A 144,179-nucleotide genomic window follows, 5' to 3' on the forward strand; every position below is an offset into this window, starting at 1 on the left:
TCCTTGGAGACACCTGGAACTGGTGTGATGCTGGTTCTATGACATCATTCGTTCTAAATGTAAATGCAGGTATTGGCACAACATAGTAAATTGATGTAAAGTTATGGATCCATTTATGATTTTCACTCAGTTTGAAAGAGTTCCTGTCGTGTGGTTAAACTTTGTCTTACGGAGGGTTAACTGGGGTTCTGGCTACTAGTTAGGCTTGGTCATTCAGTCATCTGGTTCATGAAATAGGAAGCTAAGAGATCTGTGTTTTAGTTTTACTGTTTGTTTTTGTTCCATAGAATAAGAAACGTTTCATTAATATTAGTAATAGAGTAGCTGTTTCTCTAAGCAGTGTGTGTCAGTTTGCACTGCAGGTGTGCCAGGTAGAGACCATTTAAGAACCCAAAAATATGCTGTCATTTACTGCCGTGGCTAATTTCTGTTAACCTTGTCTCTCACTCACTTTGATGAGCAAAATGTTCATACATAAAGCATACATTTCTGATTGGTCAGAAGAAGCTTCTTAACATATAAGGTATAAAGAAAGTCAGAAAGTTAGGCACTTAGGTCAGCCTTAGGCAGTTAACCAAGACCATAATCCGATAAGAAGCTATTCCCTTTCATGTTGCTAAATCACATGTAGGATACATGAGTTACACCTCCACTTAAGAGACCTTGGCCAGCCAGGAGTGTAGAAAACCGTAAAACAGTTCTTGAGGACCTAATTGTTAACTCTTAACAGGCAAAGGTTCCTTCAGTCCTATGAGAAATATTTTAGAATTGAACTAAAGTGTGTTTCCGATACAGGAGCATATGTCTGTCAGGGCCTGTTGGAGAGGCCCTGCGTGAGAACCCCTGGCTGCAGTTCCACATCCCCCTGAAAGTAAATAGAGCCATAAGCACGGAGCTAAGGACACTGCTCCAGGACATGCTGGCTGTCGATCCTGACCAGCGACCAGAAGCCATCCAGCTGAAGAAGCAAGTCAGGCAAGCCATGGCATGAGAGAAAACATCTTTGTAGTGACTGATAGCAAGATGTCCGTGACCAAGGGCAATTCGTCTGAGTAAAGTCTGATTTCATTCTTATGTCCCGAAAGGCCACTGCCTTTGTGCTGTAGATTTCTGATTTAGACGGGCATTTCTATGGACAACTTTGACTTTTCTGTGGGTCCAATGAAAATAAGTTTTTTAACTTATTCTTTGTTACAGTTTTCGAAAGTTTAAAGACATTCACTGAGTTGACGATAAAGGAAAAGTTTCATCTTTCACCTCTTGGAAGGTAGGCCGGTCAGAGGTACAATATATGTCTTCATGTCTTCATCCTCCATGTTTGTAACTACAGGTTTCACAGTGTTGAGCTAAGACACAAAAACACCTACAAATGGCAGTTCCAAATGTATCAAATGTATAAACCTGGGCTGAAAAAGTGTGTACAGTATATACTCTGTGTAGGTCTGATAAAAGTATTCGAGTCAAAGTGTCATATGGATACAAATTCTCATGATTTTGTATTGTGTGTTTTTTCTCTGTTCTGCTTTATTGAAAGAAATCAGATGCTCTTCCTGAAACTTACCTTAGCTGATTCTTCAGCTAAACCAGACAGACTTCTGAAATTCTCAAATATTATCAAATCTTGTTGGTGCAGAGGTGGTGGAGCCCATTACCAACAGACTCACAGCTGAAATTGCTGTGAAAAGGGCTTCTACCAAATATTAACATGTGGGTGAAAATGTATACAATTGTAATATTTCCTTTTTTCCCATTGAAAGTATAACATATGTGGTGTGAGAAAGAGGTCCTCATTTAATTGCATGAAACTCTGGCACTGGCGCAACAAACTGAACAAAGTTCAAGGGGGTATACGCTTTCTGTAGACACTTTATTTCCTCTTTTTCCATAGTCTAAGAAATGATTTGGGAAACCTGTGGGACACTGGAGGTCATTATACATGAGCCTCTTTCTGCACCTTTTAAGCCATTGAAACCTAGTTGCCTTGTTACAAGGTCTAATATTACAGTAGGTGTGGTTTCCGTCTCCTAATTTCTGAGAATGATCAAATTGGGGAATAAGTTGTAGGGAATACCACTCTTGCACTTCTAAGAAAAGACTATCTCAAATGAAACTCGCTATAGAAAGACATCTTGTTGAAAAATTCTTTATTTTTTGTAATTTCTAAAGAAAAAACATTCATCAAGTCCTTCACAAATGTTTTGTTTGTGACTTTCTCTGTTGTTCCCTTTCACACTCAACTGAACTATGTGTTATGTCTTGTAAACGTAATCAAACATTTCACTTAGGTGTGTGGGTTAACACAAACCCATGTTGTATTAAACATTCAGTTTTTCATTCCCGTTTTTTCTAACAATTGCATCCATGCTAGGACTACAGTAAACAACACTTTTTACTAAAGTAAATGAAATTGTTCATTAAACAAGACACATTGTTTTAAATGTATGCAATACGACGACACTAAAAACAACACTGAAACTTTTCATTGAAATACTGGACGAGATTGTGCATATTCAATGGATTTCTCCTGGTGCTTTTTTTCATCAGTCTTTTCATATTCTTGTTCTCTACTCAGGTGTCTCCTGTTCCTTTGGTGATGTCTGCTGTACACACATGGCATCATACACTTGAGCAAAGTGTGATACCACCGTTTGTTCTTCTCCTAAAATAAAGATGAATATTGACAAAAGTCAGAAGCACTCTTTTCTTTGACAGACGAACAAACAATGCAAGAATAACCATACTCTCTGTTCCTTACTCATTTCTACCTACCTGTTTGACCACTTTGTCTGCTTCAGTCAGGACAGGGTGCTGGGGCTGACTCTGAGCAATCTGAGAAGAGCTCTCTGTGATCTTCTCCCCTACAGTGGCTACATTGTACTCTGTTTGAAATCCAGGTATCGCCTCCGGTAAGTTCCTCGGTCCTTTTTGGGACTTGAAAGGGTAGAATCATTTTGTGACTACATTTCATTGTCATGCACTGATATGTTCTGGTTTGTGTTCGATTACTGCAGGCGTTCAAGTACTTTCTTTTTGTTCTAGATTGGCAGTGTTTTGAGATGGTAGGAACTTGTCATATTCTCAACTTATTTTCTCTATGAGACTCTGAATGCTCTGTAAACATACTATTTTAGCAATTCTTAGAAATCTGAAAGCAGTGTTACCTGTATCATTTTTTGTCTTGGTAGTAGTATTGCAGCTCCAACATCAGCACTTAAATAATGGTTTGTGATGTTACTTGTCCTTGGAGTTAGTATACTCCTGAGAAGTCAAGAGAAATCTTACGTAAGCATTAATTATGTTTCACTTTTGAAAGCAAAGTACGTGTCAAGTACTTTGAAGGCATTTGTTGATACTTTTAAGCACTTTCGTTGATTATTATTATCCTTCAATTAGTTATTACAAGTCCAACATTCTTACATGATCTCACTCCATATTCAGAATGTGGGAATACAGTTGTTTTAAGGAAATGCCACTGAATAGATAGGAGCTGCACTCTACAAAGATGAATTTGCTAATTAATCAGTCAGGGACACAGCTTATACTTCAGTAGTCTTAGATCATGAAATGATGATTATTGTACTTTATAACTAGCAAAATCCCCATATCCTGTTCATTGCCCCTTTTTCAGTCATGTGGATTGACTTATGCCTGAGGTGGTTAATTCTCACCTTGACATCTCATAGAACAACTGAATCTCTACCAAGGGTGAATGTGTCCTTCCTCTTAATGTCTAAAAGAAAAGGTTAAAATTCATTGAAGCAAAATGCAACAACCCAAAATGTTGGGGAGGTCGTTTCCACAGTTATTTCATATGACAGTGCTTGGAGTGAAACTACATGACCATGGTGAAGAAGTAAAAACACTTTACCTTGTTCCTCCTGACTGATGTCCTTATGCGTGTTTTGCACAGTTGAGCGTTTTGTGTCTTGTCGTCTGTGTAGGCAACAGCCCTCTTCCCTGGGATAGAACTAGATGATATTTAGACACGTTAATTTGACTTCTCCATTGCTCACATTGATGTGGATATGATTATAATGCTCTGTTTTGTGGGCTTCCCAAGAAAACAATAAATCCCTTACTACTTGTTCGAAATGCAGTAGCACAGATCCTAACAAATACAAGAAAGAGAATATCATTCCTGTTTTGAAAAAACTTCACTGGTCACCTGTATTATCTAGGATAAATTTGAAAGTTCTTTTACTTGTTTTTAAAGCTTTAAGCGACCTAGCACGTCTGTACCTTACTGAATGTCTGTCTTCATATGTTCCTATACGTGACCTGAGATCTGCACATACTGGCCTACTGCAAATACCACATGTGAAATGCAGAAAGAGTGGAGAGGCTGCTTTTTGTTTTTATGCTTCTAAATTATGAAACTCACTTCCACTTTTTATTAGGCAGTCAAGCTCGGTACATTGTTTTAAAAAACATTTGAAAATGTTGCTTTTAGTTAAAGTGGTTCTTTGTTCTTTCTATTTATGTTTCTTGTTTTAGTTCTCTTTAATTGTTCTTATTTTATTACGACTTTCCTAATTTGTATTTATTTAATTGACATGTATGTTGCTTTACTGTATTGCTGTATTTTCCTTTACAACTGAAAGTATATCTCTCAATTTTAATATTTTATTTTTACGCTTGCTTTTTAAAGCACCAAAGCACTATTTGTATGAAAGGTGCTCTATAAATAAAGTTTATTATTATTATTTTTAATATTATTATTATACTTTGTTACATTTTTGGTTAGGACAAAGATTCTAGTAGAGGTGGCCTCTTTTACCCTGTTCCAAAAAATTGGAAAACTACCTTCAGAATGCACTGACAATGACCATCTACTGTCTCCTCTAACTGTGTATTGTCATCATGCATTTCTTGTGTGTTATTTATTGTAGTTGGTTCTGTCATTCTGTAAAGAAGCCACCTTTCAAGGCACTATATAAAATAATGTTTGTTATTATTATTTACATTTTTCATCGTAAAATCTGGCGAAGAGTCTTAAGAGAATATCAAAGAACACGTTGCTCTTACCTTTCCATTCCAAGAAATGCCCTCAGCTCGGATTGCAGAGATTGACCTCTCTGTCTCAAATTCTGAGAAACATAGACTCGATTGAAAAATGACCATTTCCTAAGATTCACATAACATCACCAGTCAACATTTGCCACTTGACATCAATAGAAACCATAGAGTACATGACATTTCCAATCAGTTTTCTTTCAAGGTACAATAGCAATCGCCTTGCCAGAAGAGTTATACTGCGGTAGATAAATATTACAAATGTCAGATACACGCAGAGTTGTTTGGATTACTATGAAAAGATTGGCAAATATATTTATGTTCATTATATTTCTTGGAGTGACAGAGCTAAAGAGAAAACAATACTTACCTTTATCTCTGCAGACAGGATCGCAAGGGATTCCCTTATACTGGGTTCCTATGTAACAAATAATACATTATTCAAAAAACATGATATTTCTCTGTCCATTGGCAGCATGATTGTTTAGCATTACAGTTTTAGTTAGCTTTAATTTTGGAAACCCCAAGTAAACATAGTTTGTGCCTTTCTCCGAACTTTTTGGCATTTCAATTCAGTTGTTTGTAAGCTTATTTTACAGTTGCTAGGTTGATGAAGTTCCTGAACTGTGCAGTATTTCTTTTGGGTTTGGTGCGAATCATATTCTAGCGGTTGGGGGAAAAAAGCACAGGTGCCATCCCACCATTAAACCCTGAAACTTACCTTAGCCGATTCTTCAACTAAACCAGACATGTTAACTAAGTGTTACAGTATGTTTCAAAGTGTGTATTTTAGCAAACACAACTGAAGTTCTGTTGTCTCCTTGGAGACACCTGGAACTGGTGTGATGCTGGTTCTATGACATCATTCGTTCTAAATGTAAATGCAGGTATTGGCACAACATAGTAAATTGATGTAAAGTTATGGATCCATTTATGATTTTCACTCAGTTTGAAAGAGTTCCTGTCGTGTGGTTAAACTTTGTGTTACGGAGGGTTAACTGGGGTTCTGGCTACTAGTTAGGCTTGGTCATTCAGTCATCTGGTTCATGAAATAGGAAGCTAAGAGATCTGTGTTTTAGTTTTACTGTTTGTTTTTGTTCCATAGAATAAGAAACGTTTCATTAATATTAGTAATAGAGTAGCTGTTTCTCTAAGCAGTGTGTGTCAGTTTGCACTGCAGGTGTGCCAGGTAGAGACCATTTAAGAACCCAAAAATATGCTGTCATTTACTGCCGTGGCTAATTTCTGTTAACCTTGTCTCTCACTCACTTTGATGAGCAAAATGTTCATACATAAAGCATACATTTCTGATTGGTCAGAAGAAGCTTCTTAACATATAAGGTATAAAGAAAGTCAGAAAGTTAGGCACTTAGGTCAGCCTTAGGCAGTTAACCAAGACCATAATCCGATAAGAAGCTATTCCCTTTCATGTTGCTAAATCACATGTAGGATACATGAGTTACACCTCCACTTAAGAGACCTTGGCCAGCCAGGAGTGTAGAAAACCGTAAAACAGTTCTTGAGGACCTAATTGTTAACTCTTAACAGGCAAAGGTTCCTTCAGTCCTATGAGAAATATTTTAGAATTGAACTAAAGTGTGTTTCCGATACAGGAGCATATGTCTGTCAGGGCCTGTTGGAGAGGCCCTGCGTGAGAACCCCTGGCTGCAGTTCCACATCCCCCTGAAAGTAAATAGAGCCATAAGCACGGAGCTAAGGACACTGCTCCAGGACATGCTGGCTGTCGATCCTGACCAGCGACCAGAAGCCATCCAGCTGAAGAAGCAAGTCAGGCAAGCCATGGCATGAGAGAAAACATCTTTGTAGTGACTGATAGCAAGATGTCCGTGACCAAGGGCAATTCGTCTGAGTAAAGTCTGATTTCATTCTTATGTCCCGAAAGGCCACTGCCTTTGTGCTGTAGATTTCTGATTTAGACGGGCATTTCTATGGACAACTTTGACTTTTCTGTGGGTCCAATGAAAATAAGTTTTTTAACTTATTCTTTGTTACAGTTTTCGAAAGTTTAAAGACATTCACTGAGTTGACGATAAAGGAAAAGTTTCATCTTTCACCTCTTGGAAGGTAGGCCGGTCAGAGGTACAATATATGTCTTCATGTCTTCATCCTCCATGTTTGTAACTACAGGTTTCACAGTGTTGAGCTAAGACACAAAAACACCTACAAATGGCAGTTCCAAATGTATCAAATGTATAAACCTGGGCTGAAAAAGTGTGTACAGTATATACTCTGTGTAGGTCTGATAAAAGTATTCGAGTCAAAGTGTCATATGGATACAAATTCTCATGATTTTGTATTGTGTGTTTTTTCTCTGTTCTGCTTTATTGAAAGAAATCAGATGCTCTTCCTGAAACTTACCTTAGCTGATTCTTCAGCTAAACCAGACAGACTTCTGAAATTCTCAAATATTATCAAATCTTGTTGGTGCAGAGGTGGTGGAGCCCATTACCAACAGACTCACAGCTGAAATTGCTGTGAAAAGGGCTTCTACCAAATATTAACATGTGGGTGAAAATGTATACAATTGTAATATTTCCTTTTTTCCCATTGAAAGTATAACATATGTGGTGTGAGAAAGAGGTCCTCATTTAATTGCATGAAACTCTGGCACTGGCGCAACAAACTGAACAAAGTTCAAGGGGGTATACGCTTTCTGTAGACACTTTATTTCCTCTTTTTCCATAGTCTAAGAAATGATTTGGGAAACCTGTGGGACACTGGAGGTCATTATACATGAGCCTCTTTCTGCACCTTTTAAGCCATTGAAACCTAGTTGCCTTGTTACAAGGTCTAATATTACAGTAGGTGTGGTTTCCGTCTCCTAATTTCTGAGAATGATCAAATTGGGGAATAAGTTGTAGGGAATACCACTCTTGCACTTCTAAGAAAAGACTATCTCAAATGAAACTCGCTATAGAAAGACATCTTGTTGAAAAATTCTTTATTTTTTGTCATTTCTAAAGAAAAAACATTCATCAAGTCCTTCACAAATGTTTTGTTTGTGACTTTCTCTGTTGTTCCCTTTCACACTCAACTGAACTATGTGTTATGTCTTGTAAACGTAATCAAACATTTCACTTAGGTGTGTGGGTTAACACAAACCCATGTTGTATTAAACATTCAGTTTTTCATTCCCGTTTTTTCTAACAATTGCATCCATGCTAGGACTACAGTAAACAACACTTTTTACTAAAGTAAATGAAATTGTTCATTAAACAAGACACATTGTTTTAAATGTATGCAATACGACGACACTAAAAACAACACTGAAACTTTTCATTGAAATACTGGACGAGATTGTGCATATTCAATGGATTTCTCCTGGTGCTTTTTTTCATCAGTCTTTTCATATTCTTGTTCTCTACTCAGGTGTCTCCTGTTCCTTTGGTGATGTCTGCTGTACACACATGGCATCATACACTTGAGCAAAGTGTGATACCACCGTTTGTTCTTCTCCTAAAATAAAGATGAATATTGACAAAAGTCAGAAGCACTCTTTTCTTTGACAGACGAACAAACAATGCAAGAATAACCATACTCTCTGTTCCTTACTCATTTCTACCTACCTGTTTGACCACTTTGTCTGCTTCAGTCAGGACAGGGTGCTGGGGCTGACTCTGAGCAATCTGAGAAGAGCTCTCTGTGATCTTCTCCCCTACAGTGGCTACATTGTACTCTGTTTGAAATCCAGGTATCGCCTCCGGTAAGTTCCTCGGTCCTTTTTGGGACTTGAAAGGGTAGAATCATTTTGTGACTACATTTCATTGTCATGCACTGATATGTTCTGGTTTGTGTTCGATTACTGCAGGCGTTCAAGTACTTTCTTTTTGTTCTAGATTGGCAGTGTTTTGAGATGGTAGGAACTTGTCATATTCTCAACTTATTTTCTCTATGAGACTCTGAATGCTCTGTAAACATACTATTTTAGCAATTCTTAGAAATCTGAAAGCAGTGTTACCTGTATCATTTTTTGTCTTGGTAGTAGTATTGCAGCTCCAACATCAGCACTTAAATAATGGTTTGTGATGTTACTTGTCCTTGGAGTTAGTATACTCCTGAGAAGTCAAGAGAAATCTTACGTAAGCATTAATTATGTTTCACTTTTGAAAGCAAAGTACGTGTCAAGTACTTTGAAGGCATTTGTTGATACTTTTAAGCACTTTCGTTGATTATTATTATCCTTCAATTAGTTATTACAAGTCCAACATTCTTACATGATCTCACTCCATATTCAGAATGTGGGAATACAGTTGTTTTAAGGAAATGCCACTGAATAGATAGGAGCTGCACTCTACAAAGATGAATTTGCTAATTAATCAGTCAGGGACACAGCTTATACTTCAGTAGTCTTAGATCATGAAATGATGATTATTGTACTTTATAACTAGCAAAATCCCCATATCCTGTTCATTGCCCCTTTTTCAGTCATGTGGATTGACTTATGCCTGAGGTGGTTAATTCTCACCTTGACATCTCATAGAACAACTGAATCTCTACCAAGGGTGAATGTGTCCTTCCTCTTAATGTCTAAAAGAAAAGGTTAAAATTCATTGAAGCAAAATGCAACAACCCAAAATGTTGGGGAGGTCGTTTCCACAGTTATTTCATATGACAGTGCTTGGAGTGAAACTACATGACCATGGTGAAGAAGTAAAAACACTTTACCTTGTTCCTCCTGACTGATGTCCTTATGCGTGTTTTGCACAGTTGAGCGTTTTGTGTCTTGTCGTCTGTGTAGGCAACAGCCCTCTTCCCTGGGATAGAACTAGATGATATTTAGACACGTTAATTTGACTTCTCCATTGCTCACATTGATGTGGATATGATTATAATGCTCTGTTTTGTGGGCTTCCCAAGAAAACAATAAATCCCTTACTACTTGTTCGAAATGCAGTAGCACAGATCCTAACAAATACAAGAAAGAGAATATCATTCCTGTTTTGAAAAAACTTCACTGGTCACCTGTATTATCTAGGATAAATTTGAAAGTTCTTTTACTTGTTTTTAAAGCTTTAAGCGACCTAGCACGTCTGTACCTTACTGAATGTCTGTCTTCATATGTTCCTATACGTGACCTGAGATCTGCACATACTGGCCTACTGCAAATACCACATGTGAAATGCAGAAAGAGTGGAGAGGCTGCTTTTTGTTTTTATGCTTCTAAATTATGAAACTCACTTCCACTTTTTATTAGGCAGTCAAGCTCGGTACATTGTTTTAAAAAACATTTGAAAATGTTGCTTTTAGTTAAAGTGGTTCTTTGTTCTTTCTATTTATGTTTCTTGTTTTAGTTCTCTTTAATTGTTCTTATTTTATTACGACTTTCCTAATTTGTATTTATTTAATTGACATGTATGTTGCTTTACTGTATTGCTGTATTTTCCTTTACAACTGAAAGTATATCTCTCAATTTTAATATTTTATTTTTACGCTTGCTTTTTAAAGCACCAAAGCACTATTTGTATGAAAGGTGCTCTATAAATAAAGTTTATTATTATTATTTTTAATATTATTATTATACTTTGTTACATTTTTGGTTAGGACAAAGATTCTAGTAGAGGTGGCCTCTTTTACCCTGTTCCAAAAAATTGGAAAACTACCTTCAGAATGCACTGACAATGACCATCTACTGTCTCCTCTAACTGTGTATTGTCATCATGCATTTCTTGTGTGTTATTTATTGTAGTTGGTTCTGTCATTCTGTAAAGAAGCCACCTTTCAAGGCACTATATAAAATAATGTTTGTTATTATTATTTACATTTTTCATCGTAAAATCTGGCGAAGAGTCTTAAGAGAATATCAAAGAACACGTTGCTCTTACCTTTCCATTCCAAGAAATGCCCTCAGCTCGGATTGCAGAGATTGACCTCTCTGTCTCAAATTCTGAGAAACATAGACTCGATTGAAAAATGACCATTTCCTAAGATTCACATAACATCACCAGTCAACATTTGCCACTTGACATCAATAGAAACCATAGAGTACATGACATTTCCAATCAGTTTTCTTTCAAGGTACAATAGCAATCGCCTTGCCAGAAGAGTTATACTGCGGTAGATAAATATTACAAATGTCAGATACACGCAGAGTTGTTTGGATTACTATGAAAAGATTGGCAAATATATTTATGTTCATTATATTTCTTGGAGTGACAGAGCTAAAGAGAAAACAATACTTACCTTTATCTCTGCAGACAGGATCGCAAGGGATTCCCTTATACTGGGTTCCTATGTAACAAATAATACATTATTCAAAAAACATGATATTTCTCTGTCCATTGGCAGCATGATTGTTTAGCATTACAGTTTTAGTTAGCTTTAATTTTGGAAACCCCAAGTAAACATAGTTTGTGCCTTTCTCCGAACTTTTTGGCATTTCAATTCAGTTGTTTGTAAGCTTATTTTACAGTTGCTAGGTTGATGAAGTTCCTGAACTGTGCAGTATTTCTTTTGGGTTTGGTGCGAATCATATTCTAGCGGTTGGGGGAAAAAAGCACAGGTGCCATCCCACCATTAAACCCTGAAACTTACCTTAGCCGATTCTTCAACTAAACCAGACATGTTAACTAAGTGTTACAGTATGTTTCAAAGTGTGTATTTTAGCAAACACAACTGAAGTTCTGTTGTCTCCTTGGAGACACCTGGAACTGGTGTGATGCTGGTTCTATGACATCATTCGTTCTAAATGTAAATGCAGGTATTGGCACAACATAGTAAATTGATGTAAAGTTATGGATCCATTTATGATTTTCACTCAGTTTGAAAGAGTTCCTGTCGTGTGGTTAAACTTTGTCTTACGGAGGGTTAACTGGGGTTCTGGCTACTAGTTAGGCTTGGTCATTCAGTCATCTGGTTCATGAAATAGGAAGCTAAGAGATCTGTGTTTTAGTTTTACTGTTTGTTTTTGTTCCATAGAATAAGAAACGTTTCATTAATATTAGTAATAGAGTAGCTGTTTCTCTAAGCAGTGTGTGTCAGTTTGCACTGCAGGTGTGCCAGGTAGAGACCATTTAAGAACCCAAAAATATGCTGTCATTTACTGCCGTGGCTAATTTCTGTTAACCTTGTCTCTCACTCACTTTGATGAGCAAAATGTTCATACATAAAGCATACATTTCTGATTGGTCAGAAGAAGCTTCTTAACATATAAGGTATAAAGAAAGTCAGAAAGTTAGGCACTTAGGTCAGCCTTAGGCAGTTAACCAAGACCATAATCCGATAAGAAGCTATTCCCTTTCATGTTGCTAAATCACATGTAGGATACATGAGTTACACCTCCACTTAAGAGACCTTGGCCAGCCAGGAGTGTAGAAAACCGTAAAACAGTTCTTGAGGACCTAATTGTTAACTCTTAACAGGCAAAGGTTCCTTCAGTCCTATGAGAAATATTTTAGAATTGAACTAAAGTGTGTTTCCGATACAGGAGCATATGTCTGTCAGGGCCTGTTGGAGAGGCCCTGCGTGAGAACCCCTGGCTGCAGTTCCACATCCCCCTGAAAGTAAATAGAGCCATAAGCACGGAGCTAAGGACACTGCTCCAGGACATGCTGGCTGTCGATCCTGACCAGCGACCAGAAGCCATCCAGCTGAAGAAGCAAGTCAGGCAAGCCATGGCATGAGAGAAAACATCTTTGTAGTGACTGATAGCAAGATGTCCGTGACCAAGGGCAATTCGTCTGAGTAAAGTCTGATTTCATTCTTATGTCCCGAAAGGCCACTGCCTTTGTGCTGTAGATTTCTGATTTAGACGGGCATTTCTATGGACAACTTTGACTTTTCTGTGGGTCCAATGAAAATAAGTTTTTTAACTTATTCTTTGTTACAGTTTTCGAAAGTTTAAAGACATTCACTGAGTTGACGATAAAGGAAAAGTTTCATCTTTCACCTCTTGGAAGGTAGGCCGGTCAGAGGTACAATATATGTCTTCATGTCTTCATCCTCCATGTTTGTAACTACAGGTTTCACAGTGTTGAGCTAAGACACAAAAACACCTACAAATGGCAGTTCCAAATGTATCAAATGTATAAACCTGGGCTGAAAAAGTGTGTACAGTATATACTCTGTGTAGGTCTGATAAAAGTATTCGAGTCAAAGTGTCATATGGATACAAATTCTCATGATTTTGTATTGTGTGTTTTTTCTCTGTTCTGCTTTATTGAAAGAAATCAGATGCTCTTCCTGAAACTTACCTTAGCTGATTCTTCAGCTAAACCAGACAGACTTCTGAAATTCTCAAATATTATCAAATCTTGTTGGTGCAGAGGTGGTGGAGCCCATTACCAACAGACTCACAGCTGAAATTGCTGTGAAAAGGGCTTCTACCAAATATTAACATGTGGGTGAAAATGTATACAATTGTAATATTTCCTTTTTTCCCATTGAAAGTATAACATATGTGGTGTGAGAAAGAGGTCCTCATTTAATTGCATGAAACTCTGGCACTGGCGCAACAAACTGAACAAAGTTCAAGGGGGTATACGCTTTCTGTAGACACTTTATTTCCTCTTTTTCCATAGTCTAAGAAATGATTTGGGAAACCTGTGGGACACTGGAGGTCATTATACATGAGCCTCTTTCTGCACCTTTTAAGCCATTGAAACCTAGTTGCCTTGTTACAAGGTCTAATATTACAGTAGGTGTGGTTTCCGTCTCCTAATTTCTGAGAATGATCAAATTGGGGAATAAGTTGTAGGGAATACCACTCTTGCACTTCTAAGAAAAGACTATCTCAAATGAAACTCGCTATAGAAAGACATCTTGTTGAAAAATTCTTTATTTTTTGTCATTTCTAAAGAAAAAACATTCATCAAGTCCTTCACAAATGTTTTGTTTGTGACTTTCTCTGTTGTTCCCTTTCACACTCAACTGAACTATGTGTTATGTCTTGTAAACGTAATCAAACATTTCACTTAGGTGTGTGGGTTAACACAAACCCATGTTGTATTAAACATTCAGTTTTTCATTCCCGTTTTTTCTAACAATTGCATCCATGCTAGGACTACAGTAAACAACACTTTTTACTAAAGTAAATGAAATTGTTCATTAAACAAGACACATTGTTTTAAATGTATGCAATACGACGACACTAAAAACAACACTGAAACTTTTCATTGAAATACTGGACGAGATTGTGCATATTCAATGGATTTCTCCTGGTGCTTTTTTTCATCAGTCTTTTCATATTCTTGTTCTCTACTCAGGTGTCTCCTGTTCCTTTGGTGATGTCTGCTGTACACACATGGCATCATACACTTGAGCAAAGTGTGATACCACCGTTTGTTCTTCTCCTAAAATAAAGATGAATATTGACAAAAGTCAGAAGCACTCTTTTCTTTGACAGACGAACAAACAATGCAAGAATAACCATACTCTCTGTTCCTTACTCATTTCTACCTACCTGTTTGACCACTTTGTCTGCTTCAGTCAGGACAGGGTGCTGGGGCTGACTCTGAGCAATCTGAGAAGAGCTCTCTGTGATCTTCTCCCCTACAGTGGCTACATTGTACTCTGTTTGAAATCCAGGTATCGCCTCCGGTAAGTTCCTCGGTCCTTTTTGGGACTTGAAAGGGTAGAATCATTTTGTGACTACATTTCATTGTCATGCACCGATATGTTCTGGTTTGTGTTCGATTACTGCAGGCGTTCAAGTACTTTCTTTTTGTTCTAGATTGGCAGTGTTTTGAGATGGTAGGAACTTGTCATATTCTCAACTTATTTTCTCTATGAGACTCTGAATGCTCTGTAAACATACTATTTTAGCAATTCTTAGAAATCTGAAAGCAGTGTTACCTGTATCATTTTTTGTCTTGGTAGTAGTATTGCAGCTCCAACATCAGCACTTAAATAATGGTTTGTGATGTTACTTGTCCTTGGAGTTAGTATACTCCTGAGAAGTCAAGAGAAATCTTACGTAAGCATTAATTATGTTTCACTTTTGAAAGCAAAGTACGTGTCAAGTACTTTGAAGGCATTTGTTGATACTTTTAAGCACTTTCGTTGATTATTATTATCCTTCAATTAGTTATTACAAGTCCAACATTCTTACATGATCTCACTCCATATTCAGAATGTGGGAATACAGTTGTTTTAAGGAAATGCCACTGAATAGATAGGAGCTGCACTCTACAAAGATGAATTTGCTAATTAATCAGTCAGGGACACAGCTTATACTTCAGTAGTCTTAGATCATGAAATGATGATTATTGTACTTTATAACTAGCAAAATCCCCATATCCTGTTCATTGCCCCTTTTTCAGTCATGTGGATTGACTTATGCCTGAGGTGGTTAATTCTCACCTTGACATCTCATAGAACAACTGAATCTCTACCAAGGGTGAATGTGTCCTTCCTCTTAATGTCTAAAAGAAAAGGTTAAAATTCATTGAAGCAAAATGCAACAACCCAAAATGTTGGGGAGGTCGTTTCCACAGTTATTTCATATGACAGTGCTTGGAGTGAAACTACATGACCATGGTGAAGAAGTAAAAACACTTTACCTTGTTCCTCCTGACTGATGTCCTTATGCGTGTTTTGCACAGTTGAGCGTTTTGTGTCTTGTCGTCTGTGTAGGCAACAGCCCTCTTCCCTGGGATAGAACTAGATGATATTTAGACACGTTAATTTGACTTCTCCATTGCTCACATTGATGTGGATATGATTATAATGCTCTGTTTTGTGGGCTTCCCAAGAAAACAATAAATCCCTTACTACTTGTTCGAAATGCAGTAGCACAGATCCTAACAAATACAAGAAAGAGAATATCATTCCTGTTTTGAAAAAACTTCACTGGTCACCTGTATTATCTAGGATAAATTTGAAAGTTCTTTTACTTGTTTTTAAAGCTTTAAGCGACCTAGCACGTCTGTACCTTACTGAATGTCTGTCTTCATATGTTCCTATACGTGACCTGAGATCTGCACATACTGGCCTACTGCAAATACCACATGTGAAATGCAGAAAGAGTGGAGAGGCTGCTTTTTGTTTTTATGCTTCTAAATTATGAAACTCACTTCCACTTTTTATTAGGCAGTCAAGCTCGGTACATTGTTTTAAAAAACATTTGAAAATGTTGCTTTTAGTTAAAGTGGTTCTTTGTTCTTTCTATTTATGTTTCTTGTTTTAGTTCTCTTTAATTGTTCTTATTTTATTACGACTTTCCTAATTTGTATTTATTTAATTGACATGTATGTTGCTTTACTGTATTGCTGTATTTTCCTTTACAACTGAAAGTATATCTCTCAATTTTAATATTTTATTTTTACGCTTGCTTTTTAAAGCACCAAAGCACTATTTGTATGAAAGGTGCTCTATAAATAAAGTTTATTATTATTATTTTTAATATTATTATTATACTTTGTTACATTTTTGGTTAGGACAAAGATTCTAGTAGAGGTGGCCTCTTTTACCCTGTTCCAAAAAATTGGAAAACTACCTTCAGAATGCACTGACAATGACCATCTACTGTCTCCTCTAACTGTGTATTGTCATCATGCATTTCTTGTGTGTTATTTATTGTAGTTGGTTCTGTCATTCTGTAAAGAAGCCACCTTTCAAGGCACTATATAAAATAATGTTTGTTATTATTATTTACATTTTTCATCGTAAAATCTGGCGAAGAGTCTTAAGAGAATATCAAAGAACACGTTGCTCTTACCTTTCCATTCCAAGAAATGCCCTCAGCTCGGATTGCAGAGATTGACCTCTCTGTCTCAAATTCTGAGAAACATAGACTCGATTGAAAAATGACCATTTCCTAAGATTCACATAACATCACCAGTCAACATTTGCCACTTGACATCAATAGAAACCATAGAGTACATGACATTTCCAATCAGTTTTCTTTCAAGGTACAATAGCAATCGCCTTGCCAGAAGAGTTATACTGCGGTAGATAAATATTACAAATGTCAGATACACGCAGAGTTGTTTGGATTACTATGAAAAGATTGGCAAATATATTTATGTTCATTATATTTCTTGGAGTGACAGAGCTAAAGAGAAAAAAATACTTACCTTTATCTCTGCAGACAGGATCGCAAGGGATTCCCTTATACTGGGTTCCTATATAACAAATAATACATTATTCAAAAAACATGATATTTCTCTGTCCATTGGCAGCATGATTGTTTAGCATTACAGTTTTAGTTAGCTTTAATTTTGGAAACCCCAAGTAAACATAGTTTGTGCCTTTCTCCGAACTTTTTGGCATTTCAATTCAGTTGTTTGTAAGCTTATTTTACAGTTGCTAGGTTGATGAAGTTCCTGAACTGTGCAGTATTTCTTTTGGGTTTGGTGCGAATCATATTCTAGCGGTTGGGGGAAAAAAGCACAGGTGCCATCCCACCATTAAACCCTGAAACTTACCTTAGCCGATTCTTCAACTAAACCAGACATGTTAACTAAGTGTTACAGTATGTTTCAAAGTGTGTATTTTAGCAAACACAACTGAAGTTCTGTTGTCTCCTTGGAGACACCTGGAACTGGTGTGATGCTGGTTCTATGACATCATTCGTTCTAAATGTAAATGCAGGTATTGGCACAACATAGTAAATTGATGTAAAGTTATGGATCCATTTATGATTTTCACTCAGTTTGAAAGAGTTCCTGTCGTGTGGTTAAACTTTGTCTTACGGAGGGTTAACTGGGGTTCTGGCTACTAGTTAGGCTTGGTCATTCAGTCATCTGGTTCATGAAATAGGAAGCTAAGAGATCTGTGTTTTAGTTTTACTGTTTGTTTTTGTTCCATAGAATAAGAAACGTTTCATTAATATTAGTAATAGAGTAGCTGTTTCTCTAAGCAGTGTGTGTCAGTTTGCACTGCAGGTGTGCCAGGTAGAGACCATTTAAGAACCCAAAAATATGCTGTCATTTACTGCCGTGGCTAATTTCTGTTAACCTTGTCTCTCACTCACTTTGATGAGCAAAATGTTCATACATAAAGCATACATTTCTGATTGGTCAGAAGAAGCTTCTTAACATATAAGGTATAAAGAAAGTCAGAAAGTTAGGCACTTAGGTCAGCCTTAGGCAGTTAACCAAGACCATAATCTGATAAGAAGCTATTCCCTTTCATGTTGCTAAATCACATGTAGGATACATGAGTTACACCTCCACTTAAGAGACCTTGGCCAGCCAGGAGTGTAGAAAACCGTAAAACAGTTCTTGAGGACCTAATTGTTAACTCTTAACAGGCAAAGGTTCCTTCAGTCCTATGAGAAATATTTTAGAATTGAACTAAAGTGTGTTTCCGATACAGGAGCATATGTCTGTCAGGGCCTGTTGGAGAGGCCCTGCGTGAGAACCCCTGGCTGCAGTTCCACATCCCCCTGAAAGTAAATAGAGCCATAAGCACGGAGCTAAGGACACTGCTCCAGGACATGCTGGCTGTCGATCCTGACCAGCGACCAGAAGCCATCCAGCTGAAGAAGCAAGTCAGGCAAGCCATGGCATGAGAGAAAACATCTTTGTAGTGACTGATAGCAAGATGTCCGTGACCAAGGGCAATTCGTCTGAGTAAAGTCTGATTTCATTCTTATGTCCCGAAAGGCCACTGCCTTTGTGCTGTAGATTTCTGATTTAGACGGGCATTTCTATGGACAACTTTGACTTTTCTGTGGGTCCAATGAAAATAAGTTTTTTAACTTATTCTTTGTTACAGTTTTCGAAAGTTTAAAGACATTCACTGAGTTGACGATAAAGGAAAAGTTTCATCTTTCACCTCTTGGAAGGTAGGCCGGTCAGAGGTACAATATATGTCTTCATGTCTTCATCCTCCATGTTTGTAACTACAGGTTTCACAGTGTTGAGCTAAGACACAAAAACACCTACAAATGGCAGTTCCAAATGTATCAAATGTATAAACCTGGGCTGAAAAAGTGTGTACAGTATATACTCTGTGTAGGTCTGATAAAAGTATTCGAGTCAAAGTGTCATATTGATACAAATTCTCATGATTTTGTATTGTGTGTTTTTTCTCTTTTCTGCTTTATTGAAAGAAATCAGATGCTCTTCCTGAAACTTACCTTAGCTGATTCTTCAGCTAAACCAGACAGACTTCTGAAATTCTCAAATATTATCAAATCTTGTTGGTGCAGAGGTGGTGGAGCCCATTACCAACAGACTCACAGCTGAAATTGCTGTGAAAAGGGCTTCTACCAAATATTAACATGTGGGTGAAAATGTATACAATTGTAATATTTCCTTTTTTCCCATTGAAAGTATAACATATGTGGTGTGAGAAAGAGGTCCTCATTTAATTGCATGAAACTCTGGCACTAGCGCAACAAACTGAACAAAGTTCAAGGGGGTATACGCTTTCTGTAGACACTTTATTTCCTCTTTTTCCATAGTCTAAGAAATGATTTGGGAAACCTGTGGGACACTGGAGGTCATTATACATGAGCCTCTTTCTGCACCTTTTAAGCCATTGAAACCTAGTTGCCTTGTTACAAGGTCTAATATTACAGTAGGTGTGGTTTCCGTCTCCTAATTTCTGAGAATGATCAAATTGGGGAATAAGTTGTAGGGAATACCACTCTTGCACTTCTAAGAAAAGACTATCTCAAATGAAACTCGCTATAGAAAGACATCTTGTTGAAAAATTCTTTATTTTTTGTAATTTCTAAAGAAAAAACATTCATCAAGTCCTTCACAAATGTTTTGTTTGTGACTTTCTCTGTTGTTCCCTTTCACACTCAACTGAACTATGTGTTATGTCTTGTAAACGTAATCAAACATTTCACTTAGGTGTGTGGGTTAACACAAACCCATGTTGTATTAAACATTCAGTTTTTCATTCCCGTTTTTTCTAACAATTGCATCCATGCTAGGACTACAGTAAACAACACTTTTTACTAAAGTAAATGAAATTGTTCATTAAACAAGACACATTGTTTTAAATGTATGCAATACGACGACACTAAAAACAACACTGAAACTTTTCATTGAAATACTGGACGAGATTGTGCATATTCAATGGATTTCTCCTGGTGCTTTTTTTCATCAGTCTTTTCATATTCTTGTTCTCTACTCAGGTGTCTCCTGTTCCTTTGGTGATGTCTGCTGTACACACATGGCATCATACACTTGAGCAAAGTGTGATACCACCGTTTGTTCTTCTCCTAAAATAAAGATGAATATTGACAAAAGTCAGAAGCACTCTTTTCTTTGACAGACGAACAAACAATGCAAGAATAACCATACTCTCTGTTCCTTACTCATTTCTACCTACCTGTTTGACCACTTTGTCTGCTTCAGTCAGGACAGGGTGCTGGGGCTGACTCTGAGCAATCTGAGAAGAGCTCTCTGTGATCTTCTCCCCTACAGTGGCTACATTGTACTCTGTTTGAAATCCAGGTATCGCCTCCGGTAAGTTCCTCGGTCCTTTTTGGGACTTGAAAGGGTAGAATCATTTTGTGACTACATTTCATTGTCATGCACTGATATGTTCTGGTTTGTGTTCGATTACTGCAGGCGTTCAAGTACTTTCTTTTTGTTCTAGATTGGCAGTGTTTTGAGATGGTAGGAACTTGTCATATTCTCAACTTATTTTCTCTATGAGACTCTGAATGCTCTGTAAACATACTATTTTAGCAATTCTTAGAAATCTGAAAGCAGTGTTACCTGTATCATTTTTTGTCTTGGTAGTAGTATTGCAGCTCCAACATCAGCACTTAAATAATGGTTTGTGATGTTACTTGTCCTTGGAGTTAGTATACTCCTGAGAAGTCAAGAGAAATCTTACGTAAGCATTAATTATGTTTCACTTTTGAAAGCAAAGTACGTGTCAAGTACTTTGAAGGCATTTGTTGATACTTTTAAGCACTTTCGTTGATTATTATTATCCTTCAATTAGTTATTACAAGTCCAACATTCTTACATGATCTCACTCCATATTCAGAATGTGGGAATACAGTTGTTTTAAGGAAATGCCACTGAATAGATAGGAGCTGCACTCTACAAAGATGAATTTGCTAATTAATCAGTCAGGGACACAGCTTATACTTCAGTAGTCTTAGATCATGAAATGATGATTATTGTACTTTATAACTAGCAAAATCCCCATATCCTGTTCATTGCCCCTTTTTCAGTCATGTGGATTGACTTATGCCTGAGGTGGTTAATTCTCACCTTGACATCTCATAGAACAACTGAATCTCTACCAAGGGTGAATGTGTCCTTCCTCTTAATGTCTAAAAGAAAAGGTTAAAATTCATTGAAGCAAAATGCAACAACCCAAAATGTTGGGGAGGTCGTTTCCACAGTTATTTCATATGACAGTGCTTGGAGTGAAACTACATGACCATGGTGAAGAAGTAAAAACACTTTACCTTGTTCCTCCTGACTGATGTCCTTATGCGTGTTTTGCACAGTTGAGCGTTTTGTGTCTTGTCGTCTGTGTAGGCAACAGCCCTCTTCCCTGGGATAGAACTAGATGATATTTAGACACGTTAATTTGACTTCTCCATTGCTCACATTGATGTGGATATGATTATAATGCTCTGTTTTGTGGGCTTCCCAAGAAAACAATAAATCCCTTACTACTTGTTCGAAATGCAGTAGCACAGATCCTAACAAATACAAGAAAGAGAATATCATTCCTGTTTTGAAAAAACTTCACTGGTCACCTGTATTATCTAGGATAAATTTGAAAGTTCTTTTACTTGTTTTTAAAGCTTTAAGCGACCTAGCACGTCTGTACCTTACTGAATGTCTGTCTTCATATGTTCCTATACGTGACCTGAGATCTGCACATACTGGCCTACTGCAAATACCACATGTGAAATGCAGAAAGAGTGGAGAGGCTGCTTTTTGTTTTTATGCTTCCAAATTATGAAACTCACTTCCACTTTTTATTAGGCAGTCAAGCTTGGTACATTGTTTTAAAAAACATTTGAAAATGTTGCTTTTAGTTAAAGTGGTTCTTTGTTCTTTCTATTTCTGTTTCTTGTTTTAGTTCTCTTTAATTGTTCTTATTTTATTACGACTTTCCTAATTTGTATTTATTTAATTGACATGTATGTTGCTTTACTGTATTGCTGTATTTTCCTTTACAACTGAAAGTATATCTCTCAATTTTAATATTTTATTTTTACGCTTGCTTTTTAAAGCACCAAAGCACTATTTGTATGAAAGGTGCTCTATAAATAAAGTTTATTATTATTATTTTTAATATTATTATTATACTTTGTTACATTTTTGGTTAGGACAAAGATTCTAGTAGAGGTGGCCTCTTTTACCCTGTTCCAAAAAATTGGAAAACTACCTTCAGAATGCACTGACAATGACCATCTACTGTCTCCTCTAACTGTGTATTGTCATCATGCATTTCTTGTGTGTTATTTATTGTAGTTGGTTCTGTCATTCTGTAAAGAAGCCACCTTTCAAGGCACTATATAAAATAATGTTTGTTATTATTATTTACATTTTTCATCGTAAAATCTGGCGAAGAGTCTTAAGAGAATATCAAAGAACACGTTGCTCTTACCTTTCCATTCCAAGAAATGCCCTCAGCTCGGATTGCAGAGATTGACCTCTCTGTCTCAAATTCTGAGAAACATAGACTCGATTGAAAAATGACCATTTCCTAAGATTCACATAACATCACCAGTCAACATTTGCCACTTGACATCAATAGAAACCATAGAGTACATGACATTTCCAATCAGTTTTCTTTCAAGGTACAATAGCAATCGCCTTGCCAGAAGAGTTATACTGCGGTAGATAAATATTACAAATGTCAGATACACGCAGAGTTGTTTGGATTACTATGAAAAGATTGGCAAATATATTTATGTTCATTATATTTCTTGGAGTGACAGAGCTAAAGAGAAAAAAATACTTACCTTTATCTCTGCAGACAGGATCGCAAGGGATTCCCTTATACTGGGTTCCTATATAACAAATAATACATTATTCAAAAAACATGATATTTCTCTGTCCATTGGCAGCATGATTGTTTAGCATTACAGTTTTAGTTAGCTTTAATTTTGGAAACCCCAAGTAAACATAGTTTGTGCCTTTCTCCGAACTTTTTGGCATTTCAATTCAGTTGTTTGTAAGCTTATTTTACAGTTGCTAGGTTGATGAAGTTCCTGAACTGTGCAGTATTTCTTTTGGGTTTGGTGCGAATCATATTCTAGCGGTTGGGGGAAAAAAGCACAGGTGCCATCCCACCATTAAACCCTGAAACTTACCTTAGCCGATTCTTCAACTAAACCAGACATGTTAACTAAGTGTTACAGTATGTTTCAAAGTGTGTATTTTAGCAAACACAACTGAAGTTCTGTTGTCTCCTTGGAGACACCTGGAACTGGTGTGATGCTGGTTCTATGACATCATTCGTTCTAAATGTAAATGCAGGTATTGGCACAACATAGTAAATTGATGTAAAGTTATGGATCCATTTATGATTTTCACTCAGTTTGAAAGAGTTCCTGTCGTGTGGTTAAACTTTGTCTTACGGAGGGTTAACTGGGGTTCTGGCTACTAGTTAGGCTTGGTCATTCAGTCATCTGGTTCATGAAATAGGAAGCTAAGAGATCTGTGTTTTAGTTTTACTGTTTGTTTTTGTTCCATAGAATAAGAAACGTTTCATTAATATTAGTAATAGAGTAGCTGTTTCTCTAAGCAGTGTGTGTCAGTTTGCACTGCAGGTGTGCCAGGTAGAGACCATTTAAGAACCCAAAAATATGCTGTCATTTACTGCCGTGGCTAATTTCTGTTAACCTTGTCTCTCACTCACTTTGATGAGCAAAATGTTCATACATAAAGCATACATTTCTGATTGGTCAGAAGAAGCTTCTTAACATATAAGGTATAAAGAAAGTCAGAAAGTTAGGCACTTAGGTCAGCCTTAGGCAGTTAACCAAGACCATAATCTGATAAGAAGCTATTCCCTTTCATGTTGCTAAATCACATGTAGGATACATGAGTTACACCTCCACTTAAGAGACCTTGGCCAGCCAGGAGTGTAGAAAACCGTAAAACAGTTCTTGAGGACCTAATTGTTAACTCTTAACAGGCAAAGGTTCCTTCAGTCCTATGAGAAATATTTTAGAATTGAACTAAAGTGTGTTTCCGATACAGGAGCATATGTCTGTCAGGGCCTGTTGGAGAGGCCCTGCGTGAGAACCCCTGGCTGCAGTTCCACATCCCCCTGAAAGTAAATAGAGCCATAAGCACGGAGCTAAGGACACTGCTCCAGGACATGCTGGCTGTCGATCCTGACCAGCGACCAGAAGCCATCCAGCTGAAGAAGCAAGTCAGGCAAGCCATGGCATGAGAGAAAACATCTTTGTAGTGACTGATAGCAAGATGTCCGTGACCAAGGGCAATTCGTCTGAGTAAAGTCTGATTTCATTCTTATGTCCCGAAAGGCCACTGCCTTTGTGCTGTAGATTTCTGATTTAGACGGGCATTTCTATGGACAACTTTGACTTTTCTGTGGGTCCAATGAAAATAAGTTTTTTAACTTATTCTTTGTTACAGTTTTCGAAAGTTTAAAGACATTCACTGAGTTGACGATAAAGGAAAAGTTTCATCTTTCACCTCTTGGAAGGTAGGCCGGTCAGAGGTACAATATATGTCTTCATGTCTTCATCCTCCATGTTTGTAACTACAGGTTTCACAGTGTTGAGCTAAGACACAAAAACACCTACAAATGGCAGTTCCAAATGTATCAAATGTATAAACCTGGGCTGAAAAAGTGTGTACAGTATATACTCTGTGTAGGTCTGATAAAAGTATTCGAGTCAAAGTGTCATATGGATACAAATTCTCATGATTTTGTATTGTGTGTTTTTTCTCTGTTCTGCTTTATTGAAAGAAATCAGATGCTCTTCCTGAAACTTACCTTAGCTGATTCTTCAGCTAAACCAGACAGACTTCTGAAATTCTCAAATATTATCAAATCTTGTTGGTGCAGAGGTGGTGGAGCCCATTACCAACAGACTCACAGCTGAAATTGCTGTGAAAAGGGCTTCTACCAAATATTAACATGTGGGTGAAAATGTATACAATTGTAATATTTCCTTTTTTCCCATTGAAAGTATAACATATGTGGTGTGAGAAAGAGGTCCTCATTTAATTGCATGAAACTCTGGCACTAGCGCAACAAACTGAACAAAGTTCAAGGGGGTATACGCTTTCTGTAGACACTTTATTTCCTCTTTTTCCATAGTCTAAGAAATGATTTGGGAAACCTGTGGGACACTGGAGGTCATTATACATGAGCCTCTTTCTGCACCTTTTAAGCCATTGAAACCTAGTTGCCTTGTTACAAGGTCTAATATTACAGTAGGTGTGGTTTCCGTCTCCTAATTTCTGAGAATGATCAAATTGGGGAATAAGTTGTAGGGAATACCACTCTTGCACTTCTAAGAAAAGACTATCTCAAATGAAACTCGCTATAGAAAGACATCTTGTTGAAAAATTCTTTATTTTTTGTAATTTCTAAAGAAAAAACATTCATCAAGTCCTTCACAAATGTTTTGTTTGTGACTTTCTCTGTTGTTCCCTTTCACACTCAACTGAACTATGTGTTATGTCTTGTAAACGTAATCAAACATTTCACTTAGGTGTGTGGGTTAACACAAACCCATGTTGTATTAAACATTCAGTTTTTCATTCCCGTTTTTTCTAACAATTGCATCCATGCTAGGACTACAGTAAACAACACTTTTTACTAAAGTAAATGAAATTGTTCATTAAACAAGACACATTGTTTTAAATGTATGCAATACGACGACACTAAAAACAACACTGAAACTTTTCATTGAAATACTGGACGAGATTGTGCATATTCAATGGATTTCTCCTGGTGCTTTTTTTCATCAGTCTTTTCATATTCTTGTTCTCTACTCAGGTGTCTCCTGTTCCTTTGGTGATGTCTGCTGTACACACATGGCATCATACACTTGAGCAAAGTGTGATACCACCGTTTGTTCTTCTCCTAAAATAAAGATGAATATTGACAAAAGTCAGAAGCACTCTTTTCTTTGACAGACGAACAAACAATGCAAGAATAACCATACTCTCTGTTCCTTACTCATTTCTACCTACCTGTTTGACCACTTTGTCTGCTTCAGTCAGGACAGGGTGCTGGGGCTGACTCTGAGCAATCTGAGAAGAGCTCTCTGTGATCTTCTCCCCTACAGTGGCTACATTGTACTCTGTTTGAAATCCAGGTATCGCCTCCGGTAAGTTCCTCGGTCCTTTTTGGGACTTGAAAGGGTAGAATCATTTTGTGACTACATTTCATTGTCATGCACTGATATGTTCTGGTTTGTGTTCGATTACTGCAGGCGTTCAAGTACTTTCTTTTTGTTCTAGATTGGCAGTGTTTTGAGATGGTAGGAACTTGTCATATTCTCAACTTATTTTGTCTATGAGACTCTGAATGCTCTGTAAACATACTATTTTAGCAATTCTTAGAAATCTGAAAGCAGTGTTACCTGTATCATTTTTTGTCTTGGTAGTAGTATTGCAGCTCCAACATCAGCACTTAAATAATGGTTTGTGATGTTACTTGTCCTTGGAGTTAGTATACTCCTGAGAAGTCAAGAGAAATCTTACGTAAGCATTAATTATGTTTCACTTTTGAAAGCAAAGTACGTGTCAAGTACTTTGAAGGCATTTGTTGATACTTTTAAGCACTTTCGTTGATTATTATTATCCTTCAATTAGTTATTACAAGTCCAACATTCTTACATGATCTCACTCCATATTCAGAATGTGGGAATACAGTTGTTTTAAGGAAATGCCACTGAATAGATAGGAGCTGCACTCTACAAAGATGAATTTGCTAATTAATCAGTCAGGGACACAGCTTATACTTCAGTAGTCTTAGATCATGAAATGATGATTATTGTACTTTATAACTAGCAAAATCCCCATATCCTGTTCATTGCCCCTTTTTCAGTCATGTGGATTGACTTATGCCTGAGGTGGTTAATTCTCACCTTGACATCTCATAGAACAACTGAATCTCTACCAAGGGTGAATGTGTCCTTCCTCTTAATGTCTAAAAGAAAAGGTTAAAATTCATTGAAGCAAAATGCAACAACCCAAAATGTTGGGGAGGTCGTTTCCACAGTTATTTCATATGACAGTGCTTGGAGTGAAACTACATGACCATGGTGAAGAAGTAAAAACACTTTACCTTGTTCCTCCTGACTGATGTCCTTATGCGTGTTTTGCACAGTTGAGCGTTTTGTGTCTTGTCGTCTGTGTAGGGAACAGCCCTCTTCCCTGGGATAGAACTAGATGATATTTAGACACGTTAATTTGACTTCTCCATTGCTCACATTGATGTGGATATGATTATAATGCTCTGTTTTGTGGGCTTCCCAAGAAAACAATAAATCCCTTACTACTTGTTCGAAATGCAGTAGCACAGATCCTAACAAATACAAGAAAGAGAATATCATTCCTGTTTTGAAAAAACTTCACTGGTCACCTGTATTATCTAGGATAAATTTGAAAGTTCTTTTACTTGTTTTTAAAGCTTTAAGCGACCTAGCACGTCTGTACCTTACTGAATGTCTGTCTTCATATGTTCCTATACGTGACCTGAGATCTGCACATACTGGCCTACTGCAAATACCACATGTGAAATGCAGAAAGAGTGGAGAGGCTGCTTTTTGTTTTTATGCTTCTAAATTATGAAACTCACTTCCACTTTTTATTAGGCAGTCAAGCTCGGTACATTGTTTTAAAAAACATTTGAAAATGTTGCTTTTAGTTAAAGTGGTTCTTTGTTCTTTCTATTTATGTTTCTTGTTTTAGTTCTCTTTAATTGTTCTTATTTTATTACGACTTTCCTAATTTGTATTTATTTAATTGACATGTATGTTGCTTTACTGTATTGCTGTATTTTCCTTTACAACTGAAAGTATATCTCTCAATTTTAATATTTTATTTTTACGCTTGCTTTTTAAAGCACCAAAGCACTATTTGTATGAAAGGTGCTCTATAAATAAAGTTTATTATTATTATTTTTAATATTATTATTATACTTTGTTACATTTTTGGTTAGGACAAAGATTCTAGTAGAGGTGGCCTCTTTTACCCTGTTCCAAAAAATTGGAAAACTACCTTCAGAATGCACTGACAATGACCATCTACTGTCTCCTCTAACTGTGTATTGTCATCATGCATTTCTTGTGTGTTATTTATTGTAGTTGGTTCTGTCATTCTGTAAAGAAGCCACCTTTCAAGGCACTATATAAAATAATGTTTGTTATTATTATTTACATTTTTCATTGTAAAATCTGGCGAAGAGTCTTAAGAGAATATCAAAGAACACGTTGCTCTTACCTTTCCATTCCAAGAAATGCCCTCAGCTCGGATTGCAGAGATTGACCTCTCTGTCTCAAATTCTGAGAAACATAGACTCGATTGAAAAATGACCATTTCCTAAGATTCACATAACATCACCAGTCAACATTTGCCACTTGACATCAATAGAAACCATAGAGTACATGACATTTCCAATCAGTTTTCTTTCAAGGTACAATAGCAATCGCCTTGCCAGAAGAGTTATACTGCGGTAGATAAATATTACAAATGTCAGATACACGCAGAGTTGTTTGGATTACTATGAAAAGATTGGCAAATATATTTATGTTCATTATATTTCTTGGAGTGACAGAGCTAAAGAGAAAAAAATACTTACCTTTATCTCTGCAGACAGGATCGCAAGGGATTCCCTTATACTGGGTTCCTATATAACAAATAATACATTATTCAAAAAACATGATATATCTCTGTCCATTGGCAGCATGATTGTTTATCATTACAGTTTTAGTTAGCTTTAATTTTGGAAACCCCAAGTAAACATAGTTTGTGCCTTTCTCCGAACTTTTTGGCATTTCAATTCAGTTGTTTGTAAGCTTATTTTACAGTTGCTAGGTTGATGAAGTTCCTGAACTGTGCAGTATTTCTTTTGGGTTTGGTGCGAATCATATTCTAGCGGTTGGGGGAAAAAAGCACAGGTGCCATCCCACCATTAAACCCTGAAACTTACCTTAGCCGATTCTTCAACTAAACCAGACATGTTAACTAAGTGTTACAGTATGTTTCAAAGTGTGTATTTTAGCAAACACAACTGAAGTTCTGTTGTCTCCTTGGAGACACCTGGAACTGGTGTGATGCTGGTTCTATGACATCATTCGTTCTAAATGTAAATGCAGGTATTGGCACAACATAGTAAATTGATGTAAAGTTATGGATCCATTTATGATTTTCACTCAGTTTGAAAGAGTTCCTGTCGTGTGGTTAAACTTTGTCTTACGGAGGGTTAACTGGGGTTCTGGCTACTAGTTAGGCTTGGTCATTCAGTCATCTGGTTCATGAAATAGGAAGCTAAGAGATCTGTGTTTTAGTTTTACTGTTTGTTTTTGTTCCATAGAATAAGAAACGTTTCATTAATATTAGTAATAGAGTAGCTGTTTCTCTAAGCAGTGTGTGTCAGTTTGCACTGCAGGTGTGCCAGGTAGAGACCATTTAAGAACCCAAAAATATGCTGTCATTTACTGCCGTGGCTAATTTCTGTTAACCTTGTCTCTCACTCACTTTGATGAGCAAAATGTTCATACATAAAGCATACATTTCTGATTGGTCAGAAGAAGCTTCTTAACATATAAGGTATAAAGAAAGTCAGAAAGTTAGGCACTTAGGTCAGCCTTAGGCAGTTAACCAAGACCATAATCTGATAAGAAGCTATTCCCTTTCATGTTGCTAAATCACATGTAGGATACATGAGTTACACCTCCACTTAAGAGACCTTGGCCAGCCAGGAGTGTAGAAAACCGTAAAACAGTTCTTGAGGACCTAATTGTTAACTCTTAACAGGCAAAGGTTCCTTCAGTCCTATGAGAAATATTTTAGAATTGAACTAAAGTGTGTTTCCGATACAGGAGCATATGTCTGTCAGGGCCTGTTGGAGAGGCCCTGCGTGAGAACCCCTGGCTGCAGTTCCACATCCCCCTGAAAGTAAATAGAGCCATAAGCACGGAGCTAAGGACACTGCTCCAGGACATGCTGGCTGTCGATCCTGACCAGCGACCAGAAGCCATCCAGCTGAAGAAGCAAGTCAGGCAAGCCATGGCATGAGAGAAAACATCTTTGTAGTGACTGATAGCAAGATGTCCGTGACCAAGGGCAATTCGTCTGAGTAAAGTCTGATTTCATTCTTATGTCCCGAAAGGCCACTGCCTTTGTGCTGTAGATTTCTGATTTAGACGGGCATTTCTATGGACAACTTTGACTTTTCTGTGGGTCCAATGAAAATAAGTTTTTTAACTTATTCTTTGTTACAGTTTTCGAAAGTTTAAAGACATTCACTGAGTTGACGATAAAGGAAAAGTTTCATCTTTCACCTCTTGGAAGGTAGGCCGGTCAGAGGTACAATATATGTCTTCATGTCTTCATCCTCCATGTTTGTAACTACAGGTTTCACAGTGTTGAGCTAAGACACAAAAACACCTACAAATGGCAGTTCCAAATGTATCAAATGTATAAACCTGGGCTGAAAAAGTGTGTACAGTATATACTCTGTGTAGGTCTGATAAAAGTATTCGAGTCAAAGTGTCATATTGATACAAATTCTCATGATTTTGTATTGTGTGTTTTTTCTCTTTTCTGCTTTATTGAAAGAAATCAGATGCTCTTCCTGAAACTTACCTTAGCTGATTCTTCAGCTAAACCAGACAGACTTCTGAAATTCTCAAATATTATCAAATCTTGTTGGTGCAGAGGTGGTGGAGCCCATTACCAACAGACTCACAGCTGAAATTGCTGTGAAAAGGGCTTCTACCAAATATTAACATGTGGGTGAAAATGTATACAATTGTAATATTTCCTTTTTTCCCATTGAAAGTATAACATATGTGGTGTGAGAAAGAGGTCCTCATTTAATTGCATGAAACTCTGGCACTAGCGCAACAAACTGAACAAAGTTCAAGGGGGTATACGCTTTCTGTAGACACTTTATTTCCTCTTTTTCCATAGTCTAAGAAATGATTTGGGAAACCTGTGGGACACTGGAGGTCATTATACATGAGCCTCTTTCTGCACCTTTTAAGCCATTGAAACCTAGTTGCCTTGTTACAAGGTCTAATATTACAGTAGGTGTGGTTTCCGTCTCCTAATTTCTGAGAATGATCAAATTGGGGAATAAGTTGTAGGGAATACCACTCTTGCACTTCTAAGAAAAGACTATCTCAAATGAAACTCGCTATAGAAAGACATCTTGTTGAAAAATTCTTTATTTTTTGTAATTTCTAAAGAAAAAACATTCATCAAGTCCTTCACAAATGTTTTGTTTGTGACTTTCTCTGTTGTTCCCTTTCACACTCAACTGAACTATGTGTTATGTCTTGTAAACGTAATCAAACATTTCACTTAGGTGTGTGGGTTAACACAAACCCATGTTGTATTAAACATTCAGTTTTTCATTCCCGTTTTTTCTAACAATTGCATCCATGCTAGGACTACAGTAAACAACACTTTTTACTAAAGTAAATGAAATTGTTCATTAAACAAGACACATTGTTTTAAATGTATGCAATACGACGACACTAAAAACAACACTGAAACTTTTCATTGAAATACTGGACGAGATTGTGCATATTCAATGGATTTCTCCTGGTGCTTTTTTTCATCAGTCTTTTCATATTCTTGTTCTCTACTCAGGTGTCTCCTGTTCCTTTGGTGATGTCTGCTGTACACACATGGCATCATACACTTGAGCAAAGTGTGATACCACCGTTTGTTCTTCTCCTAAAATAAAGATGAATATTGACAAAAGTCAGAAGCACTCTTTTCTTTGACAGACGAACAAACAATGCAAGAATAACCATACTCTCTGTTCCTTACTCATTTCTACCTACCTGTTTGACCACTTTGTCTGCTTCAGTCAGGACAGGGTGCTGGGGCTGACTCTGAGCAATCTGAGAAGAGCTCTCTGTGATCTTCTCCCCTACAGTGGCTACATTGTACTCTGTTTGAAATCCAGGTATCGCCTCCGGTAAGTTCCTCGGTCCTTTTTGGGACTTGAAAGGGTAGAATCATTTTGTGACTACATTTCATTGTCATGCACTGATATGTTCTGGTTTGTGTTCGATTACTGCAGGCGTTCAAGTACTTTCTTTTTGTTCTAGATTGGCAGTGTTTTGAGATGGTAGGAACTTGTCATATTCTCAACTTATTTTCTCTATGAGACTCTGAATGCTCTGTAAACATACTATTTTAGCAATTCTTAGAAATCTGAAAGCAGTGTTACCTGTATCATTTTTTGTCTTGGTAGTAGTATTGCAGCTCCAACATCAGCACTTAAATAATGGTTTGTGATGTTACTTGTCCTTGGAGTTAGTATACTCCTGAGAAGTCAAGAGAAATCTTACGTAAGCATTAATTATGTTTCACTTTTGAAAGCAAAGTACGTGTCAAGTACTTTGAAGGCATTTGTTGATACTTTTAAGCACTTTCGTTGATTATTATTATCCTTCAATTAGTTATTACAAGTCCAACATTCTTACATGATCTCACTCCATATTCAGAATGTGGGAATACAGTTGTTTTAAGGAAATGCCACTGAATAGATAGGAGCTGCACTCTACAAAGATGAATTTGCTAATTAATCAGTCAGGGACACAGCTTATACTTCAGTAGTCTTAGATCATGAAATGATGATTATTGTACTTTATAACTAGCAAAATCCCCATATCCTGTTCATTGCCCCTTTTTCAGTCATGTGGATTGACTTATGCCTGAGGTGGTTAATTCTCACCTTGACATCTCATAGAACAACTGAATCTCTACCAAGGGTGAATGTGTCCTTCCTCTTAATGTCTAAAAGAAAAGGTTAAAATTCATTGAAGCAAAATGCAACAACCCAAAATGTTGGGGAGGTCGTTTCCACAGTTATTTCATATGACAGTGCTTGGAGTGAAACTACATGACCATGGTGAAGAAGTAAAAACACTTTACCTTGTTCCTCCTGACTGATGTCCTTATGCGTGTTTTGCACAGTTGAGCGTTTTGTGTCTTGTCGTCTGTGTAGGCAACAGCCCTCTTCCCTGGGATAGAACTAGATGATATTTAGACACGTTAATTTGACTTCTCCATTGCTCACATTGATGTGGATATGATTATAATGCTCTGTTTTGTGGGCTTCCCAAGAAAACAATAAATCCCTTACTACTTGTTCGAAATGCAGTAGCACAGATCCTAACAAATACAAGAAAGAGAATATCATTCCTGTTTTGAAAAAACTTCACTGGTCACCTGTATTATCTAGGATAAATTTGAAAGTTCTTTTACTTGTTTTTAAAGCTTTAAGCGACCTAGCACGTCTGTACCTTACTGAATGTCTGTCTTCATATGTTCCTATACGTGACCTGAGATCTGCACATACTGGCCTACTGCAAATACCACATGTGAAATGCAGAAAGAGTGGAGAGGCTGCTTTTTGTTTTTATGCTTCTAAATTATGAAACTCACTTCCACTTTTTATTAGGCAGTCAAGCTCGGTACATTGTTTTAAAAAACATTTGAAAATGTTGCTTTTAGTTAAAGTGGTTCTTTGTTCTTTCTATTTCTGTTTCTTGTTTTAGTTCTCTTTAATTGTTCTTATTTTATTACGACTTTCCTAATTTGTATTTATTTAATTGACATGTATGTTGCTTTACTGTATTGCTGTATTTTCCTTTACAACTGAAAGTATATCTCTCAATTTTAATATTTTATTTTTACGCTTGCTTTTTAAAGCACCAAAGCACTATTTGTATGAAAGGTGCTCTATAAATAAAGTTTATTATTATTATTTTTAATATTATTATTATACTTTGTTACATTTTTGGTTAGGACAAAGATTCTAGTAGAGGTGGCCTCTTTTACCCTGTTCCAAAAAATTGGAAAACTACCTTCAGAATGCACTGACAATGACCATCTACTGTCTCCTCTAACTGTGTATTGTCATCATGCATTTCTTGTGTGTTATTTATTGTAGTTGGTTCTGTCATTCTGTAAAGAAGCCACCTTTCAAGGCACTATATAAAATAATGTTTGTTATTATTATTTACATTTTTCATCGTAAAATCTGGCGAAGAGTCTTAAGAGAATATCAAAGAACACGTTGCTCTTACCTTTCCATTCCAAGAAATGCCCTCAGCTCGGATTGCAGAGATTGACCTCTCTGTCTCAAATTCTGAGAAACATAGACTCGATTGAAAAATGACCATTTCCTAAGATTCACATAACATCACCAGTCAACATTTGCCACTTGACATCAATAGAAACCATAGAGTACATGACATTTCCAATCAGTTTTCTTTCAAGGTACAATAGCAATCGCCTTGCCAGAAGAGTTATACTGCGGTAGATAAATATTACAAATGTCAGATACACGCAGAGTTGTTTGGATTACTATGAAAAGATTGGCAAATATATTTATGTTCATTATATTTCTTGGAGTGACAGAGCTAAAGAGAAAAAAATACTTACCTTTATCTCTGCAGACAGGATCGCAAGGGATTCCCTTATACTGGGTTCCTATATAACAAATAATACATTATTCAAAAAACATGATATTTCTCTGTCCATTGGCAGCATGATTGTTTAGCATTACAGTTTTAGTTAGCTTTAATTTTGGAAACCCCAAGTAAACATAGTTTGTGCCTTTCTCCGAACTTTTTGGCATTTCAATTCAGTTGTTTGTAAGCTTATTTTACAGTTGCTAGGTTGATGAAGTTCCTGAACTGTGCAGTATTTCTTTTGGGTTTGGTGCGAATCATATTCTAGCGGTTGGGGGAAAAAAGCACAGGTGCCATCCCACCATTAAACCCTGAAACTTACCTTAGCCGATTCTTCAACTAAACCAGACATGTTAACTAAGTGTTACAGTATGTTTCAAAGTGTGTATTTTAGCAAACACAACTGAAGTTCTGTTGTCTCCTTGGAGACACCTGGAACTGGTGTGATGCTGGTTCTATGACATCATTCGTTCTAAATGTAAATGCAGGTATTGGCACAACATAGTAAATTGATGTAAAGTTATGGATCCATTTATGATTTTCACTCAGTTTGAAAGAGTTCCTGTCGTGTGGTTAAACTTTGTCTTACGGAGGGTTAACTGGGGTTCTGGCTACTAGTTAGGCTTGGTCATTCAGTCATCTGGTTCATGAAATAGGAAGCTAAGAGATCTGTGTTTTAGTTTTACTGTTTGTTTTTGTTCCATAGAATAAGAAACGTTTCATTAATATTAGTAATAGAGTAGCTGTTTCTCTAAGCAGTGTGTGTCAGTTTGCACTGCAGGTGTGCCAGGTAGAGACCATTTAAGAACCCAAAAATATGCTGTCATTTACTGCCGTGGCTAATTTCTGTTAACCTTGTCTCTCACTCACTTTGATGAGCAAAATGTTCATACATAAAGCATACATTTCTGATTGGTCAGAAGAAGCTTCTTAACATATAAGGTATAAAGAAAGTCAGAAAGTTAGGCACTTAGGTCAGCCTTAGGCAGTTAACCAAGACCATAATCTGATAAGAAGCTATTCCCTTTCATGTTGCTAAATCACATGTAGGATACATGAGTTACACCTCCACTTAAGAGACCTTGGCCAGCCAGGAGTGTAGAAAACCGTAAAACAGTTCTTGAGGACCTAATTGTTAACTCTTAACAGGCAAAGGTTCCTTCAGTCCTATGAGAAATATTTTAGAATTGAACTAAAGTGTGTTTCCGATACAGGAGCATATGTCTGTCAGGGCCTGTTGGAGAGGCCCTGCGTGAGAACCCCTGGCTGCAGTTCCACATCCCCCTGAAAGTAAATAGAGCCATAAGCACGGAGCTAAGGACACTGCTCCAGGACATGCTGGCTGTCGATCCTGACCAGCGACCAGAAGCCATCCAGCTGAAGAAGCAAGTCAGGCAAGCCATGGCATGAGAGAAAACATCTTTGTAGTGACTGATAGCAAGATGTCCGTGACCAAGGGCAATTCGTCTGAGTAAAGTCTGATTTCATTCTTATGTCCCGAAAGGCCACTGCCTTTGTGCTGTAGATTTCTGATTTAGACGGGCATTTCTATGGACAACTTTGACTTTTCTGTGGGTCCAATGAAAATAAGTTTTTTAACTTATTCTTTGTTACAGTTTTCGAAAGTTTAAAGACATTCACTGAGTTGACGATAAAGGAAAAGTTTCATCTTTCACCTCTTGGAAGGTAGGCCGGTCAGAGGTACAATATATGTCTTCATGTCTTCATCCTCCATGTTTGTAACTACAGGTTTCACAGTGTTGAGCTAAGACACAAAAACACCTACAAATGGCAGTTCCAAATGTATCAAATGTATAAACCTGGGCTGAAAAAGTGTGTACAGTATATACTCTGTGTAGGTCTGATAAAAGTATTCGAGTCAAAGTGTCATATGGATACAAATTCTCATGATTTTGTATTGTGTGTTTTTTCTCTGTTCTGCTTTATTGAAAGAAATCAGATGCTCTTCCTGAAACTTACCTTAGCTGATTCTTCAGCTAAACCAGACAGACTTCTGAAATTCTCAAATATTATCAAATCTTGTTGGTGCAGAGGTGGTGGAGCCCATTACCAACAGACTCACAGCTGAAATTGCTGTGAAAAGGGCTTCTACCAAATATTAACATGTGGGTGAAAATGTATACAATTGTAATATTTCCTTTTTTCCCATTGAAAGTATAACATATGTGGTGTGAGAAAGAGGTCCTCATTTAATTGCATGAAACTCTGGCACTAGCGCAACAAACTGAACAAAGTTCAAGGGGGTATACGCTTTCTGTAGACACTTTATTTCCTCTTTTTCCATAGTCTAAGAAATGATTTGGGAAACCTGTGGGACACTGGAGGTCATTATACATGAGCCTCTTTCTGCACCTTTTAAGCCATTGAAACCTAGTTGCCTTGTTACAAGGTCTAATATTACAGTAGGTGTGGTTTCCGTCTCCTAATTTCTGAGAATGATCAAATTGGGGAATAAGTTGTAGGGAATACCACTCTTGCACTTCTAAGAAAAGACTATCTCAAATGAAACTCGCTATAGAAAGACATCTTGTTGAAAAATTCTTTATTTTTTGTAATTTCTAAAGAAAAAACATTCATCAAGTCCTTCACAAATGTTTTGTTTGTGACTTTCTCTGTTGTTCCCTTTCACACTCAACTGAACTATGTGTTATGTCTTGTAAACGTAATCAAACATTTCACTTAGGTGTGTGGGTTAACACAAACCCATGTTGTATTAAACATTCAGTTTTTCATTCCCGTTTTTTCTAACAATTGCATCCATGCTAGGACTACAGTAAACAACACTTTTTACTAAAGTAAATGAAATTGTTCATTAAACAAGACACATTGTTTTAAATGTATGCAATACGACGACACTAAAAACAACACTGAAACTTTTCATTGAAATACTGGACGAGATTGTGCATATTCAATGGATTTCTCCTGGTGCTTTTTTTCATCAGTCTTTTCATATTCTTGTTCTCTACTCAGGTGTCTCCTGTTCCTTTGGTGATGTCTGCTGTACACACATGGCATCATACACTTGAGCAAAGTGTGATACCACCGTTTGTTCTTCTCCTAAAATAAAGTTGAATATTGACAAAAGTCAGAAGCACTCTTTTCTTTGACAGACGAACAAACAATGCAAGAATAACCATACTCTCTGTTCCTTACTCATTTCTACCTACCTGTTTGACCACTTTGTCTGCTTCAGTCAGGACAGGGTGCTGGGGCTGACTCTGAGCAATCTGAGAAGAGCTCTCTGTGATCTTCTCCCCTACAGTGGCTACATTGTACTCTGTTTGAAATCCAGGTATCGCCTCCGGTAAGTTCCTCGGTCCTTTTTGGGACTTGAAAGGGTAGAATCATTTTGTGACTACATTTCATTGTCATGCACTGATATGTTCTGGTTTGTGTTCGATTACTGCAGGCGTTCAAGTACTTTCTTTTTGTTCTAGATTGGCAGTGTTTTGAGATGGTAGGAACTTGTCATATTCTCAACTTATTTTGTCTATGAGACTCTGAATGCTCTGTAAACATACTATTTTAGCAATTCTTAGAAATCTGAAAGCAGTGTTACCTGTATCATTTTTTGTCTTGGTAGTAGTATTGCAGCTCCAACATCAGCACTTAAATAATGGTTTGTGATGTTACTTGTCCTTGGAGTTAGTATACTCCTGAGAAGTCAAGAGAAATCTTACGTAAGCATTAATTATGTTTCACTTTTGAAAGCAAAGTACGTGTCAAGTACTTTGAAGGCATTTGTTGATACTTTTAAGCACTTTCGTTGATTATTATTATCCTTCAATTAGTTATTACAAGTCCAACATTCTTACATGATCTCACTCCATATTCAGAATGTGGGAATACAGTTGTTTTAAGGAAATGCCACTGAATAGATAGGAGCTGCACTCTACAAAGATGAATTTGCTAATTAATCAGTCAGGGACACAGCTTATACTTCAGTAGTCTTAGATCATGAAATGATGATTATTGTACTTTATAACTAGCAAAATCCCCATATCCTGTTCATTGCCCCTTTTTCAGTCATGTGGATTGACTTATGCCTGAGGTGGTTAATTCTCACCTTGACATCTCATAGAACAACTGAATCTCTACCAAGGGTGAATGTGTCCTTCCTCTTAATGTCTAAAAGAAAAGGTTAAAATTCATTGAAGCAAAATGCAACAACCCAAAATGTTGGGGAGGTCGTTTCCACAGTTATTTCATATGACAGTGCTTGGAGTGAAACTACATGACCATGGTGAAGAAGTAAAAACACTTTACCTTGTTCCTCCTGACTGATGTCCTTATGCGTGTTTTGCACAGTTGAGCGTTTTGTGTCTTGTCGTCTGTGTAGGGAACAGCCCTCTTCCCTGGGATAGAACTAGATGATATTTAGACACGTTAATTTGACTTCTCCATTGCTCACATTGATGTGGATATGATTATAATGCTCTGTTTTGTGGGCTTCCCAAGAAAACAATAAATCCCTTACTACTTGTTCGAAATGCAGTAGCACAGATCCTAACAAATACAAGAAAGAGAATATCATTCCTGTTTTGAAAAAACTTCACTGGTCACCTGTATTATCTAGGATAAATTTGAAAGTTCTTTTACTTGTTTTTAAAGCTTTAAGCGACCTAGCACGTCTGTACCTTACTGAATGTCTGTCTTCATATGTTCCTATACGTGACCTGAGATCTGCACATACTGGCCTACTGCAAATACCACATGTGAAATGCAGAAAGAGTGGAGAGGCTGCTTTTTGTTTTTATGCTTCTAAATTATGAAACTCACTTCCACTTTTTATTAGGCAGTCAAGCTCGGTACATTGTTTTAAAAAACATTTGAAAATGTTGCTTTTAGTTAAAGTGGTTCTTTGTTCTTTCTATTTCTGTTTCTTGTTTTAGTTCTCTTTAATTGTTCTTATTTTATTACGACTTTCCTAATTTGTATTTATTTAATTGACATGTATGTTGCTTTACTGTATTGCTGTATTTTCCTTTACAACTGAAAGTATATCTCTCAATTTTAATATTTTATTTTTACGCTTGCTTTTTAAAGCACCAAAGCACTATTTGTATGAAAGGTGCTCTATAAATAAAGTTTATTATTATTATTTTTAATATTATTATTATACTTTGTTACATTTTTGGTTAGGACAAAGATTCTAGTAGAGGTGGCCTCTTTTACCCTGTTCCAAAAAATTGGAAAACTACCTTCAGAATGCACTGACAATGACCATCTACTGTCTCCTCTAACTGTGTATTGTCATCATGCATTTCTTGTGTGTTATTTATTGTAGTTGGTTCTGTCATTCTGTAAAGAAGCCACCTTTCAAGGCACTATATAAAATAATGTTTGTTATTATTATTTACATTTTTCATTGTAAAATCTGGCGAAGAGTCTTAAGAGAATATCAAAGAACACGTTGCTCTTACCTTTCCATTCCAAGAAATGCCCTCAGCTCGGATTGCAGAGATTGACCTCTCTGTCTCAAATTCTGAGAAACATAGACTCGATTGAAAAATGACCATTTCCTAAGATTCACATAACATCACCAGTCAACATTTGCCACTTGACATCAATAGAAACCATAGAGTACATGACATTTCCAATCAGTTTTCTTTCAAGGTACAATAGCAATCGCCTTGCCAGAAGAGTTATACTGCGGTAGATAAATATTACAAATGTCAGATACACGCAGAGTTGTTTGGATTACTATGAAAAGATTGGCAAATATATTTATGTTCATTATATTTCTTGGAGTGACAGAGCTAAAGAGAAAAAAATACTTACCTTTATCTCTGCAGACAGGATCGCAAGGGATTCCCTTATACTGGGTTCCTATATAACAAATAATACATTATTCAAAAAACATGATATATCTCTGTCCATTGGCAGCATGATTGTTTATCATTACAGTTTTAGTTAGCTTTAATTTTGGAAACCCCAAGTAAACATAGTTTGTGCCTTTCTCCGAACTTTTTGGCATTTCAATTCAGTTGTTTGTAAGCTTATTTTACAGTTGCTAGGTTGATGAAGTTCCTGAACTGTGCAGTATTTCTTTTGGGTTTGGTGCGAATCATATTCTAGCGGTTGGGGGAAAAAAGCACAGGTGCCATCCCACCATTAAACCCTGAAACTTACCTTAGCCGATTCTTCAACTAAACCAGACATGTTAACTAAGTGTTACAGTATGTTTCAAAGTGTGTATTTTAGCAAACACAACTGAAGTTCTGTTGTCTCCTTGGAGACACCTGGAACTGGTGTGATGCTGGTTCTATGACATCATTCGTTCTAAATGTAAATGCAGGTATTGGCACAACATAGTAAATTGATGTAAAGTTATGGATCCATTTATGATTTTCACTCAGTTTGAAAGAGTTCCTGTCGTGTGGTTAAACTTTGTCTTACGGAGGGTTAACTGGGGTTCTGGCTACTAGTTAGGCTTGGTCATTCAGTCATCTGGTTCATGAAATAGGAAGCTAAGAGATCTGTGTTTTAGTTTTACTGTTTGTTTTTGTTCCATAGAATAAGAAACGTTTCATTAATATTAGTAATAGAGTAGCTGTTTCTCTAAGCAGTGTGTGTCAGTTTGCACTGCAGGTGTGCCAGGTAGAGACCATTTAAGAACCCAAAAATATGCTGTCATTTACTGCCGTGGCTAATTTCTGTTAACCTTGTCTCTCACTCACTTTGATGAGCAAAATGTTCATACATAAAGCATACATTTCTGATTGGTCAGAAGAAGCTTCTTAACATATAAGGTATAAAGAAAGTCAGAAAGTTAGGCACTTAGGTCAGCCTTAGGCAGTTAACCAAGACCATAATCCGATAAGAAGCTATTCCCTTTCATGTTGCTAAATCACATGTAGGATACATGAGTTACACCTCCACTTAAGAGACCTTGGCCAGCCAGGAGTGTAGAAAACCGTAAAACAGTTCTTGAGGACCTAATTGTTAACTCTTAACAGGCAAAGGTTCCTTCAGTCCTATGAGAAATATTTTAGAATTGAACTAAAGTGTGTTTCCGATACAGGAGCATATATCTGTCAGGGCCTGTTGGAGAGGCCCTGCGTGAGAACCCCTGGCTGCAGTTCCACATCCCCCTGAAAGTAAATAGAGCCATAAGCACGGAGCTAAGGACACTGCTCCAGGACATGCTGGCTGTCGATCCTGACCAGCGACCAGAAGCCATCCAGCTGAAGAAGCAAGTCAGGCAAGCCATGGCACGAGAGAAAACATCTTTGTAGTGACTGATAGCAAGATGTCCTTGACCAAGGGCAATTCGTCTGAGTAAAGTCTGATTTCATTCTTATGTCCCGAAAGGCCACTGCCTTTGTGCTGTAGATTTCTGATTTAGACGGGCATTTCTATGGACAACTTTGACTTTTCTGTGGGTCCAATGAAAATAAGTTTTTTAACTTATTCTTTGTTACAGTTTTCGAAAGTTTAAAGACATTCACTGAGTTGACGATAAAGGAAAAGTTTCATCTTTCACCTCTTGGAAGGTAGGCCGGTCAGAGGTACAATATATGTCTTCATGTCTTCATCCTCCATGTTTGTAACTACAGGTTTCACAGTGTTGAGCTAAGACACAAAAACACCTACAAATGGCAGTTCCAAATGTATCAAATGTATAAACCTGGGCTGAAAAAGTGTGTACAGTATATACTCTGTGTAGGTCTGATAAAAGTATTTGAGTCAAAGTGTCATATGGATACAAATTCTCATGATTTTGTATTGTGTGTTTTTTCTCTGTTCTGCTTTATTGAAAGAAATCAGATGCTCTTCCTGAAACTTACCTTAGCTGATTCTTCAGCTAAACCAGACAGACTTCTGAAATTCTCAAATATTATCAAATCTTGTTGGTGCAGAGGTGGTGGAGCCCATTACCAACAGACTCACAGCTGAAATTGCTGTGAAAAGGGCTTCTACCAAATATTAACATGTGGGTGAAAATGTATACAATTGTAATATTTCCTTTTTTCCCATTGAAAGTATAACATATGTGGTGTGAGAAAGAGGTCCTCATTTAATTGCATGAAACTCTGGCACTGGCGCAACAAACTGAACAAAGTTCAAGGGGGTATACGCTTTCTGTAGACACTTTATTTCCTCTTTTTCCATAGTCTAAGAAATGATTTGGGAAACCTGTGGGACACTGGAGGTCATTATCCATGAGCCTCTTTCTGCACCTTTTAAGCCATTGAAACCTAGTTGCCTTGTTACAAGGTCTAATATTACAGTAGGTGTGGTTTCCGTCTCCTAATTTCTGAGAATGATCAAATTGGGGAATAAGTTGTAGGGAATACCACTCTTGCACTTCTAAGAAAAGACTATCTCAAATGAAACTCGCTATAGAAAGACATCTTGTTGAAAAATTCTTTATTTTTTGTAATTTCTAAAGAAAAAACATTCATCAAGTCCTTCACAAATGTTTTGTTTGTGACTTTCTCTGTTGTTCCCTTTCACACTCAACTGAACTATGTGTTATGTCTTGTAAACGTAATCAAACATTTCACTTAGGTGTGTGGGTTAACACAAACCCATGTTGTATTAAACATTCAGTTTTTCATTCCCGTTTTTTCTAACAATTGCATCCATGCTAGGACTACAGTAAACAACACTTTTTACTAAAGTAAATGAAATTGTTCATTAAACAAGACACATTGTTTTAAATGTATGCAATACGACGACACTAAAAACAACACTGAAACTTTTCATTGAAATACTGGACGAGATTGTGCATATTCAATGGATTTCTCCTGGTGCTTTTTTTCATCAGTCTTTTCATATTCTTGTTCTCTACTCAGGTGTCTCCTGTTCCTTTGGTGATGTCTGCTGTACACACATGGCATCATACACTTGAGCAAAGTGTGATACCACCGTTTGTTCTTCTCCTAAAATAAAGATGAATATTGACAAAAGTCAGAAGCACTCTTTTCTTTGACAGACGAACAAACAATGCAAGAATAACCATACTCTCTGTTCCTTACTCATTTCTACCTACCTGTTTGACCACTTTGTCTGCTTCAGTCAGGACAGGGTGCTGGGGCTGACTCTGAGCAATCTGAGAAGAGCTCTCTGTGATCTTCTCCCCTACAGTGGCTACATTGTACTCTGTTTGAAATCCAGGTATCGCCTCCGGTAAGTTCCTCGGTCCTTTTTGGGACTTGAAAGGGTAGAATCATTTTGTGACTACATTTCATTGTCATGCACTGATATGTTCTGGTTTGTGTTCGATTACTGCAGGCGTTCAAGTACTTTCTTTTTGTTCTAGATTGGCAGTGTTTGAGATGGTAGGAACTTGTCATATTCTCAACTTATTTTGTCTATGAGACTCTGAATGCTCTGTAAACATACTATTTTAGCAATTCTTAGAAATCTGAAAGCAGTGTTACCTGTATCATTTTTTGTCTTGGTAGTAGTATTGCAGCTCCAACATCAGCACTTAAATAATGGTTTGTGATGTTACTTGTCCTTGGAGTTAGTATACTCCTGAGAAGTCAAGAGAAATCTTACGTAAGCATTAATTATGTTTCACTTTTGAAAGCAAAGTACGTGTCAAGTACTTTGAAGGCATTTGTTGATACTTTTAAGCACTTTCGTTGATTATTATTATCCTTCAATTAGTTATTACAAGTCCAACATTCTTACATGATCTCACTCCATATTCAGAATGTGGGAACACAGTTGTTTTAAGGAAATGCCACTGAATAGATAGGAGCTGCACTCTACAAAGATGAATTTGCTAATTAATCAGTCAGGGACACAGCTTATACTTCAGTAGTCTTAGATCATGTAATGATGATTATTGTACTTTATAACTAGCAAAATCCCCATATCCTGTTCATTGCCCCTTTTTCAGTCATGTGGATTGACTTATGCCTGAGGTGGTTAATTCTCACCTTGACATCTCATAGAACAACTGAATCTCTACCAAGGGTGAATGTGTCCTTCCTCTTAATGTCTAAAAGAAAAGGTTAAAATTCATTGAAGCAAAATGCAACAACCCAAAATGTTGGGGAGGTCGTTTCCACAGTTATTTCATATGACAGTGCTTGGAGTGAAACTACATGACCATGGTGAAGAAGTAAAAACACTTTACCTTTTTCCTCCTGACTGATGTCCTTATGCGTGTTTTGCACAGTTGAGCGTTTTGTGTCTTGTCGTCTGTGTAGGCAACAGCCCTCTTCCCTGGGATAGAACTAGATGATATTTAGACACGTTAATTTGACTTCTCCATTGCTCACATTGATGTGGATATGATTATAATGCTCTGTTTTGTGGGCTTCCCAAGAAAACAATAAATCCCTTACTACTTGTTCGAAATGCAGTAGCACAGATCCTAACAAATACAAGAAAGAGAATATCATTCCTGTTTTGAAAAAACTTCACTGGTCACCTGTATTATCTAGGATAAATTTGAAAGTTCTTTTACTTGTTTTTAAAGCTTTAAGCGACCTAGCACGTCTGTACCTTACTGAATGTCTGTCTTCATATGTTCCTATACGTGACCTGAGATCTGCACATACTGGCCTACTGCAAATACCACATGTGAAATGCAGAAAGAGTGGAGAGGCTGCTTTTTGTTTTTATGCTTCTAAATTATGAAACTCACTTCCACTTTTTATTAGGCAGTCAAGCTCGGTACATTGTTTTAAAAAACATTTGAAAATGTTGCTTTTAGTTAAAGTGGTTCTTTGTTCTTTCTATTTATGTTTCTTGTTTTAGTTCTCTTTAATTGTTCTTATTTTATTACGACTTTCCTAATTTGTATTTATTTAATTGACATGTATGTTGCTTTACTGTATTGCTGTATTTTCCTTTACAACTGAAAGTATATCTCTCAATTTTAATATTTTATTTTTACGCTTGCTTTTTAAAGCACCAAAGCACTATTTGTATTAAAGGTGCTCTGTAAATAAAGTTTATTATTATTATTTTTAATATTATTATTATACTTTGTTACATTTTTGGTTAGGACATAGATTCTAGTAGAGGTGGCCTCTTTTACCCTGTTCCAAAAAATTGGAAAACTACCTTCAGAATGCACTGACAATGACCATCTACTGTCTCCTCTAACTGTGTATTGTCATCATGCATATCTTGTGTGTTATTTATTGTAGTTGGTTCTGTCATTCTGTAAAGAAGCCACCTTTCAAGGCACTATATAAAATAATGTTTGTTATTATTATTTACATTTTTCATCGTAAAATCTGGCGAAGAGTCTTAAGAGAATATCAAAGAACACGTTGCTCTTACCTTTCCATTCCAAGAAATGCCCTCAGCTCGGATTGCAGAGATTGACCTCTCTGTCTCAAATTCTGAGAAACATAGACTCGATTGAAAAATGACCATTTCCTAAGATTCACATAACATCACCAGTCAACATTTGCCACTTGACATCAATAGAAACCATAGAGTACATGACATTTCCAATCAGTTTTCTTTCAAGGTACAATAGCAATCGCCTTGCCAGAAGAGTTATACTGCGGTAGATAAATATTACAAATGTCAGATACACGCAGAGTTGTTTGGATTACTATGAAAAGATTGGCAAATATATTTATGTTCATTATATTTCTTGGAGTGACAGAGCTAAAGAGAAAAAAATACTTACCTTTATCTCTGCAGACAGGATCGCAAGGGATTCCCTTATACTGGGTTCCTATATAACAAATAATACATTATTCAAAAAACATGATATTTCTCTGTCCATTGGCAGCATGATTGTTTAGCATTACAGTTTTAGTTAGCTTTAATTTTGGAAACCCCAAGTAAACATAGTTTGTGCCTTTCTCCGAACTTTTTGGCATTTCAATTCAGTTGTTTGTAAGCTTATTTTACAGTTGCTAGGTTGATGAAGTTCCTGAACTGTGCAGTATTTCTTTTGGGTTTGGTGCGAATCATATTCTAGCGGTTGGGGGAAAAAAGCACAGGTGCCATCCCACCATTAAACCCTGAAACTTACCTTAGCCGATTCTTCAACTAAACCAGACATGTTAACTAAGTGTTACAGTATGTTTCAAAGTGTGTATTTTAGCAAACACAACTGAAGTTCTGTTGTCTCCTTGGAGACACCTGGAACTGGTGTGATGCTGGTTCTATGACATCATTCGTTCTAAATGTAAATGCAGGTATTGGCACAACATAGTAAATTGATGTAAAGTTATGGATCCATTTATGATTTTCACTCAGTTTGAAAGAGTTCCTGTCGTGTGGTTAAACTTTGTGTTACGGAGGGTTAACTGGGGTTCTGGCTACTAGTTAGGCTTGGTCATTCAGTCATCTGGTTCATGAAATAGGAAGCTAAGAGATCTGTGTTTTAGTTTTACTGTTTGTTTTTGTTCCATAGAATAAGAAACGTTTCATTAATATTAGTAATAGAGTAGCTGTTTCTCTAAGCAGTGTGTGTCAGTTTGCACTGCAGGTGTGCCAGGTAGAGACCATTTAAGAACCCAAAAATATGCTGTCATTTACTGCCGTGGCTAATTTCTGTTAACCTTGTCTCTCACTCACTTTGATGAGCAAAATGTTCATACATAAAGCATACATTTCTGATTGGTCAGAAGAAGCTTCTTAACATATAAGGTATAAAGAAAGTCAGAAAGTTAGGCACTTAGGTCAGCCTTAGGCAGTTAACCAAGACCATAATCCGATAAGAAGCTATTCCCTTTCATGTTGCTAAATCACATGTAGGATACATGAGTTACACCTCCACTTAAGAGACCTTGGCCAGCCAGGAGTGTAGAAAACCGTAAAACAGTTCTTGAGGACCTAATTGTTAACTCTTAACAGGCAAAGGTTCCTTCAGTCCTATGAGAAATATTTTAGAATTGAACTAAAGTGTGTTTCCGATACAGGAGCATATATCTGTCAGGGCCTGTTGGAGAGGCCCTGCGTGAGAACCCCTGGCTGCAGTTCCACATCCCCCTGAAAGTAAATAGAGCCATAAGCACGGAGCTAAGGACACTGCTCCAGGACATGCTGGCTGTCGATCCTGACCAGCGACCAGAAGCCATCCAGCTGAAGAAGCAAGTCAGGCAAGCCATGGCACGAGAGAAAACATCTTTGTAGTGACTGATAGCAAGATGTCCTTGACCAAGGGCAATTCGTCTGAGTAAAGTCTGATTTCATTCTTATGTCCCGAAAGGCCACTGCCTTTGTGCTGTAGATTTCTGATTTAGACGGGCATTTCTATGGACAACTTTGACTTTTCTGTGGGTCCAATGAAAATAAGTTTTTTAACTTATTCTTTGTTACAGTTTTCGAAAGTTTAAAGACATTCACTGAGTTGACGATAAAGGAAAAGTTTCATCTTTCACCTCTTGGAAGGTAGGCCGGTCAGAGGTACAATATATGTCTTCATGTCTTCATCCTCCATGTTTGTAACTACAGGTTTCACAGTGTTGAGCTAAGACACAAAAACACCTACAAATGGCAGTTCCAAATGTATCAAATGTATAAACCTGGCTGAAAAAGTGTGTACAGTATATACTCTGTGTAGGTCTGATAAAAGTATTTGAGTCAAAGTGTCATATGGATACAAATTCTCATGATTTTGTATTGTGTGTTTTTTCTCTGTTCTGCTTTATTGAAAGAAATCAGATGCTCTTCCTGAAACTTACCTTAGCTGATTCTTCAGCTAAACCAGACAGACTTCTGAAATTCTCAAATATTATCAAATCTTGTTGGTGCAGAGGTGGTGGAGCCCATTACCAACAGACTCACAGCTGAAATTGCTGTGAAAAGGGCTTCTACCAAATATTAACATGTGGGTGAAAATGTATACAATTGTAATATTTCCTTTTTTCCCATTGAAAGTATAACATATGTGGTGTGAGAAAGAGGTCCTCATTTAATTGCATGAAACTCTGGCACTGGCGCAACAAACTGAACAAAGTTCAAGGGGGTATACGCTTTCTGTAGACACTTTATTTCCTCTTTTTCCATAGTCTAAGAAATGATTTGGGAAACCTGTGGGACACTGGAGGTCATTATCCATGAGCCTCTTTCTGCACCTTTTAAGCCATTGAAACCTAGTTGCCTTGTTACAAGGTCTAATATTACAGTAGGTGTGGTTTCCGTCTCCTAATTTCTGAGAATGATCAAATTGGGGAATAAGTTGTAGGGAATACCACTCTTGCACTTCTAAGAAAAGACTATCTCAAATGAAACTCGCTATAGAAAGACATCTTGTTGAAAAATTCTTTATTTTTTGTAATTTCTAAAGAAAAAACATTCATCAAGTCCTTCACAAATGTTTTGTTTGTGACTTTCTCTGTTGTTCCCTTTCACACTCAACTGAACTATGTGTTATGTCTTGTAAACGTAATCAAACATTTCACTTAGGTGTGTGGGTTAACACAAACCCATGTTGTATTAAACATTCAGTTTTTCATTCCCGTTTTTTCTAACAATTGCATCCATGCTAGGACTACAGTAAACAACACTTTTTACTAAAGTAAATGAAATTGTTCATTAAACAAGACACATTGTTTTAAATGTATGCAATACGACGACACTAAAAACAACACTGAAACTTTTCATTGAAATACTGGACGAGATTGTGCATATTCAATGGATTTCTCCTGGTGCTTTTTTTCATCAGTCTTTTCATATTCTTGTTCTCTACTCAGGTGCCTCCTGTTCCTTTTGTGATGTCTGCTGTACACACATGGCATCATACACTTGAGCAAAGTGTGATACCACCGTTTGTTCTTCTCCTAAAATAAAGATGAATATTGACAAAAGTCAGAAGCACTCTTTTCTTTGACAGACGAACAAACAATGCAAGAATAACCATACTCTCTGTTCCTTACTCATTTCTACCTACCTGTTTGACCACTTTGTCTGCTTCAGTCAGGACAGGGTGCTGGGGCTGACTCTGAGCAATCTGAGAAGAGCTCTCTGTGATCTTCTCCCCTACAGTGGCTACATTGTACTCTGTTTGAAATCCAGGTATCGCCTCCGGTAAGTTCCTCGGTCCTTTTTGGGACTTGAAAGGGTAGAATCATTTTGTGACTACATTTCATTGTCATGCACTGATATGTTCTGGTTTGTGTTCGATTACTGCAGGCGTTCAAGTACTTTCTTTTTGTTCTAGATTGGCAGTGTTTGAGATGGTAGGAACTTGTCATATTCTCAACTTATTTTGTCTATGAGACTCTGAATGCTCTGTAAACATACTATTTTAGCAATTCTTAGAAATCTGAAAGCAGTGTTACCTGTATCATTTTTTGTCTTGGTAGTAGTATTGCAGCTCCAACATCAGCACTTAAATAATGGTTTGTGATGTTACTTGTCCTTGGAGTTAGTATACTCCTGAGAAGTCAAGAGAAATCTTACGTAAGCATTAATTATGTTTCACTTTTGAAAGCAAAGTACGTGTCAAGTACTTTGAAGGCATTTGTTGATACTTTTAAGCACTTTCGTTGATTATTATTATCCTTCAATTAGTTATTACAAGTCCAACATTCTTACATGATCTCACTCCATATTCAGAATGTGGGAACACAGTTGTTTTAAGGAAATGCCACTGAATAGATAGGAGCTGCACTCTACAAAGATGAATTTGCTAATTAATCAGTCAGGGACACAGCTTATACTTCAGTAGTCTTAGATCATGTAATGATGATTATTGTACTTTATAACTAGCAAAATCCCCATATCCTGTTCATTGCCCCTTTTTCAGTCATGTGGATTGACTTATGCCTGAGGTGGTTAATTCTCACCTTGACATCTCATAGAACAACTGAATCTCTACCAAGGGTGAATGTGTCCTTCCTCTTAATGTCTAAAAGAAAAGGTTAAAATTCATTGAAGCAAAATGCAACAACCCAAAATGTTGGGGAGGTCGTTTCCACAGTTATTTCATATGACAGTGCTTGGAGTGAAACTACATGACCATGGTGAAGAAGTAAAAACACTTTACCTTTTTCCTCCTGACTGATGTCCTTATGCGTGTTTTGCACAGTTGAGCGTTTTGTGTCTTGTCGTCTGTGTAGGCAACAGCCCTCTTCCCTGGGATAGAACTAGATGATATTTAGACACGTTAATTTGACTTCTCCATTGCTCACATTGATGTGGATATGATTATAATGCTCTGTTTTGTGGGCTTCCCAAGAAAACAATAAATCCCTTACTACTTGTTCGAAATGCAGTAGCACAGATCCTAACAAATACAAGAAAGAGAATATCATTCCTGTTTTGAAAAAACTTCACTGGTCACCTGTATTATCTAGGATAAATTTGAAAGTTCTTTTACTTGTTTTTAAAGCTTTAAGCGACCTAGCACGTCTGTACCTTACTGAATGTCTGTCTTCATATGTTCCTATACGTGACCTGAGATCTGCACATACTGGCCTACTGCAAATACCACATGTGAAATGCAGAAAGAGTGGAGAGGCTGCTTTTTGTTTTTATGCTTCTAAATTATGAAACTCACTTCCACTTTTTATTAGGCAGTCAAGCTCGGTACATTGTTTTAAAAAACATTTGAAAATGTTGCTTTTAGTTAAAGTGGTTCTTTGTTCTTTCTATTTATGTTTCTTGTTTTAGTTCTCTTTAATTGTTCTTATTTTATTACGACTTTCCTAATTTGTATTTATTTAATTGACATGTATGTTGCTTTACTGTATTGCTGTATTTTCCTTTACAACTGAAAGTATATCTCTCAATTTTAATATTTTATTTTTACGCTTGCTTTTTAAAGCACCAAAGCACTATTTGTATTAAAGGTGCTCTGTAAATAAAGTTTATTATTATTATTTTTAATATTATTATTATACTTTGTTACATTTTTGGTTAGGACATAGATTCTAGTAGAGGTGGCCTCTTTTACCCTGTTCCAAAAAATTGGAAAACTACCTTCAGAATGCACTGACAATGACCATCTACTGTCTCCTCTAACTGTGTATTGTCATCATGCATATCTTGTGTGTTATTTATTGTAGTTGGTTCTGTCATTCTGTAAAGAAGCCACCTTTCAAGGCACTATATAAAATAATGTTTGTTATTATTATTTACATTTTTCATCGTAAAATCTGGCGAAGAGTCTTAAGAGAATATCAAAGAACACGTTGCTCTTACCTTTCCATTCCAAGAAATGCCCTCAGCTCGGATTGCAGAGATTGACCTCTCTGTCTCAAATTCTGAGAAACATAGACTCGATTGAAAAATGACCATTTCCTAAGATTCACATAACATCACCAGTCAACATTTGCCACTTGACATCAATAGAAACCATAGAGTATATGACATTTCCAATCAGTTTTCTTTCAAGGTACAATAGCAATCGCCTTGCCAGAAGAGTTATACTGCGGTAGATAAATATTACAAATGTCAGATACACGCAGAGTTGTTTGGATTACTATGAAAAGATTGGCAAATATATTTATGTTCATTATATTTCTTGGAGTGACAGAGCTAAAGAGAAAAAAATACTTACCTTTATCTCTGCAGACAGGATCGCAAGGGATTCCCTTATACTGGGTTCCTATATAACAAATAATACATTATTCAAAAAACATGATATTTCTCTGTCCATTGGCAGCATGATTGTTTATCATTGCAGTTTTAGTTAGCTTTAATTTTGTAAACCCCAAGTAAACATAGTTTGTGCCTTTCTCTGAACTTTTTGGCATTTCAATTCAGTTGTTTGTAAGCTTATTTTACAGTTGCTAGGTTGATGAAGTTCCTGAACTGTGCAGTATTTCTTTTGGGTTTGGTGCGAATCATATTCTAGCGGTTGGGGGAAAAAAGCACAGGTGCCATCCCACCATTAAACCCTGAAACTTACCTTAGCCGATTCTTCAACTAAACCAGACATGTTAACTAAGTGTTACAGTATGTTTCAAAGTGTGTATTTTAGCAAACACAACTGAAGTTCTGTTGTCTCCTTGGAGACACCTGGAACTGGTGTGATGCTGGTTCTATGACATCATTCGTTCTAAATGTAAATGCAGGTAGTGGCACAACATAGTAAATTGATGTAAAGTTATGGATCCATTTATGATTTTCACTCAGTTTGAAAGAGTTCCTGTCGTGTGGTTAAACTTTGTGTTACGGAGGGTTAACTGGGGTTCTGGCTACTAGTTAGGCTTGGTCATTCAGTCATCTGGTTCATGAAATAGGAAGCTAAGAGATCTGTGTTTTAGTTTTACTGTTTGTTTTTGTTCCATAGAATAAGAAACGTTTCATTAATATTAGTAATAGAGTAGCTGTTTCTCTAAGCAGTGTGTGTCAGTTTGCACTGCAGGTGTGCCAGGTAGAGACCATTTAAGAACCCAAAAATATGCTGTCATTTACTGCCGTGGCTAATTTCTTTTAACCTTGTCTCTCACTCACTTTGATGAGCAAAATGTTCATACATAAAGCATACATTTCTGATTGGTCAGAAGAAGCTTCTTAACATATAAGGTATAAAGAAAGTCAGAAAGTTAGGCACTTAGGTCAGCCTTAGGCAGTTAACCAAGACCATAATCCGATAAGAAGCTATTCCCTTTCATGTTGCTAAATCACATGTAGGATACATGAGTTACACCTCCACTTAAGAGACCTTAAAGAGACCTTGGCCAGCCAGGAGTGTAGAAAACCATAAAACAGTTCTTGAGGACCTAATTGTTAACTCTTAACAGGCAAAGGTTCCTTCAGTCCTATGAGAAATATTTTAGAATTGAACTAAAGTGTGTTTCCGATACAGGAGCATATGTCTGTCAGGGCCTGTTGGAGAGGCCCTGCATGAGATCCCCTGGCTGCAGTTCCACATCCCCCTGAAAGTAAATAGAGCCATAAGCACAGAGCTAAGGACACTGCTCCAGGACATGCTGGCTGTCGATCCTGACCAGCGACCAGAAGCCATCCAGCTGAAGAAGCAAGTCAGGCAAGCCATGGCACGAGAGAAAACATCTTTGTAGTGACTGATAGCAAGATGTCCGTGACCAAGGGCAATTCGTCTGAGTAAAGTCTGATTTCATTCTTATGTCCCGAAAGGCCACTGCCTTTGTGCTGTAGATTTCTGATTTAGACAGGCATTTCTATGGACAACTTTGACTTTTCTGTGGGTCCAATGAAAATAAGTTTTTTAACTTATTCTTTGTTACAGTTTTCGAAAGTTTAAAGACATTCACTGAGTTGACGATAAAGGAAAAGTTTCATCTTTCACCTCTTCGAAGGTAGGCCGGTCAGAGGTACAATATATTTCTTCATGTCTTCATCCTCCATGTTTGTAACTGCAGGTTTCACAGTGTTGAGCTAAGACACAAAAACACCTACAAATGGCAGTTCCAAATGTATCAAATGTATAAACCTGGGCTGAAAAAGTGTGTACAGTATATACTCTGTGTAGGTCTGATAAAAGTATTCGAGTCAAAGTGTCATATGGATACAAATTCTCATGATTTTGTATTGTGTGTTTTTTCTCTGTTCTGCTTTATTGAAAGAAATCAGATGCTCTTCCTGAAACTTACCTTAGCTGATTCTTCAGCTAAACCAGACAGACTTCTGAAATTCTCAAATATTATCAAATCTTGTTGGTGCAGAGGTGGTGGAGCCCATTACCAACAGACTCACAGCTGAAATTGCTGTGAAAAGGGCTTCTACCAAATATTAACATGTGGGTGAAAATGTATACAATTGTAATATTTCCTTTTTTCCCATTGAAAGTATAACATATGTGGTGTGAGAAAGAGGTCCTCATTTAATTGCATGAAACTCTGGCACTGGCGCAACAAACTGAACAAAGTTCAAGGGGGTATACGCTTTCTGTAGACACTTTATTTCCTCTTTTTCCATAGTCTAAGAAATGATTTGGGAAACCTGTGGGACACTGGAGGTCATTATCCATGAGCCTCTTTCTGCACCTTTTAAGCCATTGAAACCTAGTTGCCTTGTTACAAGGTCTAATATTACAGTAGGTGTGGTTTCCGTCTCCTAATTTCTGAGAATGATCAAATTGGGGAATAAGTTGTAGGGAATACCACTCTTGCACTTCTAAGAAAAGACTATCTCAAATGAAACTCGCTATAGAAAGACATCTTGTTGAAAAATTCTTTATTTTTTGTAATTTCTAAAGAAAAAACATTCATCAAGTCCTTCACAAATGTTTTGTTTGTGACTTTCTCTGTTGTTCCCTTTCACACTCAACTGAACTATGTGTTATGTCTTGTAAACGTAATCAAACATTTCACTTAGGTGTGTGGGTTAACACAAACCCATGTTGTATTAAACATTCAGTTTTTCATTCCCGTTTTTTCTAACAATTGCATCCATGCTAGGACTACAGTAAACAACACTTTTTACTAAAGTAAATGAAATTGTTCATTAAACAAGACACATTGTTTTAAATGTATGCAATACGACGACACTAAAAACAACACTGAAACTTTTCATTGAAATACTGGACGAGATTGTGCATATTCAATGGATTTCTCCTGGTGCTTTTTTTCATCAGTCTTTTCATATTCTTGTTCTCTACTCAGGTGTCTCCTGTTCCTTTGGTGATGTCTGCTGTACACACATGGCATCATACACTTGAGCAAAGTGTGATACCACCGTTTGTTCTTCTCCTAAAATAAAGATGAATATTGACAAAAGTCAGAAGCACTCTTTTCTTTGACAGACGAACAAACAATGCAAGAATAACCATACTCTCTGTTCCTTACTCATTTCTACCTACCTGTTTGACCACTTTGTCTGCTTCAGTCAGGACAGGGTGCTGGGGCTGACTCTGAGCAATCTGAGAAGAGCTCTCTGTGATCTTCTCCCCTACAGTGGCTACATTGTACTCTGTTTGAAATCCAGGTATCGCCTCCGGTAAGTTCCTCGGTCCTTTTTGGGACTTGAAAGGGTAGAATCATTTTGTGACTACATTTCATTGTCATGCACTGATATGTTCTGGTTTGTGTTCGATTACTGCAGGCGTTCAAGTACTTTCTTTTTGTTCTAGATTGGCAGTGTTTGAGATGGTAGGAACTTGTCATATTCTCAACTTATTTTGTCTATGAGACTCTGAATGCTCTGTAAACATACTATTTTAGCAATTCTTAGAAATCTGAAAGCAGTGTTACCTGTATCATTTTTTGTCTTGGTAGTAGTATTGCAGCTCCAACATCAGCACTTAAATAATGGTTTGTGATGTTACTTGTCCTTGGAGTTAGTATACTCCTGAGAAGTCAAGAGAAATCTTACGTAAGCATTAATTATGTTTCACTTTTGAAAGCAAAGTACGTGTCAAGTACTTTGAAGGCATTTGTTGATACTTTTAAGCACTTTCGTTGATTATTATTATCCTTCAATTAGTTATTACAAGTCCAACATTCTTACATGATCTCACTCCATATTCAGAATGTGGGAATACAGTTGTTTTAAGGAAATGCCACTGAATAGATAGGAGCTGCACTCTACAAAGATGAATTTGCTAATTAATCAGTCAGGGACACAGCTTATACTTCAGTAGTCTTAGATCATGAAATGATGATTATTGTACTTTATAACTAGCAAAATCCCCATATCCTGTTCATTGCCCCTTTTTCAGTCATGTGGATTGACTTATGCCTAAGGTGGTTAATTCTCACCTTGACATCTCATAGAACAACTGAATCTCTTCCAAGGGTGAATGTGTCCTTCCTCTTAATGTCTAAAAGAAAAGGTTAAAATTCATTGAAGCAAAATGCAACAACCCAAAATGTTGGGGAGGTCGTTTCCACAGTTATTTCATATGACAGTGCTTGGAGTGAAACTACATGACCATGGTGAAGAAGTAAAAACACTTTACCTTGTTCCTCCTGACTGATGTCCTTATGCGTGTTTTGCACAGTTGAGCGTTTTGTGTCTTGTCGTCTGTGTAGGCAACAGCCCTCTTCCCTGGGATAGAACTAGATGATATTTAGACACGTTAATTTGCCTTCTCCATTGCTCACATTGATGTGGATATGATTATAATGCTCTGTTTTGTGGGCTTCCCAAGAAAACAATAAATCCCTTACTACTTGTTCGAAATGCAGTAGCACAGATCCTAACAAATACAAGAAAGAGAATATCATTCCTGTTTTGAAAAAACTTCACTGGTCACCTGTATTATCTAGGATAAATTTGAAAGTTCTTTTACTTGTTTTTAAAGCTTTAAGCGACCTAGCACGTCTGTACCTTACTGAATGTCTGTCTTCATATGTTCCTATACGTGACCTGAGATCTGCACATACTGGCCTACTGCAAATACCACATGTGAAATGCAGAAAGAGTGGAGAGGCTGCTTTTTGTTTTTATGCTTCTAAATTATGAAACTCACTTCCACTTTTTATTAGGCAGTCAAGCTCGGTACATTGTTTTAAAAAACATTTGAAAATGTTGCTTTTAGTTAAAGTGGTTCTTTGTTCTTTCTATTTATGTTTCTTGTTTTAGTTCTCTTTAATTGTTCTTATTTTATTACGACTTTCCTAATTTGTATTTATTTAATTGACATGTATGTTGCTTTACTGTATTGCTGTATTTTCCTTTACAACTGAAAGTATATCTCTCAATTTTAATATTTTATTTTTACGCTTGCTTTTTAAAGCACCAAAGCACTATTTGTATTAAAGGTGCTCTGTAAATAAAGTTTATTATTATTATTTTTAATATTATTATTATACTTTGTTACATTTTTGGTTAGGACATAGATTCTAGTAGAGGTGGCCTCTTTTACCCTGTTCCAAAAAATTGGAAAACTACCTTCAGAATGCACTGACAATGACCATCTACTGTCTCCTCTAACTGTGTATTGTCATCATGCATATCTTGTGTGTTATTTATTGTAGTTGGTTCTGTCATTCTGTAAAGAAGCCACCTTTCAAGGCACTATATAAAATAATGTTTGTTATTATTATTTACATTTTTCATCGTTAAATCTGGCGAAGAGTCTTAAGAGAATATCAAAGAACACGTTGCTCTTACCTTTCCATTCCAAGAAATGCCCTCAGCTCGGATTGCAGAGATTGACCTCTCTGTCTCAAATTCTGAGAAACATAGACTCGATTGAAAAATGACCATTTCCTAAGATTCACATAACATCACCAGTCAACATTTGCCACTTGACATCAATAGAAACCATAGAGTATATGACATTTCCAATCAGTTTTCTTTCAAGGTACAATAGCAATCGCCTTGCCAGAAGAGTTATACTGCGGTAGATAAATATTACAAATGTCAGATACACGCAGAGTTGTTTGGATTACTATGAAAAGATTGGCAAATATATTTATGTTCATTATATTTCTTGGAGTGACAGAGCTAAAGAGAAAAAAAATACTTACCTTTATCTCTGCAGACAGGATCGCAAGGGATTCCCTTATACTGGGTTCCTATATAACAAATAATACATTATTCAAAAAACATGATATTTCTCTGTCCATTGGCAGCATGATTGTTTATCATTACAGTTTTAGTTAGCTTTAATTTTGTAAACCCCAAGTAAACATAGTTTGTGCCTTTCTCTGAACTTTTTGGCATTTCAATTCAGTTGTTTGTAAGCTTATTTTACAGTTGCTAGGTTGATGAAGTTCCTGAACTGTGCAGTATTTCTTTTGGGTTTGGTGCGAATCATATTCTAGCGGTTGGGGGAAAAAAGCACAGGTGCCATCCCACCATTAAACCCTGAAACTTACCTTAGCCGATTCTTCAACTAAACCAGACATGTTAACTAAGTGTTACAGTATGTTTCAAAGTGTGTATTTTATCAAACACAACTGAAGTTCTGTTGTCTCCTTGGAGACACCTGGAACTGGTGTGATGCTGGTTCTATGACATCATTCGTTCTAAATATAAATGCAGGTATTGGCACAACATAGTAAATTGATGTAAAGTTATGGATCCATTTATGATTTTCACTCAGTTTGAAAGAGTTCCTGTCGTGTGGTTAAACTTTGTGTTACGGAGGGTTAACTGGGGTTCTGGCTACTAGTTAGGCTTGGTCATTCAGTCATCTGGTTCATGAAATAGGAAGCTAAGAGATCTGTGTTTTAGTTTTACTGTTTGTTTTTGTTCCATAGAATAAGAAACGTTTCATTAATATTAGTAATAGAGTAGCTGTTTCTCTAAGCAGTGTGTGTCAGTTTGCACTGCAGGTGTGCCAGGTAGAGACCATTTAAGAACCCAAAAATATGCTGTCATTTACTGCCGTGGCTAATTTCTTTTAACCTTGTCTCTCACTCACTTTGATGAGCAAAATGTTCATACATAAAGCATACATTTCTGATTGGTCAGAAGAAGCTTCTTAACATATAAGGTATAAAGAAAGTCAGAAAGTTAGGCACTTAGGTCAGCCTTAGGCAGTTAACCAAGACCATAATCCGATAAGAAGCTATTCCCTTTCATGTTGCTAAATCACATGTAGGATACATGAGTTACACCTCCACTTAAGAGACCTTAAAGAGACCTTGGCCAGCCAGGAGTGTAGAAAACCGTAAAACAGTTCTTGAGGACCTAATTGTTAACTCTTAACAGGCAAAGGTTCCTTCAGTCCTATGAGAAATATTTTAGAATTGAACTAAAGTGTGTTTCCGATACAGGAGCATATGTCTGTCAGGGCCTGTTGGAGAGGCCCTACGTGAGAACCCCTGGCTGCAGTTCCACATCCCCCTGAAAGTAAATAGAGCCATAAGCACGGAGCTAAGGACACTGCTCCAGGACATGCTGGCTGTCGATCCTGACCAGCGACCAGAAGCCATCCAGCTGAAGAAGCAAGTCAGGCAAGCCATGGCACGAGAGAAAACATCTTTGTAGTGACTGATAGCAAGATGTCCGTGACCAAGGGCAATTCGTCTGAGTAAAGTCTGATTTCATTCTTATGTCCCGAAAGGCCACTGCCTTTGTGCTGTAGATTTCTGATTTAGACGGGCATTTCTATGGACAACTTTGACTTTTCTGTGGGTCCAATGAAAATAAGTTTTTTAACTTATTCTTTGTTACAGTTTTCGAAAGTTTAAAGACATTCACTGAGTTGACGATAAAGGAAAAGTTTCATCTTTCACCTCTTGGAAGGTAGGCCGGTCAGAGGTACAATATATGTCTTCATGTCTTCATCCTCCATGTTTGTAACTACAGGTTTCACAGTGTTGAGCTAAGACACAAAAACACCTACAAATGGCAGTTCCAAATGTATCAAATGTATAAACCTGGGCTGAAAAAGTGTGTACAGTATATACTCTGTGTAGGTCTGATAAAAGTATTTGAGTCAAAGTGTCATATGGATACAAATTCTCATGATTTTGTATTGTGTGTTTTTTCTCTGTTCTGCTTTATTGAAAGAAATCAGATGCTCTTCCTGAAACTTACCTTAGCTGATTCTTCAGCTAAACCAGACAGACTTCTGAAATTCTCAAATATTATCAAATCTTGTTGGTGCAGAGGTGGTGGAGCCCATTACCAACAGACTCACAGCTGAAATTGCTGTGAAAAGGGCTTCTACCAAATATTAACATGTGGGTGAAAATGTATACAATTGTAATATTTCCTTTTTTCCCATTGAAAGTATAACATATGTGGTGTGAGAAAGAGGTCCTCATTTAATTGCATGAAACTCTGGCACTGGCGCAACAAACTGAACAAAGTTCAAGGGGGTATACGCTTTCTGTAGACACTTTATTTCCTCTTTTTCCATAGTCTAAGAAATGATTTGGGAAACCTGTGGGACACTGGAGGTCATTATCCATGAGCCTCTTTCTGCACCTTTTAAGCCATTGAAACCTAGTTGCCTTGTTACAAGGTCTAATATTACAGTAGGTGTGGTTTCCGTCTCCTAATTTCTGAGAATGATCAAATTGGGGAATAAGTTGTAGGGAATACCACTCTTGCACTTCTAAGAAAAGACTATCTCAAATGAAACTCGCTATAGAAAGACATCTTGTTGAAAAATTCTTTATTTTTTGTAATTTCTAAAGAAAAAACATTCATCAAGTCCTTCACAAATGTTTTGTTTGTGACTTTCTCTGTTGTTCCCTTTCACACTCAACTGAACTATGTGTTATGTCTTGTAAACGTAATCAAACATTTCACTTAGGTGTGTGGGTTAACACAAACCCATGTTGTATTAAACATTCAGTTTTTCATTCCCGTTTTTTCTAACAATTGCATCCATGCTAGGACTACAGTAAACAACACTTTTTACTAAAGTAAATGAAATTGTTCATTAAACAAGACACATTGTTTTAAATGTATGCAATACGACGACACTAAAAACAACACTGAAACTTTTCATTGAAATACTGGACGAGATTGTGCATATTCAATGGATTTCTCCTGGTGCTTTTTTTCATCAGTCTTTTCATATTCTTGTTCTCTACTCAGGTGTCTCCTGTTCCTTTGGTGATGTCTGCTGTACACACATGGCATCATACACTTGAGCAAAGTGTGATACCACCGTTTGTTCTTCTCCTAAAATAAAGATGAACATTGACAAAAGTCAGAAGCACTCTTTTCTTTGACAGACGAACAAACAATGCAAGAATAACCATACTCTCTGTTCCTTACTCATTTCTACCTACCTGTTTGACCACTTTGTCTGCTTCAGTCAGGACAGGGTGCTGCGGCTGACTCTGAGCAATCTGAGAAGAGCTCTCTGTGATCTTCTCCCCTACAGTGGCTACATTGTACTCTGTTTGAAATCCAGGTATCGCCTCCGGTAAGTTCCTCGGTCCTTTTTGGGACTTGAAAGGGTAGAATCATTTTGTGACTACATTTCATTGTCATGCACTGATATGTTCTGGTTTGTGTTCGATTACTGCAGGCGTTCAAGTACTTTCTTTTTGTTCTAGATTGGCAGTGTTTGAGATGGTAGGAACTTGTCATATTCTCAACTTATTTTCTCTATGAGACTCTGAATGCTCTGTAAACATACTATTTTAGCAATTCTTAGAAATCTGAAAGCAGTGTTACCTGTATCATTTTTTGTCTTGGTAGTAGTATTGCAGCTCCAACATCAGCACTTAAATAATGGTTTGTGATGTTACTTGTCCTTGGAGTTAGTATACTCCTGAGAAGTCAAGGGAAATCTTACGTAAGCATTAATTATGTTTCACTTTTGAAAGCAAAGTACGTGTCAAGTACTTTGAAGGCATTTGTTGATACTTTTAAGCACTTTCGTTGATTATTATTATCCTTCAATTAGTTATTACAAGTCCAACATTCTTACATGATCTCACTCCATATTCAGAATGTGGGAATACAGTTGTTTTAAGGAAATGCCACTGAATAGATAGTAGCTGCACTCTACAAAGATGAATTTGCTAATTAATCAGTCAGGGACACAGCTTATACTTCAGTAGTCTTAGATCATGTAATGATGATTATTGTACTTTATAACTAGCAAAATCCCCATATCCTGTTCATTGCCCCTTTTTCAGTCATGTGGATTGACTTATGCCTGAGGTGGTTAATTCTCACCTTGACATCTCATAGAACAACTGAATCTCTACCAAGGGTGAATGTGTCCTTCCTCTTAATGTCTAAAAGAAAAGGTTAAAATTCATTGAAGCAAAATGCAACAACCCAAAATGTTGGGGAGGTCGTTTCCACAGTTATTTCATATGACAGTGCTTGGAGTGAAACTACATGACCATGGTGAAGAAGTAAAAACACTTTACCTTGTTCCTCCTGACTGATGTCCTTATGCGTGTTTTGCACAGTTGAGCGTTTTGTGTCTTGTCGTCTGTGTAGGCAACAGCCCTCTTCCCTGGGATAGAACTAGATGATATTTAGACACGTTAATTTGACTTCTCCATTGCTCACATTGATGTGGATATGATTATAATGCTCTGTTTTGTGGGCTTCCCAAGAAAACAATAAATCCCTTACTACTTGTTCGAAATGCAGTAGCACAGATCCTAACAAATACAAGAAAGAGAATATCATTCCTGTTTTGAAAAAACTTCACTGGTCACCTGTATTATCTAGGATAAATTTGAAAGTTCTTATACTTGTTTTTAAAGCTTTAAGCGACCTAGCACGTCTGTACCTTACTGAATGTCTGTCTTCATATGTTCCTATACGTGACCTCAGATCTGCACATACTGGCCTACTGCAAATACCACATGTGAAATGCAGAAAGAGTGGAGAGGCTGCTGTAGGGAAAACCGGCTCAGGGACGCCAAATATGTAATCATAGTGGCTCTCTGAAGGCACCAGTTCTGTAGGGTTTGGGCATTTACTGAGACAATTATTAATTGTAGCAGTAAATCACAAAGTTGATTCTTTTGATGGCTTTAGAATCCAACCATGCGACATAACTCAAACAACGCACACACACAGGTACTAATACACGAGGATACATTTATTAATACATAGAATATGCATATAAACCTAACAGATCTTATCGAGAGGGCTATCAGAATACAAAAGGTATATTCGGTCAGTTACAAAGTGTTACACATATCAAGAGGACATACGTTCAGTATATCATTCATTAAGACCGTTTCGTAAATGATCTTGGTTATAACTTCTACATTAGATACTCAAAACAAGTACATAACTCTTAGGAATTAAATTGATTTCAACTGGTTGGGATAACAATTGAATTCTCGAGCTGTAATGCATTGAAGTTGAATACTCATCCAATCTCTGGGGATTCAGATCTCCTGTGGGCACAAAGAAACAGCTGCAGGCTGTTGCTGTCCAATCCGCGCTCTCTGGCTCCGTGCCAGGTTGTGCCGTGCTGCTTGCGGCGGTGCGCTGCTGATGCTCACTGTTGGCTTTAACTAGCAAAGTTTGTGCACAGGAGAAAAGATGACTGTGGGTCCCAGCAAGTCAGGAAGAGGACCGGTTCGTTCCTGATGAAGAGCTAGTTCTGAATAGTGATTCAGCTGTCCACAGTTCCGACCTGTTCACGAGGCCTGCTGCTGGTTACTCTCTGGCAACCTCCACTCTAGACTCTTAGAACAAAGGAAAGTTCTGGCACTCGGACACACTGGCCGTTTCGTGGTTGTCCAGGCTGAGTCTCAGGATGGTCAGGAGGCGCGCTGCGAGAATGTCCTGCCCTTGGGAGCCTTCTGCTCCTGGGCCGTCCTGCCCTGGAATTCTCCTTTGAATTCCCTTTAGAACAGTCCACAGAATCCTCTCCAGAATCTTACTGAATCTTACTGAATCTGAATCTTGTTGAATCTGAATCTCCCTTTCTTGTTGAATCTGAATCTGAATCTGAATCTTGCAGGCTCTCTGTGTTGCCTGTTTTTACCTGGAGGAACTTCAGCTCATTGATTGGCTGAAAGTTCCATGGGCATCAGAGTCCCATGTGGGTTACTCGGCCCTACCAGTCCCTGATTGGTTGATCAAGGTGAGATATGAGTCACTTAGTCCTGACACTTAGTAATGCAGTCCAGATGTCCAACTGGCACTCCCTAGACAGATAGGCGCCAATAGATGACCATTGATCATGATAGCCAGGCTTAGCTAAGTGCATCCCCCTTTGGGAGCTGTCCTTATCAAAAGAAAACATCTTGCATGAATGGTTTCTCTGTGGCTGCACCACAGAGATGAACAGAGAAATGGGGCCTCATTTGGGAAGGCTCAGAACACTTAATTCTTTCTTATTAATACGCCTCGCCGCTACACTGCTTTTTGTTTTTATGCTTCTAAATTATGAAACTCACTACCACTTTTTATTAGGCAGTCAAGCTTGGTACATTGTTTTAAAAAACATTTGAAATTGTTGCTTTTAGTTAAAGTGGTTCTTTGTTCTTTCTATTTCTGTTTCTTTTTTTAGTTCTCTTTAATTGTTCTTATTTTATTTCGACTTTCCTAATTTTTATTTATTTAATTGACATGTATGTTGCTTTACTGTATTGCTGCATTTTCCTTTACAACTGAAAGTATATCTCTCAATTTTAATATTTTATTTTTACGCTTGGTTTGTAAAGCACCAAAGCACTATTTGTATGAAAGGTGCTTTATAAATAAAGTTTATTATTATTATTTTTAATATTATTATTATACTTTGTTACATTTTTGGTTAGGACAAAGATTCTAGTAGAGGTGGCCTCTTTTACCCCGTTCCAAAAAATTGGAAAACTACCTTCAGAATACACTGACAATGACCATCTACTGTCTCCTCTAACTGTGTATTGTCATCATGCATATCTTGTGTATTATTTATTGTTGTTGGTTTTGTCATTCTGTAAAGAAGCCACCTTTCAAGGCACTATATAAAATAATGTTTGTTTTTATTATTTACATTTTTCATTGTTAAATCTGGCGAAGAGTCTTAAGAGAATATCAAAGAAAACGTTGCTCTTACCTTTCCATTCCAAGAAATGCCCTCAGCTCGGATTGCAGAGATTTACCTCTCTGTCTCAAATTCTGAGAAACATAGACCAGGGCAATACTTTGAGTTTACAAATTGTTTACATGACATTTCCAATCAGTTTTCTTTCAAGGTACAATAGCAATCGCCTTGCCAGAAGAGTTATACTGCGGTAGATAAATATTACAAATGTCAGATACACGCAGAGTTGTTTGGATTACTATGAAAAGATTGGCAAATATATTTATGTTCATTATATTTCTTGGAGTGACAGAGCTAAAGAGAAAAAAATACTTACCTTTATCTCTGCAGACAGGATCGCAAGGGATTCCCTTATACTGGGTTCCTATATAACAAATAATACATTATTCAAAAAACATGATATTTCTCTGTCCATTGGCAGCATGATTGTTTATCATTACAGTTTTAGTTAGCTTTAATTTTGTAAACCCCAAGTAAACATAGTTTGTGCCTTTCTCTGAACTTTTTGGCATTTCAATTCAGTTGTTTGTAAGCTTATTTTACAGTTGCTAGGTTGATGAAGTTCCTGAACTGTGCAGTATTTCTTTTGGGTTTGGTGCGAATCATATTCTAGCGGTTGGGGGAAAAAAACACAGGTGCCATCCCACCATTAAACCCTGAAACTTACCTTAGCCGATTCTTCAACTAAACCAGACATGTTAACTAAGTGTTACAGTATGTTTCAAAGTGTGTATTTTAGCAAACACAACTGAAGTTCTGTTGTCTCCTTGGACACTCCCTGAGTTGTTTGGATTACTATGAAAAGATTGGCAAAATATATTTATGTTCATTATATTTCTTGGAGTGATATATACACTTAGCACAGTTCATCCTGCTACCAACATTGAATAAAAAAAATCTTATGATTTCTATATTTATGTCTTTATTTAGTGGTTTCATTAGTGACAAAGGCTAAACTTTCTTGGAAAAATGTATTTTATGTGTTGCGGAAAAAACTGACTTGCTTTAACAAAGTATGTTTACAAATCCTTTCACCTGGCAATCTACCTGAATGCCCAACTATCTGAGAAGCCCTCCATGAAACCATGGTTGCTATTAATTCATTTAGGGCTCATTGACAGAATTGCTGTTTTTTATGCATGCTAATTTTCTGATTCCTCACTCTGTTTCATGTTTATAGATAAGACTTTATTGATCGCGAAGGGAAATTGATGTACATGATGAACATGTTTGCATGTTCTTTTGTAACATACACCTTTTTGTGATTTTTTTGTATATCTAAGCAAGTGTTCCTGCATCCCTCTTCTGCACTATAGGCATGGCTTTTTTTCGGTGTGCTCCATTTCTAAAACTTTTTGCTCATGTGCATTTTTGTATTTTTTTACACCTCTAGCACTTTAACGTCCTGAATTTTCATTTGCCTTAATTTGTAGAATGAATTTGACTTTTAGCCTTAAAAATCTTAAGTTTTCACTATCACTAATTTGACCGTATGAAATGCATAATATAAACCTATAAACATATACGTGAGCAGTATTTACGTACTGTAGTATCGGTGCTAAGACATACCTCTCAAAAACTATCAATCAAGTTAAAAATATCTCAAGACCGATTCTGGTCATAATGAAACCATGTTTCGTGTATGTTTTCTTTAAAGTACCGAGACCAGCCATATACTGTATGTTTATGTTCCAAAATTAATATCGTTTATGGCCTTCACACGCGTTGCAGTATGCTCCTATTCTTTTTATGCTCATGCACTAAGATTTCCCTTCAGTTGTAAAATTCCATATAGAAATTCAATACTTAAACGGGCACAGTTAAGACATTAAATATACATATACATACTGTATACAGTACAGTTTGCATACGGTAATATGTTTATGTTCCTAAATCAATCTCTTTTATGAGCATGTGAAAGGCATGGTGAATCGATTCTCAAAAATTACTGTAGTTTGCTTGACTGGAAAAAAATGCGTCTTTTACAAAGACGGTCAATGAAAAAAAGAATGTGGACCAGGGCAATACTTTGAGTTTACACTTACAGCTTGTCCAAGGTCATTCATTATTAATACTATTAGTAATATCTTCGTTAAAGACTTTGATGGCGACAGCTCAAACATGAGAGGTTGAGCTTTATTAGCTCCACCTTGCGGAAATTCCGGATACTATTATTTTGCTTGTCGTATTATAGGAGAATTTACGGTAACTCGCGGTATTTACCGGTAACTCGCGGTATTTAACGGTAGCTTGCGGTAGATTGCGTACAGCGTACCGGAAAATAATGCGGTATCGCCTGCACATTTTGAATGGCTGCATCTGTATTAATTTGTTTGGTGCGAGTAAGGTTTTTTTCCCCCAACAACTTTCCAGAGGAGCTATAAATATTTTAAATAAATACACACAGTATTGCTCATAAGGTCTGCTATTTGATGTCCAGTTATTTAGATGCAAACATCTTATTTTATCTCAGCTTTTCAGCTGAGATACACAGATCATACATAAACAATGCAGTAAAAAAATGTCTCATCAAGTATTTAATCATTAGGTATAACAGTTTCCTTTTAGGCCTCTGAAAACACCACCTTCTACCTTGTGAATACCAGTACCTCCTAATTGTCTTAAGGCTTTATTTAAAAAATTAAAAAAAAAACTGATGTGCTGAAACAGTACAATTAAACACGCTCTGCAGAAAAGGGGATGGTTGTTAGGTCAGCTTCAGTTTTACACGTACAGTACACATTTGATTTCATTTAAATTATGAGGTACCCTGTATCTGCAGGACTCAAGAGGCTCTCAGTCATGTCACTTTGCAGTTGATTTCTTCTAGAGGTTCCCAGATTCTTATTGTAAATAAAAGGAACAGCATACAGTGGGACGTTTTCAAAAACGGGGAACAAATTTCAACATCCGACTGCACCGAGCACACAAATATTGGTTCTAGGCTCCTGAATCACCTTTGGTCCCTGGATCATTGCTTTTAACCATTTACACAAGGTTTTAACTGTAAAGCACTTTCACAGCTCAACATAAATGGACCTTCTGGGGCACAGGCTTTAAAGGAGCTTTTTAAAAAAAACAGACTTTGCCTTTCCTGTTATAAGCTATTCTTTTAGCATATGACAAGCATGCCTTTATTATGGCGATATCCTCCTAAACATTGGAGAAATAACTTTGTTAGGATCTGAGCTACTGCATTTCGAACAAGTAGTAAGGGATTTATTGTTTTCTTGGGAAGCCCACAAAACGGAGCATTACAATCATATCCACATCAATGTGAGCGATGGAGAAGTCAAATAACGTGTCTAAATATCATCTAGTTCTATCCCAGGGAAGAGGGCTGTTGCCTTCACAGACGACAAGACAAGATGACTTAGACATTAAGAGGAAGGACACATTCACCCTTGGTAGAGATTCAGTTGTTCTATGAGATGTCAAGGTGAGAATTAACCACTTCAGGCATAATTCAATTCACATGACTGAAAAAGGCGCAATGAACAGGATATGGGGATTTTTCTAGTTATAAACTACAATAATCATCATTAAATGATCTAAGACTACTGAAGTATAAGCTGTGTCCCTGACTGATTAATTAGCAAATTCATCTTTGTAGAGTGCAGCTACTATCTATTCAGTGGCATTTCCTTAAAACAACTGTATTCCCACATTCTGAATATGGAGTGAGATAATGTAGAGAATGTTGGACTTGTAATAACTAATTGAAGGATAATAATAATCAACGAAAGTGCTTAAAAGTATCAACAAATGCCTTCAAAGTACTTGACACGTACTTTGCTTTCAAAAGTGAAACATAATTAATGCTTACGTAAGATTTCTCTTGACTTCTCAGGAGTATACTCCAAGGACAAGTAACATCACAAACCATTATTTAAGTGCTGATGTTGGAGCTGCAATACTATTACCAAGACAAAAAATGATACAGGTAACACTGCTTTCAGATTTCTAAGAATTGCTAAAATAGTATATTTACAGAGCATTCAGAGTCTCATAGAGAAAATAAGTTGAGAAAACGACAAGTTCCTACCATCTCAAACACTGCCAATCTAGAACAAAAAGAAAGCACTTGAACGCCTGCAGTAATCGAACACAAACCAGAACATATCAGTGCATGACAATGAAATGTAGTCACAAAATGATTCTACCCTTTCAAGTCCCAAAAAGGACTGAGGAACTTACCGGAGGCGAAACCTGGATTTCAAACAGAGTACAGTAGCCACTGTAGGAGAGAAGATCACAGCGAGCTCTTCTCAGATTGCTCAGAGTCAGCCCCAGCACCCTGTCCTGACTGAAGCAGACAAAGTGGTCAAACAGGTAGGTAGAAATGAGTAAGGAACAGAGAGTATGGTTATTCTTGCATTGTTTTGTTCGTCTGTCAAAGAAAAGAGTGCTTCTGACTTTTGTCAATGTTCATCTTTAATTTAGGAGAAGAACAAACGGTGGTATCACACTTTGCTCAAGTGTATGATACCATGTGTGTACAGTAGACATCACCAAAGGAACAGGAGACACCTGAGTAGAGAACAAGAATATGAAAAGACTGATGAAAGAAAGCACCAGGAGAAATCCATTGAATATGCACAATCTCGTACAGTATTTCAATGAAAAGTTTCAGTGTTGTTTTTAGTGTCATCGTATTGCATACATTTAAAACAATGTGTCTTGTTTAATGAACAATTTAATTTACTTTAGTAAAACGTGTTGTTTACTGTAGTCCTAGCATGGATGCAATTGTTAGAAAAAACGGGAATGAAAAACTGAATGTTTCATACAATATGGGTTTGTGTTAACCCACACACCTAAGTGAAATGTTTGATTACGTTTACAAGACATAACACATAGTTCAGTTGAGTGTGAAAGGGAACAACAGAGAAAGTCACAAACAAAACATTTGTGAAGGACTTGATGAATGTTTTTTCTTTAGAAATTACAAAAAATAAAGAATTTTTCAACAAGATGTCTTTCTATAGCGAGTTTCATTTGAGATAGTCTTTTCTTAGAAGTGCAAGAGTGGTATTCCCTACACCTTATTCCCCAATTTGATCATTCTCAGAAATTAGGAGACGGAAACCACATCTACTGTAATATTAGACCTTGTAACAAGGCAACTAGGTTTCAATGGCTTAAAAGGTGCAGAAAGAGGCTCATGGATAATGACCTCCAGTGTCCCACAGGTTTCCCAAATCATTTCTTAGACTATGGAAAAAGAGGAAATAAAGTGTCTACAGAAAGCGTATACCCCCTTGAACTTTGTTCAGTTTGTTGCGCCAGTGCCAGAGTTTCATGCAATTAAATGAGGACCTCTTTCTCACACCACATATGTTATACTTTCAATGGGAAAAAAGGAAATATTACAATTGTATACATTTTCACCCACATGTTAATATTTGGTAGAAGCCCTTTTCACAGCAATTTCAGCTGTGAGTCTGTTGGTATAGGGCTCCACCACCTCTGCACCAACAAGATTTGATAATATTTGAGAATTTGAGAAGTCTGTCTGGTTTAGCCTAAGAATCAGCTAGGGTAAGTTTCAGGAAGAGCACTTGTTAATATTTGGTAGAAGCCCTAACAACACCTAAAAAACACCTAACAACGGGTGCAGGACTGAATTAGGCCACTACCCACTATTGATAAACATACATAAAACAATATTAAAGTACTGGCTTTAATATTAGCCAGACACAGCTGGATGAGCTCTACCAGCCATGACAGGAGGCTCTACTGTACACAGAGAGGGGTGGGAGGGGAGAACAAGCTGCCCAGCCCTGTGGAATGCTACAGAACCCTAAACACAGAACACACTAGCTGAATATTTAACCAAGATATCCAGACACAGCTGGATGAGCTCCACCAGTCAGGACAGGCTAATAAGATACACTCCACAGACATTCACAACAGTGACATATCATAAACACTTGAATAACTTATCTAGTCTCTCGAAACAAAATTTCGAGAAAAAACACATTGCCCAATGTTAGAAAGCATCTTGCATTATATTGCTTGAAAAATAATTTTATTTCGAAGGGATTATAGATCGTGAATTCTTCGAGGAAGTCGTGGTCACACAGCATGCCGCCCCATATATCAGGGAGCACATTGGATCAATGCACCGACTCTTTCAAGACAACGATCCGAAACACAAAGCAGCAAGGGTGAGGCTTATAGAAGAACGAGTGAACTGGATGAAAACTCCAGCCGAATCTCCAGATTTAAATCCAATAGAGATGGTATGGCATTCGCTGAAAGACAATGTTTGGAAAACTGCTAAACCCAGCACAAAGTAAGAACTGATACTGATACAATCTCTGTTCATACTGACACTGTATGTGTAGGGCTGTTTCACCACTCCTCCTTTTTTGTTGCATACAGCAGTACTTCTTATGGTAGTACTTAAGTACAGTACAGTAGGTACTTACATTAGTACTTCTCGCGTTAAGAAAGTTAGGTTTTAGCATAAACTATTAGTAATAAATAATATTAAACTTAGCACTGTAATAAATTATGCTAATATTAAATTCGATTCTGTTCTGAGAATGTAGGGGGAAGGAAAAATGCCAGTGGTCTTTTCACTGATGAACTTGTGCCTGATGAACACCACTGCGTCACACCACACAGCTGGCAGCGCACCTCACCGTTCCAGGCCACCAATGCGTCACCCAGCTACCGGCGAAACTCACCCTGCCCGGCCATAACTGCATCACACCACACAGCTACCAGCGCACCTCACCGTGCTAGGCCACCACTGCGTCACACAGATGCCAGCACACCTCACCGTGCCAGGCCACCACTGCGTCACACAACTCCCAGCGCACCTCACCGTGCCCGGCCACCACTGCGTCACACCACACAGTTCCCAGCGCACCTCACCGTGCTAGGCCACCACTGCGTCACACAGCTGCCATCGCACCTCACCGTGCCAGACAACCACTGCGTCACACAGCTGCCAGCGCTCCTCACCGTGCCCGGCCACAGCTGCGTCACACCACACAGCTGCCAGCGCACCTCACCGTGCCGGGCCACCACTGCGTCACACCACACAGCTGCCAGCGCACCTCACCGTGCTGGGCCACCACTGCGTCACACAGCTCCCAGCGCACCTCACCGTGTCAGGCCACCACTGCATCAAACCACACAGCTGCAAGCGAACTTCACCGTGCCAGGCCACCACTGCATCATACACCTGCCAGCGCACCTAACCGTGTCAGGCCACCACTGCGTCACACAACTCCCAGTGCACCTCAATGTGCCAGGCCACCACTGCGTCATACCACACACCTGCCAGCTCACCTCACTGTGCCAGGCCACCACTGCGTCACACAGCTGCCAGTGCACCTCACTGCGCCAAGCCACCACTGCGTCACACAGCTGAAAGCGCACCTCACTGTGCCCGGCCACAGCAGCGTCACACACCTGCCGGCGCACCTCACCGTGCCCGGCCACCACTGCGTCACACCACACAGATCCCAGCGCACCTCACCATGCTAGGCCACCACTGCGTCAAACAGCTGCCAGCGCACCTCACCATGCAAGGACAACACTGCGTCACACCACACAGCTTCCAGCACACCTCACCGTACCAGGCCACCACTGCGTCACTCCACACAGCTGCCAGTGCACCTCACCGTGCTAGGCCACCACAGAGTCACACCAGCGCACCTCACCGTGCCACGCAACCACTGCGTCACACAGCTGCCAGCGCACCTCACTGTGCCAGGCCTACACTCCATCACACAGCTGCCAGCGCACCTCACAGTGCCGGGCCACCACTGCGATATACCACACACCTGCCATCCAACCTCACTGTGACAGGCCACCACTGCATCACACAGCTGAAAGCGCACCTCACCGTGCCAGGCCACCACTACATCACACAGCTGCCAGCGCACCTCACCGTGCCAGGCCACCACTGCATCACACAGCTGAAAGCGCACCTCACCGTGCCAGGCCACCACTACATCACACAGCTGCCAGCGCACCTCACCGTGCCCAGCCACAGCTGCGTCACACAGCTACCAGCGCACCTCACTGTGCTAGACCAACACTGCATCACACAGCTGCCAGTGCACCTCAGCATGCCAGGCCACCACTATGTCATACCACAGCTGCCAGCTCACCTCACTGTGCCAGGCCTCCACTACGTCATACCACACACCTGCCAGCGCACCTCACTGTGCCAGGCCACCAGTGCGTCACACAGATGCCAGCACACCTCACCGTGCCAGGCCACCACTGCGTCACACAACTCCCAGCGCACCTCACCGTGCCCGGCCACCACTGCGTCACACCACACAGTTCCCAGCGCACCTCACCGTGCTAGGCCACCACTGCGTCACACAGCTGCCATCGCACCTCACCGTGCCAGACAACCACTGCGTCACACAGCTGCCAGCGCTCCTCACCGTGCCCGGCCACAGCTGCGTCACACCACACAGCTGCCAGCGCACCTCACCGTGCCGGGCCACCACTGCGTCACACCACACAGCTGCCAGCGCACCTCACCGTGCTGGGCCACCACTGCGTCACACAGCTCCCAGCGCACCTCACCGTGTCAGGCCACCACTGCATCAAACCACACAGCTGCAAGCGAACTTCACCGTGCCAGGCCACCACTGCATCATACAGCTGCCAGCGCACCTAACCGTGTCAGGCCACCACTGCGTCACACAACTCCCAGCGCACCTCAACGTGCCAGGCCACCACTGCGTCATACCACACACCTGCCAGCTCACCTCACTGTGCCAGGCCACCACTGCGTCACACAGCTGCCAGCACACCTCACCGTGCCCGGCCACAACTGCGTCACACAGCTGCCAGCGCACCTCACCGTGCTGGGCCACCACTGCGTCACACAGCTGCCAGTGCACCTCACTGCGCCAAGCCACCACTGCGTCACACAGCTGAAAGCGCACCTCACTGTGCCCGGCCACAGCAGCGTCACACACCTGCCAGCGCACCTCACCATACCAGGCCACCACTGCGTCAAACAGCTGCCAGCGCACCTCACCGTGCCAGACCACCACTGCATCAAACCACACAGCTGCCAGCGTACTTCACCTTGCCAGACCACCACTGCATCATACAGCTGCCAGCGCACCTTACCGTGCAAGGACAACACTGCGTCACACCACACAGCTTCCAGCACACCTCACCGTACCAGGCCACCACTGCGTCACTTCACACAGCTGCCGGCGCACCTCACCATGCTAGGCCACCACAGAGTCACACCACACAGCTACCAGCGCACCTCACCGTGCTAGGCAACCACTGCGTCACACAGCTGCCAGCGCACCTCACTGTGCCAGGCCTACACTCCATCACACAGCTGCCAGCGCACCTCACAGTGCCGGGCCACCACTGCGATATACCACACACCTGCCATCCAACCTCACTGTGACAGGCCACCACTGCGTCACACAACTCCCAGCGCACCTCACCATGCCAGGCCACCACTGCATCACATAGATACCAGCACACCTCACCGTACCAGGCCACCACTACATCACACAGCTGCCAGCGCACCTCACCGTGCCCAGCCACAGCTGCGTCACACAGCTACCAGCGCACCTCACTGTGCTAGACCAACACTGCATCACACAGCTGCCAGTGCACCTCAGCATGCCAGGCCACCACTATGTCATACCACAGCTGCCAGCTCACCTCACTGTGCCAGGCCACCACTGCGTCACACAACTCCCAGCGCATCTCACTGTGCCAGGCCACCACTACGTCATACCACACACCTGCCAGCGCACCTCACTGTGCCAGGCCACCAGTGCGTCACACAGATACCAGCACACCTCACCGTGCCAGGCCACCACTGCGTCACACAACTCCCAGCGCACCTCGCCGTGCCCGGCCACCACTGCGTCACACCACACAGTTCCCAGCGCACCTCACCGTGCTAGGCCACCACTGCGTCACACAGCTGCCAGCGTACCTCAACGTGCCAGGCCAGCACTATCTCACACCACACAGTTGCCAGTGCACCTCACTGTGATCGTTCTACCACTGAATCACACAGCTGCCAGCGCATCTCACCGTGCCAGGCCACCACTGCGTCACACCACACAATTGATAGTGCACCTCACTGTGCCAAGCCACCAATCCATCACACAACTGCCAGTGCACCACGCAGTGCCAGGCCACCACTGCATCACATATCACACATCTACGAGTGCACCTCACCATACCAGGCCACCACTGGGTCACACCACATAGCTGCCAGCGCACCTCACCATGCCAGCCCACACTGCGTCAAACCACACAGCTGCAAGCGCACCTCACTGTATCAGGCCACCACTGCGTCACACTACACAACTGCCAATGCACCTCACCATGAAAGGCCACCACTGCGTCACACACACAATTGCCAGTGCACCTCACTGTGCCCAGCCACCAATTCATCACACAGCTGCAAGCGCACCTCACTGTGTCAGGCCACCACTGTGTCGCACTACACAACTGCCAGTGCACCTCACCGTACCAGGCCACCACTGAGTTACACTACACAACTGCCAGCGCACCTCACCGTACCAGGCCACCAATGCGTCACACTACACAACTGCCAACGCACCTCACCGTGCCAGGCCACCACTACGTCACACACACAATTGCCAGTGCACCTCACTGTGCCCAGCCACCACCGCGTCACACAGCTGCCAGCGCACCTCAACGTGCCAGGCCACCACTGCCTCACACCACACAATTGCCAGTGCAACTCACAGTGCCAGGCCACCACTGCATCACATATCACAAATCTGCCAGTGCATCTCACCATACCAGGCCACCACTGCGTCTCACAAGTGCCAGCGCACCTTACCTTGCCAGCACTACGTCACACCACACAGCTGCCAGCGCACCTCACAGTGCCAGGCCACCACTGCATAACATATCACACAGCTGCCAGTGCACCTTACCGTACCCGGCCACAACTGCATCACACACCCGCCATCGCACCTCACCGTACCAGACCACCACTGCGTCACACCACACAGCAGCCAGCACACATCACCGTACCAGACCACCACTGCGTTATACAGTTCCCAGTGCACCTCACCATGCCAGCCCACCACTGCGACACCCTACACAGCTGGCAGTGCACCTCAGTGTGCCCAGCCAACACTGAATCACACAGCTGCCAGCGCACCTCACCGTGCCAGGCCACCACTGCGTCACAGAGCTGCAAGCGCTCCTCACCGTGCCAGGCCACCTCTGCTTCACACCACACAGCTGCCAGTGCACCTCACTGTGCCAGGCAACCACTCCATCACCAAGCTGCCAGCGCACCTCACCGTGCCCGGCCACCACTTCGTCACACCACACAGCTGGCAGTGCAGCTCACCGTGCCCGGCCACCATTGTGTCATACAGTTCCCAGCGCAGCTCACCATGCCAGCCCACCACTGCGTCACACTACACAACTGCCAACGTACCTCACCGTGCAAAGCCACCACAGCGTCATACCACACAGTTGCCAGCACACCACACTGTGCCAGGCCACCACTGCGTCACACAGCTGCCAGCATACCTCACCGTACCAGGCACCACAGCGTCACACACCTGCCAGCGCACCTCACCAAGCAAAGCCACCACTGCGTCATACCACACAGCTGTCAGCACACCACACTGTGCCAGGCAACCAATGCATCACACAGCTGCCAGCGCACCTCACCGTACCAGGCCACCACTGCGTCACACAGCTGCCAGCGCACCTCAACGTGCCAGGCAACCACTGCCTCACACCACACAATTGCCAGTGCAACTCACAGTGCCATGCCACCACTGCATGACATATCACAGAGCTGCCAGTGCACCTCACCGTGCCAGGCCACCACTGCATCACACCACACAGCTGCCAGTACACCTCACTGTACCCGGCCACCACTGCATCACACAGCTGCCAGCGCATCTCACCGTACCAGGCCACCACTGCGTCACACCACACAGCTGCCAGCGCACCTCACCATGCCAGCCCACCACTGCGTCAAACCACACAGCTGCAAGCGCACCTCACCGTACCAGGCCACCACTGCGTCACACACACAATTGCCAGTAGCACCTCACTGTGCCCAGCCACCAATGCATCACACAGCTGCCAACGCACCTCACAGTGCCAGGCCACCACTGCGTCACATATCACACATCTGCCAGTGCACTTCACCGTGCCAGGCCACCACTGCGTCACACTACACAACTGTCAACGCACCTGACCATGAAAGGCCACCAGTGTGTCATACCACACATCTGCCAGCACACCACACTGTGCCAGGCCACCACTGCGTCACACAGCTGCCAGCGTACCTCACCATGCCAGCCCACCACTGCGACATACTACACAGCTGCCAGTGCACTTCACCGTGCCAGGCCACCACTGCGTCACACTACACAACTGCCAACGCACCTCACCGTGCAAAGCCACCACAGCGTCATACCACACAGCTGCCAGCACACCACACTGTGCCAGGCCACCACTGCGTCACACAGCTGCCAGCATACCTCACCGTACCAGGCACCACAGCGTCACACACCTGCCAGCGTACCTCACCATGCCAGCCCACCACTGCGTCACACTACACAACTGCCAACGCACCTGACCATGAAAGGCCACCAGTGTGTCATACCACACATCTGCCAGCACACCACACTGTGCCAGGCCACCACTGCGTCACACAGCTGCCAGCGTACCTCACCGTGCCAGCCCACCACTGCGTCACACAGCTGCCAGCGCACCTCAACGTGCCAGGCCAGCACTACGTCACACCACACAGTTACCAGTGCACCTCACTGTGCCCTGCTACCACTGCATCACACAGCTGCCAGCGCACCTCACTGTGCCAGGCCACCACTGCGTCACAGAGGTGCAAGCGCACCTCACCGTGCCAGGCCACCACTGTTTCACACCACACAGCTGCCAGCACACCTCACCGTGCCAGGCCACCACTCTATCACACCACACAGCTGCCAGCGCACCTCACCGTACCAGGCCACCACTGCGTCACACTAAACCACTGCCAGCGCACCTCACCGTGCCAGCCCACCACTGCGTCAAACCACACAGCTGCCAGCGCACCTCACCGTGCCAGGCCACCACTGCGTCACACTACACAACTGCCAGCGCACCTCACTGTGCCAGGCCACCACTGCGTCACGCATCTGCCAGTGCACCTCACCGTACCAGGCCACCACGGCGTCACACCACACAGCTGCCAGCGCACCTCACCGTGCCAGCCCACCACTGCGTCACACCACACAGCTACCAGTGTACCTCACTGTGCCCTGCTACCACTGCATCACACAGCTGCCAGCGCACCTCACCGTGCCCGGCCACAGCTGCATCACACAGCTACCAGCGCACCATACCGTGCCAGGCCACCACTGCGTCACAACACACAGCTGCCAGCACACTGCACCGTGTTGTGCACACTAGTCAGGCCTATTGACCTTTCACAGTCTTGCCTTGTTGTGTGAAACTTTTGTGGCACATTGTGTGACACATTTTTAGATATTCAGATCCTAATTAATATCATTATTCATGTCTTTAGATACGTGATTCCATACTATATTCCCTATTACAAAACCAATAATTCCGGTCCTAAAATCTGATTGGCTGAAACACATTCGAAGGAGTGCTATATTCTCTAATATACGCACACACCGGAATTTTGACTTCACTGTTTGATAAAGAAATCTTTAAGACTACGTCTTAGTGTAGATAAAAAACCTTGGATTCTCATGTATCTTTTGCTGCTGTCTGTTGCATTCTTGAGGATACTTGTGATATTTTGAGCTCTCGTTGAATGATAAGTGTCGCAGTGTAAATCATTTGCGTTGTTAGAAATTATGAAATGCTCTGTTAAAAGCAAGGAAGTTTTTATGTCTGTTATGGTAAAAGAAAATTCGTCACGAACTAGGGATTGGACAGTTTTTCAGTGCTTGTAGAATTGATGGAAATGTTCAAATAAATGTGCTGAAGAAATAAAAAAAGTAGTTTATTCCTTTATCATATTGGCTAGCTAGTGTCCTCTCTTTGCTAGTTACTCGTGGCTGTGTTTCTGCGTTGCGCAGCAACAAGGGACTATATTCTCAGGCGGAGGAACGTAAAAAGCTTAATTTTCGTGTTAAATAATTTTTTTAAATTAAAATTCATTCTATACAGCAATCGCATATTTGGGGACCATTTTTGAAAATTTTGATGCTTAAAATGTTTAGGGAGAAATGGAAGACTGCTGTGTATTTTTTCTTTAATGTACCGAGACCAGCCATATACAGTTTACATAATATGTTTATGTTCCAAAATTAATATTGTTTATGGCCTTCACATGCGTTATGCTCCTATTCTTTTTATGCTCAGCTACTAAAATTTCCCTACAGTGGTACAATTCCATATAAATACTCAATACTAAGCGGATAAAAAAATTCACAGTAAAGACATTATATGATTACATCCTTCCACGACCGACCAACGCACCACGAGTGCCCGTCGGTCATTTTGGCCAGCCAATCACGTACCGCGGTAGGGCGTAGATACCAGCGGTACGGGTTTGTACCGCAAACTCTGAATGGCTGCATCTGTATAAACAAACTCTACATGCATCTGACATTTCTACGTTTAATCTACTGGAGTATATATTTTCTGGCAAGATGAATGGTATTATACCTTAAAATGTTTTGAAACAGTTAAAATTGTAAAAAAGTTTTTAAATCCCCCACCAAAAATTCAGACTTCAGGAAGAGCATCTGATTTCTTTCAATAAAGCAGAACAATGCAAAAGCACACAATACAAAATCTCCATACTTACAAACATGGAGAATGAAGACATGTAGACACATATACCTCTGACCAGCCTACCATCGAAGAGGTGAAAGATGAAACTTTTCCTTTATCGTCAACTCAGTGAATGTCTTTAAACTTTCGAAAACTGTAACAAAGAATAAGTTAAAAAACTTATTTTCATTGGACCCACAGAAAAGTCAAAGTTGTCCATAGAAATGCCCATCTAAATCAGAAATCTACAGCACAAAGGCAGTGGCCTTTCGGGACATAAAAATGCCCAATTGCCCTTGGTCACGGACATCTTGCTATCAGTCACTACAAAGATGTTTTCTCTCGTGCCATGGCTTGCCTGACTTGCTTCTTCAGCTGGATGGCTTCTGGTCGCTGATCAGGATCGACAGCCAGCATGTCCTGGAGCAGTGTCCTTAGCTCCGTGCTTATGGCTCTATTTACTTTCAGGGGGATGTGGAACTGCAGCCAGGGGTTCTCACGCAGGGCCTCTCCAACAGGCCCTGACAGACATATGCTCCTGTATCGGAAACACACTTTAGTTCAATTCTAAAATATTTCTCATAGGACTGAAGGAACCTTTGCCTGTTAAGAGTTAACAATTAGGTCCTCAAGTACTGTTTTACGGTTTTGTACACTCTTGGCTGGCCAAGGTTTCTTTAAGGTCTCTTAAGTGGAGGTGTAACTCATGTATCCTACATGTGATTTAGCAACATGAAAGGGAATAGCTTCTTATCGGATTATGGTCTTGGTTAACTGCCTAAGGCTGACCTAAGTGCCTAACTTTCTGACTTTGTTTATACCTTATATGTTAAGAAGCTTCTTCTGACCAATCAGAAATGTATGCTTTATGTATGAACATTTTGCTCATCAAAGTAAGTGAGAGACAAGGTTAACAGAAATTAGCCACGGCAGTAAATGACAGCATATGTTTTGGTTCTTAAATGGTCTCTACCTGGCACACCTGCAGTGCAAACTGACACACACTGTTTAGAGAAACATCTACTCTATTACTAATATTAATGAAACATTTCTTATTCTATGGAACAAAAACAAACAGTAAAACTAAAACACAGATCTCTTAGCTTCCTATTTCATGAAACAGATGACTGAATGACCAACCCTAACTAGTAGCCAGAACCCCAGTTAACCCTCCGTAACACAAAGTTTAACCACACGACAGGAACTCTTTCAAACTGAGTGAAAATCATAAATGGATCCATAACTTTACATCAATTTACTATGTTGTGCCAATACCTGCATTTACATTTAGAACGATTGATGTCATAGAACCAGCATCACACCAGTTCCAGGTGTCTCCAAGGAGACAACAGAACTTCAGTTGTGTTTGCTAAAATACACACTTTGAAACATACTGTAACACTTAGTTAACATGTCTGGTTTAGTTGAAGAATCGGCTAAGGTAAGTTTCAGGGTTTAATGGTGGGATGGCACCTGTGCTTTTTTCCCCCAACCGCTAGAATATGATTCGCACCAAACCCAAAAGAAATACTGCACAGTTCAGGAACTTCATCAACCTAGCAACTGTAAAATAAGCTTACAAACAACTGAATTGAAATGCCAAAAAGTTCAGAGAAAGGCACAAACTATGTTTACTTGGGGTTTACAAAATTAAAGCTAACTAAAACTGTAATGATAAACAATCATGCTGCCAATGGACAGAGAAATATCATGTTTTTTGAATAATGTATTATTTGTTATACAGGAACCCAGTATAAGGGAATCCCTTGCAATCCTGTCTGCAGAGATAAAGGTAAGTATTTTTTTCTCTTTAGCTCTGTCACTCCAAGAAATATAATGAACATAAATATATTTGCCAATCTTTTCATAGTAATCCAAACAACTCTGCGTGTATCTGACACTTTGTAATATTTATCTACCGCAGTATAACTCTTCTGGCAAGGCGATTGCTATTGTACCTTGAAAGAAAACTGATTGGAAATGTCATGTACTCTATGGTTTCTATTGATGTCAAGTGGCAAATGTTGACTGGTGATGTTATGTGAATCTTAGGAAATGGTCATTTTTCAATCGAGTCTATGTTTCTCAGAATTTGAGACAGAGAGGTCAATCTCTGCAATCCGAGCTGAGGGCATTTCTTGGAATGGAAAGGTAAGAGCAACGTGTTCTTTGATATTCTCTTAAGACTCTTCGCCAGATTTTACGATGAAAAATGTAAATAATAATAACAAACATTATTTTATATAGTGCCTTGAAAGGTGGCTTCTTTACAGAATGACAAAACCAACTACAATAAATAATACACAAGATATGCATGATGACAATACACAGTTAGAGGAGACAGTAGATGGTCATTGTCAGTGTATTCTGAAGGTAGTTTTCCAATTTTTTGGAACGGGGTAAAAGAGGCCACCTCTACTAGAATCTTTGTCCTAACCAAAAATGTAACAAAGTATAATAATAATATTAAAAATAATAATAATAAACTTTATTTATAGAGCACCTTTCATACAAATAGTGCTTTGGTGCTTTAAAAAACAAGCGTAAAAATAAAATATTAAAATTGAGAGATATACTTTCAGTTGTAAAGGAAAATACAGCAAAACAGTAAAGCAACATACATGTCAATTAAATAAATAAAAATTAGGAAAGTCGTAATAAAATAAGAACAATTAAAGAGAACTGAAAAAAGAAACATAAATAGAAAGAACAAAGAACCACTTTAACTAAAAGCAACATTTTCAAATGTTTTTTAAAACAATGTACCGAGCTTGACTGCCTAATAAAAAGTTGAAGTGAGTTTCATAATTTAGAAGCATAAAAACGAAAAGCAGCCTCTCCACTCTTTCTGCATTTCACATGTGGTATTTGCAGTAGGCCAGTATGTGCAGATCTCAGGTCACGTATAGGAACATATGAAGACAGACATTCAGTAAGGTACAGACGTGCTAGGTCGCTTAAAGCTTTAAAATCAAGTAAAAGAACTTTCAAATTTATCCTAGATAATACAGGTGACCAGTGAAGTTTTTTCAAAACAGGAATGATATTCTCTTTCTTGTATTTGTTAGGATCTGTGCTACTGCATTTCGAACAAGTAGTAAGGGATTTATTGTTTTCTTGGGAAGCCCACAAAACCGAGCATTACAATCATATCCACATCAATGTGAGCAATGGAGAAGTCAAATTAACGTGTCTAAATATCATCTAGTTCTATCCCAGGGAAGAGGGCCTACACAGACGACAAGACACAAAACGCTCAACTGTGCAAAACACGCATAAGGACATCAGTCAGGAGGAAAAAGGTAAAGTGTTTTTTCTTCTTCACCATGGTCATGTTGTTTCACTCCAAGCACTGTCATATGAAATAACTGTGGAAACGACCTCCCCAACATTTTGGGTTGTTGCATTTTGCTTCAATGAATTTTAACCTTTTCTTTTAGACATTAAGAGGAAGGACACATTCACCCTTGGTAGAGATTCAGTTGTTCTATGAGATGTCAAGGTGAGAATTAACCACTTCAGGCATAAGTGAATCCACATGACTGAAAAAGGGGCAATGAACAGGATATGGGGATTTTGCTAGTTATAAAGTACAATAATCATCATTACATGATCTAAGACTACTGAAGTATAAGCTGTGTCCCTGACTGATTAATTAGCAAATTCATCTTTGTAGAGTGCAGCTACTATATATTCATTGGCATTTCCTTAAAACAACTGTATTCCCACATTCTGAATATGGAGTGAGATCATGTAGAGAATGTTGGACTTGTAATAACTAATTGAAGGATAATAATAATCAACGAAAGTGCTTACAAGTATCAACAAATGCCTTCAAAGTACTTGACACGTACTTTGCTTTCAAAAGTGAAACATAATTAATGCTTACGTAAGATTTCTCTTGACTTCTCAGGAGTATACTAACTCCAAGGACAAGTAACATCAAAAACCATTATTTAAGTGCTGATGTTGGAGCTGCAATACTATTACCAAGACAAAAAATGATACAGGTAATACTGCTTTCAGAATTCTAAGAATTGCTAAAATAGTATGCTTACAGAGCATTCAGAGTCTCATAGAGAAAATGAGTTGAGAATATGACAAGTTCCTACCATCTCAAACACTGCCAATCTAGAACAAAAAGAAAATACTTGAACGCCTACAGTAATCGAACACAAACCAGAACATATCAGTGCATGACAATGAAATGTAGTCACAAAATGATTCTACCCTTTCAAGTCCCAAAAAGGACCGAGGAACTTACCGGAGGCGATCCCTGGATTTCAAACACAGCACGATGTAGCCAATGTAGGGGAGAAGATTACAGAGAGCTCTTCTCAGATTGCTCAGAGTCAGCCCCAGGACCCTTTCCTGACTGAAGCAGACAAAGTTGTCAAAGAGGTAGGTAGAAATGAGTAAGGAACAGAGAGTATGGTTATTCTTGCATTGTTTTGTTCGTCTGTCAAAGAAAAGAGTGCTTCTGACTTTTGTCAATGTTCATCTTTATTTTAGGAGAAGAACAAACGGTGGTATCACACTTTGCTCAAGTGTATGATGCCATGTGTGTACAGCAGACATCACCAAAGGAACAGGAGACACCTGAGTAGAGAACAAGAATATGAAAAGACTGATGAAAAAAAGCACCAGGAGAAATCCATTGAATATGCACAATCTCGTCCAGTATTTCAATGAAAAGTTTCAGTGTTGTTTTTAGTGTCGTCGTATTGCATACATTTAAAACAATGTGTCTTGTTTAATGAACAATTTCATTTACTTTCGTAAAAAGTGTTGTTTACTGTAGTCCTACACTCCACAGACATTCACAACAGCGACATATCATAAACACTTGAATTACTTATCTAGTCTCTCGAAACAAAATTTCGAGAAAAAACACATTGCCCAACGTTAGAAAGCACCTTGCATTATATTGCTTGAAAAACAATTTTATTTCGAAGGAATTATGGATCGGGAATTCTTCGAGGAAGTCGTGGTCACACAGCATGCCGCCCCATATATCAGGGAGCACATTGGATCAAGGCACCGTCTCTTTCAAGACAACGATCCGAAACACAAAGCAGCAAGGGCGAGGCTTACAGAAGAACGAGTGAACTGGGTGAAAACTCCAGCCGAATCTCCAGATTTAAATCCAATAGAGATGGTATGGCATTCGCTGAAAGACTATGTTTGGAAAACTGCTAAACCCAGCACAAAGCAAGAACTGATACTGATACAATGTCTTTTGATACTGATACTGTATGAGTAGGGCTGTTTCGCCACTCCTTTTTTTTTGTTGCATGCAGCAGTACTTCTTATGGTAGTACTTAAGTACAGTACAGTAGGTACTTACATTAGTACTTCTCGCGTTAAAAAAGTTAGGTGTTAGCATAAACTATTAGTAATAAATAATATTAAACTTAGCACTGTAATAAATTATGCTAATATTAAATTCGATTCTGCTCTGAGAATGTAGGGGGAAGAAAAATGCCAGTGGTCTTTTCACTGATGAACTTGTGCCTGATGAACACCACTGCGTCACACCACACAGCTGCGAGTACACCTCACTGTGCCCGGCCACCACTGCATCACACAACTGCCAGCGCACCTCACCGTACCAGGCCACCACTGCGTCACACAGCTGCAAGCACACCTCACCGTGCCAGGCCACCACTGCGTCACACCACGCAGCTGGCAGCGCACCTCACCGTTCCAGGCCACCAGTGCGTCACCCAGCTACCAGCGAAACTCACCCTGCCCGGCCACAACTGCATCACACCACACAGCTGCAAGTGCACCTCACCGTACCCGGCCACCTCTTCATCATACAGCTGCCAGCGCACCTGACCATGCAAGGCCACCACTGCGTCACACAGATGCCAGCGCACCTCACCGTGCCCGGCCACCACTGCGTCACACCACACAGATCCCAGCGCACCTCACAGTGCTAGACCACCACTGCGTCACACAGCTGCCATCGCACCTCACCATGCCAGATAACCACTGCGTCACACAACACAGCTGCAAGCGTACTTCACCGTGCCAGGCCACCACTGCGTCACACAGCTGCCAACGCACCTCACCATACCAGGCCACCACTGCGTCACACCACACAGCTGCCAGCGCACCTCAAAGTACCCGGCCACCAATGCGTCACACCACACAGCTGCCAGCGCACCTCACCGTGCCAAGCCACCACTGCGTCACACAGCTGCCAGCACACCTCACCGTACCAGACCACAACTGCGTCACACAGCTGCCAGCGCACCTCACCGTACCAGACCACAACTGCGTCACACAGCTGCCAGCGCACCTCACTGAACCCTGCCACAGCTGCGTCACACATCTACCAGCGCACCTCACCATGCCCAGCCACCACTGCATCACACAGCTGCCACCACTGCGTCAGACCACACACGAAGTAGGTCATCGGGCCAACAGTATACAAACATTACAGCTCAAGTGCTTTTGTATCTGAACGCTTTTAGGTAAGTAATTTAGCAGCTGCGGTATTAATAATGATTTTAATGGCAAATTCAATTGCAGGTAAAATAAAAATGGCGGATAACTTTCTTTCTAGCTTCGTGAAGCGGTCGCGCCATATTATACATATATACCATAATAAGAAACATAATATGTACAGTAGAATTTTTCACTTTAAGCTGGCATTATCCAGAACCGGGTCAGGGCCCGGACCCGGACCGTGCAGTGTGGTCCGTCGGCCTTCTAAAGATGTTTAGGAGATCGAGGCGCCCTTGGATTTGATTAGAAACTTGCATAATTTCTTAACTTGACCCCATTATCTTAAAAAAAACGGCCAGGCCCAGACCAAAGCATGAAGGCTGAGAGGATCGGGGGACTCTCATTTTTGGTCACAGCGTACAGTAGTAGATCAGTAACCTCTGTTTATCGTGATAACCTTTAATTATTTTCCAGTACTTTTTCAATGATAAAACACATTGTTTCGCCAGTTTTGCTAAAGATACGGTTTTAGTGTTTACGCGTAAATTTGTAAGCCGTAGGTTTAAATCTCGTGGTCTTATTTTCTGCATTTTCATCGTAAGGGAAGGCGCTAGTTTGGATTTACGCGCTGAACATTGTAAGCAGAGGAGCCTTAAGGCACAGCCTCGCCTTAACACCATCGTTTGCATTGTCATTGTCATCCAGAAAAGCAGTCGTAAGAAAATGAATCTGTGGCGGCTCCGAACATTAAAAAAACTATATCTAGACTGCAAATACATCCCAATCTTACTATCAACACGTTTTAAGAGCTCTCTCCTTTCCACCGGTATACAAGCTAAGAGAGAAATATTGGAAATCCCATCTGAAGTAGCCCTCGTCTCACCTTCGGAGCTGTGAGCGATGGGGATCATAATTAAAAGGGGTACAGTTACTTTGAAAATGTGTATGTGATACTTAAATTTAAATAAAATAAAAAGATAAATTATATAACACATACTGTGCTATCTACGTCCATGTGTTTAAGACGTATGAATCGGTTTTAAAACAGGCACACCCCTTCTCACAAATCCGACTGGCGTCTCAGTCCGTCATCGCGATGAAATAGGAGCTCAGATGTAGGCTAAGTGATTGCAATTTACTTATTTAAAAGAACCACTTCAAATCAAAAGGGAGACATTTTGTAATGGTAGTTATCGTATTATACAGTATACGTAATTGTAGATATACAGTACATAAAGGGTATGAATAGGTGTGAGCTTTTACTGTATATTTAATATTTTATCTGACCCATTTGTAGAAACCGCCTACTCAGATTTAGTTAAGTGGTCTGCCACCATAAAGACAGAAAAATATAATGACACCCTGTTACATTAACTGTAAAATAAACGCCGTAACTGCGGCCATATGAAAATTTGGATAAAGATTATACAAACATCCTAAGGAGCTCTATGACATATGAGCGTCGAAATAATGGTTGGTGACCTGACGTAACATTGCTCCCTGAATTACGTCATCTGTATATACCCAAATACAGATATATCACATAGGGAGATGCAGTCAAACATTGCATTGCTATCGTCGTGGTGAACTATTTCTCCGCTGTTTAAAACTTGTTTGGTAAGTGTCATCAAATATGCTTGTCAATTTGTAGCGAAATCGATATACTGTATCATAATCCTTCAGCTATCTATAATGTAGTGAAACGGCTAATTAATATTGATAAATTCCCTTATTCACAGTGACTTTTGCTCAAACCCCTGTTGCATAATGGGTTAATTTTATATAAAAAAAACATTTATATCATAGATATAATACAAGCTTTGAAATGAAATAGTACATTTCCAGGTTTCAGTTAAACATTTTTAAAAAAGCTCATGACTTTAAGCATTCTGAACATTGAGAATGTTATTTGGGAAACAAATGTTTATTATAATGTTTATGTTTAGGATCTGTCTCCTACTGAGTCAGCATGCAGCATTCAACACCATTAGGTTTAATATTAAAACGTTGTGTATTTCCTGAATTGTTTTTTTTATTCTTTTCTATTAGACCATACTAGACTGTGCAGGATATCATTTATTTGCCATTTTTGCCTTTTCCAGATACCTGGGAAACAAAGCTCATATCTCATTTGCCAATGGAGCCCAGTCCTAAGCCTGGTGCTCTGCCCCCCTCCCCGAAGGACACAGACTCGAATCAACCCGCGCCCTTAAGGCGACAGGATCTGATCTCCACGTACTGCCCGCCTCCCAAGATACAGCTTCTGAAGGACACCTTCCAAGAGAAACTGATGCAGGAAAAGGAGAAAAAAATGATCGCCATATACAATCGGCGACAGGAGGCAGCTCTACAGAAGATGAGAAAATGTTTCCAATATGTCAAATACGCTGCGGAGAAGAAGACGGGGAACAGCTATCGCTTCCAAGCCCAACAGGGCCCCGAGAAGAACATTGTGGGGTATGATCGGTCTTACCCCCTGAAGCCTATGGGTAACAGGAAAGTCTCCGGCCCTGGTGAGGTTCAGGCTGTGGACCGCCCGGAAGCACAGAGTGATTCCTTGTTTGCCCCCACCCCGCCTCAGGATGGTCATGAGAGGCCCTGCGAGAGGCCGGGCAGGAGGGGCTCAAGAGTACGCAAACCTAAGGACAGGACTGTCCTCCCCATGGTTGCGACCCCTCCAGGGCAATGCCTTTCTCATGCCAATGGGAAGGAGCACTTTCAGTTGCTACGAAAAGTGGCCGAGGCAGAGGCCGCGCTGAAGTAGGAGCATCGCTGGAGGGAGGCCAATCTGCAGGATGAGATGCGCCGGAAGGAGGCCATGATGAAGGACGAGATTCGCCAGAAGGAGGCCATGATGCAGGCGAAGCTCTTCAGAGCTCAGGAGGAGCTGAGGATGGTTCCGAGAGAGATGGAAGACTCCAGAGAGGTGGCCGGAAGGGAAAATAGAGGACTCCTGACCCTAAGGAAGACACTCCAGGCGAAGCAGAGCGAGCTTCGCCCCAGAGGACCGTGGGCCAACCACCGCTCTAAGGCCGTGCCTCTTCTGACCTGCAGAATGGAGAAGCAAAAAGCCTTCACTCCAAGGAAAGCCCTTCCTTTCAAAGGAGACAACCTTGATTATGGTTCTCCAATGGAAGACGGCGGATGCGCAGAATCGCACTTTCCCTCTGCGCTTTCCCATCAGGAGAGACGTCAAGTGAGCCCTTGCAGCCGTGGGCTAGAAGACGTCCCCTGTGGAAGGAGAAAGTACCTCAAGAAAGCAAGGCTCCCTGAAAGTGACGTGTCAGCGGCACAGGCCGCGCAGGCCCACTTCAGAAATAACACCGCATGTCTGGATGAACAAACTCTGTCAGTGGAAAACAGATAGTTGTCCCCTACAAGTCTGATGTGCCCTATCGCTGAGCAATTTCCATATGAGAATAGCCAGAGTGGAAACCCTCAGCTGGTGCCCTGTGAACTGTGTCACAGGAAGTTTGCTGTAGAGAGGTTGGAGAAAAACAGCAAGATCTGCAAGAAGCTTCAGAATTCAAAGAGGAAGGTTTTTGACTCTTTCAAGCACAGGGCCAAGGGAACAGAACTGTAGACATACATCCATAAGAAGAAGGTTAAACCGCCAATCGTGGTAAGGGCTATCCTTAAACTCTTTCCAAGCTTCCGTTGTTTTCTCCTAGAGTCAGACTCAGCTTATAAATCAATGTAAACAATAAATAAGTGTTTTATGAAGTACTCTTCTGAAAAACTGCCGCAAAGGCACATTTGCCAGACAGAATAAATGGGTCTTAGTGACTTCTGAATTCTGTTGTAAAAATGTACATGAGATATCAAGCAAATAGCACTCACGGGAAAAAAAACATAACTAAATTGTACTCTCTACCCAATGACCTGAAAGGTAGCCCCAGAAAGCTAAGTTATTACTGTATTGATATTTTCTTGCCTTGTGAATGGTTTGTGACCAGACTGTGTACGCAGTGCTAGTCTGGACTTTTTCTGGAAGCTGTTTCATTGGTTTCATTTCCTGTTCCCAGCTGAGAAAGAACAACTGGAGGCAGAAGCACAAGGATTTCATTCGGAGCATCAAACAGGCCAGGAAGCTGCAGCAGGTGATCACGCAAGGAGGGAAGGTTGTGAACCTTCCCCAGCCCCCCGCGAATCCAAACCCCGACTACGTGCCCTGCCCTCACTGCGTCCGGCGCTTTGCCCCCAGGCCGGCACAGAGGCACATCCCCAAGTGTCAGCACATCAGGAGCCGCCCTCCTCCTCCTCCTCCTCCCACATGAAAACTGATGTGAAGAAGAGCAAAAGAGTCATGATCTTGGCTCACGACTCACGTCCTGCTTTTTCTTTTTAGAAATATATTTAGCACAGTTCATCCGTATGATGATAAAAAAAATGTTACCTTGTTTTAATAAAATGATTTTTTTTTGGTGGACTGGTGTTTGCGTAACTGTGGTTATTTCAGTTTTTTTCCCTTGCGAAAATGTGTGTCGACCGTGAAAATAAATTTCAAGCTGTTCTTATCATTCATACACCTTGACCTCCTAAAAATAATTTTTCAACCTGCAACGTACAATTAGCAGGCAATAGAACAGGTCACATTGGCCTTGGAACCATCAAAAAGTAGTATTCACACATTCTCGGCATCAATTTTCCTTAAAAACAACTGAAAAAGCAAGGTAAAGAGTGATTGATTTTTTTTAATGAAAGTTATTTGATTTAATTTATTTAATTTTCATAATATTTGAAATATGTTGGGATTAATGTGACTCAATATTATCTGCAGCTCTTACACTCCAGGCACCTGATAAAGTGGAACGCAGTGCCTTACATGGCGCTCAGCTCTTCCTCAATCCCAGCAGAAGCAGCAGCCTCCGGGTCCTGCCTCATGCACAGCTTAAAATGCAACACCGAGTAATACAACAAACAACAGGGAAAACCATTCACGATCAGACACATCCGTTGATTGCTGGCTCTCAGTAAAGGGACATTGCTGTGGTCCACGCATGAATCTGTTTTCTAAGTGCCTTATCCAATACGGTGTTGAGGCCAGTTTTCCCAGAAGCCAATTAAAGGGGAACACACAATAACTTGTGAAACCTCCAATTCACATCACAAAATAGACTACATTTCAAAGTTAAAGAATTACCATGTTCTGCGATTCAGAACGAGGCAGCAAAACTTCCTGTAATCTGATGTGGCCCTATGACATTGTAAAGGAGCAGGCTTGTGAATACATCTCGTTTAATCCAATGGAAATATTACTCTCAACTTTTTTACGTTTTTGCCAATAAATAATTATATATTGTTAACTCTGCATAAAGAACTTTGGAATGGAACGTTTTTTGCAGTGAAATGTTTGCTGCATAACCTATACCTTTTCTCTCCTACATCACATTGCATTAGTCATTACAGTGATTAGTGAGCAGGAAGGGCTGCATCACATCGCAATTTGTGTGGAACTTGAATGCGAATTTGTTACAACATGGCATAACTTACAGTACTTTCACAAAGTTCATGATTTTGTGCTCAATTTTGAGTTTGTAAAGTTTTTTCTAAAATGTCAATGATTTTATTTTGTGACTGAAATTAAATAATTTTGTGTCTGCAAAATTGGGACTGTAGTTCCACCTTAACCTACTAGTACTGTATGTCTTTGGACTGTGGGAAGAAACTGGAGCACCTGGAAGAAATCCACACAAATGAAGGGAGAACATACAATTCCATCCAGACTGCACCCCAGAAATTGAACCCAGGACCCCAGCTCTGAGAACCACAGTGCCACCTCATTGCTATAGTCACTATAATTAATGTCAAAACACATTTGCAAATGAGCAGCCTGGGATCCAAAAGGATCAAGACAAGGATCCAAACAAAGCACTTTCCCAAAGCTTGGCTTTGTACAGTATATCATACAGGGCTTGATGCAGAAGGCAGATAATCTAAGTCCATGCAATAATTGCTAAGGGAAAGTGACTTTGTGTTTTTGGAAGGAAGTCACTCAACATGGAGCTGTGTTAGTGAAATGATTGTTCTGATGTACGGCTGATGTCCAAACACTGAAAACATGATTGTGTATGCAATCGCACTCCCGAGCTCCATTGGGTATGGTTAAAATAACTTTTTATAGTTCATCACATTCAAAGTGTGTGTACTTGATGAAAGTGTAACACGCATTTGGAGGAGTTATTCAGGATTTTCTTTCATTCAACTATTTCAAGACCTATTATTTTCAGATGTTGTAGTATATGTGAATAATGAAAGGCCTTCATATTTCACAATGAAGGAATGACTTTGCAGGTGTGAAGAATAAAAGATTAATTCAGCTCACTTTGGGGAGTTTCACAATGGCCCTCCTTATAGAAATGTGGGTTTGATTAAAGGAGTGAAGAAAAAGCACTGAATAATATTTGCTTCTGTAAACGTAATCATCTCAAAATATGGTTGAAGAAATGAAAGAAATTGAAGAAGGTTAAACATAATCCAAAACGTATAAGGTCAATTTAAGTACAGCCAGAATTCTAGTGTTTATGCAATGCATCTGTGGGTTGATATGAAATATGGCCGTACTGCATTTCGAACAAGTTGTAAGGGATTTAGCCAGGAGAGGTATTCTCATTCACTCAGTAAGGTCTTTATTCATTTTGCAATATGGGAAAAAGCCATCACCTGTCTGCGCAGAGAAGTGAAAGCTGATTCAAAAGCAAGCAGGGAGACCCCTTGTTTTATATCTTTTTTAAGCTGATGCAACACTTCAAGGACAGGCAAAGCAGTCATTTTCCATTCCTTATAGGTTTTTGCTTTAAGCAAAGAAGAGCAGTTATTCAAATGGTTTCTCACACTCCCTTCTTCAAGCAGCCGAGATAAACAGTATTAAAACATCCTGTGCCCTTGACAAGTTGGGTGCTATCACACTTTGTTCTAAGTATCCAGCTGCTTCTGCAGCACAGCTCTGTCCGTAAACAACATAGAATAAAACACTTTTTCTCAGTAACTTTTCATTACATTCCCTCCTTTTTATCCTTAAATGTGTTCATACCACAGAGTCCTCATAGGGGTCACCCTAGTCAGACAACAGCACAACAGCAAAAACACTACAACAGGCATGAATAGCTTTAAGAAAAACAGTCCCCATGACCCAAAAATGATTTTAACCATGAAAAGAAGGGGAACTCATTGCCAATGCCCTGTTCTTGATTTACCCTGTTCTTAAGTTCTTTCAGCCGGTGTATTGCGAGGGTGAGGTGACCATGGTCATCATCACTAGCAGGGATATACAGATGCAGCCATTCAAAACAAGCGGGCGATACCGCATTATTTTGCGGTGTGCTTATCGCGGTGTAACACAAGTTACCATATTAATACCGTGTATTCTCGCATAGTACCGCATAATACCACATGTTCTAATGAATGACCTTGGACAAGCTGTAAACTCAAAGTATTGCCCTGGTCCACATTCTTTTTTTCATTGACCGTCTTTGTAAAAGTAACACCACAGCATTTCGTTGATCCAATCACGCATTTGTTTCCAATCATGCAAAGTACAGTCATTTTTGAGAATCTCCAATTCACCATGCCTTTTGCATGCTCATAAGAGATATTGATTTAGGAACATAAACATATTACTGTATGCAAACTGTACTGTATACAGTATGTATATGTATATTTAATGTCTTTACTGTGCCCGTTTAAGTATTAAATATTTATATGGAATTTTACCACTGAAGGGAAATCTTAGTAGCTGAGCATAAAAAGAATAGGAGCATAACGCGTGTGAAGGCCATAAACGATATTAATTTTGGAACATAAACATAAAGTATTACAGTATGTAAACTGTATATGGCTGGTCTCGGTACAAAAATACACACCAGTATTCCATTTCTCCCTAAACAATATTAAGCATCGAAGTCTTTAACTAACATGTGAAATAACGTGTGTATAAAAAGTGGTAGTTTTAAGCTTTTCTGCAAATACGCTCAATACAGGAGCAAACAAGCATACTTTTAGAATTTGATTAATAGGGAATATAATATGGAATCGCATATCTAAAGAAATTAATAATGATATAATTCTATTCATGTGCTGAACTTGTAAGTGAGAGGTTGGCTGTTCAAATCCAGCCTGTGCCATGACTTTTCTTTTAACAAGCATTTCTTTGAAAAAATAAAATAGCAATATTATGGACAATTAATTGACTTTTTATATTTCTAAATATCACAACACGTTCGAATCTAAGTCATTTTTTAATAACAATGAATAGTCACCACGCATGCTTACACAGCTCCCTGGGTAAAGTATCACAAAGTCTTAGAGAACTTAACATTTTTATTATCAACAAATTGTAAATACGCTGTTTACATTGGGGTTATTAATATTTCACTTGAGTGTATGGGGGATTGTCAGCAGACCCCCCCCCTCTTAGACTGCGCAAACAATTTTTTTAATTTTTAGAAAGAAATGGCAGCTGTATGCTTTACAATATAAACATTTACTGTCAAACTTTAAATCAACAATTGATTTAAAGATGATCTGTCAAAGTGCAATGGAAAACAATATTGTTTTTGTTTTTGTTGTTTTTATCCCGTAAGGCGCTTTGAGAAGCCACCTTTAAAGGCGTTATATAAAGGCACTGATTCCTATGGAATGTGTATTCTTTCTTCTTTTTTTCAGCATGGAATAAACCTATTACGTGATTTTAAGGTTTGTGTGAGAAGCCAGGGTATCAGCTTGTTCTCCCCACCGCCTCTCTCTGTGTACAGTAGAGCCTCCTGTCCTGACTGGTGGAGCTCATACAGCTGTGTCTGGAGGGGATCCAGGGTATCAGGGTCAACCCCATGGCTATGCAGCTTGTTTCCCCCCCTGCACCTCTCTGTGTACAGTAGAGCCTCCTGTCTCGACTGGTGGAGCTCATTCAGCTGTATCTGGAGAGGATCAAGCGGGGTATCAGCTTCAAACCCACGGCTGGGCAGCTTGTTCCCCTCTCCTGCCCTCCTCTGTGTACAGTAGAGCATTCTCTCATGACTGGTGGAGCTCATACAGCTGTGTCTCGAGAGGATCCAGGGTATCAGCTTCAACCCCATGGCTGGGTAGCTTGTTCCCCCCTCCCGCCCCTCTCTGTGTACAGTAGAGCCTCCTGTCCTGACTGGTGGAGCTCATACAGCTGTGTCTGGAGAGGATCCAGGGTATCAGCTTCAACCCCACGGCTGGCAACTTGTTCCCCTCTACCACCCCTCTGTGCGTACAGTAGAGCCTCCTGTCCTGACTGGTGGAGCTCATACAGCTGTATCTGGAGAGGGAGAGAGAGAGGGGTGCGGAACCAGGGAACTATTTACATGGAAAACGGGCGATCTCCCCAGCCCGTATGCCCCTTTCACTGTGTGGCAGCTGCAATAGTCAGCGGCCTACCTAAACCCCGCCCTGACCACTCCTGTCCTGCCCCTCACCGCGCACCCCAGCCGGGTGTTCTTCAGCCGCCCCCCAGGGCGAAAGCGCTACCTTGCTAAAAATAAGATACACTCTGCAGACATTCACAACAGCGACTGTCAGAAGATAGGACACCGCAACTCAGACACCCATTGAATGGAAAGGGACACTTTAATGTTCTGTGCGGGTGGTACAGCACCCCACCGCGCCAGCAAAGAGAGAGATACACACCAGTTTTCATTGTCAAAAAGTAATTGTTTTTTACTTTTGTACAATTTGTTTTACATTCCTCTTGTTTAACAGGAATGTTTTGTTTCTGGACAGACTGTTAAACTAGGGGAAAGAGTGCCTATGAAAGACGGGTTCCTTTCGCGAAGTCTGGAGACATTAGAAGCTTGCCACACCAGGACTGTTACACCAACGCATTAGCAAGTTAAAGCTATCCCATTGAGGAGCTGGGCGCAATAATTGTTTTGTTCCTTGATTTTCTGATCTGCAAGGCCATTTGAATTCTGTCTGGCATTGCCAGATTGTGAAAAAATAAAAGTATTTAAATCATAAGATACAATCTACAGACATTCACAACATATACATATCTTAAAACATTTACATATCTTGTTAAATTATTACTTTAAATATGTACTTTAAGTTACTGAAACAGCCAGTTAATAAAATCGTTGCAATTTTGTTCTTGTTTGGAGGTGGGGATATTCTGACAACAATTGATTTAAAGACAATCGGTCAAAGTGAAATGAAATACAATATTACGCTGGGTAAACGTTCCGAGGTCAAATTCTTCCGTGATGGGGGTACCTTTAAAGGTCTAAGCTGGAAACCATCATTATGTCTCATTTTTGATTCTCTCTTCCAAACGAGAACAAAATTGCGACAATTTTATAAGCGGGCTGTTTCAGTAACTCAAAGTAACTCCGTTGGGCTGCTGAGCAAGGCCCTTAACCCCAACTGCTCCAGGGGAGCTGTACAATGGCTGACCCTGTACTCTGACCACAGGCTCTCTCCCTATCTCTTTCATCTGTGTGTCTGTGTATCTGATGGAGAGCAAGCTGGGGTATGCGAAAAGATAATTACTGATGAAAGAAATTGTAAAGGGTTAATAAAGTAATGTTGTTGTATATCTAAGCAAGTGTTCCTGCATCCCTCTTCTGCACTATAGGCATGGCTTTTATTCTGTTTGCTCATTTCTAAAACTTTTTGCTCATGTGCATTTTTGTATTTTTTTACACCTCTAGCACTTTAACGTCCTGAATTTTCATTTGCCTTAATTTGTAGAATGAATTTGAGTTTTAGCCTTAAAAATCTTAAGTTTTCACTATCTTTTGTTTCTTGTCCTACAACTGTTATTATTGATCACCACGACTTCATTCAGCCTTTCCTGAACGTCTATGACAGGCAGAGAGATTGCTGTTTCTGGGGCGATCTTTTGCAGCTGACATTTCACTGTTTTAAACGAACAAGAAATTAGATTGCTCATAAATTACTTATTCTATATAAATACAGCGTAATTGCCCTCCGAAAATCCTCTTTTTCTTGTTCGTTTTAGAGACCTTGATCGAAACTGATTTTAGATGTCAGAAAGGATTTATTTTCTCTGTATTTCCTACATTGCTTTGTCGAGATTTTAACTTTATATTTAGGCTCAGATTTCAACTATAAATCGTACACTAATTAATAGCAGTAAATACTGATGTTTTGCTCCCTCTTACCACAAAAATATATATGTTTTGTAGCTGGGATGAACTTTATTTCGTACGCGTAGCTACTGCGATTTGGACACGAAGCGGTTAAAGATGGCGGCAAATCAGGCACCCAGAGGGGGGGGGGGGGGCGTCTTCTCGCCTCCATAACTAAAATGCCAAATAGGAGTGGCTTAAGCGACATACACAGTCGTGTAACTGACAGTTTGAGGTAGCCTATCGTGTAAATTTCGCTTTGTTGCTGATAGGTTAAGCTTTCGAAACTCTGCCCCAAATTCATGTGACTGATTTTTCGCCCTGTTTCGTTGGTTAAACGCAATGATCACAAGCACCACCATGGTAACTGGGATGTGTAGTTTTTAATTCCGTTTGAATTATAACTGTACGTACTGTCTTCATATTTGGCCAGGGCTTTAAAGAGAAGGCGCGCCAAAAAATTTCGGTGCCGTCGTCTCCGCTTTAAAGGTACAACCGTGCTGGAAGAATTTGACCTCGGAAGTTTGCCCAGCGCACTTCAAGTACTGCACCTTCTCACACGTGTAGCCAGCTGCGTTGAGCCGTGGTTATATGATGTCATCTTTTATTTTATTATTTTATTTTGTGAACTTCCCCCAGATGAGTTCCGTTTTTCTGTATGGAGTTGGCTTTGCGACAGCCCTTGGGGTTTGTTGGTGGCGGGGCGCCAGTGAAGGTGCCCCTGGGGTCACAGGCGGCTCGTTTCTCTGGGGAGCCCTCAGACGCGCTGTGGCCGCCAGTCGGGTGAGACGCCAGCGGCATTTTTAATTTTATTTTCATTACAGATTCGTGTGGCGACATTATATATATATATTATTTCTGTAGTAGTACAGTTGTGTGCCAGATGAATCGCGGTAATGCACGAAGGTGATGTTTAATGCCTCACACGGTGTTGACCCACATGTTGTGTTTTGCTGAGCAGGAGAGAGAGAGACATTCAGCGTGTGTGACGCCAACGGGTTTTCTGTTCTAGAGGCTCTGTCATCCGTTGTGTTATAATTGTTTCTTTCTTATTTAGTATTTCAGGTGTGTCGATTTTATGAACCGAATGTTAACGTACAACACGGGAAAAGGTGCATTGTAGAGTAAGATAACGGATATCGGCTTGTATCGTGGAGAGGACGTATAATGTGCTGAAAGATGGGAAGAGAAAGGGGCGATTTCTGCGCGCATTCTAATCATTGTGATTGATTTGATATTGATCTGATATGTGTGGTCATGTGAATGTACATAGATGGTGGGTATGGTGTTAATAATATATGATATGATATAATTACTTGTATATATCATATATCATTCTTTCTATTTTTATATATGGTAATCCTTCTAGATATTATGATTCTGTTTCCCGAAAGCGTCGTAGCGCTAAGAACATCGTAAACTCGCTCTTAAGCTCGATCGTTAATTGACGAGTGTTTCCCAAAACCCATCGTAACTGAAGTAGCACGTTAAATCCTTCGTCATCTACGTGCTCCCCGACCCGCTCGTTCATCACTAAGTGCTTCTTAAACTGGCCTCCTCCTGCCCACCCTGAGCGCCAGAGATCGCCAGACAGAGCACAGTCACTTCACGGCAGGGGCATCCTCTGGGAATACAGGACACTAAGAGTTTATATGAAGGACTTTGATATTGTGTTGTACTGTGTCAGAGGAAATTCGAAAAAAGAACATTTATTTATACTCATGAATTTATGAGTCATCTTGGGTTTATTTCATATTCATTTTTATACTTGACTAGATGATATTATTTTCAGTATGAAACGCAGGGCGGGCTGAGAACAGCACCTGGGTTCTACCGGACTGTATAGCGGGACGGAGGCTGGGATACAGTCTCTTCCCTTCAGGTGTGTGTGTGTGTTAGTGAAGGTGCAGCGCTGTAACCCCTGTCCTGTGTGTGTACCTTTCCCGATTCGAGTTAATAAATGTGTTGTTCAGCCCCAGTCCTGAGTCCCACGCCTGCTCCATTCCGTACCCAAACCCGCGGTCGATACCGCGTAGTTCAACACCGTTTGATGTTCTGTCGTGATTGTTGACGGTAAAGCTTAGATGTACTTGTTTTTAAATTTGATTATAGGTCCTGTATTTGTTGAGTGACACATGCCAAGCTTAGTAGTTAATGTTTCCATTGAGTTCCAGTACACCCAATAACTCTAAATAACAGTTTTTTCTCATGAAATATTGATTCTTAACTATGGCAGCGCGCCAAAAAATATTGCTTTAAATCAAGGACGTCGTGCGGGACGCATACACTGTCCACGCAGTTAATCTTGGTTTTCTTTTACGGCATGTCAGTCATTTCTTTTCTTTGCTCTTAGAAACAATAAGGTCCCTTTTTGTGCCTATCTATATGCTTTTGCTTAAACTATGATGTCAAGTTTACTTCATATTCCTTTTCACAACTTTATTTCATCCCACTGAAGGACCAAAACCGACACCATATAATGAAAGAATTGTCAATCGATTGTTTACATACGTACATACGTACATCGTAAAGTTGCTTGAAAGTCTCTAAGATTAGTTGTTTTCGGGAAACTCACCCCTGTTCTTTATCCTTCTGCTCTCACTGTGTTTATTACCGCCATCTACTGTCTCCTCTAACTGTGTATTGTCATCATGCATATCTTGTGTATTATTTATTGTTGTTGGTTTTGTCATTCTATTTAGAAGCCACCTTTCAAGGCGCTATATAAATTAATGTTTATTTTTATTATTATTATTTATTTTTTTAAAGTTGTACATTCTGACGCCATGAGATTTTTAGATTTTGAGATTCTCATATTTTTGGTTTCTACAACAAACAGTAACAACGCGCTTGAATGGTTCTGCAAAAGTTTAGCTGTATCTTTAAAGCCATCCTCATCCTTATCAGGTACAAAGAAAAGAGGGTAGGTCGGCTTCTGTTTGGAATCTTTTAGTTAGTTTTAATTTTCTAAACCCCAGGTAAACATATTTTGTGCCTTTCTCTGAACTTTTTTGCATTTCAGTTCAGTTGTTTTTAAGCTTATTTTACAGTTGCTAGGTTCCTGAACTGTGCAGTATTTCTTTTGGGTTTTGTGCAAATCATATTCTAACGGTTGGGGGGAAAAAGCACAGGTGCCATCCCACCATTAAACCCTGAAACTTACCTTAGCCGATTCTTCAACTAAACCAGACATGTTAACTAAGTGTTACAGTATGTTCTTCGAATGTGTGTCAGCCAATCAGATTTCAGGACTGGAATTATTGGTTTTGTAATAGGGAATATAGTATGGAATCACGTATCTAAAGAAATGAATAATTATATTAATTTAAGGATCTGAATATCTAAAAATATATATCTATATAGCAGGTAGTATTACTGTATTCCACTTTCTTTGTAAATACAGAATAACAGATTCACAACGCAAAGCTGTGTCACTCTTCTGGGTAAAAAAACTTTTTGAACACCCTGTTTTTAATAAGCTGCTGAGTAAAGAACAGCTAAACTGGGAAGAAAACACTTTCAGAAACAATGTTTCAGGTTTCAAGAACACAGATCCCCAATGCAATTTCAACCAAACCTGTCCCCACACACCCTCTCCCCACTGCGATTAGAATATACACAAAGCACTAAAATCTTTCGAGTAGATGATCAGGTGTTTCGCAGACGTAGGCATAGTACGTAAATCAGGCCTTATGAACTCACACCTGGGATTCGATTAATTAGGGTTATTTATTATTCATAAAGTTCATAAAGCCTGAATAACGTACTATGCCTATGTCTGCAAAACACCTTTTCTAGTTAATGCTACAGTACTTCTCTTTCTCGGGCGTGATTTTTTTAAGTAAAATCCAGGCTAGCAGGCTTGTTTTGTGATCTTCAAAAAGACCATGTTGAAAAAATCCTACAAAGAGATTTAAAGGCATGAGGTGTGCTGGCAGCTGTGGGACGCAGTGGTGGCCTGGCACGTTGAGGTGCGCTGGCAGCTGTGTGTTGTGACTCAGTGGTGGCCTGGCACGGTGAGGTGCACTGGCAGCTGTGTGGTGTGACTCAGTGGTGGCCTGGCATGGTGATGTGCGCTGGCAGCTGTGTGGTGTGACTCAGTGGTGGCCTGGTACGGTGAGGTGCGCTTTCAGCTGTGTGTGGTCTGACGCAGTGGTGGCCTGGCATGGTGAGGTGTGCTGGCAGCTGTGTGACGCAGTGGTGGCCTGGCACAGTGAGGTGCACTGGCACCTGTGTGGTTTGACGTAGTGGTGGCCTGGCACGGTGAGATGCCTTGGCATCTGTGTAATGAAATGGTGGCCGGGGAGAGTGATGTGCACTGGCAACTGTGTGGTGTGATGCAGTGGTGGCCTGGCACGGTGAGTTGCGCTGGTAGCTATGTGGTATGACGCAGTGGCGGCCTGGTACGGTGAGGTGTGCTGGCAGCTTTGGGACGCAGTGGTGGCCTGGCACTGTGAGGTTCGCTGGCAGCTGTGTGATGTGACGCAGTGGTGTTCATCAGGCACAAGTTCATCAGTGAAAAGACCACTGGCATTTTTCCTTCCCCCTACATTCTCAGAGCAGAATCGAATTTAATATTAGCATAATTTATTACAGTGCTAAGTTTAATATTATTTATTACTAATAGTTTATGCTAACACCTAACTTTCTTAACGCGAGAAGTACTAATGTAAGTACCTACTGTATTGTACTTAAGTACTACCATAAGAAGTACTGCTGTATGCAACAAAAAAAAAAGGAGTGGTGAAACAGCCCTACTCATACAGTATCAGTATCAACAGACATTGTATCAGTATCAGTATCAGTATCAGTTCTTGCTTTGTGCTGGGTTTAGGAGTTTAGGAGTTTTCCAAACATAGTCTTTCAGCTAATGCCATACCATCCTTATTGGATTTAAATCTGGAGATTCGGCTGGAGTTTTCACCCAGTTCACTCGTTCTGCTATAAGCCTCGCCCTTGCTGCTTTGTGTTTCGGATCGTTGTCTTGAAAGAGACTGTGCCTTGATCCATTGTGCTCCCTGATATATGGGGCGGCATGCTGTGTGACCCCGACTTCCTCGAAGAATTCCCGATCCATAATTCCTTCGAAATAAAATTGTTTTTCAAGCAATGTAATGCAAGTTGCTTTCTAACATTGGGCAATGTGTATTTTCTCGAAATTTTGTTTCGAGAGACTAGATAAGTAATTCAAGTGTTTATGATATGTCACTGTTGTGATTGTCTGTGGAGTGTATCTTATTAGCCTGTCCTGACTGGTGGAGCTCATCCAGCTGTGTCTGGATATCTTGGTCAAATATTCGGGTAGTATGTTTTGTCTGTTTAGGGTTCTGTAGCATTCCACAGGGCTGGGCAGCTTGTTCCCCCCTCCCTCCCCTCTCTGTGTACAGTAGAGCCTCCTGTCCTGGCTGGTAGAGCTCATCCAGCTGTGTCTGGCTAATATTAAAGCCAGTACTTTAATATTGTTTTCTGTATGTTTATCAATAGTGGATATTGCCCTAATTCGGTTCTGCACCCGTTGTTAGGTGTTTTTTAGGTGTTGTTAGGGCTTCTACCAAATATGAACACATGGCTTTAAAATGTATACAATTGTAATATTTCCTTTTTTCCCATTGAAAGTATAACATATGTGGTGTGAGAAAGAGGTCCTCATTTAATTGCATGAAACTCTGGCACTGGCGCAACAAACTGAACAAAGTTCAAGGGGGTATACGCTTTCTGTAGACACTTTATTTCCTCTTTTTCCATACTCTAAGAAATGATTTGGGAAACCTGTGGGACACTGGAGGTCATTATACATGAGCCTCTTTCTGCACCTTTTAAGCCATTGAAACCTAGTTGCCTTGTTACAAGGTCTAATATTACAGTAGGTGCGGTTTCCGTCTCCTAATTTCTGAGAATGATCAAATTGGGGAATAAGTTGTAGGGAATACCACTCTTGCACTTCTAAGAAAAGACTATCTCAAATGAAACTCGCTATAGAAAGACATCTTGTTGAAAAATTCTTTATTTTTTGTCATTTCTAAAGAAGAAACATTCATCAAGTCCTTCACAAATGTTTTGTTTGTGACTTTCTCTGTTGTTCCCTTTCACACTCAACTGAACTATGTGTTATGTCTTGTAAACGTAATCAAACATTTCACTTAGGTGTGTGGGTTAACACAAACCCATATTGTATGAAACATTCAGTTTTTCATTCACGTTTTTTCTAACAATTGCATCCATGCTAGGACTACAGTAAACAACACTTTTTACTAAAGTAAATGAAATTGTTCATTAAACAAGACACATTGTTTTAAATGTATGCAATACGACGACACTAAAAACAATACTGAAACTTTTCATTGAAATATTGGACGAGATTGTGCATATTCAATGGATTTCTCCTGGTGCTTTTTTCATCAGTCTTTTCATATTCTTGTTCTCTACTCAGGTGTCTCCTGTTCCTTTGGTGATGTCTGCTGTACACACATGGTATCATACACTTGAGCAAAGTGTGATACCACCGTTTGTTCTTCTCCTAAAATAAAGATGAACATTGACAAAAGTCAGAAGCACTCTTTTCTTTGACAGACGAACAAACAATGCAAGAATAACCTTACTCTCTGTTCCTTACTCATTTCTACCTACCTGTTTGACCACTTTGTCTGCTTCAGTCAGGACAGGGTTTTGGGGCTGACTCTGAGCAATCTGAGAAGAGCTCTCTGTGATCTTCTCCCCTACAGTGGCTACATTGTACTCTGTTTGAAATCCAGGTATCGCCTCCGGTAAGTTCCTCGGTCCTTTTTGGGACTTGAAAGGGTAGAATCATTTTGTGACTACATTTCCTTGTCATGCACTGATATGTTCTGGTTTGTGTTCGATTACTGCAGGCGTTCAAGTACTTTCTTTTTGTTCTAGATTGGCAGTGTTTGAGATGGTAGGAACTTGTCATATTCTCAACTCTGAATGCTCTGTAAACATACTATTTTAGCAATTCTTAGAAATCTGAAAGCAGTGTTACCTGTATCATTTTTTGTCTTGGTAGTAGTATTGCAGCTCCAACATCAGCACTTAAATAATGGTTTGTGATGTTACTTGTCCTTGGAGTTAGTATACTCCTGAGAAGTCAAGAGAAATCTTACGTAAGCATTAATTATGTTTCACTTTTGAAAGCAAAGTACGTGTCAAGTACTTTGAAGGCATTTGTTGATACTTTTAAGCACTTTCGTTGATTATTATTATCCTTCAATTAGTTATTACAAGTCCAACATTCTCTACATGATCTCACTCCATATTCAGAATGTAGGAATACAATTGTTTTAAGGAAATGCCACTGAATAGACAGAAGCTGCACTCTACAAAGATGAATTTGCTAATTAATCAGTCAGGGACACAGCTTATACTCCAGTAGTCTTAGATCATGTAATGATGATTATTGTACTTTATAACTAGCAAAATCCCCATATCCTGTTCATTGCCCCTTTTTCAGTTATGTGGATTGACTTATCCCTGAAGTGGTTAATTCTCACCTTGACATCTCATAGAACAACTGAATCTCTACCAAGGGTGAATGTGTCCTTTCACTTAATGTCTAAAAGAAAAGGTTAAAATTCATTGAAGCAAAATGCAACAACCCAAAATGTTGGGGAGGTCGTTTCCACAGTTATTTCATAAGACAGTGCTTGGAGTGAAACTACATGACCATGGTGAAGAAGGAAAAACACTTTACCTTGTTCCTCCTGACTGATGTCCTTATGCGTGTTTTGCACAGTTGAGCGTTTTGTGTCTTGTCGTCTGTGTAGGCAACAGCCCTCTTCCCTGGGATAGAACTAGATGATATTTAGACACGTTAATTTGACTTCTCCATTGCTCACATTGATGTGGATATGATTATAATGCTCTGTTTTGTGGGCTTCCCAAGAAAACAATAAATCCCTTACTACTTGTTCGAAATGCAGTAGCACAGATCCTAACAAATACAAGAAAGAGAATATCATTCCTGTTTTGAAAAAACTTCACTGGTCACCTGTATTATCTAGGATAAATTTGAAAGTTCTTTTACTTGTTTTTAAAGCTTTAAGCGACCTAGCACGTCTGTACCTTACTGAATGTCTGTCTTCATATGTTCCTATACGTGACCTGAGATCTGCACATACTGGCCTACTGCAAATACCACATGTGAAATGCAGAAAGAGTGGAGAGGCTGCTTTTTGTTTTTATGCTTCCAAATTATGAAACTCACTTCCACTTTTTATTAGGCAGTCAAGCTCGGTACATTGTTTTAAAAAACATTTGAAAATGTTGCTTTTAGTTAAAGTGGTTCTTTGTTCTTTCTATTTCTGTTTCTTTTTTTAGTTCTCTTTAATTGTTCTTATTTTATTACGACTTTCCTAATTTTTATTTCTTTAATTGACATGTATGTTGCTTTACTGTATTGCTGTATTTTCCTTTACAACTGAAAGTATATCTCTCAATTTTAATATTTTATTTTTACGCTTGGTTTTTAAAGCACCAAAGCACTATTTGTATGAAAGGTGCTCTATAGATAAAGTTTATTATTATTATTTTTAATATTATTATTATACTTTGTTACATTTTTGGTTAGGACAAAGATTCTAGTAGAGGTGGCCTCTTTTACCCCGTTCCAAAAAAGTGGAAAACTACCTTCAGAATACACTGACAATGACCATCTAATGTCTCCTCTAACTGTGTATTGTCATCATGCATATCTTGTGTATTATTTATTGTAGTTGGTTTTGTCATTCTGTAAAGAAGCCACCTTTCAAGGCACTATATAAAATAATGTTTGTTATTATTATTTACATTTTTCATCGTTAAATCTGGCGAAGAGTCTTAAGAGAATATCAAAGAACACGTTGCTCTTACCTTTCCATTCCAAGAAATGCCCTCAGCTCGGATTGCAGAGATTGACCTCTCTGTCTCAAATTCTGAGAAACATAGACTCGATTGAAAAATGACCATTTCCTAAGATTCACATAACATCACCAGTCAACATTTGCCACTTGACATCAATAGAAAGCATAGAGTACATGACATTTCCAATCAGTTTTCTTTCAAGGTACAATACCAATCGCCTTGCCAGAAGAGTTATACTGCGGTAGATAAATATTACAAATGTCAGATACACGCAGAGTTGTTTGGATTACTATGAAAAGATTGGCAAATATATTTATGTTCATTATATTTCTTGGAGTGACAGAGCTAAAGAGAAAACAATACTTACCTTTATCTCTGCAGACAGGATCGCAAGGGATTCCCTTATACTGGGTTCCTATGTAACAAATAATACATTATTCAAAAAACATGATATTTCTCTGTCCATTGGCAGCATGATTGTTTATCATTACAGTTTTAGTTAGCTTTAATTTTGTAAACCCCAAGTAAACATAGTTTGTGCCTTTCTCTGAACTTTTTGGCATTTCAATTCAGTTGTTTGTAAGTTTATTTTACAGTTGCTAGGTTGATGAAGTTCCTGAACTGCGCAGTATTTCTTTTGGGTTTGGTGCGAATCATATTCTAGCGGTTGGGGGAAAAAAGCACAGGTGCCATCCCACCATTAAACCCTGAAACTTACCTTAGCCGATTGTTCAACTAAACCAGACATGTTAACTAAGTGTTACAGTATGTTTCAAAGTGTGTATTTTAGCAAACACAACTGAAGTTCTGTTGTCTCCTTGGAGACACATGGAACTGGTGTGATGCTGGTTCTATGACATCATTCGTTCTAAATGTAAATGCAGGTATTGGCACAACATAGTAAATTGATGTAAAGTTATGGATCCATTTATGATTTTCACTCAGTTTGAAAGAGTTCCTGTCGTGTGGTTAAACTTTGTGTTACGGAGGGTTAACTGGGGTTCTGGCTACTAGTTAGGCTTGGTCATTCAGTCATCTGGTTCATGAAATAGGAAGCTAAGAGATCTGTGTTTTAGTTTTACTGATTGTTTTTGTTCCATAGAATATGAAATGTTTCATTAATATTAGTAATAGAGTAGCTGTTTCTCTAAACAGTGTGTGTCAGTTTGCACTGCAGGTGTGCCAGGTAGAGACCATTTAAGAACCCAAAAATATGCTGTCATTTACTGCCGTGGCTAATTTCTGTTAACCTTGTCTCTCACTCACTTTGATGAGCAAAATGTTCATACATAAAGCATACATTTCTGATTGGTCAGAAGAAGCTTCTTAACATATAAGGTATAAAGAAAGTCAGAAAGTTAGGCACTTAGGTCAGCCTTAGGCAGTTAACCAAGACCATAATCCGATAAGAAGCTATTCCCTTTCATGTTGCTAAATCACATGTAGGATACATGAGTTACACCTCCACTTAAGAGACCTTAAAGAGACCTTGGCCAGCCAGGAGTGTAGAAAACCGTAAAACAGTTCTTGAGGACCTAATTGTTAACTCTTAACAGGCAAAGGTTCCTTCAGTCCTATGAGAAATATTTTAGAATTGAACTAAAGTGTGTTTCCGATACAGGAGCATATGTCTGTCAGGGCCTGTTGGAGAGGCCCTGGATGAGAACCCCTGGCTGCAGTTCCACATCCCCCTGAAAGTAAATAGAGCCATAAGCACTGAGCTAAGGACACTGCTCCAGGACATGCTGGCTGTCGATCCTGACCAGCGACCAGAAGCCATCCAGCAGAAGAAGCAAGTCAGGCAAGCCATGGCACGAGAGAAAACATCTTTGTAGTGACTGATAGCAAGATGTCCGTGACCAAGGGCAATTCGTCTGAGTAAAGTCTGATTTCATTTTTATGTCCCGAAAGGCCACTGCCTTTGTGTTGTAGATTTCTGATTTAGACGGGCATTTCTATGGACAACTTTGACTTTTCTGTGGGTCCAATGAAAATAAGTTTTTTAACTTATTCTTTGTTACAGTTTTCGAAAGTTTAAAGACATTCACTGAGTTGACGATAAAGGAAAAGTTTCATCTTTCACCTCTTGGAAGGTAGGCCGGTCAGAGGTACAATATATGTCTTCATGTCTTCATCCTCCATGTTTGTAACTACAGGTTTCACAGTGTTGAGCTAAGACACAAAAACACCTACAAATGGCAGATCCAAATGTATAAACCTGGGCTGAAAAAGTGTGTACAGTATATACTCTGTGTAGGTCTGATAAAAGTATTCGAGTCAAAGTGTCATATGGATACAAATTCTCATGATTTTGTATTGTGTGTTTTTTCTCTGTTCTGCTTTATTGAAAGAAATCAGATGCTCTTCCTGAAACTTACCTTAGCTGATTCTTCAGCTAAACCAGACAGACTTCTGAAATTCTCAAATATTATCAAATCTTGTTGGTGCAGAGGTGGTGGAGCCCATTACCAACAGACTCACAGCTGAAATTGCTGTGAAAAGGGCTTCTACCAAATATTAACATGTGGGTGAAAATGTATACAATTGTAATATTTCCTTTTTTCCCATTGAAAGTATAACATATGTGGTGTGAGATAGAGGTCCTCATTTAGTTGCATGAAACTCTGGCACTGGCGCAACAAACTGAACAAAGTTCAAGGGGGTATGTAGACACTTTATTTCCTCTCTTTCCATACTCTAAGAAATGATTTGGGAAACCTGTGGGACACTGGAGGTCATTATACATGAGCCTCTTTCTGCACCTTTTAAGCCATTGAAACCCAGTTGCCTTGTTACAAGGTCTAATATTACAGTAGGTGTGGTTTCCGTCTCCTAATTTCTGAGAATGATCAAATTGGGGAATAAGTTGTAGGGAATACCACTCTTGCACTTCTAAGAAAAGACTATCTCAAATGAATTTGCTATAGAAAGACATCTTGTTGAAAAATTCTTTATTTTTTGTCATTTCTAAAGAAAAAACATTCATCAAGTCCTTCACAAATGTTTTGTTTGTGACTTTCTCTGTTGTTCCCTTTCACACTCAACTGAACTATGTGTTATGTCTTGTAAACGTAATCAAACATTTCACTTAGGTGTGTGGGTTAACACAAACCCATATTGTATGACACATTCAGTTTTTCATTCAAGTTTTTTCTAACAATTGCATCCATGCTAGGACTACAGTAAACAACACTTTTTACTAAAGTAAATGAAATTGTTCATTAAACAAGACACATTGTTTTAAATGTATGCAATACGACGACACTAAAAACAACACTGAAACTTTTCATTGAAATACTGGACGAGATTGTGCATATTCAATGGATTTCTCCTGGTGCTTTTTTTCATCAGTCTTTTCATATTCTTGTTCTCTACTCAGGTGTCTCCTGTTCCTTTGGTGATGTCTGCTGTACACACATGGTATCATACACTTGAGCAAAGTGTGATACCACCGTTTGTTCTTCTCCTAAAATAAAGATGAACATTGACAAAAGTCAGAAGCACTCTTTTCTTTGACAGACGAACAAAACAATGCAAGAATAACCATACTCTCTGTTCCTTACTCATTTCTACCTACCTGTTTGACCACTTTGTCTGCTTCAGTCAGGACAGGGTTTTGGGGCTGACTCTGAGCAATCTGAGAAGAGCTCTCTGTGATCTTCTCCCCTACAGTGGCTACATTGTACTCTGTTTGAAATCCAGGTATCGCCTCCGGTAAGTTCCTCGGTCCTTTTTGGGACTTGAAAGGGTAGAATCATTTTGTGACTACATTTCCTTGTCATGCACTGATATGTTCTGGTTTGTGTTCGATTACTGCAGGCGTTCAAGTACTTTCTTTTTGTTCTAGATTGGCAGTGTTTGAGATGGTAGGAACTTGTCATATTCTCAACTTATTTTCTCTATGAGACTCTGAATGCTCTGCAAACATACTATTTTAGCAATTCTTAGAAATCTGAAAGCAGTGTTACCTGTATCATTTTTTGTCTTGGTAGTAGTATTGCAGCTCCAACATCAGCACTTAAATAATGGTTTGTGATGTTACTTGTCCTTGGAGTTAGTATACTCCTGAGAAGTCAAGAGAAATCTTACGTAAGCATTAATTATGTTTCACTTTTGAAAGCAAAGTACGTGTCAAGTACTTTGAAGGCATTTGTTGATACTTTTAAGCACTTTCGTTGATTATTATTATCCTTCAATTAGTTATTACAAGTCCAACATTCCCTACATGATCTCACTCCATATTCAGTGTAGCTCCACTCTACGAAGATGAATTTGCTAATTAATCAGTCAGGGACACAGCTTATACTTCAGTAGTCTTAGATCATTTAATGATGATTATTGTACTTTATAACTAGCAAAATCCCCATATCCTGTTCATTGCCCCATTTCCGGTCATGTGGATTGACTTATGCCTGAAGTGGTTAATTCTCACCTTGACATCTCGTAGAACAACTGAATCTCTACCAAGGGTGAATGTGTCCTTCCTCTTAATGTCTAAAAGAAAAGGTTAAAATTCATTGAAGCAAAATGCAACAACCCAAAATGTTGGGGAGGTCGTTTCCACAGTTATTTCATAAGACAGTGCTTGGAGTGAAACTACATGACCATGGTGAAGAAGTAAAAACACTTTACCTTGTTCCTCCTGACTGATGTCCTTATGCGTGTTTTGCACAGTTGAGCGTTTTGTGTCTTGTCGTCTGTGTAGACAACAGCCCTCTTCCCTGGGATAGAACTAGATGATATTTAGACACGTTAATTTGACTTCTCCATTGCTCACATTGATGTGGATATGATTATAATGCTCTGTTTTGTGGGCTTCCCAAGAAAACAATAAATCCCTTACTACTTGTTCGAAATGCAGTAGCACAGATCCTAACAAATACAAGAAAGAGAATATCATTCCTGTTTTGAAAAAACTTCACTGGTCACCTGTATTATCTAGGATAAATTCGAAAGTTCTTTTACTTGTTTTTAAAGCTTTAAGCGACCTAGCACGTCTGTACCTTACTGAATGTCTGTGTTCATATGTTCGTATACGTGACCTGAGATCTGCACATACTGGCCTACTGCAAATACCACATGTGAAATGCAGAAAGAGTGGAGAGGCTGCTTTTTGTTTTTATGCTTCCAAATTATGAAACTCACTTCCACTTTTTATTAGGCAGTCAAGCTCGGTACATTGTTTTAAAAAACATTTGAAAATGTTGCTTTTAGTTAAAGTGGTTCTTTGTTCTTTCTATTTCTGTTTCTTTTTTAGTTCTCTTTAATTGTTCTTATTTTATTACGACTTTCCTAATTTTTATTTCTTTAATTGACATGTATGTTGCTTTACTGTATTGCTGTATTTTCCTTTACAACTGAAAGTATATCTCTCAATTTTAATATTTTATTTTTACGCTTGGTTTTTAAAGCACCAAAGCACTATTTGTATGAAAGGTGCTCTATAAATAAAGTTTATTATTATTCTTTTTAATATTATTATTATACTTTGTTACATTTTTGGTTAGGACAAAGATTCTAGTAGAGGTGGCCTCTTTTACCCCGTTCCAAAAAATTGGAAAACTACCTTCAGAATACACTGACAATGACCATCTACTGTCTCCTCTAACTGTGTATTGTCATCATGCGTATCTTGTGTATTATTTATTGTAGTTGGTTTTGTCATTCTGTAAAGAAGCCACCTTTCAAGGCACTATATAAAATAATGTTTGTTATTATTATTTACATTTTTCATCGTTAAATCTGGCGAAGAGTCTTAAGAGAATATCAAAGAACACGTTGCTCTTACCTTTCCATTCCAAGAAATGCCCTCAGCTCGGATTGCAGAGATTAACCTCTCTGTCTCAAATTCTGAGAAACATAGACTCGATTGAAAAATGACCATTTCCTAAGATTCACATAACATCACCAGTCAACATTTGCCACTTGACATTGAAGAATGATGTGAAGACGGGGGTTTGAATTTAATCCTTTCTGTAGGGGGTTTAGACTTCTAAGTCACAAGCTGGGGTTTATGGCAGGAAAGGGGGTTAACTGATAAGGACTGCAGATGCAAGCTAGGAACCCCCCTGGGTGTAATCTTAAACTGACCATTTGTCCAGAACATCGTAAACTGGCCAAATACCATGAACCCCCCTCTTTACCATCAGACCAAGTGAAGTCAGAAACGGAGAAGAAAACACTATATAACCCAAAAGTTTGTAACAGTACGGCTAACAATACTTCGGTTTTGTTGTTTCTTGCGGGAAACAAGACTTCGGCTTTATTGTTCCTTGCATGCAATAAACTCATTTGTTTTACTTCATCTCGGGATCAAGAACCTTATTTCTTCTGTTACAACAGTCCCCTACAAGTCTGATGTGCCCTACCGCTGAGCAATTTCCATATGAGAATAGCCAGAGTGGAAACCCTCAGCTGGTGCCCTGTGAACTGTGTCACAGGAAGTTTGCTGTAGAGAGGTTGGAGAAACACAGCAAGATCTGCAAGAAGCTTCAGAATTCAAAGAGGAAGGTTTTTGACTCTTTCAAGCACAGGGCCAAGGGAACAGAACTGGAGACATACATCCATAAGAAGAAGGTTAGACCGCCAATCGTGGTAAGGGCTATCCTTAAACTCTTTCCAAGCTTCCCTTGTTTTCTCCTAGAGTCAGACTCAGCTTATAAATCAATGTAAACAATAAATAAGTGTTTTATGAAGTACTCTTCTGAAAAACTGCCGCAAAGGCACATTTGCCAGACAGAATAAATGGGTCTTAGTGACTTCTGAATTCTGTTGTAAAAATCTACATGAGATATCAAGCAAATAGCACTCACGGGAAACAAAACCATAACTAAATTGTACTCTCTACCCAATGACATGAAAGGTAGGCCCAGAAAGCTAAGTTATTACTGTATTGATATTTTCTTGCCTTGTGAATGGTTTGCGACCAGACTGTGTACGTAGTGCTAGTCTGGACTTTTTCTGGAAGCTGTTTCATTGGTTTCATTTCCTGTTCCCAGCTGAGAAAGAACAACTGGAGGCAGAAGCACGAGGATTTCATTCGGAGCATCAAATAGGCCAGGGAGGTGCAGCAGGTGATCACGCAAGGAGGGAAGGTTGTGAACCTGCCCCAGCCCCCCGCGAATCCAAACCTCGACTACGTGCCCTGCCCTCACTGCGGCCGGCGCTTTGCCCCTAGGCCGGCACAGAGGCACATCCCCAAGTGTCAGCACATCAGGAGCCGCCCTCCTCCTCCTCCTCACAGATGAAAACTGATGTGAAGAAGAGTAAAAGAGTCATGATCTTGGCTCACGACTCACGTCCTGCTTTTTCTTTTTAGAAATATGTTTAGCACAGTTTATCTGTATGATGATAAAAAAAATGTTACCTTGTTTTAATAAAATGATTTTTTTTTTGGTGGACTGGTGTTTGCGTAACTGTGGTTATTTCAGTTTTTTTCCCTTGCGAAAATGTGTGTCGACCGTGAAAATAAATTTCAAGCTGTTCTTATCATTCATACACCTTGACCTCCTAAAAATAATTGTTCAACCTGGAACGTACAATTAGCAGGCAATAGAACAGGTCACATTGGCCTTGGAACCATCAAAAAGTAGTATTCACACATTCTCTGCATCAATTTTCCTTTAAAACAACTGAAAAAGCAAGGTAAAGAGTGATTGATTTTTTTAATGAAAGTTATTTGATTTAATTTATTTAATTTTCATAATATTTGAAATATGTTGGGATTAATGTGACTCAATATTATCTGCAGCTCTTACACTCCAGGCACCTGATAAAGTGGAACGCAGTGTCTTTGCCTTACATGGCGCTCAGCTCTTCCTCAATCCCAGCAGAAGCAGCAGCCTCCGGGTCCTGCCTCATGCACAGCTTAAAATGCAACACCGAGTAATACAACAAACAACAGGGAAAACCATTCACGATCGGACACATCCGTTGATTGCTGGCTCTCAGTTAAGGGACATTGCTGTGGTCCACGCATGAATCTGTTTTCTAAGTGCCTTATCCAATACAGTGTTGAGGCCAGTTTTCCCAGAAGCCATCTAAAGGGGAACACACAATAACTTGTAAAACCTCCAATTTACATCACAAAATAGACTACATTTCAAGGTTAAAGAATTACCATGTTCTGCGATTCAGAACGAGGCAGCAAAACTTCCTGTAATCTGATGTGGCCCTGTGACATTGTAAAGGAGCAGGCTTGTGAATACATCTCGTTTAATCCAATGGAAATATTGCTCTCAACTTTTTAACGTTTTTGCCAATAAATAATATTACATTGTTAACTCTGCATAAAGAACCTTGGAATGGAACGTTTTTTGCAGTGAAATGTTTGCTGCATAACCTATACCTTTTCTCTCCTACATCACATTGCATTAGTCATTACAGTGATTAGTGAGCAGGAAGGGCTGCATCACATCGCAATTTGTGTGGAACTGGAATGCGAATTTGTTACAACATGGCGTAACTTACAGTACTTTCACAAAATTCATGATTTTGTGCTCAATTTTGAGTTTGTAAAGTTTTTCTATAATGTCAATGATTTTATTTTGTGACTGAAATTAAATACTTTTGTGTCTGCAAAATTGGGACTGTAGTTCCACCTTAACCTACTAGTACTGTATGTCTTTGGACTGTGGGAAGAAACTGGAGCACCCGGAAGAAATCCACACAAATGAAGGGAGAACATACAATTCCATCCAGACTGCACCCCAGGAATTGAACCCAGGACCCCAGCTCTGTGAACCACAGTGCCACCTCATTGCTATAGTCACTATAATTAATGTCAAAACTCATTTGCAAATGAGCAGCCTGGGATCCAAAAGGATCAAGACAAGGATCCAAACAAAGCACTATCCCAAAGCTTGGCTTTGTACAGTATATCATACAGGGCTTGATGCAGAAGGCAGATAATCTAAGTCCATGCAATAATTGCTAAGGGAAAGTGACTTTGTGTTTTTGGAGGGAAGTCACTCAACATGGAGCTGTGTTAGTGAAATGATTGTTCTGATGTACGGCTGATGTCCAAACACTGAAAACATGATTGTGTATGCAATCGCACTCCCGAGCTCCATTGGGTATGGTTAAAATAACTTTTTATAGTTCATCACATTCAAAGTGTGTGTACTTGATGAAAGTGTAACACGCATTTGGAGGAGTTATTCAGGATTTTCTTTCATTCAACTATTTCAAGACCCATTATTTTCAGATGTTGTAGTATACGTGAATAATGAAAGGCCTTCATATTACAGAATGAAGGAATGACTTCGCAGGTGTGAAGAATAAAAGATTAATTCAGCTCACTTTGGGGAGTTTCACAATGGCCCTCCTTATAGAAATGTGGGTTTGATTAAAGGAGTGAAGAAAAAGCACTGAATAATATTTGCTTCTGTAAACGTAATCATCTCAAAATATGGTTGAAGAAATTGAAGAAGGTTAAACATAATCCAAAACGTATAAGGTCAATTTAAGTACAACCAGAATTCTAGTGTTTATGCAATGCATCTGTGGGTTGATATGAAATACGGCCGTACTTAAACTAAACGAGGTTATCGAGAGCATATTCCGAGTACGGCTGTGGCCAGTTGTACTGTGAACTGCGAGGACCGTATCTTATCCTGAACGGGCTGTGCGAATACCGTCCTCTGCTGGCAGAAGGAATAGATTACAACGGCACTGTATTGGCGATTAGTCCTATTGCTAGAATATTGAAACAACAAGGAGTCCGCGGAGTCAAGCAATGCTGAATAAACAAGTACCTGAAATTCAATAGGATTTTGTGTATTGATTACAAATAGGTGTGGAATTCTCATGTACAGTGGTATTCATGGATTCCTTACACAAGCAGCCGTTGTTATGATACTTTCGTAATCTGAATATAAATCTGTTATCTACTTAAAACTGTAATTATTGAATAGATTAATGTCTTTGAAATGCTTCATTAACTGGCCAGTTTCCATGTTTGGAAATGTTTTTATTTTGATTGCTGATTGCTAGATACTGTATGTTTAATAGGCATGCTGTTAATATTTTCTACAAAAGCCAAATAAGACAGTTATGCTGTAGTAAGTTATATAACATAAGTTATACAGTTTTTTGTTCTGAGGTCAATTTGAATCTCATACTAAATTACTGGTGTCCTTTTATCTGAGAAACACTACCTGATTGATCACCTGATGCCTAGAAATTAGCATGCACAGTAGCCCAGCGTTTAGCATTGCTAGCTCACAGTGCTGAGGCCCTGGGTACACTTCTGGACCTGGGGTGCTATCTGTATGGAGCTTGTATGTTCTCCCCATGTTTGCATGAGTTTGCTTTGGGTGCTCCGGCTTCCTCCCACACTTCAAAGAACTACTGGTAGGTTAATTGGCTTCTGGGATAATTGGTGAGTGTCTGTGTCTTCCCTGCATTGGACTACCATCCAGTCCCAGGTATCTCCTGCTTATTACTTTCTGAGGCTCTGGCTCCCCCGTGCCCCGCGACCCCCTGACCCCCTGACCCTGAATTAGATGAAGCGGTTAGAAAATGGGTGGTTTCTGTTATGCTCTGGTCATGCTCTGCCATAGCAACAACTTGTAAAAAATGCAGATGCTAGGATTTAACTCAAAGAAGGAGCTCAGATCACTGTGTTGGCATCGCTGTACAGGTGTCCGGTTTGTTTTAGAACATGTGCTAAAATCTTATTTACTCACTTCTAGACTTTTTACCCCCCATATCAGCCTGCAGGTGCACAGTGGTCTGTGGACACCCTCCTTGCTCTGTCGTAAAACAGGAAATAAAAAGCAACTGGTTTTGACTTTAATGCACTGAGACTGTGGAACTCACAGAACTCTCTTGTCAGAAAGGCAGCTTCTAACAGCTTTTAAGTGAAGACTAAGAACACTTTTCTATTTTATTCAAATAGATTATATATATTTTGTTTAAATATATGTTATAAATGTTAAAATGACATCTCGTATAAGCTTGTATTTTTACCTTTCGATCATTTTTATAATTGCTTTGAGTTGCTTTTACCACGATAAACAGTACAAAATATGAGGTGTTGAACTTGTCAAAAGTTTTAAAGCGCTTTATGACGTAAAGTGTGATGACAGTCCTTGGCGGTCTATGTAACAATTCTTCTTGAAGTAGGTCATCGGGCCAACAGTATATAAACATTACAGCTCAAGTGCTTTTGTATCTGAACGCTTTTAGGTAAGTAATTTAGCAGCTGCGGTATTAATAATGATTTTAATGGCAAATTCAATTGCAGGTAAAATAAAAATGGCGGATAACTTTCTTTCTAGCTTCGTGAAGCGGTCGCGCTATATTATACATATATACCATAATAAGAAACATAATATGTACAGTAGAATTTTTCACTTTAAGCTGGCATTATCCAGAACCGGGTCAGGGCCCGGACCCGGACCGTGCAGTGTGGTCCGTCGGCCTTCTAAAGATGTTTAGGAGATGGAGGCGCCCTTGGATTTGATTAGACACTTGCATAATTTCTTAACTTGACCCTATTATCTTAAAAAAAAAACGGCCAGGCCAAGACCAAAGCATGAAGGCTGCGAGGATCGGGGGACTCTCATTTTTGGTCACAGCGTACAGTAGTAGATCAGTAACCTCTGTTTATCGTGATAACCTTTAATTATTTTCCAGTACTTTTTGAAATGATAAAACACATTGTCTCGCCAGTTTTGCTAAAGATACGGTTTTAGTGTTTACGCATAAATTTGTAAGCCGTAGGTTTAAATCTCGTGGTCTTATTTTCTGCATTTTCATCGTAAGGGAAGGCGCTCGTTTGCGATTTACGCGCTGAACATTGTAAGCAGAGGAGCCTTAAGGCACAGCCTCGCCTTAACACCATCGTTTGCATTGTCATTGTCATCCAGAAAAGCAGTCGTAAGAAAATGAATCTGTGGCGGCTCCGAACATTAAAAGAACCACTTCAAATCAAAAGGGAGCCATTTTGTAATGGTAGTTATCGTATTATACAGTATACGTAATTGTAGATATACAGTACATAAAGGGTATGAATAGGTGTGAGCTTTTACTGTATATTTAATATTTTATCTGACCCACTTGTAGAAACCGCCTACTCAGATTTAGTTAAGTGGTCTGCCACCATAAAGACAGAAAAATATAATGACACCCTGTTACATTAACTGTAAAATAAACGCCGTAACTGCGGCCATAAGAAAATTTGGATAAAGATTATACAAACATCCTAAGGAGCTCTATGACATATGAGCGTCGTAATAATGGTTGGTGACCTGACGTAACAGTGCTCCCTGAATTACATGATCTGTATATACCCAAATACAGATATATCACTCAACACGGAGCTGTGTTAGTGAAATGATTGTTCTGATGTACGGCTGATGTCCAAACACTGAAAACATGATTGTGTATGCAGTCGCACTCCCGAGCTCCATTGGGTATGGTTAAAATAACTTTTTATAGTTCATCACATTCAAAGTGTGTGTACTTGATGAAAGTGTAACACGCATTTGGAGGAGTTATTCAGGATTTTCTTTCATTCAACTATTTCAAGACCCATTATTTTCAGATGTTGTACTATACGTGAATAATGAAAGGCCTTCATATTACAGAATGAAGGAATGACTTTGCAGGTGTGAAGAATAAAAGATTAATTCAGCTCACTTTGGGGAGTTTCACAATGGCCCTCCTTATAGAAATGTGGGTTTGATTAAAGGAGTGAAGAATAAGCACTGAATAATATTTGCTTCTGTAAACGTAATCATCTCAAAATATGGTTGAAGAAATTGAAGAAGGTTAAACATAATCCAAAACGTATAAGGTCAATTTAAGTACAACAAGAATTCTAGTGTTTATGCAATGCATCTGTGGGTTGATATGAAATACGGCCGTACTTAAACTAAACGAGGTTATCGAGAGCATATTCCGAGTACGGCTGTGGCCAGTTGTACTGTGAACTGCGAGGACCGTATCTTATCCTGAACGGGCTGTGCGAATACCGTCCTCTGCTGGCAGAAGGAATAGATTACAACGGCACTGTATTGGCGATTAGTCCTATTGCTAGAATATTGAAACAACAAGGAGTCCGCGGAGTCAAGCAATGCTGAATAAACAAGTACCTGAAATTCAATAGGATTTTGTGTATTGATTACAAATAGGTGTGGAATTCTCATGTACAGTGGTATTCATGGATTCCTTACAAAAGCAGCCGTTGTTATGATACTTTCGTAATCTGAATATAAATCTGTTATCTACTTAAAACTGTAATTATTGAATAGATTAATGTCTTTGAAATGCTTCATTAACTGGGCAGTTTCCATGTTTGGAAATGTTTTTATTTTGATTGCTGATTGCTAGATACTGTATGTTTAATAGGCATGCTGTTAATATTTTCTACAAGAGCCAAATAAGACAGTTATGCTGTAGTAAGTTATATAACATAAGTTATACAGTTTTTTGTTCTGAGGTCAATTTGAATCTCATACTAAATTACTGGTGTCCTTTTATCTGAGAAACACTACCTGATTGATCACCTGATGCCTAGAAATTAGCATGCACAGTAGCCCAGCGTTTAGCATTGCTAGCTCACAGTGCTGAGGCCCTGGGTACACTTCTGGACCTGGGGTGCTATCTGTATGGAGCTTGTATGTTCTCCCCATGTTTGCATGAGTTTGCTTTGGGTGCTCCGGCTTCCTCCCACACTTCAAAGAACTACTGGTAGGTTAATTGGCTTCTGGGATAATTGGTGAGTGTCTGTGTCTTCCCTGCATTGGACTACCATCCAGTCCCAGGTATCTCCTGCTTATTACTTTCTGAGGCTCTGGCTCCCCCGTGCCCCGCGACCCCCTGACCCCCTGACCCTGAATTGGATGAAGCGGTTAGAAAATGGGTGGTTTCTGTTATGCTCTGGTCATGCTCTGCCATAGCAACAACTTGTAAAAAATGCAGATGCTAGGATTTAACTCAAAGAAGGAGCTCAGATCACTGTGTTGGCATCGCTGTACAGGTGTCCGGTTTGTTTTAGAACATGTGCTAAAATCTTATTTACTCACTTCTAGACTTTTTACCCCCCATATCAGCCTGCAGGTGCACAGTGGTCTGTGGACACCCTCCTTGCTCTGTCGTAAAACAGGAAATAAAAAGCAACTGGTTTTGACTTTAATGCACTGAGACTGTGGAACTCACAGAACTCTCTTGTCAGAAAGGCAGCTTCTAACAGCTTTTAAGTGAAGACTAAGAACACTTTTCTATTTTATTCAAATAGATTATATATATTTTGTTTAAATATATGTTATAAATGTTAAAATGACAGCTCGTATAAGCTTGTATTTTTACCTTTCGATCATTTTTATAATTGCTTTGAGTTGCTTTTACCACGATAAACAGTACAAAATATGAGGTGTTGAACTTGTCAAAAGTTTTAAAGCGCTTTATGACGTAAAGTGTGATGACAGTCCTTGGCGGTCTATGTAACAATTCTTCTTGAAGTAGGTCATCGGGCCAACAGTATATAAACATTACAGCTCAAGTGCTTTTGTATCTGAACGCTTTTAGGTAAGTAATTTAGCAGCTGCGGTATTAATAATGATTTTAATGGCAAATTCAATTGCAGGTAAAATAAAAATGGCGGATAACTTTCTTTCTAGCTTCGTGAAGCGTCGCCCCATATTATACATATATACCATAATAAGAAACATAATATGTACCGTAGAATTTTTCACTTTAAGCTGGCATTATCCAGAACCGGGTCAGGGCCCGGACCCGGACCGTGCAGTGTGGTCCGTCGGCCTTCTAAAGATGTTTAGGAGATGGAGGTGCCCTTGGATTTGATTAGAAACTTGCATAATTTCTTAACTTGACCCCATTATCTTAAAAAAAAAACGGCCAGGCCCAGACCAAAGCATGAAGGCTGCGAGGATCGGGGGACTCTCATTTTTGGTCACAGCGTACAGTAGTAGATCAGTAACCTCTGTTTATCGTGATAACCTTTAATTATTTTCCAGTACTTTTTCAAATGATAAAACACATTGTCTCGCCAGTTTTGCTAAAGATACGGTTTTAGTGTTTACGCATAAATTTGTAAGCCGTAGGTTTAAATCTCGTGGTCTTATTTTCTGCATTTTCATCGTAAGGGAAGGCGCTCGTTTGCGATTTACGCGCTGAATATTGTAAGCAGAGGAGCCTTAAGGCACAGCCTCGCCTTAACACCATCGTTTGCATTGTCATTGTCATCCAGAAAAGCAGTCGTAAGAAAATGAATCTGTGGCGGCTCCGAACATTAAAAAAACTATGTCTAGACTGCAAATACATCCCAATCTTACTATCAACACGTTTTAAGAGCCCTCTCCTTTCCACCGGTATACAAGCTAAGAGAGAAATACTGGAAATCCCATCTGAAGTAGCCCTCGTCTCAGCTTCGGAGCTGTGAGCGATGGGGATCGTAATTAAAAGGGGTACAGTTACTTTGAAAATGTGTATGTGATACTTAAATTTAAATAAAATAAAAAGATAAATTATATAACACAGACTGCTATCTATGTCCATGTGTTTAAGACGTATGAATCGGTTTTAAAACAGGCACACCCCTTTACTTCTCACAAATCCAACTGGAGTCTCAGTCCGTCGTCGCGATGAAATAGGAGCTCAGATGTAGGCTAAGTGATTGCAATTTACTTATTTAAAAGAACCACTTCAAATTAAAAGGGAGACATTTTGTAATGGTAGTTATCGTATTATACAGTATACGTAATTGTAGATATACAGTACATAAAGGGTATGAATAGGTGTGAGCTTTTACTGTATATTTAATATTTTATCTGACCCACTTGTAGAAACTGCCTACTCAGATTTAGTTAAGTGGTCTGCCACCATAAAGACAGAAAAATATAATGACACCCTGTTACATTAACTGTAAAATAAACGCCGTAACTGCGGCCCAAACATCCTAAGGAGCTCAATGACATATGAGCGTAGTAATAATGGTTGGTGACCTGACGTAACAGTGCTCCCTGAATTACGTGATCTGTATATACCCAAATACAGATATATCACATAGGGAGATGCAGTCAAACATTGCATTGCTATCGTCGTGGTGAACTATTTCTCCGCTGTTTGAGACTTGTTTGGTAAGTGTCATCAAATATGCAAGTCAATTTGTATCGAAATCGATATACTGTATCATAGTCCTTCAGCTATCTATAATGTAGTGAAACTGCTAATTAATATTGATAAATTCCCTTATTCACAGTGACTTTTGCTCAAACCCCTGTTGCATAATGGGTTAATTTTATATAAAAAACATGTATATCATAGATATAATACAAGCTTTGAAATGAAATAGCACATTTCCAGGTTTCAGTTAAACATTTTTAAAAAAGCTCATGACTTTAAGCATTCTGAACATTGAGAATGTTATTTGGGAAACAAATGTTTATTATAATGTTTATGTTTAGGATCTGTCTCCTACTGAGTCAGCATGCAGCATTCAACACCATTAGGTTTAATATTAAAAAGTTGTGTATTTCCTGAATTGTTTTTTTTTATTCTTTTCTATTAGACCATACTAGACTGTGCAGGATATCATTTATTTGCCATTTTTGCCTTTTCCAGATACCTGGGAAACAAAGCTCATATCTCATTTGCCAATGGAGCCCAGCCCTAAGCCTGGTGCTCTGTCCCCCTCCCCGAAGGACACAGACTCGAATCGACCCGCGCCCTTAAGGCGACAGGATCTGATCTCCACGTACTGCCCGCCTCCCAAGATACAGCTTCTGAAGGACACCTTCCAAGAGAAACTGATGCAGGAAAAGGAGAAAAAAATGATCGCCATGTACAATTGGCGGCAGGAGGCAGCTGTACAGAAGATGAGAAAATGTTTCCAATATGTCAAATACGCTGCGGAGAAGAAGACGGGGAACAGCTATCGCTTCCAAGCCCAACAGGGCCCCGAGAAGAACATTGTGGGGTATGATCGGTCTTACCCCCTGAAGCCTATGGGTAACAGGAAAGTCTCCGGCCCTGGTGAGGTTCGGGCTGTGGACCGCCCGGAAGCACAGAGTGATTCCTTGTTTGCCCCCACCCCGCCTCAGGATGGTCATGAGAGGCCCTGCGAGAGGCCGGGCAGGAGGGGCTCAAGAGTACGCAAACCTAAGGACAGGACTGTCCTCCCCATGGTGGCGACCCCTCCAGGGCAATGCCCTTCTCATGCCAATGGGAAGGAGCACTTTCAGTTGCAAGAGGAGCTACGAAAAGTGGCCGAGGCAGAGGCTGCGCTGAAGGAGGAGAATCGCCGGAGGGAGGCCAGCCTGCAGGATGAGATGCGCCGGAAGGAGGCCATGATGAAGGACGAGATTCATCATGGACGATGATGCAGGCGAAGCTCTTCAGAGCTCAGGAGGAGCTGAGGATGGTTCAGAGAGAGATGGAAGACTCCAGAGAGGTGGCCGGAAGGGAAAATAGAGGACTCCTGACCCGAAGGAAGACACTCCAGGCGAGGCAGAGCGAGCTTCGCCCCAGAGGACCGTGGGCCAACCACCGCTCTAAGGCCGTGCCTCTTCTGACCTGCAGAATGGAGAAGCAAAAAGCCTTCACTCCAAGGAAAGCCCTTCCTATCAGAGGAGACAACCTTGATTATGGTTCTCCAATGGAAGACGGCAGATGAACAGAATCGCACTTTCCCTCTGCGCTTTCCCATCAGGAGAGACGTCAAGTGAGCCCTTGCAGCCGTGGGCTAGAAGACGTCCCCTGTGGAAGGAGAAAGTATCTCAAGAAAGCAAGGCTCCCTGAAAGCGACGTGTCAGCGGCACAGGCCGCGCAGGCCCACTTCAGAAATAACACTGCATGTCTGGATGAACAAACTCTGTCAGTGGAAAACAGATATTTGTCCCCTACAAGTTTGATCTGCCCTACCGCTGAGCAATTTCCATATGAGAATAGCCAGAGTGGAAACCCTCAGCTGGTGCCCTGTGAACTGTGTCACAGGAAGTTTGCTGTAGAGAGGCTGGAGAAACACAGCAAGATCTGCAAGAAGCTTCAGAATTCAAAGAGAAAGGTTTTTGACTCTTTCAAGCACAGGGCCAAAGGAACAGAACTGGAGACATACATCCATAAGAAGAAGGTTAAACCGCCAATCGTGGTAAGGGCTATCCTTAAACTCTTTCCAAGCTTCCCTTGTTTTCTCCTAGAGTCAGACTCAGCTTATAAATCAATGTAAACAATAAATAAGTGTTTTATGAAGTACACTTCTGAAAAATTCCCGCAAAGGCACATTTGCCAGTCAGAATAAATGGGTCTAAGTGACTTCTGAATTCTGTTGTAAAAATCTACATGAGATATCAAGCAAATAGCACTCACAGGAAACAAAACCATAACTACATAAATTGTACTCTCTACCCAATGACCTGCCCTCACTGCGGCCGGCGCTTTGCCCCCAGGCCGGCACAGAGGCACATCCCCTAGTGTCAGCACATCAGGAGCCGCCCTCCTCCTCCTCCTCGCAGATGAAAACTGATGTGAAGAACAGCAAAAGAGTCATGATCTTGGCTCACGACTCACGTCCTGCTTTTTCTTTTTAGAAATATATTTAGCACAGTTCATCCGTATGATGATAAAAAAAATGTTACCTTGTTTTAATAAAATGATTTTTTTTTTGGTGGACTGGTGTTTGCGTAACTGTGGTTATTTCAGCTTTTTTCCCTTGCGAAAATGTGTGTCGACCGTGAAAATAAATTTCAAGCTGTTCTTATCATTCATACACCTTGACCTCCTAAAAATAATTTTTCAACCTGGAACGTACAATTAGCAGGCAATAGAACAGGTCACATTGGCCTTGGAACCATCAAAAAGTAGTATTCACACATTCTCGGCATCAATTTTCCTTAAAAACAACTGAAAAAGCAAGGTAAAGAGTGATTGATTTTTTTAATGAAAGTTATTTGATTTAATTTATTTAATTTTCATAATATTTGAAATATGTTGGGATTAATGTGACTCAATATTGTCTGCAGCTCTTACACTCCAGGCACCTGATAAAGTGGAACGCAGTGTCTTTGCCTTAGATGGCGCTCAGCTCTTCCTCAATCCCAGCAGAAGTAGCAGCCTCCGGGTCCTGCCTCATGCACAGCTTAAAATGCAACACCGAGTAATACAACAAACAACAGGGAAAACCATTCACGATCAGACACATCCGTTGATTGCTGGCTCTCAGTAAAGGGACATTGCTGTGGTCCACGCATGAATCTGTTTTCTAAGTGCCTAATCCAATACAGTGTTGAGGCCAGTTTTCCCAGAAGCCAATTAAAGGGGAACACACAATAACTTGTAAAACCTCCAATTTACATCACAAAATAGACTACATTTCAAGGTTAAAGAATTACCATGTTCTGCGATTCAGAACGAGGCAGCAAAACTTCCTGTAATCTGATGTGGCCCTATGACATTGTAAAGGAGCAGGCTTGTGAATACATCTCATTTAATCCAATGGAAATATTACTCTTTTTTACATTTTTGCCAATAAATAATTTTATATTGTTAATATTATATTGTTAACTCTGCATAAAGAACCTTGGAATGGAACGTTTTTTGCTGTGAAATGTTTGCTGCATAACCTATGCCTTTTCTCTCCTACATCACATTGCATTAGTCATTAGTCATTAGTCATTACAGTCATTACAGTGATTAGTGAGCAGGAAAGGCTGCATCACATCGCAATTTGTGTGGAACTTGAATGCGAATTTGTTACAACATGGCGTAACTTACAGTACTTTCATAAAGTTCATGATTTTGTGCTCAATTTTGAGTTTGTAAAGTTTTTTCTATAATGTCAATGATTTTATTTTGTGACTGAAATTAAATAATTTTGTGTCTGCAAAATTGGGACTGTAGTTCCACCTTAACCTACTAGTACTGTATGTCTTTGGACTGTGGGAAGAAACTGGAGCACCTGGAAGAAATCCACACAAATGAAGGGAGAACATACAATTCCATCCAGACTGCACCCCAGGAATTGAACCCAGGACCCCAGCTCTGTGAACCACAGTGCCACCTCATTGCTATAGTCACTATAATTAATGTCAAAACACATTTGCAAATGAGCAGCCTGGGATCCAAAAGGATAAAGACAAGGATCCAAACAAAGCACTTTCCCAAAGCTTGGCTTTGTACAGTATATCCTACAGGGCTTGATGCAGAAGGCAGATAATCTAAGTCCATGCAATAATTGCTAAGGGAAAGTGACTTTGTGTTTTTGGAGGGATGTCACTCAATATGGAGCTGTGTTAGAGAAATGATTGTTCTGATGTACGGCTGATGTCCAAACACTGAAAACATGATTGTGTATGCAATCGCACTCCCGAGCTCCATTGGGTATGGTTAAAATAACTTTTTATAGTTCATCACATTCAAAGTGTGTGTACTTGATGAAAGTGTAACACGCATTTGGAGGAGTGATTCAGGATTTTCTTTCTTTTGAAAACATGATTGTGTATGCAATCGCACTCCCGAGCTCCATTGGGTATGGTTAAAATAACTTTTTATAGTTCATCACATTCAAAGTGTGTGTACTTGATGAAAGTGTAACACGCATTTGGAGGAGTTATTCAGGATTTTCTTTCTTTTGAAAACATGATTGTGTATGCAATCGCACTCCCGAGCTCCATTGGGTATGGTTAAAATAACTTTTTATAGTTCATCACATTCAAAGTGTGTGTACTTGATGAAAGTGTAACACGCATTTGGAGGAGTTATTCAGGATTTTCTTTCATTCAACTATTTCAAGACCTATTATTTTCAGATGTTGTAGTATATGTGAATAATGAAAGGCCTTCATATTACACAATGAAGGAATGACTTTGCAGGTGTGAAGAATAAAAGATTAATTCAGCTCACTTTGGGGAGTTTCACAATGGCCCTCCTTATAGAAATGTGGGTTTGATTAAAGGAGTGAAGAAAAAGCACTGAATAATATTTGCTTCTGTAAACGTAATCATCTCAAAACATGGTTGAAGAAATGAAAGAAATTGAAGAAGGTTAAACATAATCCAAAAAAAATAGGAGCATAATGCGTGTGAAGGCCATAAACGATATTAATTTTGGAACATAAACATACAGTATTACAGTATGTAAACTGTATATGGCTGGTCTCGGTACAAAAATACACACCAGTATTCCATTTCTCCCTAAACAATATTAAGCATCGAAGTCTTTAACTAACATGTGAAATAACGTGTGTATAAAAAGTGGTAGTTTTAAGCTTTTCTGCAAATACGCTCAATACAGGAGCAAACAAGCATACTTTTAGAATTTGATTAATAGGGAATATAATATGGAATCCCATATCTAAAGATTAATAATGTTATAATTCTATTCATGTGCTGAACTTGTAAGTGAGAGGTTGGCTGTTCAAATCCAGCCTGTGCCATGACTTTTCTTTTAACAAGCATTTCTTTGAAAAAATAAAATAGCAATATTATGGACAATTAATTGACTTTTTATATTTCTAAATATCACAACATGTTCGAATCTAAGTCATTTTTTAATAACAATGAATAGTCACCACGCATGCTTACACAGCTCCCTGGGTAAAGTATCACAAAGTCTTAGGGAACATTTTTATTATCAACAAATTGTAAATACGCTGTTTACATTGGGGTTATTAATATTTCACTTGAGTGTATGGGGGATTGTCAGCAGACCCCCCCCCCCTCTTAGACTGCGCAAACAATTTTTTTAATTTTTAGAAAGAAATGGCGGCTGTATGCTTTACAATATAAACATTTACTGTCAAACTTTAAATCAACAATTGATTTAAAGATGATCTGTCAAAGTGCAATGGAAAACAATATTGTTTTTGTTTTTGTTGTTTTTATCCCGTAAGGCGCTTTGAGAAGCCACCTTTAAAGGCGCTATATAAAGGCACTGATTCCTATGGAATGTGTATTCTTTCTTCTTTTTTTCAGCATGGAATAAACCTATTACAATCCTATACAATGCTAAAAATAAGATACACTCTGCAGACATTCACAACAGCGACTGTCAGAAGATAGGACACAGCAACTCAGACACCCATTGAATGGAAAGGGACACTTTAATGTTCTGTGCGGGTGGTACAGCACCCCACCGCGCCCGCGCGCCAGCAAAGAGAGAGATACACACCAGTTTTCATTGTCAAAAAGTAATTGTGTTTTACTTTTGTACAATTTGTTTTACATTCCTCTTGTTTAACAGGAATGTTTTGTTTCTGGACAGACTGTTAAACTAGGGGAAAGAGTGCCTATGAAAGACGGGTTCCTTTCGCGAAGTCTGGAGACATTAGAAGCTTGCCACACCCGGACTGTTACACCAACGCATTAGCAAGTTAAAGCTATCCCATTGAGGAGCTGGGCGCAATAATTGTTTTGTTCCTTGATTTTCTGATCTGCAAGGCCATTTGAATTCTGTCTGGCATTGCCAGATTGTGAAAAAATAAAAGTATTTAAATCATAAGATACAATCTACAGACATTCACAACATATACATATCTTAAAACATTTACATATCTTGTTAAATTATTACTTTAAATATGTACTTTAAGTTACTGAAACAGCCAGTTAATAAAATCGTTGCAATTTTGTTCTTGTTTGGAGGTGGGGATATTCTGACAACAATTGATTTAAAGACAATCGGTCAAAGTGAAATGAAATACAATATTACGCTGGGTAAACGTTCCGAGGTCAAATTCTTCCGTGATGGGGGTACCTTTAAAGGTCTAAGCCGGAAACCATCATTATGTCTCATTTTTGATTCTCTCTTCCAAACGAGAACAAAATTGCGACATTTTATTAGCGGGCTGTTTCAGTAACTCAAAGTATTTATTTAAAGTAATAATTTAACAATAAATCCCGCACCCAGCAGAAGAATCCTACTCCGTTGGGCTGCTGAGCAAGGCCCTTAACCCCAACTGCTCCAGGGGCGCTGTACAATGGCTGACCCTGTACTCTGACCACAGGCTCTCTCCCTATCTCTTTCATCTGTGTGTCTGTGTATCTCATGGAGAGCAAGCTGGGGTATGCGAAAAGATAATTACTAATGCAAGAAATTGTAAAGGGTTAATAAAGTAATGTTGTTGTATATCTAAGCAAGTGTTCCTGCATCCCTCTTCTGCACTATAGGCATGGCTTTTATTTTGTTTGCTCCATTTCTAAAACTTTTTGCTCATGTGCATTTTTGTATTTTTTTACACCTCTAGCACTTTAACGTCCTGAATTTTAATTTGCCTTAATTTGTAGAATGAATTTGAGTTTTAGCCTTAAAAATCTTAAGTTTTCACTATCTTTTGTTTCTTGTCCTACAACTGTTATTATTGATCACCATGACTTCATTCAGCCTTTCCTGAACGTCTATGACAGGCAGAGAGATTGCTGTTTCTGGTGCGATCTTTTGCAGCTGACATTTCACTGTTTTAAACGAACAAGAAATTAGATTGCTCATAAATCACTTATTCTATATAAATACAGCGTAATTGCCCTCCGAAAATCCTCTTTTTCTTGTTCGTTTTAGAGACCTTGATCGAAACTGATTTTAGATGTCAGAAAGGATTTATTTTCTCTGTATTTCCTACATTGCTTTGTCGAGATTTTAACTTTATATTTAGGCTCAGATTTCAACTATAAATCGTACACTAATTAATAGCAGTAAATACTGATGTTTTGCTCCCTCTTACCACAAAAATATATATGTTTTGTAGCTGGGATGAACTTTATTTCGTACGCGTAGCTACTGCGATTTGGACACGAAGCGGTTAAAGATGGCGGCAAATCAGGCACCCGGGGGGGGGGGGGGGGGGGGTGCGTCTTCTCGCCTCCATAACTAAAATGCCAACTAGGAGTGGCTTAAGCGACATACACAGTCGTGTAACTGACAGTTTGAGGTAGCCTATCGTGTAAATTTCGCTTTGTTGCTGATAGGTTAAGCTTTCGAAACTCTGCCCCTGTTTTCGTTGGTTAAACGCAATGATCACAAGCACCACCATGGTAACTGGGATGTGTAGTTTTTCATTCCGTTTGAATTATAACTGTACGTACTGTCTTCATATTTGGCCAGGGCTTTAAAGAGAAGGCGCGCCAAAAAATGTCGGTGCCGTCGTCTCCGCTTTAAAGGTACAACCGTGCTGGAAGAATTTGACCTCGGAAGTTTGCCCAGCGCACTTCAAGTACTGCACCTTCTCACACGTGTAGCCAGCTGCGTTGAGCCGTGGTTATATGATGTCATCTTTTATTTTATTATTTTATTTTGTGAACTTCCCCCAGATGAGTTCCGTTTTTCTGTATGGAGTTGGCTTTGCGACAGCCCTTGGGGTTTGTGAAGGTGCCCCTGGGGTCACAGGCGGCTCGTTTCTCTGGGGAGCCCTCAGACGCGCTGTGGCCGCCAGTCGGGTGAGACGCCAGCGGCATTTTTAATTTTATTTTCATTACAGATTCGTGTGGCGACATTATATATATATATTATTTCTGTAGTAGTACAGTTGTGTGCCAGATGAATCGCGGTAATGCACGAAGGTGATGTTTAATGCCTCACACGGTGTTGACCCACATGTTGTGTTTTGCTGAGCAGGAGAGAGAGAGACATTCAGCGTGTGTGACGCCAACGGGTTTTCTGTTCTAGAGGCTCTGTCATCCGTTGTGTTATAATTGTTTTCTTTCTTATTTAGTATTTCAGGTGTGTCGATTTTATGAACCAAATGTTAACGTACAACACGGGAAAAGGTGCATTGTAGAGTAAGATAACGGATATCGGCTTGTATCGTGGAGAGGACGTATAATGTGCTGAAAGATGGGAAGAGAAAGGGGCGATTTCTGCGCGCATTCTAATCATTGTGATTGATTTGATATTGATCTGATATGTGTGGTCATGTGAATGTACATAGATGGTGGGTATGGTGTTAATAATATATGATATGATATAATTACTTGTATATATCATATATCATTCTTTCTATTTTTATATATGGTAATCCTTCTAGATATTATGATTCTGTTTCCCGAAAGCGTCGTAGCGCTAAGAACATCGTAAACTCGCTCTTAAGCTCGATCGTTAATTGACGAGTGTTTCCCAAAACCCATCGTAACTGAAGTAGCACGTTAAATCCTTCGTCATCTACGTGCTCCCCGACCCGCTCGTTCATCACTAAGTGCTTCTTAAACTGGCCTCCTCCTGCCCACCCTGAGCGCCAGAGATCGCCAGACAGAGCACAGTCACTTCACGGCAGGGGCATCCTCTGGGAATACAGGACACTAAGAGTTTATATGAAGGACTTTGATATTGTGTTGTACTGTGTCGGAGGAAATTATTATATTATATGTATATTATTTATACAGTGATGAATTTATGAGTCATCCTGGGTATATTTCATATTCATTTTTATACTTGACTAGATGATATTATTTTCAGTATGAAATGCAGCAATGCATTATTTTAGTGAAATCATTGGGCCTAACATGTATTTATAATGTAGTCTCTAAGATTAGTTGTTTTCGGGAAACTCACCCCTGTTCTTTATCCTTCTGCTCTCACTGTGTTTATTACCGCCATCTACTGTCTCCTCTAACTGTGTATTGTCATCATGCATATCTTGTGTATTATTTATTGTTGTTGGTTTTGTCATTCTATTAAGAAGCCACCTTTCAAGGCGCTATATAAATTAATGTTTTTTATTATTATTATTATTATTTATTTTTTTAAAGTTGTACATTCTGACGCCATGAGATTTTGAGATTTTCATATTTTTGGCTTCTACAACAAACAGTAACAATGCGCTTGAATGGTTCTGCAAAAGTTTAGCTGTATCTTTAAAGCCATCCTCATCTTTATCAGGTACAAAGAAAATAAGGTAGGCCGGCTTCTGTTTGGAATGTTTTAGTTAGTTTTATTTTTTTAAACCCCAAGTAAACATATTTTGTGTCTTTCTCTGAACTTTTTTGCATTTCAGTTCAGTTGTTTTTAAGCTTATTTTACAGTTGAGTTGCTAGGTTCTTGAACTGTGCAGTATTTCTTTTGGGTTTTGTGCAAATCATATTCTAACGGTTGGGGGGAAAAAGCACAGGTGCCATCCCACCATTAAACCCTGAAACTTACCTTAGCCGATTCTTCAACTAAACCAGACATGTTAACTAAGTGTTACAGTATGTTCTTCGAATGTGTGTCAGCCAATCAGATTTCAGGACTGGAATTATTGGTTTTGTAATAGGGAATATAGTATGGAATCACGTATCTAAAGAAATGAATAATGATATTAATTTAAGGATCTGAATATCTAAAAATATGTATCTATATAGCAGGTAGTATTACTGCATTCCACTTTCTTTGTAAATACGGAATAACAGATTCACAACGCAAAGCTGTGTCACTCTTCTGGGTAAAAAAAACGTTTTGAACACCCTGTTTTTAATAAGCTGCTGAGTAAAGAACAGGAATGTTCCTGCTGTCAGTCATTACCGAAGATATCCCTAATAGTATTAATAATGAATGACCTTGGACAAGCTGTAAGCTCAAAGTATTACCCTGGTCCACATTCTTTGTAATCGTCTTTGTAAACAAAAAAACTTTATTTTGTGTGACGATATAAAGTTTTCACGAAACCTCCTCGAGTTGTGAGAACACGTGCTTTGTGTATACAGCACATTGTGAATGTTTTCACAGCCTTCACTTTGTCGTTTTTATGTCATTTTTTGACCACGCACGAATATTCTTATGTCCATATCTTCGCAAGGGAATCAGTGCGAATTGTAATACTAATTAAATGACCGCGGGCACTTTCCACCCCCTCTACATTCTCCGAGTAGAATAGGCTAACCTTCTAATGAAAGACAGTCCACCCTCCCCCACTGAAAGGAAAAGTGCCCGCAGGCAGGCAGTATGGTCAGTAACAGTGAACAGTTTTAACTGCACTGCATCCCAGAGAATACCAGGGCGCATTTTTTCTACTCCCTGGCGGAAACGGGCTTCCATAAGAATCAGTATAGCTTCTGGGAAATCCATTTTTCCTGCAGTAAAGTTGAACTCGTTCAGAGTGCCGTACATTGCAAACTCCAAGCGTTTCATTATGAGCTGAAGACCCTCACAGCTGAAGAAGGATTCACAGCCGAAACAATATTATTAGAGTTCATAAAGCCTGTATTACGTACTATGCCTATGTCTGCAATACACCTTTGCTAGTTAATGCTACAGTACTTCACTTTCTCGGGCGTGATTTTTTTAGTTAAAATCCAGATTAGCAGGCTTGTTTTGTGATCTTCCTAAGATTGTTGAGCGCGGTGTCAAAATGTTTCCATATGAAAGGCAGTGACGTCACCATCCTCAGGTGTGTGTAGTAGATCTGTGATGTGGTTGAGCGTGAATTGTGGTGAGCCTCTGATTGGGGGAAAAAAAGACCATGTTCAAAAAATCCTAAAAAGAGAATTAAAGTTTCACATAACAAGGCATGAGGTGTGCTGACAGCTGTGGGATGCAGTGGTGGCCTGGCACGTTGAGGTGCGCTTTCAGCTGTGTGTGGTCTGACGCAGTGGTGGCCTGCCACAGTGAGGTACGCTGGCAGCTGTATGACGCAGTGGTGGCCTTGCACGGTGAGGTGCACTGGCAGCTGTGTGGTGTGACACAGTGGTGGCCTGGCATGGTGAGGTGCGCTGGCAGCTGTGTGGTGTGACTCAGTGCTGGCCTGGCATGGTGAGGTACGCTGGCAGCTGTGTGGTGTGACGCATTGGTGGCCGGGTACTTTGAGGTGCGCTGGCAATTCTATGATGAAGTGGTGGCCTGGCACGTTGAGGTGCACTGGCATCTGTGTGGTGTGACACAGTGGTGGCCTGGTACGGTGAGGTGCACTGGTGGCTGTGTGGTGTGACGTAGTGGCAGCCTGATATGCTGAGGTGCACTGGCAGCTGTGTGATGTGACGCAGTGGTGTCCTGGCACGGTGAGTTGTGCTTTCAGCTGTTTGATGCAGTGGCTGCTGGGCACAGTGAGGTGCACTGGCATCTGTGTGGTGTGACACAGTGGTGGCCTGGTACGGTGAGGTGCACTGGTGGCTGTGTGGTGTGACGTAGTGGCAGCCTGATATGCTGAGGTGCACTGGCAGCTGTGTGATGTGACGCAGTGGTGTCCTGGCACGGTGAGTTGTGCTTTCAGCTGTTTGATGCAGTGGCTGCTGGGCACAGTGAGGTGCACTGGCACCTGTGTGGTGTGACACAGTGGTGGCCTGGCACGGTGAGGTGCGCTGGTGGCTGTGTGGTGTGACGTAGTGGCGGCCTGACACGCTGAGGTGCACTGGCACCTGTGTGGTTTGACGTAGTGGTGGACTGGTATGGTGAGGTGCGCTGGCAGCTGTGTGACGCAGTTGTGGCTTGGCACGGTAAAGTGCGATTTCAGCTGTGTGACGCAGTGGTGGCCTGGCACAGTGATGTGTGCTGGCGGCTGTGTGGAGTGACGCAGTGGTGGCCTGGCACGGTGAGGTGCGCTGGCAGCTGTGTGATGCAGCTGTGGCCGGGCTCGGTGAGGTGTGCTGGCATCTGTGTGACGCAGTTGTGGCCTGGTACGGTGAGGTGTGCTGGCAGCTGTGTGACGCAGTTGTGGCCTGGTACGGTGAGGTGTGCTGGCAGCTGTGTGATGCAGTGGTGGCTTGGCACGGTGAGGTGCGCTTTCAGCTGTGTGACGCAGTGGTGGCCTGGCACAGTGAGGTGCGCTGGTGGCTGTGTGGTGTGACGCAGTGGCGGCCTGGCACGCTGAGGTGCGCTGGCGGCTGTGTGACGCAGTGGTGGCTGGGCACGGTGAGGTGCGCTGGCAGCTGTGTGGTGTGACACAGTGGTGGCCTGGCATGGTGAGGTGAACTGGCGGCTGTGTGGTTTGAAGTAGTGGTGGCCTGTTATGGTGAGGTGCGCTGGCAGCTGTGTGGTGTGACGCAGTGGTGGCCTGGCATAGTGAGGTGCGCTGGCGGCTGTGTGGTTTGACGTAGTGGTGGCCTGTTATGGTGAGGTGCGCTGGCAGCTGTGTGACGCAGTGGTGGCCTGGCACGGTGAGGTGCGCTGGCGGCTGTGTGGTTTGACGTAGTGGTGGCCTGGCACGGTGAGGTGCGTTGGCAGATGTGTGACGCAGTGGTGGCCTGGCACGGTGAGGTGCGCTGGCAGCTGTGTGGTGTGACGCAGTGGTGGCCTGGCATGGTGAGGTGCACTGGCAGCTGTGTGGTGTGACGTAGTGGTGGCCTGGCACGGTGAGGTGCGTTGGCAGATGTGTGACGCAGTGATGGCCTGGCACGGTGAGGTGTGCTGGCAGATGTGTGGTGTGACTCTGTGGGTGCCTGGCATGGTGAGGTGTGCTGGCAGCTGTGTGGTGTGACGCAGTGGTTGCCTGGCATGGTGAGGTGCACTGGCAGCTGTGTGGTGTGACACAGTGGTGTCCTGGCACGGTGAGTTGTGCTTTCAGCTGTGTGATGCAGTGGCTGCTAGGCACAGTGAGGTGCACTGGCACCTGTGTGGTTTGACGCAGTGGTGGCCTGGCACTGTAAGGTGTGCTGGCAGCTGTGTGATGCAGTTGTGGCCTGGCACGGTGAGGTGCGCTGGCAGCTGTGTGACGCAGTGGTGGCCTGGTACGGTGAGGTGTGCTGGCAGCTGTGTGACGCAGTGGTGGTTAGGCACGGTGAGGTGCGCTTTCAGCTGTGTGACGCAGTGGTGGCCTGGCACGGTGAGGTGCGCTGGCAGCTGTATGGTGTGACGCAGTGGTGGCCTGGCATGGTGAGGTGCGCTGGCAGCTGTGTGACGCAGTGGTGGCCTGGCACGGTGAGGTGCGCTGGCAGCTGTGTGTTGTGACGCCGTGGTGGCCTGGCACGGTGAGGTGTGCTTGCAGCTGTGTGACGCAGTGGTGGCCTGGTACGGTGAGGTGCGCTGGCAGTTGTGTGATGCAGTGGTGGCCGGGCACAGTGAGGTGCACTCGCAGCTGTTTGGTGTGACGCAGTGGTGTTCATCAGGCACAAGTTCATCAGTGAAAAGACCACTGGCATTTTTCCTTCCCCCTACATTCTCAGAGCAGAATCGAATTTAATATTAGCATAATTTATTACAGTGCTAAGTTTAATATTATTTATTACTAATAGTTTATGCTAACACCTAACTTTTTTAACGTGAGAAGTACTAATGTAAGTACCTGCTGTACTGTACTTAAGTACTACCATAAGAAGTACTGCTGTATGCAACAAAAAAAAGGAGTGGTGAAACAGCCCTACTCATACAGTATCAGTATCAACAGACATTGTATCAGTATCAGTTCTTGCTTTGTGCTGGGTTTAGGAGTTTTCCAAACATAGTCTTTCAGCGAATGCCATACCATCTCTATTGGATTTAAATCTGGAGATTCGGCTGGAGTTTTCACCCAGTTCACTCGTTCTGCTATAAGCCTCGCCCTTGCTGCTGTGTGTTTCGGATCGTTGTCTTGAAAGAGACGGTGCCTTGATCCAATGTGCTCCCTGATATATGGGGCGGCATGCTGTGTGACCCCGACTTCCTCGAAGAATTCCCGATCCATAATTCCTTCGAAATAAAATTGTTTTTCAAGCAATGTAATGCAAGGTGCTTTCTAACGTTGGGCAATGTGTTTTTTCTCGAAATTTTGTTTCGAGAGACTAGATAAGTAATTCAAGTGTTTATGATATGTCACTGTTGTGAATGTCTGTGGAGTGTATCTTATTAGCCTGTCCTGACTGGTGGAGCTCATCCAGCTGTGTCTGGATATCTTGGTCAAATATTCGGGTAGTATGTTTTGTCTGTTTAGGGTTCTGTAGCATTCCACACGGCTGGGCAGCTTGTTCCCCCCTCCCTCCCCTCTCTGTGTACAGTAGAGCCTCCTGTCCTGGCTGGTAGAGCTCATCCAGCTGTGTCTGGCTAATAATAAAACCAGTACTTTAATATCGTTTTCTGTATGTTTATCAATAGTAGGTACTGCCCTAATTCGGTCCTGCACCCGTTGTTAGGTGTTTTTTAGGTGTTTTTAGGGCTTCTACCAAATATGAACACATGGCTTTAAAATGTATACAATTGTAATATTTCCTTTTTTCCCATTGAAAGTATAACATATGTGGTGTGAGAAAGAGGTCCTCATTTAATTGCATGAAACTCTGGCACTGGCGCAACAAACTGAACAAAGTTCAAGGGGGTATACGCTTTCTGTAGACACTTTATTTCCTCTTTTTCCATACTCTAAGAAATGATTTGGGAAACCTGTGGGACACTGGAGGTCATTATACATGAGCCTCTTTCTGCACCTTTTAAGCCATTGAAACCTAGTTGCCTTGTTACAAGGTCTAATATTACAGTAGGTGTGGTTTCCGTCTCCTAATTTCTGAGAATGATCAAATTGGGGAATAAGTTGTAGGGAATACCACTCTTGCACTTCTAAGAAAAGACTATCTCAAATGAAACTCGCTATAGAAAGACATCTTGTTGAAAAATTCTTTATTTTTTGTCATTTCTAAAGAAAAAACATTAATCAAGTCCTTCACAAATGTTTTGTTTGTGATTTTCTCTGTTGTTCCCTTTCACACTCAACTGAACTATGTGTTATGTCTTGTAAACGTAATCAAACATTTCACTTAGGTGTGTGGGTTAACACAAACCCATATTATATGAAACATTCAGTTTTTCATTCACGTTTTTTCTAACAATTGCATCCATGCTAGGACTACAGTAAACACCACTTTTTACTAAAGTAAATGAAATTGTTCATTAAACAAGACACATTGTTTTAAATGTATGCAATACGACGACACTAAAAACAACACTGAAACCTTTCATTGAAATACTGGACGAGATTGTGCATATTCAATGGATTTCTCCTGGTGCTTTTTTTCATCAGTCTTTTCATATTCTTGTTCTCTACTCAGGTGTCTCCTGTTCCTTTGGTGATGTCTGCTGTACACACATGGTATCATACACTTGAGCAAAGTGTGATACCACCGTTTGTTCTTCTCCTAAAATAAAGATGAACATTGACAAAAGTCAGAAGCACTCTTTTCTTTGACAGACGAACAAAACAATGCAAGAATAACCATACTCTCTGTTCCTTACTCATTTCTACCTACCTGTTTGACCACTTTGTCTGCTTCAGTCAGGACAGGGTGCTGGGGCTGACTCTGAGCAATCTGAGAAGAGCTCTCTGTGATCTTCTCCCCTACAGTGGCTACATTGTACTCTGTTTGAAATCCAGGTATCACCTCCGGTAAGTTCCTCGGTCCTTTTTGGGACTTGAAAGGGTAGAATCATTTTGTGACTACATTTCCTTGTCATGCACTGATATGTTCTGGTTTGTGTTCGATTACTGCAGGCGTTCAAGTACTTTCTTTTTGTTCTAGACTGGCAGTGTTTGAGATGGTAGGAACTTGTCATATTCTCAACTTATTTTCTCTATGAGACTCTGAATGCTCTGTAAACATACTATTTTAGCAATTCTTAGAAATCTGAAAGCAGTGTTACCTGTATCATTTTTTGTCTTGGTAGTAGTATTGCAGCTCCAACATCAGCACTTAAATAATGGTTTGTGATGTTACTTGTCCTTGGAGTTAGTATACTCCTGAGAAGTCAAGAGAAATCTTACGTAAGCATTATGTTTCACTTTTGAAAGCAAAGTACGTGTCAAGTACTTTGAAGGCATTTGTTGATACTTTTAAGCGCTTTCGTTGATTATTATTATCCTTCAATTAGTTATTACAAGTCCAACATTCTTACATGATTTCACTCCATATTCAGAATGTGGGAATACAGTTGTTTTAAGGAAATGCCACTGAATAGATAGTAGCTGCACTCTACAAAGATGAATTTGCTAATTAATCAGTCAGGGACACAGCTTATACTTCAGTAGTCTTAGATCATGTAATGATGATTATTGTACTTTATAACTAGCAAAATCCCCATATCCTGTTCATTGCCCCTTTTTCAGTCATGTGGATTGACTTGTGCCTGAAGTGGTTAATTCTCACCTTGACATCTCATAGAACAACTGAATCTCTACCAAGGGTGAATGTGTCCTTCCTCTTAATGTCTAAAAGAAAAGGTTAAAATTAATTGAAACAAAATGCAACAACCCAAAATGTTGGGGAAGTCGTTTCCACAGTTATTTCATATGACAGTGCTTGGAGTGAAACTACATGACCATGGTGAAGAAGTAAAAACACTTTACCTTGTTCCTCCTGACTGAAGTCCTTATGCGTGTTTTGCACAGTTGAGCGTTTTGTGTCTTGTCGTCTGTGTAGGCAACAGCCCTCTTCCCTGGGATAGAACTAGATGATATTTAGACACGTTAATTTGACTTCTCCATTGCTCACATTGATGTGGATATGATTATAATGCTCGGTTTTGTGGGCTTCCCAAGAAAACAATAAATCCCTTACTACTTGTTCGAAATGCAGTAGCACAGATCCTAACAAATACAAGAAAGAGAATATCATTCCTGTTTTGAAAAAACTTCACCGGTCACCTGTATTATCTAGGATAAATTTGAAAGTTCTTTTACTTGTTTTTAAAGCTTTAAGCGACCTAGCACGTCTGTACCTTACTGAATGTCTGTCTTCATATGTTCCTATACGTGACCTGAGATCTGCACATTCTGGCCTACTGCAAATACCACATGTGAAATGCAGAAAGAGTGGAGAGGCTGCTTTTTGTTTTTATGCTTCTAAATTATGAAACTCACTTCCACTTTTTATTAGGCAGTCAAGCTCGGTACATTGTTTTAAAAAACATTTGAAAATGTTGCTTTTAGTTAAAGTGGTTTTTTGTTCTTTCTATTTATGTTTCTTTTTTTAGTTCTCTTTAATTGTTCTTATTTTATTACGACTTTCCTAATTTTTATTTATTTAATTGACATGTATGTTGCTTTACTGTATTGCTGTATTTTCCTTTACAACTGAAAGTATATCTCTCAATTTTAATATTTTATTTTACGCTTGGTTTTTAAAGCACCAAAGCACTATTTGTATGAAAGGTGCTCTATAAATAAAGTTTATTATTATTATTTTTAATATTATTATTATACTTTGTTACATTTTTGGTTAGGACAAAGATTCTAGTAGAGGTGGCCTCTTTTACCCCGTTCCAAAAAATTGGAAAACTACCTTCAGAATACACTGACAATGACCATCTACTGTCTCCTCTAACTGTGTATTGTCATCATGCATATCTTGTGTATTATTTATTGTAGTTGGTTTTGTCATTCTGTAAAGAAGCCACCTTTCAAGGCACTATATAAAATAATGTTTGTTATTATTATTTACATTTTTCATCGTCAAATCTGGCGAAGAGTCTTAAGAGAATATCAAAGAACACGTTGCTCTTACCTTTCCATTCCAAGAAATGCCCTCAGCTCGGATTGCAGAGATTGACCTCTCTGTCTCAAATTCTGAGAAACATAGACTCGATTGAAAAATGACCATTTCCTAAGATTCACATAACATCACCAGTCAACATTTGCCACTTGACATCAATAGAAACCATAGAGTACATGTCATTTCCAATCAGTTTTCTTTCAAGGTACAATACCAATCGCCTTGCTAGAAGAGTTATACTGCGGTAGATAAATATTACAAATGTCAGATACACGCAGAGTTGTTTGGATTACTATGAAAAGATTGGCAAATATATTTATGTTCATTATATTTCTTGGAGTGACAGAGCTAAAGAGAAAAAAATACTTACCTTTATCTCTGCAGACAGGATTGCAAGGGATTCCCTTATACTGGGTTTCTATATAACAAATAATACATTATTCAAAAAACATGATATTTCTCTGTCCATTGGCAGCATGATTGTTTATCATTACAGTTTTAGTTAGCTTTAATTTTGTAAACCCCAAGTAAACATAGTTCGTGCCTTTCTCTGAACTTTTTGGCATTTCAATTCAGTTGTTTGTAAGCTTATTTTACAGTTGCTAGGTTGATGAAGTTCCTGAACTGTGCAGTATTTCTTTTGGGTTTGGTGCGAATCATATTCTAGCGGTTGGGGGAAAAAAGCACAGGTGCCATCCCACCATTAAACCCTGAAACTTACCTTAGCCGATTCTTCAACTAAACCAGACATGTTAACTAAGTGTTACAGTATGTTTCAAAGTGTGTATTTTAGCAAACACAACTGAAGTTCTGTTGTCTCCTTGGAGACACCTGGAACTGGTGTGATGCTGGTTCTATGACAACAATCGTTCTAAATGTAAATGCAGGTATTGGCACAACATAGTAAATTGATGTAAAGTTATGGATCCATTTATGATTTTCACTCAGTTTGAAAGAGTTCCTGTCGTGTGGTTAAACTTTGTGTTATGGAGGGTTAACTGGGGTTCTGGCTACTAGTTAGGCTTGGTCATTCAGTCATCTGGTTCATGAAATAGGAAGCTAAGAGATCTGTGTTTTAGTTTTACTGTTTGTTTTTGTTCCATAGAATAAGAAATGTTTCATTAATATTAGTAATAGAGTAGCTGTTTCTCTAAACAGTGTGTGTCAGTTTGCACTGCAGGTGTGCCAGGTAGAGACCATTTAAGAACCCAAAAATATGCTGTCATTTACTGCCGTGGCTAATTTCTGTTAACCTTGTCTCTCACTCACTTTGATGAGCAAAATGTTCATACATAAAGCATACATTTCTGATTGGTCAGAAGAAGCTTCTTAACATATAAGGTATAAAGAAAGTCAGAAAGTTAGGCACTTAGGTCAGCCTTAGGCAGTTAACCAAGACCATAATCCGATAAGAAGCTATTCCCTTTCATGTTGCTAAATCACATGTAGGATACATGAGTTACACCTCCACTTAAGAGACCTTAAAGAGACCTTGGCCAGCCAGGAGTGTAGAAAACCGTAAAACAGTTCTTGAGGACCTAATTGTTAACTCTTAACAGGCAAAGGTTCCTTCAGTCCTATGAGAAATATTTTAGAATTGAACTAAAGTGTGTTTCCGATACAGGAGCATATGTCTGTCAGGGCCTGTTGGAGAGGCCCTGCGTGAGAACCCCTGGCTGCAGTTCCACATCCCCCTGAAAGTAAATAGAGCCATAAGCACGGAGCTAAGGACACTGCTCCAGGACATGCTGGCTGTCGATCCTGACCAGCGACCAGAAGCCATCCAGCTGGAGAAGCAAGTCAGGCAAGCCATGGCACGAGAGAAAACATCTTTGTAGTGACTGATAGCAAGATGTCCGTGACCAAGGGCAATTCGTCTGAGTAAAGTCTGATTTCATTTTTATGTCCCGAAAGGCCACTGCCTTTGTGCTGTAGACTTCTGATTTCTATGGACAACTTTGACTTTTCTGTGGGTCCAATGAAAATAAGTTTTTTAACTTATTCTTTGTTACAGTTTTCGAAAGTTTAAAGACATTCACTGAGTTGATGATAAAGGAAAAGTTTCATCTTTCACCTCTTCGATGGTAGGCTGGTCAGAGGTATATGTGTCTACATGTCTTCATTCTCCATGTTTGTAAGTATGGAGATTTTGTATTGTGTGCTTTTGCACTGTTCTGCTTTATTGAAAGAAATCAGATGCTCTTCCTGAAGTCTGAATTTTTGGTGGGGGATTTAAAAACTTTTTTACAATTTTAACTGTTTCAAAACATTTTAAGGTATAATACCATTCATCTTGCCAGAAAATATATACTCCAGTAGATTAAACGTAGAAATGTCAGATGCATGTAGAGTTTGTTTATACAGATGCAGCCATTCAGAGTTCGCGATACAAACCCGTACCGCTGTGCATCTACGCCCTACCGCGGTACGTGATTGGCTGGCCAAAATGACCGACGGGCACTCGTGGTGCGTTGGTCGGTCGTGGAAGGATCTAATCATATAATGTCTTTACTGTGAATTTTTTTATCCGCTTAGTATTGAGTATTTATATGGAATTGTACCACTGTAGGGAAATTTTAGTAGCTGAGCATAAAAAGAATAGGAGCATAACGCATGTGAAGGCCATAAACAATATTAATTTTGGAACATAAACATATTATGTAAACTGTATATGGCTGGTCTCGGTACATTAAAGAAAAAATACACAGCAGTCTTCCATTTCTCCCTAAACATTTTAAGCATCAAAATTTTCAAAAACGGTCCCCAAATATGCGATTGCTGTATAGAATGAATTTTAATTTAAAAAAATTATTTAACACGAAAATTAAGCTTTTTACGTTCCTCCGCCTGAGAATATAGTCCCTTGTTGCTGCGCAACGCAGAAACACAGCCACGAGTAAGTAGCAAAGAGAGGACACTAGCTAGCCAATATGATAAAGGAATAAACTACTTTTTTTATTTCTTCAGCACATTTATTTGAACATTTCCATCAATTCTACAAGCACTGAAAAACTGTCCAATCCCTAGTTCGTGAGGAATTTTCTTTTACCATAACAGACATAAAAACTTCCTTGCTTTTAACAGAGCATTTCATAATTTCTAACAACGCAAATGATTTACACTGCGACACTTATCATTCAACGAGAGCTCAAAATATCACAAGTATCCTCAAGAATGCAACAGACAGCAGCAAAACATACATGAGAATCCAAGGTTTTTTATCTACGCTAAGACGTAGTCTTAAAGATTTCTTTATCAAACAGTGAAGTCAAAATTCCGGTGTGCGTATATTAGAGAATATAGCACTCCTTCGAATGTGTTTCAGCCAATCAGATTTTAGGACCGGAATTATTGGTTTTGTAATAGGGAATATAGTATGGAATCACGTATCTAAAGACATGAATAATGATATTAATTAGGATCTGAATATCTAAAAATGTGTCACACAATGTGCCACAAAAGTTTCACACAACAAGGCAAGACTGTGAAAGGTCAATAGGCCTGACTAGTGTGCACAACACGGTGCAGTGTGCTGGCAGCTGTGTGTTGTGACGCAGTGGTGGCCTGGCACGGTATGGTGCGCTGGTAGCTGTGTGATGCAGCTGTGGCCGGGCACGGTGAGGTGCGCTGGCAGCTGTGTGATGCAGTGGTAGCAGGGCACAGTGAGGTGCACTGGTAGCTGTGTGGTGTGACGCAGTGGTGGGCTGGCACGGTGAGGTGCGCTGGCAGCTGTGTGGTATGACGCCGTGGTGGCCTGGTACAGTGAAGTGCGCTGGCAGCTGTGTGATGCAGTGGTGGCCTGGCACATTGAGGTGCACTGGCAGCTGTGTGGTGTGACGTAG

This window comes from Lepisosteus oculatus, unplaced genomic scaffold (assembly GCF_040954835.1).
Source record: "Lepisosteus oculatus isolate fLepOcu1 unplaced genomic scaffold, fLepOcu1.hap2 HAP2_SCAFFOLD_42, whole genome shotgun sequence".
Taxonomy (NCBI): Eukaryota; Metazoa; Chordata; class Actinopteri; order Semionotiformes; family Lepisosteidae; genus Lepisosteus; species Lepisosteus oculatus.